Source organism: Macaca thibetana, chromosome 5 (genome assembly GCF_024542745.1).
Source record: "Macaca thibetana thibetana isolate TM-01 chromosome 5, ASM2454274v1, whole genome shotgun sequence".
In the NCBI taxonomy this organism is placed as follows: Eukaryota; Metazoa; Chordata; class Mammalia; order Primates; family Cercopithecidae; genus Macaca; species Macaca thibetana.
The window spans coordinates 47,817,028-47,961,206 of NC_065582.1; the positions used below are offsets into that span (position 1 = coordinate 47,817,028).

At 36.3% G+C, this 144,179-nt stretch overlaps 1 protein-coding gene across 3 annotated transcripts; it reads right to left on the reverse strand.

The window, feature by feature from the left end:
• Nucleotides 1-2,369: 2,369 nt before the first annotated feature.
• On the reverse strand, nucleotides 2,370-100,581 carry IL15 (interleukin 15). Of its 3 annotated transcripts, none has more exons than XM_050789798.1 (8): nucleotides 99,973-100,581; nucleotides 78,870-78,991; nucleotides 14,779-14,889; nucleotides 13,665-13,762; nucleotides 12,221-12,305; nucleotides 7,792-7,836; nucleotides 5,816-5,953; nucleotides 2,370-3,087 (listed from the first exon to the last, which is right to left on the reverse strand). In XM_050789798.1, exons 3-8 carry the CDS (start codon nucleotides 14,788-14,790, stop codon nucleotides 2,977-2,979), a joined length of 489 nt encoding a protein of 162 aa, XP_050645755.1. In that variant the 5' UTR covers nucleotides 14,791-14,889; nucleotides 78,870-78,991; nucleotides 99,973-100,581; the 3' UTR covers nucleotides 2,370-2,976. The 3 variants fall into 3 exon arrangements, with proteins under 3 accessions (XP_050645755.1, XP_050645756.1, XP_050645757.1); XM_050789799.1 differs by having other exon boundaries at nucleotides 99,486-100,581; XM_050789800.1 differs by lacking the exons at nucleotides 14,779-14,889; nucleotides 78,870-78,991; nucleotides 99,973-100,581 and adding an exon at nucleotides 13,054-13,172 and having other exon boundaries at nucleotides 13,665-13,747.
• Nucleotides 100,582-144,179: the final 43,598 nt, after the last annotated feature.

The following is a 144,179-nucleotide window of genomic DNA, read 5'->3' on the forward strand; positions in this document are numbered from 1 at the left end:
CACATCAAAACACGTGATCCCCTCTCACAACAACAGTAGCAAAAGAAGAAAAGTAATTCTGTGACTTACTCTTCCAAGATAAAAAAAATGAGAGTATATAATACTAGCTTTGTGATTAGGTTTTAAAATTCTCTGGGCTCAACAATTATTTTATTTTATTTTATTTTATTTTATTTTATTTTATTTCATTTCATTTCATTTTATTTCATTTCATTTCATTTCATTTCATTTTGAGATGGAGTCTCGAGCTGTCCCCCAGGCTGGAGTGCAGTGGCACAATCTCGGCTTACTGCAAGCTCCACCTTCCGGGTTCATGCCATTCTCCTGCCTCAGCATCCCCAGTAGCTGGGACTACAGGCCCCCGCCACCACGACTGGCTAGTTTTTTGTACTTTTAGTAGAGACGAGGTTTCACCATGTTAGCCAGGATGGTCTTGACCTCCTGACCTCGTGATCCACCCCTCTCGGACTCCCAAAGTGCTGGGATTACAGGTGTGAGCCACCGTGCCTGGCCTGGGATCAACAATTATATATTGGTTCTGTTTACGTTTCCATGTCCTCTGCCTTCTAGCCCTTTTGTTCATTGTTAGGGAGAATGTGGAGGTAATATTCTTTTATATGTCTTTTTCTTTCCCGAAATTAAGAAAAGATAAAAACAAAATTCATCAATATAACTTTGGACTGTATGTCATATTGTTATGCTTATCTTTACTATTTGAGTTTCTAAGTATATGTTTCTGTGCTTTCTTTATTATATGTTCCATATGGAAGATATTTTCAGCATTTAAGGCAGTAAATGAGACATAAACACAGTATCCTATAGGCACATGACATTGGGTTGGTTAATTAAGGAAGATAGTTCAAACAGGCAGATTTTGAATCCAAAGGAAAGACCGATTTTGTAAAGAATATAAACATGAAAAATAAAATTTAGATTGTTTTACACTATTATTTTGTTTCTTCAGTTAACTAATAGTATTTTAAAGTAGTTGCAGATCTATGCTTTGAGTTTTCTAAGATCAACTGAAGTGATCCATATCGAGTAACTAATGTAAGAATTTTAATTTTGAGCCCTGGTGAATTCCAAGTTTTAAGCCCACTTGTATGCCTATGTAACCAAAATGAACTACTGATCACTATAAAATATTATTTGTAACGTGACTGACATTATGATTTTCCTTCCCCCATCTCAGGAAGACTAACATTCCCCTAAAGACTGAACTGGAAACTTAGAGATGAAAATGGTACACTTTTCCTCCTCTCCCTCCTTCTTTCCTCCTCTTTTTCTATGTAATAGAAAAAGAAACATAAAGCAAAACAGAAATACAGGTATATTAAAAATACTATCTCAACTGAAATAAAAAAAATAAATAAACTTCCACAATCCAAGACTTTTAAGAATGGCTGCCAAATACTATTTTTTCTACACTGAGATTAGGTAAGAAGCTGAGAGCCAATACATGATTATTGAAAGTCAAATAGGATACAGATTTCTTCTAAAGTTTCTCACAAGATATTTATAAGCACCATTGACCAGAGCAATAAGACCCATGTACATGGATAGGGCACTGGGGTGATAGAAGAATGTTTCAACAGAGAACCAGTTTTTACTGTGGAATGGAGAGAAATCGAATTCTTAAGAGATAATTTACCTGATGTAAATGACGAGTTGATGGGTGCTGACGAGTTGATGGGTGCAGCACACCAACATGGCACAAGTATACATATGTAACAAACCTGCACGTTATGCACATGTACCCTAGAACTTAAAGTATAATAATAATAAATAAATTAAAAAAAAATTTCCCACCCCACAGTCACTCAGTATTACCAGAATTGAATTAAGATGAAATAAATGTATAATAAAACAAAAATATTCCATCTTTATTATAGTTCCATTAGAAGAGAGCTTGCTAATTTTAGACAGTGTAGTCCAAAAAATATAAACAATTATTTTCTGTCAGATAACAATGGCTCCAACAAATCAACAGGGCTTTTTAAAAATTATACAAACATGGCAAAAAGAATGTGAAAATAAAATACCTGTATTTGGGAAAGCATGAAATATAAACACTGTCACTATTAGTTTTCTATATCAGGCGCATCCAATCTTTTGATTTCCCTGGGCCACAATGGAATAAGAAGAATTGTCTTGGGCTACACTTTAAATACACTACCACTAATGACAGCTGATGAGCTAAAAATGAAATTTATGAATTTGTGTTGGGCCACATTCAAAGTTGTCCTGGGCCGCATATGGCCTGCAATCCATGGGTTGGACAAGCTTGCACACCATTCTGCCTATCAGTAGAAGTTTATTATTATCAATAATTAATAAACTTCTATCAAGATTTACTGATGGACATTATATGCCGGTTATTGCAATTTCTTTATTTCATAACAGTTGCTTTATAGATCAATAACTAAATTACAGTGTAAAGAAGAGGATTCACGTATAGTTCTTCTTTCTCTTATTGAGAACAAATTCTTCCTCTGTTTGCAATGCTTAGTAAGAAGTCAATAAGAGTTAGTAGTCAGTGGTTCCACACTGGCAGGAGCACACCAACATAGCTGTTGACCTGCAGCGTTGGTACCCATCCCCGCCACTACATAATTTGACCCTTAAACAAATGCTATTTTGCGATAATAGGTAAAATATCAGTGCGACTTCAAATAACAACATTTGCACATGTTTTTATTCAACATTTTACATTATTCCACAAATATATACAATTTCCATAATAAATTAAAAACAAATGAGTAAAGTAAGTCTGAGAGAAGTTCATAGTCACTATATTACTCAATGACATTTTTCTGCCTTCATTTCTAAGAGTTCATCTGATCCAAATACTGATCATCTTCTTGACAGAAAAACTTGTTTTGACAGCACATTTGAAATGCCAAGTGTTTTGTTATGTCTAAGCAGCAGAGTGATGTTCGTTAGTAACAGAAACACTTTATAAAGAATCAGTTGCAATCAAGAAGTGTTGATGAACATTTGGACAATATGTACAAAACTCTGCAAAAATTCTTTAATATTTTTTTCCTCTAGTTCCTCACATTCTTTGCATCCAGATTCTGTTATATTCTGCAAAATATAAAGAAAGATTAAATTGGCAATTTATAATTAAATTAAATATACATTCATGGGAATGGGAATATCATATCATTTGAACCATATGGTGAGGTCTTGAGATATGAAAACTTTAGCGAATAAATAGCATACTAGGAAGAATTATGAGAAAAGAGAACTGGGAGATTTGATATATGTTTATTTTTCCACTAATGGGTTAAGGACATTGAGAAAAATAAGCTGTGTCTGTCAGACCATGGAGTTCCTGCTTTGAGCCCTTCAATGGTTTCCTATCATCTGCTTCTAGCATAAAGACCATGCCTCCCTGCATAGCACACAGGCTCTTCATGAGCTGTTCCTTACCTATTTATCTCACATATACCCTGTGCCTCAATGTTATGCTCTAGGAACACTGAGTGAGCATCTGGCTTTCCTTGCCATGCACAGCTTACTATTAGATGCCTCTCTGCCTTTGCTTTTCTCTCTGTTACATTCTTTCCTATTTTAGCTGCTGCTAGTCACACTTAAGATTATTCAAGTACTCTTTTAGGGAGGCTTCTCTGAACCCCTGGGTTCCCAGGGCTGGACTCAATGTCCCATCTTTTCATCTCAGAACCTCTTATTTAGACCTCTCTCACAACATCTCATGTATTCTATTCATATTATGAAGTTTTACTCTTTTTATACTATAATACTATTCTCTAAGCTCTCTACCAGAAGGGCAAAGCCAGTACGTTTGTTTACCTAGCATTCAGCACAGGGCCTGATGCACCGTAATCACCCACTGGTTGAATTGAGCCATTTAGGTGAATACCACAAATTGTTGTAATTCAAACACAGTTTTATGGATAACTAGAATGTTCCAAATGTAGCAATTAAGAATAAACTTTTTAGAGACCATCTGAACCATGAAGGCTGTGCCAGCAAAAATAAAAATTAGATTTTATATCCATTAACTATTTGGAATTCAGCATCACTAACATTTATCAAGCACATCCTCTATGCCAAGCACTGTCATGTTTCATATAATGCTGTCCGATTTGATCCTGAAAATAATCATGTCAGCTAGGAAGACAGAGATATTGACTCATCTCAACTGACATAATCAACTGAAATTCTTAACATCCAGGTCTTCTGACTGCGCAGTCCTGTCCATGCATTCCAGCATGTATATCAATGAGGGTGACTATCAACATTCACATTAAAGAGCTCATCATTTATTTCGCCATGAGTTATCTGTTGCATGGCTCACTCTTTCCACCAATAAGATGGAGATAACATCATAAGAGTATTATAAACCTTAATAAATTCATTTCATACATATATAAAGTATTTAATATATATGAGACACTGTTCTGGGAATTTGGATATAGTACTAACAAAAAACAAAAACACTTGTCCCTTTTAAGCTGACATTCTCATAGGGAAAAACAGACAATACCCATTACATAAAATATATCGTATTCCAGATATGGGACCTGCAGACAAGGGGACAGGGAGTGCTCAAATAGGGAAGGGATTGCAATTGTAAACAGGTAAATCACTGAGAAGGTGACACTGAAGCAAAGACATAAAGCAACATTGCATTTTTAGAGAAAAGGCAAGGTGTCTACCCACACAAGTTCAGGGTCTTTGCACTTTCAGTTGTGTCTGCCTGAACGTATGTCCCTAGGTACCCTTAAGGCTCATTCCCTCACATCTTTGTCAAATGGCAGCTTATTAGTTCAGCCTACCCTAACTGGAGCCCCAGTCCCCCTTCCCTGCCTCCTTTTTCACCACTGGACTTCATAACTAACTAACTTATTACTCATTTGCTGAGTGGTTGGTTTATTTCTGTTTCCTCCCTCTTTAACAGCAGGGATTATGGGTATTTTTTCATACTGTCTCCTGAGGGCTAAAAAGTCTTTATGAAATGAACTAATTTGATTATGCCTCTTTGTTACAAAACTGCTTTCTCTCTACCTTGCTTTGGCCACTGGTGTTTTGCCATGAAAGTCATAATTATTTGCACTTCAGGGCCTTTGCACAGCTGATGCCCCAGCCTATCAAATGAGTACCTAGAATTTGCTCTCCTGGAACCCTCTACTGCTCAAGTTGCCTGGAATGTCCCAGATTATACTCAAATTATTAATATTTTCATTGTTATCCTTTTAAAGCATTTATCTTCTCATGAGATAACAGACTCTGCAGACAGACTGCTCAGGTAAGAATTGTGGCTCCTCATTTTACTGGAGCAAGTGATCCAAGCTCTCAGTGCTACAATTTCTTCATCATTCAAATAGAAATAAAGATAACTATCGCACAGATTTGTCATGAGGATTAAATGAATTAACAATTTAAAGCTCAAAGAACAGTGTCTGCCACACTGTAATAACTCAATAAATGTGAGTTACTATTATTGATGTTAGACACTTGAGTATGTAATTAGATTAATGTCTATCCACTGCACCTGACAATAAACACCTTGAGGTCAGTGACCTGTCTGTCTGGTTTGCAACTATAATTCTAGCACTGAAGCACACTACCTGGCATGATTCTGTAAATGTTTGTCTACTGAATAAATCATTGAACAGTTTAGCATTGTGTGCATGCTGGAGTTGATGCCACTTTTGGATGCCATTCCACTGGAAAAGGACTCCTCCTCCTAAGTGCCCCTTAGGAGGATCTGCTTGTCCATGAACGACTTCTTCAAATCAGGCCCAAAACACAAGATGCAACTCTCAGCAACTGTTGGAAAACTCACCCCATTAGAAGACAAGATGTTGTTTGCTAGGATGATAAGATTTTCTACTGTATCATGAATATCTGTATCTCCGGACTCATGTGAAATAACTTGCAACTCCAAGAGAAAGCACTTCATTGCTGTTACCTTGCAACTGGGCTAAAAATAAAAGTTATAAAGAACAATTAATTTTTTGTGATTATTAATTTTCATACTGATGTAATTTTGATTTTCAAAAAGTTAATCCAAATATTTTATAAAGATACACAATATCCTTAAGAAATTTTACATAGGAGGCAGTTTAATTTTTTTTTCTTTTGGCTTTAAAATAAAAACCAAAACAAACCAATAAAACACAATCAAGAAGGATGGCAATATTGTACAGAACATGAAACTAGAAAATGTAGAAATAGTGGCCAGTTTTTCTCACTGAGCACATTTCCCCTGTGGAAAGGGTAATAATACTGGCCTTAGACTCTGAAAATATCAATATAGACAGTGCATTTGTAAGAAGTTTTAGGATCAAATTGTGTTGTTAATATTTTAAATAGTGGTAGCTGCTAATTATACTATTCTTTCAATTTCCAAAGTTCCAGAGGGAGAGAAGCAATTCCAAGAAATTTATTAGAAAAATCAAAGCAGGACTAATGTCCACTCACAGGCTGGCCAAATCAGAAAAGGCTCTTAGGTGCCACAAAAATATGTTTTCCACAACATTTACTTTACCAAGAACTTAAAGAAAGGAAACAAGGAATATCTAGGGATTTGACCATTATTTGACTTTGTGTTCTCAATACCTTGCACAGTGCCTGGGAGCCTGCAGGCACTTCACAAATGCTTACTGAATGGATGAAAAAATGAAGAAATACACCCATGTGCCCAGCACTGGTAATATTCCTTAACCCCGACAGTCACTGCTTAGGATTGAAAGACAAATACTGTCACCGTATCAGCAATAATAAAACTGAGCTTCAGAAATGTTTAGTAATTTCCAAGGTAACACAAGTAAAAAGTGGTGGAGTCAGTTTTAAAATCTAAACTTCAGTCTAAGGTTGTTTCTATAACCCATGGGTTGCAAAGTTATCTTATTGCAAAAAAGCAATCTCAGGATGCTGAATTTGATGGTTAATTGACTACTTTCCATTTTACAAAAAATGCAGAGCAAAACAATACATGATGAAGCCAGAGGAGGGAGAAAATTTCTTTGTGCAGCAGCATGACCCAATTGGTTGGTGAATATCTCTTTTTTCTAGTTTCTGGCTATGGTTTCTTTCCAATGCTTAGAAAGTCATCTATATAAGAGAAGTTCCAATTGAAGAATAATGGAGAGGGACATAGAGTTTGTTTTCCCTGAGGTGAAGTTGGGGATTCATTTCTTGGTTTTAGTAACAATCCCGAAGGGAAGGACCACCACCAAAATGACAAATCCTACATGCCTTAGTAAATGTCAATGTATTAATGAAACAAGTTCAAAATCACTTTTCAATTCTAATACATTTCATGGGTTATGTTTCTTTTCTCACATAAAGAATAATTGGTCAGAATCTTTTTCTGACAAATGTAGAGAACCATGTAAAATGCAGAACATGGACGACTTTAAGCAATTTATGGAAAATATTGCAGATGGTGATACATTACAGCGTTGGAAATAACTGATATGTTGGCTACTCTTAAATTGAATAAGTTAATCTGATTTTTGCATCTAATTGCATCATGATGCAACTGCATCACAAAAACGTATAATGTATCTTGTTTGACATTGAGGGAAAAGACTTTTTTAATATTTTGATTTGGCACCATTACAAAAATAGCGTTTATGTAGCTATCTGCCCCCAAGTCCCATCTCAACAATCACTAGTAAAACTCATTGATCATATATTATAGAAACACACCAAAAGTTAGATTTTAAAACTACACATATTTTAGTTGTTACAAAAATATACTTTTAAAAACTTTGATAATGAGACAAATAGCAATTTTGAAAAAAGTATACTCACGTGAACATCACTTTCTGTATATAAAGTAGCATCAATATGCATAGACTGGAAGGAAACAAATTTAGACAATATTAAAAACTATGCCCTGCTTTAAATATTATGAGCACAACCTACTGAAAACATTAAATTGTTTTTAATTCATTTATTTATTTTGAGATAATTTAAAATTCATATGAAACTGTAAGAGTAAATACAGAGAGATCTTGTGTACTCTTCAACAAGCTTCCCCCAGTGGTAATATCTTCTATAACCACAGTACAGAATTACAATCAGAAAATTGACATTAATACAATGCAGTCACCTTGTTCAGATTTCACAAGTTTTATGTGTCACAGCATGTGTGCATGCATATGTGTGAAGTTTTATTCAATTTTATCACTTGCATAGATTCACATCACCACCACCACAGTTAAGACACAAAATAGTTCCATCACCACAAGGATTATCCTGCTATTCTTTCATAACCAAAGTCACCTTTCTCCCTATACATACCTCATCATCACTCAATCTCTCTAAATTCTGGCAAGCACTTCTCTGCTCTCCATTCCTATAATTTTGTCATTTCAAGAATGTTACGTAAAGGGACTCATATAGTATATAACCTTCTGAAATTAGCTTTTAAAAGAATTGACAGACATTTTTATGAGTCATTTAGGTTTACAGAAAAACTAGCAGAAAGTACAAAGACTTATACACCCCTTTGTCCTCCACCCCAATTTCCCTATTGTTAATATCTTGCATTAGTGTGGTGTGTTTGTTATAATCGGTGAGTCACTATTATGATCTTAGCTATATAGAATATTAGGGCTCATTATTTGTGTTGTATGTTCTACAGGTTGTGACAAATGTATAATGCCACCCATCATCATATATTAACATTTTCACTGCTTTAAAAGTAGCCTGTGCTCTGCCTAGCCATTTCTCCCTCCCTCCGAACCCCTGGCAACCACTGATCTTTTTATTGTCTCCATAGCTTTGCCTTTTTCAAAATGTCATAGTTGGGATCATATAGTGTGAAGCCTTTTCAGATTGGCATCCCCATCTTTCACTTAACAATATGGCTTTGAAGGTTTCTCCATTTATTTTCATGGCCTGATAGCTTATTTCTTTTTATCAATGGATAATATTCTGTTTTACAAATGTACCCCAGTTTCTTTATGAAGATTGGCTTTTTTCACTCATCATAATACCCTGGAGATCCACCCACCTTGTGGGTATCACTAGTTTGTTCCTTTTTATTACTCTGTAGTATTCCCTGACATAATGTGCCACAGTTTTTACAACTAAAGCACATTTGTTTCCAGTTTTTGGCAGTCATGAAAAAATCTCTATGAACATTCATGTACATATTTTTGTGTGCATATAAGTTTTCATTTATTAAGGATGAATGTCTAAGAGTACAATTGTTGGACTGTAAGGCAAATGCATGTTTTGTTTGTAGTTGTCTTTTTTAGTAATGTCTCTATTTGGTTTTAGCATCAGAGCAATACTGCCCTCCTAAAATCAACTGGAAAATGCTCCTTCCTCTTCTATTTTCTAGAAGAAACTGTACAATTGTTGTTAGTGCTTCTCTAAATATTTGATAGAATGTTTCAGTGTAACCAGCAGGCTTGGAGATCCCTTTTTGGGAGCTTGTGTATGATGAATTCAATGTATATAGTGATTACAGGAGTGCTTGGATTGTCCATTTCATCTTCACATGTTTTGGTAGTTTGTGGTTTCTGAAGAACTGGTCCGTTTCCTCTAAGTTGTCAGATCTGTGGGCATAAAACTGTTCATAGTTTTTCTTATTATCCTTCTAATGACTGCAGATTCTGTAGTGACAGCCTCACATTTCATTCCTGAGATCTGTGTCTTCTCTCTTTTTATTTCTGTCAGTCTTATTAAAGATTAATTGTATTGATTTTCCAAATAACCAGTTTTATGTTTCATTACTTTTTTCTATTGTTTTCTTGATTTCAATTTCATTAATTTTGGCTCTTACATTTAAATATTTTCTTTGTTCTGCTTGTATTGAATTTGTTTTGCTCTGCTTCTTCTAGTTTCTTGAAGTGGTAACATAGATTTTTGATTTGATAATTCTCCTTTTTTCTCATGTATTCATTTGATTTTAAAAAATATCCCTGTCAGTATTGCTTTAGCTGCATTGCATATACCTTGATATGCTGTATTTCATTTTTTTCATTGTATGTATTATGAATATCCTTTGAGATTTACTCTTTGACCCATGTATTATACAGAGGTATAGTATTTAATTTCCAAGCATTTGGAGATTTGCCCATTGTATTTAATTTCCTGATTTCTGGTTTGATTCCACTGTGGTTTGAGAACAAATTCTGCATGATTTAAGTTCTGAAAAAATTTTTAAAGTTTCTTTTATGGCTCAGTATATATTCAGTCTTGATAAAAGAAAGTATATTCTGCTGTTGTTGGGTGTAGTGGTCTATGTGTTAAATTAGATCCTGTTGGTTGGTTATGCTGTATTTTTATGCCCTTGCTGATTTTCTGTCTAGTACTTCCATTAGTTACAGAGGAGGAGGTGGTGAAATTCTCAAGAATAATTGTGGATTTGTCTGTTTCTCTTTTAGCCCTATTATTTTTTGCTTCACAAAGTTTGAGGCTTTGTTGTTTGATGTGTATACATTTAAGAACATTATGTTTTCCTCATGGATTTGTTTTTTATCATTATGTAGTGTCCCTTTGGATTCTAGTAACCTTATTTTCTGTGAAGTCTACTTTATTTGATGTTAATCTAGCCACTTCTGCTTTTTATAATTAATGTATGCATGTGTATCAGTCTAGAGCTGCTGTAATAAACTACCACAAGGTGGGTGGTTTAAAACAACAGAAATTTATTCATTTACAGTTCTGGAGACTGGAAGTCCAAAGTCAAGATGTTGGTAGGGCCATGTTCCTTCTGAGGGGTCTAGAGAAGAATCCTTTCTTGACTTTCCCAAGGTTCTGGTGGATCCTGGCAATCCCTGGCCTTCCTTGGCTTATAGGGGCATCACTCTGATCTCTTCCTCTATGTCTTCACATGGCTTTCTTCCCAGTGAGTTCCTCTGTGTCCTTTCCTTTTCCAATAAAGACACTAGTCACTGGATTTAGGGCCCACCCCACTCTAGTATGATCTCATCTTAATTTCATTAATTATATTTGCAAAGATATTATTTTGAAATAAGATCACATTTTAAGGTTCCAAGTAGATGTGAAATTTGGGGGGACACTATTCAACCCATTATAGTATGGTATATCTTTTTCTGTCTTTTAAAATTTCAACCAATGTATGTCATTGTACCAGAACTGAACTGCTTATAGATAGTATAGATGGGTGGTGTTTTGTTATCAACTCAGCCAATCTCTTTCTTTTACTTGGTGTATTCTCATACTCTCCTATGATACTAACCACAGGAATGCTGGATCTTTTGTCACTGTTCTCAAGATCAGTGATGCTTTTTCTTTTTTTTAAGTCAATTGTCTTTCTAGTATTCTGTTGTCAAATTAACTATCATTCCTCTGTTATTCATTCTGCTAATGAGCCTTTACAGTTTGCTTTATATTTCAGTTGTATTTTCAGTTCTATAATTTCTATATGGTTCCTTTCATATCTTCTATTTCTTTGTTAAGGCATTTAGTTTTTCATTTGCTTCAAGGGCATTTGTAATTGGTTTTTGAAGCACTTTATATAATGTCTGCTTTCAAATCCATGTCAGAGAATTCCAACATCTGATCCCCTTCAATTTTGTAGTCTGTTGACTATATTTTCTCATTCAAGTTGTAACTTTCCTATTTCTTGGTACAATGGGTGATTTTCAATTGTATCTTGGCTTCATGTCTATTATGTTAGGACACTCTGGTCCTATTTAAATCTTCTATTTTAGCATGCAGTCAGCCTGTTTGGATTTAGCATGCAAGTTCTAACCTACTTTTTAATGCTGTGAATCCAATGACAATTTAGTTTTCAGAACTTTGTGGTGCTATTTTGGTATGCTTGGTGCCATTGAGACTTCCACTGAAGCTGATATTACCTTCTATGGCAGGAAGCACTTCCTTAGGTCAGGCAATCTATTTTCTCAAGGTGGGAGAAGAGGGCCTTTAGTCCACAAACAACAACAGCTCTTCCCTGGGTCAAGCCATTCTCCCTGCAGGTGCCACCAAGATATCTGGCTTCTCTAGATACAGGAAGATAATACCTCACCTGTGCAGACTAGAACTCATCAGGCTGGGCCACTTATAAATTAAGATTTAAATATAATTAGATTATAAAACAGTAAGGAAAAGATTTCTTTTTGAGCTTTATAAGATCATAAATTTCTACAAAAATCTTATTGTTTCAAGTGTGGTTTCTTTAAGACAGATAGAAAAACACAGAGAGAAACAAACTCCATAGCAGTTCTACCAGGCATTATATGGAAAAATGAGTACTCACTTGAATAAGATCTTCAATTTTTTTCAAATCACTTATTACATTCACCCAGTTGGCTTCTGTTTTAGGGAGCCCTGCACTGAAACAGCTGAAAGAAAAACCATGAGCAAAGCATTTTGAAGGAGCCTATTCATCTTGATGAATACTATAAGCAAAAGAGCAATCAATAATTTTTTTATTCTGACCAGTGAAAAAAATCAGTGTTATCCTTGCCTCTGTGCATTCAACAGCTTTGTAGCTGAACATAAACATTGAGCATATAGTACAACTTTGACATTTTATGATAACTTGAGGCTTCACCAACCTGATTAGAGAAAAGCCTAATTGTAGGCATACTTTATAAATAAACTGGCTCAATTTATCACAATGAAATAGAAACAGTGCCAGATGTGTGGCGAGGCTCAGTAAATGATTTTGAATGAATTACTAGTTTCCTTTACGTAGAGATTTACTGAGACTTTGAAGTCTAATAAATAGGTAAAATTCTTAAAATAAGTAATAATTATTTTCATGTAATGATTTTGACAGTAAATGTTTTTTTACAAAACATTAAACACGCCCCTTTCATGTTGCTCATGCGCTTACTATGCTTGCAGCAGCTTTCTCCATAAACATTACAGACTTCATCCCAGTGTAGGCTGAATGACCATATACTTACTCACTTTCATAAATTTCATAAAAATTAAAATTTAATATCCAGACAAAATACACTTATACTGACCAAGTAACATTGGAATGATTCTTACAGCTTGAGGAAAAATAATCCCTCACTTCCTGATGGATCTTACACAGAAGCATGATAGTCAACACTAATCTGTCTTACGATGAAGAATTACCTGCACAAATCTATGGTTCCCAATACCATGAAGGCATTAGTAGAGTAAAACTGAACTGAGAGTCAGATTATATAACTATAGGTTAGGTGCTTTGGGCCAACTGGGTATATTAGCTGCATCTAAGAGAGAAGAAAAAAGTTAATAGTCATGGAAACATAAGAATTTTATTAGAAGGAAACAACAAAAGGCTTAAATAAAGAAAGAAATGTTTTCAACAGAACTAGGATAAGGATGAAGGGATAGGAGAAGTCAGTGTCAGGGACAGATAAGAAGTAACATAAGCAAACTCTAAATATCTACTTTTAATTGCCGTGAAAAATATGTAGTCTATCAATAAGTGGTACATTTCCAAGCTCAGTTAAATATCAAAAGGCCCAATTTATTTGAGGGCTATAATGCTCATTTGTACTATTACCACAATGTAGAAAAACGCTCAGTTAGGTGTTTACCCAACCTCCTCTGAATCTCTATAGTCTGCCTTCTATCCCCCAGATACTGAGTACCTAGAGATATAAGCAAACTGAACATAAACTAACTTAATGGAAAAGATATCCGAGGACAGTCATCATGACCATGAACATAATATTATTTATGCCTAAAGATAAAATTACCCCAAAATGAAGACATGAATGCCAGCTTCAGTTAGAAAATGACTGTTTAGAAGTAAACACAAGTAGCACTGGATGGAAACACTTCTCAAATGTGGTTTCTGAAAAATATAATCATAGACAAATGGTTACATTTTTTAGTTAAAAAGTGAGGTTTAAAATAACATGTCAACATATTTTTAGGTCTAAAGATGTAATTTTTTCATATTTTCATAATTAATGCTCCTTATCAAAAAACAATAAAACTATAATTTATTTTTTTTGCTTTCTCTCCTACCTCCAACTCTGTCTCTTATGCACAAAATTCCTTAACAGATATTTCTGCAGATGCATGTCAGAGATAATTTAACAAAGTTGACATATTTGTTAATTTACATACATACCAATGTCACCACTTAATGTTTTTATATTATCTTTGACCTCCTCCTCATCCTTCTCTCTGTTTTAGCAGGCCAAAATAATTTATAAAGCACAGGTTAATAACATGCATTAATAACAGAGATGCACTAGTTATATTAACTTCACGTAAAATATTGATAAAATGAATTATATCAATATTATTTGGTGAAAAATTGGATAAAATGGAACCAACTACAGATACTATATTCCATCTCGAGAGTGACTATCTAATAATTTTTCTTGGTGATTTAGGAAAATCATTTATCCTAGAACTTATCAGAGTTTTGATACTTTCACCTGCCTCTTTTATGTTGTCAAAGCTTTTATAGTTTCAGAAAGCAGTGTTACCTGCCACCTTAACCACTGATTGTTCATGCTTCCTTCTGTTTACACTGAAAAGATGAATGATAACCACACCCTGCCCTCTAAGACTACACAATTTAGTGTGTACAAAGACATTTAGAGAACACAAAAGAGTGGGATAAGTGAAATAACACATTTATAATGACAAGAAGAGCCTTAAGATGGTCAATAGAGTTTTTAAAAACCTATTTAATTTATTTTCAAAATAAGAACAATCCAAATGTGAACATACATCTATGACATCCCAAGATCTTTAGAGAATAACCATGTAACTTATTGCAAAGACTCTGAGATTCAAACGACCTTTTAGGGAAATTCCATATGCTATTTTCATTTTTTTTTTTTTTTTTCTTACCGAAATTCTCATTACTCAAAGCCACGGTAAATCCTTAAGTATTGAAGAAGAGTTGGCTATGGCAGGGGGTTTCCAGCAGCCATCCATCCACGATGCTTCCTACAATACAATCTAGGGTAAAGTATGATCCATTAAAAACACAAGTGGACTAGTGAGAAAAAGAAAGGGAGAGAATTAATACTTATTGAACACCTACCTTTTAATAAGCACTCTATTAGTTACTTAACAGATGCATCACCTTTAATCTTTATAATAATCCTATGGAGGAAGGTTAGTAGCATTTGGGTAAGCTGCTCTAGGTCCACAGCAAGTACATGACAGCCAGCATTTGAGACCAGGTCTGTCTAATTACAAAGCCTTTGCAAAACTTTTCTATTATATTATGTCCCTGAATTGAAAAATTCCAGAGTCATACTAGTAAAAAGAAAAAACAAATACTTAGATTTATAGAAGTACTGATTGTTAATCAGTTTACAACAGCAGTAGTCATTTCTACAGTCACTGAATATGTATCTTCAGTCTTTTAAATAAACCACTGTTAATCATTTGAGAATTTTGTAACCAAGAAAATTTTATTTTTCTCACTCAAATCAAGTGAAGAATGTGAAGATTAAACATTCCTAAATTCAACTCTATGTCATTAAAAGCAGTTTATAACCAAAATATACAAAAATACAAACAACTATTTTCTGCCCTTTAAAATAGTATATATGTGGTGACCTCTTCCACAAAAAATCAAAATCTTCCACAACCCATGACACAAATATTCACTGAATTAAGTTCTATAAACTCAAATAATTAAATTATTATACTTTTCAGATGTTTCTGAAATATAAAAATGGCTGCTTTAAAATATATTATGTATAACTCACAGAAAGAAAAAGCTAACACTTATTTAAGTATTAAGCAAGATATAAAGGTGTATCCAATAGAAATACCTTTTTGTCCACAAGAACGTATCAAATCTAATCTTCCTGTTACACATGATCTAAATCACTCATTGATTGGTTTATTTAAAGCAAACCTTCCTTATCACTCTCATTTTATAATTATTCCCTTTGTCTGTATTATCTCAGTGCTTCAAATTTTTTATAGAACTTTACAGTTATCTTCATCATTTCATCCAAAGTCTCTTACATTCCCTACCTCCCTTTTAGTTGTGGTATCCTCAAATCCACATTTTTCAAACAGCAATAATATTGACTTGGGATTGAGCAATGCCGTGGGTGATATAATTTTTAATTAGGGCTTACTAAGCTACTTTTGTAAACAATTTCATTCCTGGCCTCTTATAGCAGTGAGGCTTTTCAATATCACAATGGATTTTCACTACCCTGCTCAACTACATCCTGCTGGCATAAGTAAAAAAAACCTAAGTGTTTAGCCAGAATACTCCACAATAGAGTGTGATTGCCAAACATGGAGGAATGCAATAGAAAATGTCCTCAAAGGTATCTAATCAAATTATGATATTGGAAGCCAGTGTAGATGAAAAGAAGTATTGGCCGGGCGCGGTGGCTCATGACTGTAATCCCAGCACTTTGGGAAGCCGAAGCAGGCGGATCGCCTAACGTCTGGAGTTCGAGATCAGCCTGACCAGCATGGAGAAACCCCATTTCTACTAAAAAAATATGAAACTAGCCAGGTGTGATGGTGCATTCCTGTAGTCCCAGCTACTCGGGAGGCTGAGGCCAGAGAATTGCTTGAACCCAGGAAGCGGAGGTTGTGGTGAGGCGAGATCATGCCATTGCACTACAGCCTGGGCGACAAAAGTGAAACTCCATCTCAAAAAAAAAAAAAAAAAAAAAAAAAAAAAAAAAAGGAAGTATTTTATAGCTCTGCTTGCTGCCTGAATCCATTTTCTGCTGCTAGAAGAGAACACCACAGACTTAATTCATAAGGGATACAAGCTCATTTGGCTCACAGTTCTGCAGGATGGGAAGTACATGAGCATGGCACTGACATCTGCTAAAGGTCATCCTGTGGCGGAAGGGTACAAGGTGAAAGCAAGCACACAAGACAGAGAGGAAACTGAGCCAAAATCACCCTTTAATAAGGAGCCCACTCATGCAATAACAAACTCACTCCCTCCATAACTGCATTAATCCATTTGTGAGGGCCCTGTCTAGTGAAAGTGCCTAAAGAGGTACCTAATTACCTGTTAAAGATCCCACTTCTTAACACTGTCACAATCACAGTTAAATGTCAACATGAGTTTTGGTGGAGGCATTCAAACCATAGCATTCTGCCCCTACCCTCCCCTCTCTGCTAAATTCACGCCCTTCATACAACGCAAAGTATATTCATTCCATCTTAGTAGGCTCAAAATCACTCCAGTATTAATTCTAAAGTTAATACTGTTAGTTAATACTTATCTAAATCTAGTTAATCTAGTTATCTAGTTAATCTAGTCATCTAGCTAATACTTATCTAAATCAAATATGGGTGAGATTTCATCCTGAAGGCAAATGTTCTGTAACCACGAGCCTGTGAAATTAAAATAAGTTATCTGCTTCCAAAATACAACGTGCGAAGGTATAGAATAGACATTCCCATTCTAAAATAGGGAAATAAGCAAGAAAAGAGGGATAACTCATCTGAAACAAGTCCAAAACCCAACAAGGAGAACAATATTAAATCTTAAAGTTGGAGAATAATTTCCTTTCACTTCATACTCTGCATCCTGGGCACTGAGCAGGGGTTGGACGCCTAAAGCCTCAGGCAGGTCAGATCCCACGGCTTTCCTAGGCTCAGCCTGTGCTTCAGTTGTCATGGGTTGGAGTCTCGTGCCTGAAACTTTTCCAGACTACAACTCTACATTGTTAACCATAGTTCTGGTATTTTGGTGGCAACCCCATTTTCTTGGCTCCACGAGGCACTGCCCTGTCGGGGGTTCTCTGTGGTGGTTCTGCCCCTGTGCAAAGTCTCTGTCTGTGTCCCAAAGAAGTCAGTATCATCTTTTGAAGTCAAGGTGGAGGAAGCCATGCCCCCTGAGTTCTTGTATTCTGTGAGACTGCAGACTTAACACCACATGAATTTCACCAAGGCTTAACACCTGTATCTCATGAAGCAGTGGGTCAAGCTGTAGCTGGGGCCACTTAAGCCATAGTTGGAGTGGCCGAAGAGTGTTGCACCAGAAAGTAGGGAGCCAAGTCCCAAGGCAGACCTGGGCAGTAAGCCCACGGAGAGCAACCAGGTGGGGCCTGGCACTGGAAACCATTCTGCCATCCTAGAACTCTGGGCCTGTGAAATAAAAGAGACTAAATCCCAGCCCTGTCCTCAAGGAGCTCACAGGGTAGGAACTGTTTGGAATCTTGTGACTAGGTCTCACTGCAGGGTGACTGGTGACTCACGGCAACACTGAAATCGCAGCAGGATGGTATTGCCCAGGGAAAGTACATCGTGAGGTGAGCAAGTTCACACAGCCAGGCATCTCTGTAGTGTTCATTCTGAAGTGAAAACTGTCCCTTAGACTCGTAGTCACACAGTTGCCTCTGCTCTAGTTTTTCCTTCTGCTTCAAATATTCTTCACTCAGATACTGTTGGGGCTCACGCCGTTGCTATTTCCCAAGCAAATAAATGCTTGTGAAAATAACTGTAAACATCTTACATTCTATACCAATATTATAGTTCTTCCCGGTGAGGAAAGATGATCCGACATACTTGATGTTTTGTTTTATTCTGCTTATTAACTTGTCTAATCACACATTTAAAATTAATTAAACATACAAGAATGAAAGATTTACAAGTATTGGTTTATTGAGTTAAATACATCATCCATTCATTCAAACCACTAGAAAAGACACGACAAGACTGAATAGAATATAGAGATTATAAGACAGCATCACTTTCCTTGATTCATCTAGTAACTATTCACTGAACATTTACTACAGGCTAGGCATTTTTTATGACCTTGGAGTACATCAATGATGGCAGAACACAATTTTGATTTCAGAAAGAAAGATGGATTATATAGAAAATGCACAAATAAATTATTATAATTTTGTATTTTATTAGAGAGTGAAAAATTATCTAGGAAAAAGGAAAAAAAGGAAAGAAGGGTGAGGTTGAAATTTTGGGTGGTCAGGGTGAAGATAGCAAGGGTGTGAACCCCGGTAGTATCTCTGTGAAGACTATTTGAAGCGGAGGGAATAGATAGGGCAGAGGCAACTGTGTGGCTATGAGTCTAACGGACAGAAAAGAAGCCAGTGGAGTGAGCAAGGGCAAGAGTAGTCTGAGATGAGGTCAGAAAGGTGGAGGAGAGGAGGACCTGAATCTGCTTTGGGTGGCAGTGGAGGTAGAGACACGTGGTTAGAGTCTGGAAACATTTTTTACGACAGGACTAGTAGAATTTCCTGACAGATTGTAGGGTACAGGAGGAAACAAGAGAATGAGAATGACTCTGAGTCTTTTCCTCTGAACACTGGAGATGATGGAGCTGCCATCAACTGAAACAAGCAAGCCTTGGACAGAGCTGATGCCTTGAGGAGAGGGGACAGGTCAGGAGTTTCAGTTCTGGACATGCTGAGTTTGAAAGGCTCATTAGATATGCACAAGGAAATGTCAAATACGCCATGGGATACGTAAATCTGGAGTTCAGGAATGTTACTGAACTGGAAATAGATATGCGACTCATGAGAGTGCTCATGAGGGAGTGGTGTAGGTAGAGAAAAGGACCAAAACCTAAGCATGGGATACTTCAGTATTAATTAGGTTAGGAATTATAAAAGAAGGACCAGGAAAGAAAAATCAAAAGGAATGACTACTGAAGAAGGGGAAAACGCAGTCAAGGGAAGTATATCCAGCAAAAGAGAATGATGGACACATCCAATGCACTGACAGGCCAAGCAAGACACAGTTTCAGCACTGACCAGTGGGCTTGGCAACCCAGAGGTCATGTCAGATGACTCTGACAATAGCATGTTTAGGGGTATGATGGAGGGGGAAGCCTGCCTGGGATGGTTGACAAGAAAGTGGCAAGAAAAGATTTTGTAAATGCTAGTGCAGGAAATGTTGTTAAGAATCCTGCTTCAAAAGGGTGGAAGGAAAGGGGGTTGTAGCAGGTGGTAGAAAGTGGTGGAAATAACAACACGTTTGCATGCTAATGGGAATGACTTATTAGAGAGGGGGAGTTAAGGATGTTGGTGGGGGTAGGAAGTGCCAGAGCAATGTTCTCTAACAAGCAAGTGAGGATGAGGATGTTAGCTCACCTCCGAGAGGGGGTGAGGGCTGAGTCATCTACTGTCACAGGAAGGAATGCTGAGTTATAAGGGGGGTGGGGCTGGTAGCTAGGTGTAAGTTTTCTACTATTGCTTCCATTTTCTCAGCGAATTAAGATAAAATGTCATGAGCAGAAAGTGAAGATTGGAGGAGGATGGGGAAAGGAGGAGGATGACAGGGAAGAGGACACACAAAATAGCCATTTAGGTAACTGGGAGAATAGTATGAGAGCCTGGCCTATTGAAGGATCAATGTTGTGAATGGCTGTAGAGTGAGATTAGTCATTAAGGTTGTATGTGTTTTCTCCAGCCACACTAAGCTGAAAGGGAAAGAAAGCCTGGAATAGGTAAGATTACTGGATTTAAACCTGTTGTGTGTATACCAAGATAGTACAAGGAAGAGAGGGGCAAGGGATTTCAGATTATATGTAAGGGAGTGATTGGGAGATTTGTCCAGGAAATTTTACTTCATATCTTTATTACAGGACTTCATAAAGGTAGTGTTACTTGAATCATACCATGAAGGTCGGATATATTCTAGCCATGAGTGAAAGGAGAAAAACAGCATTGAGGCAGAAGGCAGAACCCAAGCAAGGCCATATGCAAACAAGTATAGCGTGTTTGCAGATGACTGTGAGCCATTTTCCTAACAGTGTGAAAGTAGTGGTCGGCAGGACTCCACAAAACTGTCACCATTGTTTAATGCAGCAACTGTTAACACTTTGTGTAGAGGGCCGGATAATGTTTCATGCTTTGCAAGTCTTGCAGACTTTGTCGCCAGTGATTAACTCATCCACTCTAGTGTAAGAGCAGCTATAGACAACACATAAACAAATGGGTATGGCTGTGTTCCAACACAACTTTATTTATAAAAACAGGTGGTTGATGGATTTGAATCACCAACCACCTGCTTTGACAAATAAGTAGTCGGTTTTGATAAATAAACAGTTGGTTTGCCAGCTCTTGACCGCTACAGCTCTCTTAATCAGTCCTAATTTAAGCACAGCTGAGAAAGTGGTATCTTTAAACATCTCCAGTCTTCCTATCATTAATTGCATTAAGACATTTTCAGTAATTGCTTTCAAGCTGTTTTAAATTGACACCAATGTGAGATTTTCAAATAAGAAATTTCCTCAAACTTAATCTGTGTTCAATATCAAGGCTAAATAAACCCCAATACAAACTATAGTAACTTGAATTACTATAATGATTTTTAAAAATTCATTCATACAAATGTAAGACCTGAGGTTGGTATTAATTCTCCTATAAGACTACCCAACATGTTTATAAGGCCTATAAATTTCAGTTTATCGAAACCAAAAAAAAAAGATTAGGTAACTACTTCATACAAAGGTATACAAATATATGTATCTTTTTAAATGAAATACCTTTAAGTCCTTTGGAATGCTTAAAATAAGACAAATTTGTTAATTATATTGAAATGTTTCCAAAGCAAACAATAATCTATATAAATATTCTTTGAACTGCCACGGACAGAGGTAGCAGTAAGATTTGGACATCTTAGTTTTAATCACTCTCAAAAAGCATTAATTAAACAAATAGTGGGTAAATATAGAAACACTATATTTAAACAATATATTTATATATAGAAATATATATTTAAACAATATTTAATATATATTTAAAAATATATTTATTTATAGAAATATATAAAATAAATACAGGAACACCTCAGGTAGTTTATCATTTAAGGTAAACAAGGGATATTCATTTATGTGGCTGGAGGGGATATATGATAGATTCTCTTACCACTCTCTGATCATAGTTTTCTGTAGCACTATGTTCATGGGCTATTGTCATTTGGTGCAAATGTTTTGGAAAATGTTTGGTATAAATGTTTTTGAAAAATCCCAGCTCGTATAATTCTCTAGGGCAGGAACAATGGACAGCTTCGTCGGGGCAGCAAAGATCTATTTAATGTACTCTCCAAAAACAATCAATGATATCTGTTCCTCTGGTCAGTTTCCCAAAGCACTTCATTCAAACACTTGCTAAAGTGAAGAAATTATCCCAAGCCATAGTACAAAAGAATAAAAAGTTGGAAATTATGAGATAGATAGGTCTAGAAATTCCAACATAGTATCCAAAAGGAGTTCCATAAACAGATAGCAAAGAGACAACAGACAGAATGAAATAATCAAAACAGTCATAAAATAAAAGTTTACAGAGCTGAAGTAGAACACAAGCTTTCACACTGACGGGGCATAAAAGGGATAATTGAAAAACACAGCAATTTGAATTGAATTTCCTGATTCCAGGATAACGAAATATATGCTAATAGAAAGCTATTTAAGGACAAAAATCAGAATGAATCTGATCATGGTACTTACAAGACAAGAGAATTCATCTTCAAGGTTCTAAGTGAGTATGAGTTTGAACCTAGAAAGCTATTAGTATTTGAAAAAGAGGGCAAACACATTCCTTCATAGCACATCTTAGAAAATATAAGACCCACAGAATGTCCATCAAATAATTACGTAAAAAATGCATTCCAGAAAAATTAAAAAGTTATCCAAAAAAGATGTGGGATATAAGAAAGAATGCAGAATTAGTAACATTTATATTTGAGTCTAAATCACTAATGGCAATTCATTAAAGTACATTTTTGACATCATTCATTTTGCAAAAATGTGAAATTCTTGTGGTCAGAAACCTTGTGTATCTTACTAATTACTGTACCTGCAGTACCTACAACACCTATAAGCATGCTAAGCATATAATAAGCACATATGACGTATTTACTGGATTTGATTTTTGATTTGTTTATATTATAAATAGATTGTCCTTATTCTCACAACTATCAGCATCTTAGCTGCACTAGCTTCCCTAACCAGAAGGGAAGGCCCAGCCAGTCACTGTAATAAATACTATCCTAAATAGCACACTAACTTTACCCCATATTTCATCTCTTTCTACTACATCCATCTCACCAATTTCAAGTTCCAAAGTGCTAAGTATTTCTGGAAAAACCATGCCAGTATAATTTCATGAGATGTAACTTGCAATGGGCTTTCTCCACATCCTGCTAATTCTTTCCTACTCTCTCTGACATTCTGTACCATACTTTTAAATAAACTTTATTGAGATACAGTTTTAAGATAATAAAATATACACTTTTTTTAAGCATACAGTTTGCAGTTTTGATGACAGTATACACTCATGAAGTTACTACCACAACCATGATATAGAAAATATTTGTAATTATAAAAAATTATCTCATCCTCCTTTTCGGTCACTGTATCATCAGTCCCAATGCTAGGCAACTACTGATTTAGCCATGTACTTTTCCAAGTAGCAATGTGCCAAGAAAATCATGGATAATTTCCCTGGGGGAAATGGTGTAGGAAAAGGAAGAAGAGGAAGTAAACTCATACTGTGATGATTATTTTATTTGTGGAATCTGAAATACACTTATGCTGATTAATTGCAAAAAATCAAGAGAAAATTTAACTACGAAAAAAAAAACCCCAAGCCAGACATGTATAATTTCCAAACCAAAACAAAATAAAATGAACAAACAAAATTCAAAGAATCTAACAGAAGGTTGTAATAGCAGTAGAGGTAGTGGAGACAGGCAGAAAGAAAGAAGAAAAAAAGCAAGTGCAGTAAAAATATACAGAAAAAGCAATGTGGCACTAGTAGGTCTAAACATAGCAGTAATTCACTCACACAAGCAAAGATGTAAATAAACTATATTTGACTACTAAGAGATGGATACTAAGATTAGTTAAAAAGTAAACACAGATAAATTTTAAAATATGAGTTTATAAGAAATGAAACAAAAATAAAATGATACGAAATGCTTAAAAATTACAAAAAAAAAGGATATGCCAAGTAAATGTGACTGTAGTAACAAGAATAGAGAAAAAGTAGAATTCAAGTGAGAAGTACTAAACAATATAATGGATAATGCACATGGATAAAAGTTAAAACTCTCTGAGAATGTTCATTAACACTGGCTCTTGAACACCTCCCACTCCTAAGACCTAAGATGATACAGCTGAATGTTTTCTTGATATCAGACCCACTAATAGAGGGTATCCTGCCCCAGAGGCCAATAACTGTCTCCATCGCTGAGGCCCTGCTGTCATTCCACATTAACAGTGGACTGAATTTTTTAAAATGTGGTACATATACACCTTGGAATACCATGCAGTTATAAAAAGAAGGAAATCACATCCTTTGCAGCAGCATGGATGCAGCTGGAAGCCATTATCATAGGCAAAATAATGACTTTTAATGATTTTCTGTTGAAAATCAAATACTGCATCTTCTCACTTATAAGTGGGGTAAATAGAAACTGGGCACTGAGTTAGTGTGGGGGGAGGGTGGGAGGAGAACAAGGGTTGAAATACTACTCATTGATTACTGTGCTCACTACCTGGGTGATGGCATCATTCATACACCAAACCGCAGCAACACACAATTCACCCATGTAACTAACCTGCACATATACGCCCTGAACCTAAAATAAAAGTTGAGAAAATAAATAAACAAAACCCTCTGAGAAGATATAATAGTTATGCATGTTTATGTGCCTAATAGTATAGCTTCAAATTATACAAAGAAAAATGAATAGGAAAAATAAGTTAAAAATATTTTAACCTAGTTTTTTAGAAATTTAAACATATACAGAAATCAGTGAAGCTAGCATTGATATGCCAATAAACGAGCTCTCAAAAAAAAATCGTTACTTTGTAGCATTTGCCAATTTTTGTTGTATAAAAACCTCACTATACTGACTTCAAAATATCAATGGTTTAAAAGCTGGCTCGTAAAATTCCTAACTATTTAACCATTGGCCCTAATGAGCCAATTAGAGCTGGCTCCAGCAAACCAATGCCTACGGTAAATTTTAAAACCACAATGAACAACCTTTTTATGTAGTATATATGTACATTTGGTTAAACAGATTAGATACATGACATCCTACACCACAGTGATAGTACATTAAAAATAAACATACAGAATATTCGTCAAAGGTCATCCATGACCTAGACCTAAAGTGTTTATGTCCTAGATCTAAAATAAAGTATCAAACATTACAGAAATCTAAATTCATACTTGTTACATTATATGATCCAAAAAATCCAAAAAATTAATAATATTGAACTATTAAATGGAATATTGAATCCCAAAAATTTCAATAATATTGAATTACAAATTAATAATAAAAGACTAGCCAATAAAAAATCCTGTCCACTTATAAATATAAAATTATCATTTAAAGTAATCCTAAATAAAAGAGGAAGTCAATCTGGAAATGGCACATAATTAAAATACCTGTCCAAATGAAGTCAGAAAGATGACTGACTATAGTTACCTGGTGCTTCTTCCCCCAACTAAACGGGATCAAAACAATGACTAAACATCTATAATTTGACTGGAGTGACTGAGGAAGTATGATGGAGAGCACCAGGGAAGTGGCAACATCCCTGGGAAGTGCAGAAGGCGAGAATAGCACCATAGAGAGGAGAGCAAGTAATCTACTTCTGCCACAATGTCATCTTCACCAGAATTAGCTCAGAGTCAGGGAGACTTCTTCTTATGGGATAAAGGTAAGCTGTAAATCCCCAGCAGTCCCAATTGTTACCACACATGCCAGAAATCCTTGCTGCAGGAGAGTTTCCTGGTCCTTACAGGTTTTGAATCCAGTTTGGAGATTAGCCAGAAGTTTGTACAGCTGCACTGCCTCAGAGTAGGAGCCCACCTTCAACACCTCCTACCCTTAAGACCTAAGATGATACAGCTCAATGGCTTCTTAAAACCAGACCCAGTACTAAGGGCCAATAGCAACTGACTGTCTCCATCCTGAGGCCCTGCTCTCATTCCACGATATTCACATGAATGCTTGCAACTCCACAAACTCAGCTACTTAGAGCATAGGCATATCATGATGACCAAGACCCCAGTGTCCAAACTCACACGGCACACCACCATCTCAGGGAACAGGCAGATATGCACAGCAGGAAAGCTTTGAAACAGCCACTAGCCATGTTACCAACACATACCTGTGCTTCACAGCCAGCAAGCACACTGAGCATGTATGTGCCTGTACCCAGCCTGGCAAGTGGTTGTGTGGCAATCCACTCCTGTGAAAGACAACTGCAGAGCTGCCTGGCCTTACTGCACCCACAGACATTCACATGCAGCCTGACATCCAGTCCTGCAGCAGCTCTGCCTCTCCAACAGACTGCCACAGGGATGCTTGGCATGGTTGTGCTCATCTAGTTTGGTGGCAACCCTGCCTCCCTGAAAAGAAAGTCACACAGCTACTTTGCTGGCAGCATCTCTGTAAGCTCAAGTCTGGCCCAACAGCCAGCACAGCAGTAGCCACTGACTCTCTGGAGAGGTAGCCAGACAGCTTGTCAGCTCACTGTGCCCACACATGCCCAACCTGAAAACCAACCCAGTGCTCCCACCCCAAGAAAACTATGCCACTGCCTCAAAAGCTCTCACAGCGTAGACCACTGAGGCAATCACAGACATCACTGATGAGTATTATAGCCAAAGAAACTGCACAGATACCATGCTACTGAGTCCACCCAGAATCAAAGCCATTCTCCATACTGAACTTACACCCTAGGACTTATCTACAGGAAATGTCTCTCCCTAAAAAAGCTACTCTATAAAATTGGAAACAAAAACTATTCTACTATATGAACAAATATCAATGCAGAGACAAAGGAAATATAATAAAAGCAAGAAAACATGATACCCACAAAGGAACACAATAAATCCTAGTAGAAGACCCCAAGTAAAATGATACTTATGAAATGCCTAAAAAATAATTAAAAATTGTAATCTTTAAAAAACTCAGTGAGATACAATAGAACACAAACAATCAATAATTGGAATGAGAAATTCATAATATACAAATATAATTTTAAAAGAACCAAACAGAAATCTGGGAGCTGAAAAATTCGATAAGTGAAAATTTTAAAAATACAAGTGAAAATTTTGACAATAGACTAGATCTTTCATGAAGGAATTTCTGAACTAGAAAACAGGTCTTTGAAATAACCCAGTCAGATGAAAAACACAGAAATAAGAATGAAAGAGAATGAAGAAAGTCTACAGAATACATGGGATACAATTAGGCAAACAAATATTCACATTATAGGAATGCCAGATGAAGAAGAAATTTTTTAAAAAGGCATAGGAAACATATTTAATGAAATAATAGCTTTAGGCTTCCCAAGTATGAGGAGAGATATAAACATCTAGATTCAGGAAGCTGAAAAGTCCCTAATTAAATTGAACCCCAAAAGATCCTTTCTGAGGCACATGATTATCAAACTGTCAAAAGTCAAAGACAAAGAAAGAATTCTAAAAGCTGCAAGACAGATGTGTTAACTCACATACAAAAGGATCTCTATTAGACTATCAGATTTTTCAGTAGACTAGGAGAGAATGGCATGATATATTCAAAGTGCTGAAAATTAAAAAAAAAAAAAAATCAGCCAAGAATACTATATTCAGTAAAGCTATCCCTTCAAAAATGAAGGAGAAATGAAGACATTCCCAGACAAACAAACACTGATGGGATTCATCACCACTCAACTGATTTTACAAGAAATGCTTAAAGGAGTGCTACAATTGGAAATGAAAGGCTGATTATTACTATAATAAAAACTTGAAAATATAAACCTCACCAGTATAGGTAAATTCATTCAAACTCAGAATATCTGAGCGTTTTAATGTTGTGCAAATCTTTTAATATGAAGGTTTAAAGTCAAAATCGTCAAAAATTACAACAGCTACATACTGGGTAAAGAAGTAAATTAAGGAAACAGATATATAAATAGTGAAGAAAAGAGAAAACATCTGGAGTATTTTTATGTGACCAAAATTAACTTGCTATCAGATTTAAATAAACCATAAGACTGTTTATTCTCATAATAACCACAAAGAAAGATACAACATATATAACATATACAAGCAAGGAGAAAAGAAACCAAGCTTAGTACCACATAAAACCACCAAACCACAGAGATAAACAATAAAAGAGGAAGAAAGGAACAAAACATTTGCGAAATAACCAGAAAGTAATTTTTTTTAATGTCAGGAGTAAGTTATTATCTATCAATAATAACCTTGAATGTAAGTGGACTAAATTCTCCAGTTAAGAGATAAGAGAGTGGCTTAATAAATTTTTAAAAGGAACCAACTATATGCTGCCAACAAGTGTAACACAGACTGAAAGTGGAGGGATAGAAGAAGATATTTCACGCAAACAGAAACAAAAGGCAAGCAGAAATAGCCATACTTATATCAGATAAAATAGGCATCAAGTCAAAAACTGTAAAAAGAGGTAAAGAAGGTCATTATATAAAAATAAAGAAATCAATTCTATAAGAGGATGTAACAACTATAAATGTTTATGCACCCAACACTAGAGCACCCAGATATCTAAAGCAAATATTATTAGACCTAACAGGAGAAATAGAGGGCAATACAGTAATAGTAGAGGACTTCAATATACCACTTTCAACAATGAGCAGATCATCTAGACAAAAAATCAACATAGAAACATTGGACTTAAATTATACCATAGACCAAATGGACCTAACAGACATTTACAGAACACTGCATCCAACAGAGTATGCATTCTTCCCAACTGCATATGGAACAGTTTTTTAGGCTAGATCACATGTTAGGCCACAAAACAAGTCTTAAAAATTTTAAGAAGATAGAGATCATATCAAGTATCTTTCCTAACCATAATGCAATAAAACTAGAAATCAATACTAAAATTAAAACTTCAGAAAATTTAAAAATACATAGAAATTAAACAACTTATTCTTAAATAACCAATGGGTCAATGAGGAAATTAAAAGTGAAAAACTTGCAGCCATAAAAAAGGATGAGTTTGTGTCCTTTGTAGGGACATGGATGCAGCTGGAAACCATCATTCTCAGCAAACTATCGCAAGAACAGAAAACCAAACACCGCATGTTCTCACTCATAGGTGGGAACTGAACAATGAGATCACTTGGACTCGGGAAGGGGAACATCACACACCGGGGCCTATCAAGGGGAAGGGGGACGGGGGAGGGATTGCATTGGGAGTTATACCTGATGTAAATGACGAGTTGATGGGTGCTGACGAGTTGATGGGTGCAGCACGCCAACATGGCACAAGTATACATATGTAACAAACCTGCATGTTATCCACATGTACCCTAGAACTTAAAGTATAATAAAATAATAATAATAATAAAATAAATAAATAAAGTGAAAAACTATTTTCTTCAGACAAACAAGAATGAAAACACATCATATCAAAACCTAAGGGACATAGTGAAAGTAGCTCTGAGAGGGAAGTTTATAACAGTAAATGCCTGCACCAAAAAAGAAGAAAGATTTCTAGTAAACAATCCAATGATTCACCTCAAGGAACTAAAAATAACAGGAACAAGTAAACCCAAAATTGGTAGAAGGAAGGACAGAAATGATAAAATTCAAAACATAAATAAAATATAGACTAAAAAAATAAATTCATATAAAAACCAAAACAAAGATTTGGCTTTTTAAAAAGATAAAAATCAATAAACCTTTACCTAAGCTAAAAAACAAGAGAGAGATTCAAGTAAATAAAATAAGAGATGAAAAATGAGACATAACTGATACTGCAAAAATGCAAAGGATCCTGAGAGACTATTATGAACAAGTAAACACCAAAATAATTGATGACATGGAAGAAATGAATAAATTTCTGAGCACATGCAACTTATCAAAATTAAAATATAAAATCTACCAAGAAATATAAAATATGAACAGACTGATAATGAGTAAAGAAATTAATAACAATTAATATAAATTATTATTTATTATTATCACTAATAAGTCTTCCATCAGCAAAGAAAAGACCAGGACCTGAAAGCTTCACTGCTGAATTCCACCAAATACATAAAGAACTAATACGAATTCTCCTCAAACTACTGAAGAAAATTGAAGATGGGAGAAAACTTTTAAACTTATTTTATAATGCCTACATTAATCTGATTCCAAAACCTGACAAGGACACAACAAAAACATAAAACTATAGGTCAATATTGATGATGAACATAGATACAAGATTCTTAACAAGATAGTAGCAAACTGAATCCAACAGCATATTAAAAAGATCACTTAGTGTGAGTAAGAGGAATTCATCCCAGAGACGCAAGCATGGTAAGCATGGCATAACAAGCTAATCAATAAATACCGTACAACATATTAACAGGAAGAAAGACAAAATACAGATGATAATATGCAGAAAAGCATTTGAAAAAATTCAACATTCCTTCATGTGAAGAACTCACAAAAATATTAGACATACAAGGAATGTATCTCGGTAGGTCATGTATGACAAAACAACAGCTAACATCATACAGAAGAAGGAAGAGCTGAAAGCTTTTCTTCTAAGATTAAAGACAAGACAAGGATGCCTATCCATCACTTCTATTCAACATAGTACTGGAAATCTTACCCAGAACAATTAGGCCAGATAAATAAAAGGCATCCAAATTGGAAAGGAGGAAGTCACATTGTTCTAGTTTGCAGATGACAAAACTTTATATATTAAAAACCCTAAAGACTTCATCAAAAAACTTTTAAAATTAACAAATTCAGTAAAGTTGCAGGATAGAAAATCAACATATAAAAATCGCCAGCATTTCTATACACCAATAATGAATTAGCTAAAATGGAAATCAAAAAGCGATCCTATTTACAATAGCTACAAAAAATTTTAAAAAATCATATACCTAGAAATAAACTTAACGAAGGAAGTGAATGATCCATACACCTTTTTTTTTTTTTTTTTTCAAGATAGCAGATAGGAGGCAGTGTTAGCACGTCTCTCCCACTGGGAAAACTGGAAAAATCCACAGACCTTTGGAAAGAAGCAGTAGGCTGCAGCCTACTCCATGAGATAGGAAAAAAAAATAAAAGTTCCCAGAGTATAAGAGGGGGAGATTCTGCCTTTGAGCACGTATCCCCACAAGGAATCTGAAAATCCAGGCCACAGGAGAAGGCCTTAACGCTACCCAGAGCTGGAACAAATTTAGGGAGCCTCGTGAAAATAAAACAGAAGCAGTCGCAGGAAGTGCCTTGCAGGTATTCCGAGTCTCTAGTGTGAACCAAGGGAAGCCATTCCTGACTATATCTCACAGGAGCCCTCAAGAAACTTAGCCAATGAGCTCAGGGAGGGGTCACAGGGTGAAATAAGCTCCCAGCTGAATTTGTGGTATAATTTTGAGTAGGGACAAACACCCATCAACAGAACTTGGTGGCGAGTGGGAAGAGCACTGCTGACCAGCCTTGAGGGCAGACGAGGAGGGACATGACCCGAAAGTCATGCTTGCTATTTCTACAGGGAACGTATGGCCTCAGGCAAGTCTGAGTTCTGTGCACAGGCTATGTGGACCTAAACCTGGTGCTAATAGCATGGCACTTCAGAAACAAGACTGACCTTGCCAACTGCATTGAAGCTGGATGAGGCTTACTGCTGCCCGCTACTCCCCACTCCCTTTGTGAAATCTTCTGCATAGCAGAGGCAGTTATACTCACCTCTGGAATATTACCCTATTGGCCTGCAAACCACCCCATGCCTCTTACAGTGACTGTGACAGGCCCCACCCAAGGGGAATCTGAGCTCAGATCCACCTAACCCTGCCCCCACCTGGTGATATTTCTCCACTCACCCTAGTAGATTAACGCAAATAACAAACTTTTGGGAGCTCTACGGCCCTGTCCGTCACCTGAGAAACCAGAATAATTCCCCTGAGCAACTTAGAGCAAGCTCAAATCCCACTGCTTCTACTGCAGCTGGTGCTGTCTTGCAAGCGCCACCACCGGCTGGAGGCCAGCCAACTCAGGCCATTACAATACTTCTCAGCAGAATATCACTGCTCTCAGGAAGGAGAAAACGGCTGTGTGATCTCAGCTTATACCACTGCCTGCAATACCCTGGCTATCCAGGGGTCCTGAGTCTGTCCACATGACAAGTTCACTATTAGTGCAACCAGCATTTAAGAAAGCCAGCACACTAAGTCTATTGACAACCAAGGAATCTCAGAGTCTATGTCACTCCCCTGCCACCTCCATTCAAAGCAGGCGCTGGTATCCATTGCTGGGAGACTTGAAGACAGGTCACATCACTGGATCCTTTGCAGATATTCTCCATCACCAGCCCAGAGTCTGGTAGCCCTACTGGGTGGCTAGACCAAGAAGATCAATGGTAATCACTGCAGTTCGGCTCTCAAGAAGTCCCATTTTTAGGGGAAGGGGTAGAACACCATATCAAGAGAACACTCATAGGACAAAAGAGTCTGAACAGCAGGCTTGAGTCCCAGATCTTTCCACTAGTGGAATGTTTCTTACAGCAGTGACCCAAGTGCAGAGCTGGACATAATAGAGGGGTCCATCAGCACCTCTACCCAAACAGGTAGGCAGCCTCTGTGATCATGAAGGGTCTTGGAGAAGAGATCCTTGTTCAACCCAGGTACATCACTGCAGACACAACTGGAGTTTCTACCACAAGAATGCAGTGTGCATGCATGTATAGACAGCCTTTCTGGAACACTTCATAGTGATTGCAGCCCAACGGGAGGGGGTACACCCCATATTCAGGCCTGTATGAGAGGCAGGGTCACAATTCCCCCCTACTTGGAACACCAACATTCCTACGTGTGAAAAGAGGTGCCTGTATGATCTGAATAGCCAGAACACTGGTACAGAAGTGAGGCTGTGAGGTGGATAGTTTTTCTGCTGGCCTGGCAGGGGAACTGAGGTAGCTCACACCCTTCATCGTGGTACAACCTCTGCACATCTAATTGAGAACTCCCCTAGCCACCTTCATCAAGGCTGGAATCCCTGCCCACCACTGAGTATTATGTGTACCCACCTGCCTTAGCTACAGCCAGTGACTACTAAGGGCTACCTCTCCTATTGGATTGAAGCCTGAATCATCAACTCAGTAAATAAAATACTGGAGCAAAATTAAATAAATAAAGTGTACATCACAAGAGAATGAGATAAAATTCAAGAGATTCCAGCCATTCCAACTCCACAGGAGACAGTGAACTTGCCCACACACCAAGTACATAACTACTACAAACAACATTTAGAAAAACCAGTACACGAAGTCTCTCTATAACTAAAGAACTCATATAAAGTCTTCACCCTAAAAGCACCAAGAATTAAATTAGGCTAAAATAAAGTATAAACTTTATTTTATATAAATAATTTGTATGTAATATAAATTTTATATATATAATTTATATATAATATAATTTATATATATAATTTATATATAATATAATTTATATATATAATTTTATATAAATATAATATATAATTTAACATAAGATTTAATGTAAAATATACTATATAATTTATAGTATATTATACATAATATATGTAATTGTATATATGTAATTATATGATATATAATTTATATAAATTTTTATATATAAAAATAAAGTATAAAAAAGGATCTTAAGTCAGATCCTCAAGAGGGAAAAAATATATTAAAAAAACTCAATCCCATCAAAACTAAATTCAAGAACAATTTGAAGAAATAGTCTACCCAAATGAGAAGGAACTAGAAAAGTAATTCTGGTAATATGAGAAAAAAGGTTCTATAACACCCCCAAAAGATCACATTAGCTCCCCAGCAATGGATCGAAACCAAGAAGAAATCTCTGAAATGCCAGATAAAGAATTCAGAAGGTTGACTATTCAGCTACTCAAGGAGAAACCAGAGAAGGCAAAAAGCAACTTAAAGAAATTTAAAAAATAATCCAGAATATGGATGAACATTTTTCTAGAGAAATAGATATTATATAAAAAAATCAGAACTTCTGGAAATGAAAGACATGCTATGGAAATACAAAATGCAGTGGAAAGGTTCAACAATAGACTAGAACAAGTAGAAGTAGCACAAGTAGAAGAATGAATTTCAGAGCTCAAAGACAAGGCTTTCAAATAAATCAATCAGACAAAGACAAAAACAATTTTTCTTTAATGAACACAGTCTCCAAGAAATATGGGGATTATGTAAAATGGCCAAACGTAAGAATAATTAGTGTTCCAGATGGAGAACAGAAGTCTAAAAGTTTGAAAAACTTATGTGAGGGAATAATTGAGGAAAACTTCCCTGACCTTGTTAGAGATCTAGACATCCAAATATAAAAAGCTTTAAAAACTCCTGGAAAATTAATTGCACAAAGATCGTCACTGAGGCACATCATCATCAAGCTATTTAAAGTCAAGACAAAGGAAAGAATCTTAAGAACTGTGAGAAAAAAGCATCAGACAACCTATAAAGTCAAACCTATCAGATTAACATCAGATAAATCATCAGAAACCTTGCAAGCCAGAAGGGATTGGGGCCCTATATTTAAACCTCCTTAAACAAAATAATTGTCAGCTAAGACTCTTTTTATCCAGCAAAACTCAGTTTCATAAATGAAGGAGAGGGCAAGTATTTTTCAGACAAACAAACACCAAGGGAATTTGCCCCTACCAACCCAGCACTACTAGAAATCCTAAAAGAAGTTCTAAATCTTGAAACAAAAGTTCAATATAACCTCCTTAAAGAATAAATCTCAGCCAGGCACAGTGGCTCACTCCTGTAATCCCAGAACTTTGGGAGGTTGAGGCAGGTGGATCACCTGAGGTCAGGAGCTTGAGACCAGCCTGGCCAACATGGTGACACCCTATCTCTATTAAAAATGCAAAAATTAGCCAGGCATGTTGGTGGGTGCTTGTAATCCCAGCAACTCAGGAGACTGAGGCAGGAGAATCGCCTGAACCTGGGAGGTGGGGATTGCAGTGAACCAAGAACGCACCATTGCACCTCAACCTGGATGACAAGGGGGAAACTCCATCTCAAAATAAATAAATAATTCTCATAGAGTATATAAAACAATAACACAATAAAAGCAAAGTATCTAGGAAACAACTAACATGATGAATAGAACACTACTTCACATCTCAATATTAATGTTGAATGTAAATGGCCTAAATGCTCCACCTAAAAGATACAGAATAGCAGAATGGATAAAAGAGCCAATAACCAAATATCTGCTGTCTTCAAGAGATGCAGCTAACACATAAGGACTCAAATAAACTTAAGGGAAAGAGGTAGAAAAAGATATTCCATGCAAGTGGAAACACAAAACAAGAGTAGTTATTTTTACATCAGACAAAACAGACTTTAAAGCAACAACAGTAAAACAAGACAAAGAAGGACATTATATAATGATAAAAGATTAGTCCAACAGAAAGATATTACAATTCTAAATTTATATGCACCTAACACTAGAGCTCCCAAATTTATAAAACAATAGCTACTAGACCTCAGAAATGAGTTATACAGCAACATAATAATAGTGGGGGCTGGGCACGGTGGCTCAAGCCTGTAATCCCAGCACTTTGGGAGGCCGAGACGGGCGGATCACTAGGTCAGGAGATCGAGACCATCCTGGCTAACACGGTGAAACCCCGTCTCTACTAAAAAATACAAAAAAAAAAAACTAGCCGGGCGAGGTGGCGGGCGCCTGTAGTCCCAGCTACTCAGGAGGCTGAGACAGGAGAATGGCCCGAACCCGGGAGGCGGAGCTTGCAGTGAGCTGAGATCCGGCCACTGCACTCCAGCCTGGGCGACAGAGTGAGACTCCGTCTCAAAAATAAAATAAAATAAAATAAAATAATAGTGGGGCACTTTAATACTCCTCTGACAGCACCAGATAGATCATGAAGGTAGAAAGTCAACAAAGTATAATAGACTTAAACTATACCATAGAACAAATAGACTTAACAGATATTTACAGAAAATTCTTCCTAACAACTATAGAACATACATTCTTCTCATCAGCACATGGAGCATTCTACAAGATAGACCATATGATAAACCACAAAACAATTCTCATTAAATTTAAGAAAATCAAAATCATATCAAATATCTTCTCAAACCACAGTAGAATAAAACTGGAAATCAACTCCAAAAGGAACCCTCGAGACTTTATAAATACATGGAAATTAAATAATCTGCTCTTGAATGATTTTTGGCTTAACAATGAAATCAAGATGGAAATTTTAAAATCCTTTGAAAAGAATTATAATAGTGGCACAACTTATCAAAACCTCTGGGATACAGCAAAAGCAGTGTTAAGAAGAAAGTTAATAGCATTAAATGCCTACACGATAAAGTGAAAAAGCACAAATAAACAACCTAATATCACACCTCAAGGAATTTAAGAGACAGGAACAAACTAAACCCAAACATAGCGGAAGAAAAAAAAAATAACAAAGATCAGAGCAGAACTAAATGAAAATGAAACAACAACAACAACAACAACAAAAAAAATACAAAAGATAAATGAAACAAAAAGCTGGTTCTTTGAAAAAATAAACAGAATGGATAGACCATTGGTATGATTAAGCAAGAAGAGAGAAGATCAAATTAAGCTCAATTAGAAATGAAACAAGATATTTTACAACCCAAACCACAGAAATACAAAAGATCATTCAGGGCCACTATCAACGACTTTATGCATACAAACAAGAAAACCTACAGGAAATAGATAAATTCCTGAAAATATACAACCCTCCTAGATTAAATCAGGGCGAAATAGAAACCCTGAGCAGACCAATAACAAGCAGCCAGGTTGAATCACTAATAAAAAAGTTGCCAACAAAAAAAAAGTCTGGGACCAGGTGGATTCACAGCTGAATTCTATCAGACATTCAAAGAAGAATTGGTACCAATCCTACTAAAACTATTCCAAAAGATAAAGAGAGAATCCTCCTTCAATCATTCTATAAAGCCAGTATCACCAAAACCAGAAAGAACAAAACAAAAAAAGAAAACTGCAGGTCAATATCCCTGATGAACACAGATGCAAAAATCCTTAATAAAATACTAGCTAACCAAATTGAACAGCCTATCAAAAAGATAATACATCATGATCGAGTGAGTTTCATACCAGGGTTGCAGGGACAGTTTAACACATGCAAGTCAATAAATATGATACATCATATAAACATAATTGAAAACAAAAACCATATGATCATCTCAATAGGCACAGAAAAAGCATTTTATATAATCCAGCATCCTTTTATAATTAAATCCCTCAACAAAATAGGCATAAAAGGGACTTACTTCAAAGTAATAAAAGCCATATATGACAAACCCACAGGCAATATAGTACTGAATGGGCAAGAGTTGAGAGCATTCCCCCTGAGAATTGGAACAAGACAAGGATGCTCACTTGCTCACTTTCACCATTTCTATTCAACATAGTACTGGAAGTCCTGACCAGAGCAATCAGACAAGAGAAAGAAATAAAGGGCGTCCATATCGGTAAAGTAGAAATTGATTGAACTGTCATTCAATCCCTTTTTATAATAGCTGAAAAAAAAAGAAATAAAGGAATATACCTAACTAAGGAGGCGAAAGACCTCTCTAAAAGAAAAACTACAAAACACTGCTGAAAGAAATCATAGATGATACAAACAAATGGAAACAGGTCCCATTCTCATGGATGGGTAGAATCAATATTGTGAAAGTGACCGTATTGCCAAAAGCAATCTGGTCATTCAATGCAATTCCCATCAAAATACCATCATCATTCTTCACAGAACTAGAAAAAAAAATCCTAAAATTCATATGGAACCAAAAAGGAACCCACATAGCGAAAGCAAGACTAAGCAAAAAGAACAAATCTGGAGGCATCACATTATCTGACTTCAAATTACACTTCAAGGATATAGTTACCAAAACAGCATAGTACTGGTATGAAAATAGGCATGTAGATCAATGGAACAGAATAGAGAACCCAGAAATAAAGCCAGATAGTTAAAGCAATCTGATCTTTGTCAAAGTATACAAAAACACAAACTGGGGAAAGAGCATCCTACTCAATAAATAGTGCTGGGAAAACTGGCAAACTACATATAGAAGGATGAAACTGGATCCTCGTCTCTCACCTTATACAAAAATCAACTCAAGATGGATCAAAGAGTTAAATCTAAGAGCTGAAACCATAAAAATTCTAGAAGATAACATTGGGAAAACTCCTCTAGACATTGGCTTAGGCAAAGAATTTATGACTAAGACCCCAAAAGCAAATGCAACAGAAACAAAAATAAATAAATGGAACCTCATTAAAAAGTTTCTACAGCAAGAGAAATAATCAGCAGAGTAAATGCACACCTCACAAATTGAGAGAAAATATTTGCAAACTATGTACTGACAAAAGACTAATATCCATAATGTACAAGGACCTCAAATAAATCAGCAAGAAAAAAACAAATAATCACATCAAAAAGTGGGCAAAGGACATAAATAAATAATTCTCAAAAGAAGATATACAAATGGCCAACAAACATGAAACACTAATCGTCAGGGAAATGTAAATTAAAACCACAATGAGATACCACCTTACTCCTGCAAGAATGGCCATAATTAAAAGGTCAAAAAACAATAGATGCTGGTGTGGATGTGGTGAAAAGGAACACTTTTACATTGCTGGTGGGAATGTAAGCTAGTACAACCACTATGGAAAGCAGGTACAGTGACTCCTTAAAGAACTAAAAGTAGAACTACCACTGGATCCAGCAATCCCACTACTTGGTATCTGCCCAAAGGAAAATAAGTCATTATATTTAAAAAACACATGTACACGCATGTTTATAGCAACACAATTCACAGTTGCAAAGATATGGCACCAACCTAAATGCCCATCAATCGAGTGGATTAAAAAAAATCTCATATATATACAGCATGGAATACTACTCAACCATAAAAAGAAATGAAATAATGTATTTTGCAACAACTTGGATGGAGCTGGAGGCCATTATTGTAAGTGACCTAACTCAAGAATGGAAAACCAAATGTTATATATTCTCACTTGTAAATGAGAGCGAAGCTATGAGGACATAAAAGCATAAAAATTATATAATCAACTTTGGGGACTCAGGGAGAAAGGTTGGGAGGAGAGTGAGGAATAAAAGACTACATATTGGGTACAGTGTATGCTACTCGAGTAATGGGTACAATAAAATCTCAGAAATCACCACTAATGGACTTATCATTGTAACCAAAAACCACAGTTACCTAAACTCTATTTAAATAAAAATGAAAAGTAATAAAATTCCATACACTAAGAACTATAAACCTTTTCTGAATGAATGTGAAGACGTTGAAAAAAATGGAAAGCTATCCAGTGTTCATGAAGTAGAATAATTCATATTGTTAAAATGACCACACTACCCACAGCAATCTACAGATTTAATGGAATACCTATCAAAATACTAATGACGTTTTTCACATAAATATAAAAGAAATCCTAAAATTCATGTGGAACTACTAAACACCCCAAATAGCCAAAAAATTCAGAGCAAAAAGAATAATGTAGGAGGCATCATATTACCTGAAATATGCTACAAAGTTCTAGTCACCAAAACAGCATGATACTGGCATAAAAAACAGACACATAGACCAGTTGAACAGCAAAGAAAACCCAGAAATAAGTTCACACACCTACAGTGGACATTCAACAAGTGTGCCAAGAATATATATTGGGTAAAAGACAGTCTTTAGATAAATTTTGCTGGAATATTGCATCATCACATGCAGAAAATTAGACTATATGCAAAAGTCAAATCAAAATGAATTAAATACTTAAATGTAAAGCCTAAAATGGCAAAGCTACTAGAAGAAAATATAGGGGAAATGTTTCATGACATTTGGGTTGGCAAAGATAATTTTTAAATAACTTCAAAATCATAAGCAGCAAAAATAGAAAAATGAGATTATATCAAATTAAAAAGTTTTTGAACAGCAAAGGAAACTATTAACAGAGTGAAGAGATAACATACAGAATAGGAGAAAATATTAATATTTGCAAACTATCCATCTGAATATATAGTGTATATATCCTGAGTATACAGTGAATTTAAACAACTCAACTTTGAAGAAACAATAGAACTTGAAAAATGGACAAAAATCTCGAATTATCAAAAATACAAAACAAGTGTTAGTGAGGATGTGAAGAGAGGCCACAGCTTATGCATTGTTGGTTAGATTGTTAACTAGCACAACCATTACAGAAAACAGTATAGAGGTTCCTCAAACAATTGAAAACAGAACTACCGTTGGATCCAGCAATCCAACTAATGGGTATACATGCAAAGAAAAAGAAATAAATATATCAAAGAGATATCTGAAGTCCCATGTTTATTGCAGCACTATTTCCAAAACCCAAAATGTGGAAACAACCTTAAGTATCCAACAACAAATGAATGGATAAATATAATGTGGTATATATTCACAATGGAATACTATTCAGTCATAAAAAGAATGAAGTGTTGTCTTTTATGAGAACATGTGAACATGTAGGACATCGTGTTAAGTGAAATAAGCCACACACAGAAAGACAAGTACTACATAATCTCACTCATATGTGGAATCTTAAAAAAAAAAAAAAAAAAAAAAAAAAAAAAGGTATCATAGAAGCAGAGCAGAAGAGAGACTAGGGATGAGAAGAGGCTTAGAAGGATTGGGAGAAGTTGGGCAAAGAGTATAAAGTTAAAATTAGCTAGGGGTGGCAGGAGGTATGCCATCAGGTAAGAAGCTGGGATTTAATTGGGAAACCAATTTGAAGCATGTTGAGTGTGGGGAGAATGTAGATTGTGTTAAATTTTAAAAGGCACACCAGGGCTACCATATTGAGGAAGTTTTTGTGTGGACAAGCATGGGCACAGGGAGACAAATGGGAAGGTGCTACAGTAATCCAAAATAAATAGCAATGGACACGGAGAGAGGTGTATATTCTGATGGTATAGGATTTGCTGATGAATTGGACATCACATTTGAAATGGAAGCCTCAAGGATGGCTCCAAAGGTTTTGGCTTGAGATACCAATAGAGCAGGGCTGCCATCTATTAAGATGGGTGAAACCGTGGAAGTACCAGGTCTGTGGGAAAAGTCTAGAGTTTTTTGAAAGTTTCATGCCTCTTAGATGACCAATTTTTTCAAGATGTTGAGAAAAGGGCTGTGTTTCAGGATAGAGGTCCAGGCTGGAGATATAAATTTGGAATAGACCTGCTTATTGATGATTTGCAGGGCCTCAAGGCTGGATGAGATCATCTAGCAAAGGAAGGAGGATGAAGAGGGTCTGAGAATTGAGCCCTGGGCTTCCCCATTCTTTCTGTTGCAGGCCTTCCATGATCTTAAATATAAGCATGTACTACCTCCATTGCAACCAGGTTCAACAACACTGCCTCTTTTTTCCTTCATTGAAATTACTTGATAAAGTATCTGACCTGGTTAAGTTCACCTCTCTGCCTACTGTGACCTCACCCCTACATCAGACTGTGCCTAGAGAAATACCATATATTGAATGGTGAAGCTCACTTTCAATTTGTGATCTCTAACCTCAAGAGAACCCACCCTTAATAATGCCCGGCTATTTTATTACATTTAATAGTCTAGTAATTTTCTCAGGTGACTGTTGCTCTGCTTCTCTTTTTTCCTTAAACCAGTACTCTCCATGTTCACAGGTAGATGATCACTTGCTTATTTCACCTAGAAAACAGGACTCACCAGAGGACTTCCACATCTTCCATCTCCTTGTATCTGTGTCCATCTGCTCTGTTTTCCCTTTACAACTATAGATAAACTGTGCCACTACCTAAGATAAAACCATCCATCGGTGCAGTAAATACTTGACTTTTTAAACTTTCTCAACACCATTGTTCCATTAATTGAACCCACTGTCTCCCACATCACCAGTTTTTCTGACACTGCTGGATCATTTATATCAGGCATACCTATATATAATTATTTCTCTCATATAGAAAGACTCTTGACCTCACCAATTCCTCCAACTACTGCCTAAGCTTTCTGTCTTCAGTACAATAAAAAAACTCTTAAAAATAATCTATATGTGCTACCTCCTTCCTCTCTTCCCAGAATTTTCTTCCTTCCAGAATAGTGCCTGGAACATAGTATGTGCTCACTAATTTTTTTGTTTCAAATGACAAATGAAATTGTCTTATTTATCCAATACATGTGTATCTAAATCATTTAATACTAATTTATTCTTGTTTTCCCACTATCTAGAAGTATCTTTCATATGATTGCCACTCAATAAATATTTACTGTATAAATAAATCATAAATGCATTAATTTTTAAAGAAACAATCATGGAAAAATTGATAATATACCAAATAAGAAATAAGTCAGTAAGTGCAAAGAGATCTAGGGACCTATTACTGTTAACTATTCAGATCTGTTCAGCAGACATTTACTGAGTATCCCCTATGTGTCAGGCACTATGGTTACAAAAGTGAATGAGCATGGTTCCTGTCCTTTAGGAATTTATAGAAAATCAACACATACTTTTGTTATAGTATTTGATATGATTTGGCTCTGCGTTCCCACCCAAATCTCATCTCGAACTGTAATCCCTGTGTGTCGAGGGAGGGATCCAGTAGGTGGTGATTGGACCATGAAGGCAATTTTCCCCATGCTATTCTCAGGATACTGAGTGAGCTGTCACAAGATTTGATGGTTTAAAAGTGGCAGTTTCTCCTGCATTGTCTCTATTGCCGCCTTGTGAAGAAGTTGCCTGCTTCCCCTTCGCCTTCTGCCATGATTGTAAGTTTCCTGAGGCCTCTCCAGCCATGTAGAACCGTGAGTCAGTTAAACCTCTTGTTTATAAACTACCCAGTCTCAGGTAGTATCTTTCTTTTTTTTTTTTTGGCGGCAGGGGGAGGGTGTTGGAGTCTTGCTCTGTTGCCCTGGCTGAGGCTGGAGTGCAGTGGTGCTCAAGTAGTATCTTTATAGAAGTGTGAAAATGGACTAATACAGAGAATTGGCAGAGTGGGGTACTGATACAAAGATAATCTGAAAATGTGGAAGTGACTTTTGAACTGGTAACGGGCAGACGTTGGAACAGTTTGGAGGCTCAGAAGACAGGCAGATGTGGAAAAGTTTGGAACTTCTTAGAGACTTGTATAATTTTGACCAAAATACTGATAGTGATATGGACAACGAAGTCCAGGCTGAGGTGGTCTTAGATGGAGGTGAGGAACTTGTTGGAAACTGGAGTAAAGGTCACTTTTGCTATGCTTTAGCAAAGAAGCTGGTGGCATTTTTCCCCTGACCTAAAGATCTGTGGAACTCTGAACTTGAGAGTTGATTAAGGGTATCTGGCAGAAGAAATTTCTAAACAGCAAAGCATTCAAAAGGTGACCTGGCTTTTCCTGTACGTGTTTTTATGTGCTCTCAAAGAGATAGTTTGAATTGAACTTATGTTTAAAGGGGAAACAAAGCATAAAAGTTTGGAAAATCTGCAGCCTGACCATTTGGTAGAGAAGAAAAACCTACTTTCTGTGGAGAAATTCAAGCCTGCAGAAATTTGCCTAAGTAACAAAGATCCAAAAGTTAATTGCCAAGACAACGGGGAAAATGTCTCCAGGGCATTTCAGAGATCTTCAAGGCAGCTGCTCCCATTAAGTCCTGGAGGCCTAGGAAAATAAAACAGTTTTGTGGGCCAGGCCCAGGGCCCAGCTCCTTTGCACAGCCTCAGGACATGGCACCCTGTGTTCCAGCCACTCCAGCTCCAGCTGGGGCTAAAAGGGACCAAGTCACAGCTTGGGCCATGCTTTAAAGGGTGCAAGCCCCAAGCCTTGATGGTTTCCATGTGGTGTTGAGCCTGCAGGTGCACAGAAGATGAGAGTTGAGCTTTGGGAGCATCTGCGTAGATTTTAGAGGATGTATGGAAATGCCTAGATATCCAGGAAGAAGTCTGCTGCAGGGGCAAAGCCCCTGGAGAACCTCTGCTGGAGTAGTGTGGAAGGGAATTGTGGAGTTGGAGCCCCCACACAGAGTCCCCACTGAGGCACTGCCTAGTGAAGCTATGTGAAGACAGCCACTGACATCCAGACCCCAGAAAGATAGATCCACTGACAGCTTGCAACATGATCCTGGAAAACCCACAGGCGCTGAATGCCAGCCCATGAAAGCAACTAAAGGGACTGTATGCTGCAGAGCCACAGGAGTAGGGATGCCCAAGGCCTTGGGAGCCCACCCTTTGCATTAGCCTGCCAGGGATATGAGACATGGAGTCAAAGGAGATCATTTTGCAGCTTTAAGAGTTAACGATTGCCCTGTTGGATTTTAGACTTGCATGGAGCCTTGTGGCCCCTTTGTTTTGTCCAGTTTCTCCCATTTGGAATGGGAATATTTACCCAAGGCCTGAACCCCCATTTTATCTTGGAAATAACTTATTTGTTTTTGATTTTACAGGCTCATAGGCAGAACGGACTTATCTTGTCTCAGATGAGACTTTGGACTTGGACTTTTGGGCTAATGCCAGAATGAGTTCAGACATTGGGGGACTGTTGGGAAGGTGTGATTGGTTTCAAAATGGAAAAGGACATGAGATTTGGGCAGTGCCAGGGGAAGAATGATAATGTTTGGCTCTGTGTCCCCACCCAAATCTCGTCTTGAATTGTAAGTCCCACATGTTGAGGGAGGAACCTGGTATGAGGTGATTGGATCATAGGGGCCATTTCCCCCATGCTGTTCTCATGATAGTGATGGAATTCTCATGAGATCTGATGGTTTAAAATTGGCAGTTTCTCCTGCATGCTCTCTCTCTCCTGCCACTTTGTGAAGAAGGTGTCTGCTTCCCCTTCACCTTCCACAATAATTGTAAGTTTCCTGAGGCCTCTCCAGTCACACAGAACTGCAAGTCAATTAAACCTCTTAAGTTTATAAATTACCCAGTCTCAGGTAGTATCTTTATAGCAGTAAGAAAATGGATTAATACAGTATAACAGGATTTTTAGATGCAAGAAACATCCTAGAGATGATAAAAATAAATCATCTTAAAGAATGATTAAAGGTAGTTAATCTAATAAAGAAGAAAAGTGCCTTCCTGGAAGAGTGGAAATAACGGGCAATGGCACAGAGGCATGAAATACGAAGCACACCAGTAGACTCCAAGCAGTTCAATTTTACTAGCACATAAAGTTGGACAAAGGGAGTGGTGGTACTATGGAAAATGAAAAAAAATAGGAGTATGTCATAGAGAAACTTTCTTGACAGGAGAAGTTGCTGTTCATTGTGTTCATGAATGTAATGGCATGATCAAATTTGTATTTGATGTAGAGCATCTGGACCACTATGCAGAGGGCTTAAAGGAAGCCAGGCTTAGGGTAGGAAAACAAGTCAATTATTATTGTAGTAGTCCTCATAGGAACCTAAACCGAGAAAGTAGCAATAGGAATTGCAAAGAGGAAGCTGATTGGAATAATACTTCATAGGAAAATTAGCAGGTCTTGTTGACTGTCTGGATACGCAGGATAAGGGAGAAGAAAGAATCTAGGATGATTAATAGGTTTTATTATTTGAAATATCAGGGTAGTGGGGCCACTAATTGAAACTGTAAACAAGACAGGACTGATCTGAGGGAAAGTTAACTCAATGTTGGACATGTTAAGTTGGGGAGGCTGGTGGGATATCAACAAAAGGGCTCTGGCAGACAGATGAATATGTAAATCGGAAGCTCAAGAGATGGCAGAACTAGAGATGTACTGCAATGGTCAAAAACCATGAGTTCAAAAGAGATCAAGCCAAGAGAGCATATAAAGAGAAAACTGCAGTGGGAAAAGGAAAGAACAACAATCTTTAACCTTTCTATAGAAAATGACTTCAGTGAAAGGCTTCTCATTGATTCAGGTTATTGGTCACAGCTAACATACAGCAAACAATTATAGCACGCCTGTATACTCTGATAGCACACTTTCTTGAATGTAAGAAGATTTTTTTCAACTTGAACGTTTCTGGAATTGGATCACATTTTTAAAGTGATCTCCACCCTTGTCCCCAGAGAAGCTATTATTTAACACATTATGCCTCTTAAAAATTGTGAAAATGCTTCAGGTAGCAGTCTCTAAGAATGAGACTCTGAGAATAATTTACGTACACAAGGTATACTGGAAAATATTTTCAGGGTCACTACGTGTCAGGGAAGGGAGGATAGGTAAATCGGTCAGAGGGAGGAGAAGTAAAGTCACTATTCTGTCACTAGCCAGACCTTGTGGAGCTCTGAAGCTAGGATGATCCTTCAGAATTATGCCAAGTTGGGTTAACTAGACCAGGGCCTTTGTAAACAACCCTACCCCACTCCTGTCAAAGAAACACTGGGTGTTAGCTGCTCTTAGGGAGTGATTGTGATCTTGCACAAAAAGAGTTTGTCCCGGAGAGAACTGTCATCTTAACAAGTAGCAAGCAGCACTCCCAACAACTGGGATAACAAATTCTTCATCTCTGAAAGGATCTATGGACACAGAACGGTGTCCACTACAAATGATACTTAAGAATGAAATGAATACGGCATTTTTTTTCTCAATATGATTAGATCTTAACATGATCATGAGGTATTAAACAAATTTGCTCTATCACAACTCATTTCAAATTCACTTTAGTAAAAGGCTGGGTTATTTAGAATTCTGTCCTGTTTGGAATAAAGTGGAGAAACACAATTAATGCTAAGTTTTTTAAAAAATAAAATAGAATTAAAAAAGGCATTCATTGCAAAATTCCTAGGGTTTCAATGAAAAATAATTTACCAATGAAACAGTAAAATAATTTGGGTAAGTGCTAATTTACTGAGCACTTAAGAGTCAGAAGAAGATTTACTAGGGAATTAATAGAGTTGAGGCTTCAGAGCTCCTCACCTGCATTTTCTATAGTGAGGAAGTAATAGCCTCAGGCCTGTAGTGGAGGTGTGGGGAGAGTGGTCCTAGCGTGGTCCTCGCCTTCTACTTCCTAAAAATCATCCTGGGTTTGCAGCAGATGCTATCAGGAGGCAGGCTGCCAGCATTTCCTTCAATCTATCTACACTTCAATGACAACCTAACCCCAATGGACTTCAGGGAGATTTTGGACCTTACCTTAGTGACTCTAATAATGTAAATGCAAAGCTTTGTGACCACTGTCTCCCAGGCTCTTGGCTACTTTCTACTTCCTCCCCTCATCTCTCACAGAAAGACCTGCCCTGCTCACAAGGATGAAGATGGGGAGTCAAGAGAAGGCTGCCAGGATGGAGCCGCTGCCAAGGCACTGGCCTGTCTGAGACCATGCCAAGTGAGACCCATAACCTGAACTTCTCTGAGGCTTCCTTCCAAACAAGAACTTACTGGCCAAAAAGCCATGGAGGAAGTCAGAATGTGGCATTTCCAGTAATACATTATGAATTAAGTAAATGAATACTTCCTAAACCAGTAACAATAAAAAATAAATAAATAACAATCCATTTTGCTAAAGAATGAATTTTCTTTCTATTCTCTTTATAGAAATTATTTAAAATAATTATTTGAAAAAGGAAATCTGAGTGTATGCATCTGAAAATGTATAGGAAATAAAGTATTATAATGAGTCAGGAAATTACTAGTAACAATAATACTTGATGATAACTGGGGTATTTTTCAGACCTTTGCTGCCTATAATTTCCCACTCCAAAGAAATACCTTTAAAATATTCTAATTAACTAATTTTGAATTCATAGATTGAAATTCATTTTCTTAAAGAGAGCTCAGACACTGTAAAAGCTTAAGGCCCTACAAACCTGGATTCTCTCTTGCCTATGATGTGTTAGGCACTTTGCCAAGCGCTAAAGTTGATGCTCACAATGACCCTATGAGGTAGGCACTGTCATTACTGCACTTCACAGACAAGAAAGCTGAGTGACAAATTTAAGGAACGTGTCAAAGGTGACTCACAGAGGACCAGGCAGTGTCAGGATTTGAACATGTGGTCTCACTCCTGGGCTCATGCTCTTTAAATTCTGGGTGATAATGAAATAGGAAATTTATTATTTTGATGCACCTTGATATGCAGCCTTTCATTTATGATTAAATATTTACTGTGCCCCTCCCCCACCTTTTATTTATTTTTTAATTTTTATTTTTTTGAGATGAACTCTTGCTCTGTTGCCCAGGCTGGAGTGCAATGGCACGATCTCAGCTCACTGCCACTGCTGCCTACTGGGTTCAAGCGATTCTCCTGCCTCAGTCTCCTGAGTAGCTGGGATTACAGGTGCCCACCACCATGCCTGGCTAATTTTTGTATTTTTAGTAGAGACAGGGTTTTGCCATGTTGACCAGATGGGTCTCAAACTCCTGATCTCGTGATCTGCCCACCTCGACCTCCCAGAGTGCTGGGGTTACAGGCACAGCCTACTGTGTCCCTTTTTGATTAGGGGGATGTGCTAGGTTCTAAATAATATCGAACAGGTCTAAGAGAGTTCCTGCCCCTCCAAATCATAAAGACTAATGAGGAGACCCCAATGGCTGTAACAGTAAGAATAACAAAATACAAAGTTTTTTTAATGTTATGAAGAAATGAAGGAGAAATAATGAATTAAACATTCTGATCTGCCAAGTGGAAGATTGTGATTAATGGTATATAAACATCTGATAAATCTATTCATTCATGGAACATTAGGAAGCTAATGCAATAATATTCTAAAATTTCAACTCAACATAATAGATATATTTGGGGCTATAAATGTTTAAAGTTTAATTTCAGATTTACCAAGTAACAGATGTTTTTCGAGTGCCTATGATGTCACTGGCATTCTGAAGAGCATTTGGTGATTGAATCAAGAAATAAATTTATATCTGGGAAAAATAGCAGAGATTTTATAATCTATCCTTTTTTTCCGTGAGGGAGCTTAGGTCAAAAAATGCACTGCATTTATTCCAAAAGTCATCTCTTTCAAGAAGTTTTTCCTTAAATGACCATAGTCAGATATCAGTTTACCTTTCTCTAAACGCGGCTTAGGCTTTGTTGCTCTTTTATGACTCTTGTTCTTTAGTTGTGCACTTATTTCATACATACTGAGATCATGAGCTCTTCAACCTTTTAAAAAAAATTATCAATTACATCTTTTTTTTTTTTTTTTGAGACGGAGTCTCGCTCTGTCGCCCAGGCTGGAGTGCAGTGGCCAGATCTCAGCTCACTGCAAGCTCCGCCTCCCGGGTTTACGCCATTCTCCTGCCTCAGCCTCACGAGTAGCTGGGACTACAGGCGCCCGCCACCTCGCCCGGCTAGTTTTTTGTATTTTTTAGTAGAGACGGGGTTTCAGCATGTTAGCCAGGATGGTCTCGATCTCCTGACCTTGTGATCCGCCCGTCTCGGCCTCCCAAAGTGCTGGGATTACAGGCTTGAGCCACTGCGCCCGGCCTATCAATTACATCTTTAACATCTAAAAACTATGTGCCCGCTCCTCAGAAAAATGAATATAAGCACATATCCAAACTTTAGATAAAATCCTCTGAAGTTAAAACATAGAATTCTCTATGGGGGTCTTAGGACCTCAAATACAGGCTCTCTCTTTTGGAATACTGACTCTATTAAGTGATTGTCTGTATATCTCCTATAATGTATAACATTGCAATATGCATTATAGAAGTTTAATAAATGTCCATTGATTTGAATTATCCAATGACTAAGTAGTAACCAAGAGGAAATACAAATCAGCCTTATAATTCACTACTTGGTTTTGTCTTACACTATTTCATGACCTCTTTGTTAAAGAAAAGAAAAAGACATAATGACTGCCACTGTAGGCTCAGTTTTATAGAGGAGATACAATAAATATTAAACCACAAACTCAGTATACTACTTGTTTATGACTCTACATGAAATAAAAATTCATGTTTAGGTGAGGACAGCATCTGTAACATAGAAGTCACTCAATAAATATTTGTTGAGTTATTGTGAATATATGAAAAAATGAATAATAATACTGAATAAACACTGCTACAAATGGAGAAGGTCTTGGAATGGGTGGTAGTTGAGGTCAGTTTTGAAGAGTGGATAAAGTTTGAATAGAAAGAAGGAGGATATTCCAAGCTAATATAGGCCTAGCATAGATAATAATAGCAAGTATGAGAAAACCTAAGAGGTGCCACTGAAGGAAAAGTATTGAAGGAAGTCAAAGGAAATACATGTGGACAGGCAGCTTGAAGCCAGATTGCATGCGTCCTTCAAAGCCAGTCTGAGGTATCTGAGATTATTTGCTCGGCAATGGGATATCACTTTAGATTCTTAGACAGTGATGCTGCCTAATAATTATACTTGACAGGGATTAGTCGGTAATTAAATGCATAACTGAAGAGAAAAAAAAATTTACACATTACTTTTTAACATCAGCTAGTATGAAAACTCAGACCAGTCATTTATCTGTTAGATAAACTAAGAGCCTAATCTGATAAATGGCCCTTCTACTTGAATAAATCCGTTTACAATTCCTGGTCATCAGTGGTGATTCCTTTAACAGAAAAAAAAGACTATTGAGTACTGAAGAGTGAGAATTTGTAGTTGATTACATGCTAAACTTCTGTGTTAATTTTTAGCTGTCTGGGTACAGGCTGGGTCATAATTAGTTGAGGTCATAGCATGACATCTCCCAGCTTCTCCAACACATATCCCCAACAGGGGCTTTCACCTGCACTGTAGCACTCTTTCTTACTGTTGCTTCCATAAGTGTATTTTTGGGAAAGAAAACCCTGCTATGTATCAAGTATTCATATTGTGTCTACATTTCAGTCTGTCTACTAACGCTAGTCATTAATCTCTCTACAAATCCATTTGCAGTATGTTTGGGTTATAAATCCCTTTAGAATCCTTGCTATAGATAACAGTAGATGTGAGCAATGCTGTTTTCCCCCAGAACATCTGTACTGCTCTCTCTCCAACCTAAAGCTCTTTTCTGTATCTTTAACATCATCTTCTCCATCTTCAAATAACTGTTATTCTAATAATAATGTGAAATTACACTTGAGAATGTTTTCCTAGTATATGGACAAGATAAAAGTGAGCTAAAAGTTCTTAAATGACTTGTTCCAGGTTCCCACAGTGCAGTTACTAGAACAACCAAGAGGAGACACTGTCCACTATTGGTTTTTTTTTTCTTTCTTTCTTTCTTCTTTCTTTTTTTTTTTTTTTTTTTCCAGAGACAGAATCTCGCTCTGTCACTTAGGCTGGAGTGCAGTGGCCTGATCTTGGCTCACTGCAACCTCTGCCTCCAGGGGTCAAGCTATTCTCCTGCCTCAGCCTTCCAAGTAGCTGGGACTACAGGCACACGCTGCCATGCCAGGCTGATTTTTTGTATTTTAGTAGAGATAGGGTTTCACCGTGTTGCCCAGGCTGGTCTCGAACTCCTGAACTCAGGCAATCCACCCACCTTGCCCTCTCAAAGTGCTAGGATTACAGCATGAGCCACCACACTTGGTCTGTTGTTTTTTGTTTGTTTGCTTTTGTTTTTGAGATGGAGTCTCGCTCTGTCACCAGGCTGGAGTGCAGTGGCATGATCTCGGCTCACTGCAACTGCCGCCTCCTGGGTTCAAGCGATTCTCCTGCCTCAGCCTCCTGAGTAGCTGGGCATACAAGCACACGCCACCACGCCAGGCTAATTTTTGTATTTTTAGTAGAAACAGGGTTTCACCACGTTGGCCATGATGGTCTCGATCTCTTGACCTCGTGATCTGCCTGCCTCAGCCTCCCAAAGTGTTGGGATTACAGGTGTGAGCCACCACACCCAGTCCGTATTGTTTTTATTATACCACATTGTCTCTCATCGTTCCCCAACTCCCCAGAGAAGGTTCCAATGTTGGCTTTCCATTGTGTGTGTATGTGTACACATGTATGTACACGTGTGCATGTGCCACTGAAAGAACAAAAGAGAAAAAAAGTCTCCGTTCTTATAGAGTTGACACATTTTTAAATATGACTGTATATGTTACTTATGTGTGTTATGGACATGCAGAGGTAAGTTGTAGTGACTTTCTGACAGATATATTCTAGCTAGTACTTTATTTTTTAAATAATTTTGGTCAAAAGGTTTATGTAACTCTAGGTAAAGTTATTTATGAGATTCAACTATCACTATTTCCCACTCAGCAAATAAAATTCACAGTTAGACATAATTAAGTAAAATTTTCCTAGTATTCAAATTTTCTTTCAACAATTACAAATTTTAATTTAAGGAGAGGGAGATATTTATGCAGAGAACAAAGCTGAATATTTATGTATTAATCATTTATATGTGAATTTAATGGTGATACTTATCTTGTTGTTAACTCTAAACAAATGTTTAGAAAAAAGATCACAGTTTAGAATAAACAATTTTTGAAGGGAGACAGGTACACTACAAAAACAAAAGCTTACATTAATGATCTCTATAGTAGAGTATACTAGTTCAAAAGTTGCATCTAATGTTTACTTCTAATCAAAAACATTAAACAATTGTTTAGAAACATCACTTCTCAGCAGAAATTACTTCAACCTGAGCTATAAGTTTGTGAATTAAAAGTCCACAGTATACTGCCAAAAGAAAATAATGATTCTTTGCCTTAGGAACAACAAAGCGGGTCATTTAATGTCTATGAGTTATATACAACCAACGGAGAGAATAAACTTTCTGCACCAACAACCACTTAGTCAAGCCAATTAACGACTTGACTTGAGTATCTGAAGAGATACTGTGGGTTATTAACGGAAAAGAAAGACAGTCTTATAATAGGGTAAAAAGGCCTTGCAAAATAATTGCCTTCGGGAAAAAAAGGTTTTCTCAGTTTTTCAGTAGAAATATATGAAACATAAATTATATGGGAATGAAAATTTGTTAACAATCCTGTTATTTCACTTTAAATTCCCTCAGGTACCCATTATCATGCTAGAACTGAATATTTACATCACGCAAACAACATTATCAGAAAGGAAGATGAAAGAAATTGTTTTCCCACTCATAGCATTCTAGCACCTGTGCTACCATGAGGCATCAAGACACAGTGAAGCAGCCTGTCTGGACTGCCACTTACCCTCTTATTTATTTATTTTTAAATTAATAACGCATGTGAAGAAATACATGTATAGTTTAGAATCCCTTTGGACACCGAGAAAGCTGTTTTCAGGCAAAGCAAAAGATTACTATGACTTCTATTACCCTTTAAGAAAAAAGTCATCTCTTTTCTTTCTTTCTTTTTTTTTTTTTTACACAGGTTAATTAAACATACCAACTCATAAGAAAAGAAAAAAGAAGGAAAGAAATTGTGTTTCATAGTGCATCTCATATAAGAGATCAGAGCAAGAATCAAAAGATGTTCTGTGAGAAGAAAAATGTACAATAATGGAAGACAGGCACTCTCTCAGACTGTACTCAATTAAGGTAAAAGAGGACCATTAATAAGTCTCAGAACTACAGAGAGAATATAAATGCATACTGGCTGGGCTGAATATATAGACGTCAGCAGGTAAGGATACAAAGCCAGGATGACATGGCCACAAAATATAAGTGGAGAACAAGAAGTTTTAATAAGGAAGAACTGGCACTGAAGCATGTTCGTTGCAATACAAACCTCTCAAAAGTGTATAATTCATATTTATTGAGGACTCCTTGGTGTGAAGTACTTCTTAGGAGCTATACCTAGGGTAATGAAAGAGGTGAATTGTTGAGCATAAAGAACATTTTGACCTTGATGTTGCAAATATCCTAGGAAAACACCCAAAGAACTTGGTTCTAGTGTACAGTAAAGATGGGTTGAACAAGACTAGTGAGCCCCAAAAGGGAGGCTTGTGGGAGAGATGTTCTGTAGGAAGAAAGTGATAAAATGAAGGAAAGTGTTTGTTTTAACTCAGAGCTGCACTTGCCAAATACAAAAGGCAAGCGCAGCTCTGAGTGAAAACTAACACCCAGGTTCTGAGCTTTTAATAGCACACAGGATGGCAACTCATAAAGACGATTTCTGATCAAATTTTATGGAACTTTATAGCCAAGTCATAAAGCCATCTCCATGAAGGAAGCTTTACAACAGGGCTTTCCATCAAGAGTTCGACAGAAACAGAACCATTGGAAAAGTCTCTGATACTCAAACAAAAAAATGAAAACAGTGATACAATATTCATTCAGTAGAATGAAGCGCATAAAACACAGGGGATAGCTCACTTCTGGACATGGTATTGGTGGCATTTGCCTTCCTGCCTCTCACAAACAGAGTCACACTTTCCCTCCAGCTATAATAAAATACTGCTATCAAGCTAGATAATCAGCGCATTGGCTTCCAAAGCACATGGAATCCGTAGTTTCCCTATCAGAATCCTACAGCTTTATGAAGCCACGTACTGACAGGATGGCAATGTAAAAAGAAAATAAAACCAAAAGAAAAACAGATAAACAGCTGTTTTCCCCTGCATTAAAGCATCATTGCAAATATATAGTAGTATAGGTTCTTGTGTAGTGGAAACTCTTTTTGTTCTCTGGGTACTGAATGACGACGGGAATAGTTTTGTTGTTTTGATTGCTGTTTTCCAAACTTTATTACCAGAAAAATCATACCCTATGTGCATGTTGCTCATAATGTCCTCCCTTCTAGGAAGAGAAGTTATAGCTCATCCTCCATTTCTAATTTGACTGTTCATTTAATTTTCTTTAACACTTTAAAATATGTGAATGCTTTGACTTGTAAAAACCAGACCATCAATTTGGGGGAGAATCCATCAAAATGATAACATCAGTGTTTCATGCAATATATTTCACAAAGAAAGGCAAAACTAACTTTTCTAAGACATTGTGTAGCCATATTGGCCATAGTCTGCAATCATCATGTCTGTTTTTTAATATTTTGGTCATGTAACCTAGACAGCAGAAATAATCATATCTCATTAAAAGTAAGCACAATCATGCATGAATTATGACAAAATAACATTCAAAATAAAAAGATATTTCTGGTTAAATAAAAGAGAATAAAAGGAACACCTTTGAGAACACAAGCATATACAAAAAATTGAAACCAAAGAAAGAATTTTATTGTGTAAAGAAGGAAAGACAATCTTATAACTTGATTAAGTATGATAAGCCCCATGTATATTCAAATTAATTTTACTATAATATTTACACATATTGACTTGTAAAATGTTTCCATGTCTTTATGAGATCCAGAGAACAAGTTTTTTAGCGGTCAAACTAAAATAAATTAAATATTTCCAGCCTCTTGGATACTAAGCAAAGTATATCACAGCAGATGTCATTTAAAATAACAGAATTGTGGAACTGTTTGCTTATTTTTATAATGGAGAATAATGAGGTCCAGCTGTATCTAATGACTTGTCCCAAATTACTTAGTCATTGAGTAAATAAAAGTTGGACTTTGTTTCATACACAATCCATACTGCTCCTCATACCACTGAGCTAGTTATAATCTGGGAGGCTGTCTCTGGCCTGGTGAGTCATGAGGAAAAAGAAGACTGTGTCATTTTCTGAAGGGAGGCAAGCAAACAAGATTCAAAAGCTGTTAACAAAGAAATTAATAGTTATCTCAAAATATGTTACACTTAACAGCCTAAGAAATATACGGCATATATTTGTTTATGTTATTTAAAATCACTGAAGCCAGGCGCGGTGGCTCACACCTGTAATCCCAACACTTTGGGAGGCCAAGGCGGGTGGATCACAAGGTCAAAAGATCGAGGCCATTCTGGCCAATATGGAGAAACCCCATCTCTACTAAAAAGACAAATATTAACTGGGCGTGGTGGCGGGCACCTGTAGTCCCAGCTACTCAGGAGGCTGAGGCAGGAGAATCGCCTGAACCCAGGAGGCAGAGGTTGCAGTGAGCCAAGATCATGACATTGCACTCCAGCCTGGTGACAGAGTGAGACTCTGTCTAAAAAAAAAGAAAAAACACCAACAAAATCACACATTTGCTTTTTTTTTTTTCTATTGTGTGCACCAGATCAAATATTCCACTTCATAAAACTCCATGGGGTCCCTAGTTAAATGATAGCTTTGTATGATCAAGTAAGGGATTTCTCTTGATTGGTTTTGTATCTTTTGCAGTTCCCTTAGCACATTATGGTCATTCAACTCAATCACCTCTGGAAAGGATTTAACTAAACAGAAAAAAAAAAAAAATACATGACTACAAATTTCCAAAAGAAACTGCAATGAACCTGACTCTTAGTTAACCAAGTTTTTAAAGTATGTTCATAAGGTAAGCGGAAGGGAGAAAGGGTAGAAAGTAGAAATCAAAGCTTGTAATAAAATAGCGCAGACTAAACAAACACACACAAGTGCAAATCACAGAAATATAAGGTGCATAACAAAACCTAATGTATGCATTTCTGACCATCTGGATCTCCTATTTTACAGGACCAGTGTGTACGTAAAACTGTGCTGGAGACCTCTGAGGCAATACATTTACAGCACTATATGGAACCAACATAGCCTGGCTATATAGGACTAAGACTGGTTTCCATATCACCACAGATAAAATTAGGCCCTCTGATGAATGTGGTATAGAAAAAAAGCTCTGAAGTTCAACCAAACCCAGGCTTGACCTCTAACTCTGCCAATTTCTGTTTTGAGCAATATGATATGGTAAGCAGAATTATGCCCCTTCTCCCCCAGAATATCTCACACTAACTGTGCATGTGACAACGTATCACTCCTGTGACTGTTTCATGTTACAAGGCATAGTTAACCTTAACATAGAGAGATTTTACGTAGAAGGGGTGACTAATGTAATCACACAAGCCCTTAAAAGCAGAGAACTTTATCTGGCTGGTAGGAGAAGGGAAACCCAGAAAGACTCAAATCATAAGAAGGTTTCAACATGCCATTGCTGGTTTGAAACGAGTGAGCCACACGAGCAGACGCACAGGTAGCTTCCCAGAGTGGTGAGCAGCCCCTGTTGACAGCCAGCAAGAAAACTGGCACCTCACTCCTACAACTGCAAGTACAGCTGATCCTTGAACAACTCAGGTTGGGGCACTGATCCCTGGCAAAGTCAAAAATCTACCTATAAATTTTGACTCCCCCAAAACTAATAGCCTCCTGTCGACCAGAAGCCTTATTGATAACACAGCCAATTAACACATATTTTGAACGTATTTCATATGTAGTAGATACTGTATTCTTACAATAAAGCAAGGTGTAGAAAAAAATTACTATTAAGAAAGTCGTAAGAGAAAACATAATTACTATTCATGAAGTAGAAGTGGATCATCATAAAGGTCTTCATCCTCATTGTCTTCAAACGGAGTAAGCTGAGGAGGAAAAGGAGAGGTTGGCCTTGCTGTCTCAGGTGGCAGAGGCAGAGGAAGTGGAGGAGGTGGAAGGGGAGAAAGGAGAGGCAGGCACACTTGGTGTAACTTCGAGGAAACTCATTGTAACTTCTGAGTCTTTTGCTTTTTCATTTCTTTAAAAATATTTCTATGTGGTAGCATCTTTCTTCCACTGTTCGCTTTAGTTTCAGTGCCTGTATCATAGAAGGGTCCATGTCATGAAAGAAGTTGAAAGCAGTCTTGAATAACAATAACCCTTCTGCCAGATTGTCTAATGTCAATTTGTTTTCTGGCACTGCTTCATTTATAATATGTCTTCTTCCTCATAGTGTGGCACTGGTACAAAAGCATTCATCTCCATTAAGTTGTCTTTTGTTAATTCCTCTCGTGTGGTTTCTATTAGCTCTTGAATTTTCCCAAGATCCATATCCTGAAATCCTTTACCCCATCTTTTTTTTTTTTTTTTTCATACCTACAATCTCATCCATAACTTCCTTGATTGGCCCCATCATAAATCCTGTGAAGTCATGCACAACATATGGACAGTTTTCTCCAGTAGGAATTTATTGCTTTGGGCTAGTGGCCTTCACGGCTTTTTCAATAACAATGACATTTTCAATGGTGTAATCCTTCCAGACTTTCATGGTGTCCTTTCTATCAGGGCTGTCTTTCATGTCACTGACAATCACTTCCATGAAGTACCATGTGTAATGCGTTTAAAGTCCTTGTGACCTCTTGATCTAGAGAATGAATTAGAGAAGTTGTGTTTGGGATCACGTAGACAACTTAGACACCTTCGATCTTGAATTCATGGAGTTCTGGGTGGCCAAGGGAATTGCCCAAAATCAAAAGAATTTTACTTGCAAGGTACCTCCTGACTTTAGAGACAAAGCGCTGATAAAACAAATGCAGAATAAGGCTTCTCATTGTCCAGGTCTTCTTGTAAAAGCAAAAGACTGGCAACTGGTGTTTATCTTTTCCCTTCAAGGCTCTTGGATTAGCAGCTTTATAGATGAGGGCGGTGTTGATCATAAACCTGACTACATTTGTACAAAACAGTAGAGTTAGCCTATCCCTTGCTGCCTTAATTCCTGGTGCTGGCTTCTATTTTTTACTAACAAATGTCTTCTGTGGCTTTTTTTCCCAGAGTAGACACTTTTGTCTGTATTAAAAACCTGTTAAGGCAGATATCGTTTCTATTTAATTATTGTTTAATGGTGTCTAGGAAACTAGTATGCTGTCTCTTGGTCTATAGCTATGACTTTCTCATAGCAATCCTGTACCCACATAAAAGCTACATTTTCGATATGAAATGCAAAGGTATTTCACAAAATGTGCAAGGTTTTTGCACCTGCTGTTGTAGCTGCAGCTACAGCTTCAGGAATTTCCTTTTCCTAGGATGGATTCATGTATCTTGAAATGATGGGCAATCAAAGTGGCAGTCCTTGTTTTATGGTACATATCAAGCAATCCAACTTTTTCTTGTAATGTCATGACTTTTCTGTTTCTTGGAAGCACTTCCAGCATCACTAGTGACACTTCCTATGGGTGTTATTCAAGGTTTATGGTAGTACACTAAACACTATGACAAATACTCGAAAACTGCAAGAGGTAACTTTTTACTTCAGTATGCAATTTACTGGAAATAAACTGCTCACACAGGTTGATTAGCATCACAGAGCATTTTATGCAGAGACTCACAGCACTGGAGTTCACCTCAATACCAACAGGAGGGGGTTACAAAATGATTACAGTAGCTTAGTATGTTCCACAATTAATTTTATGCCTCCTTATATTTGTTTACATTTCTGTCAACTCTAAGTGCTTATATGTGTAAGTTCTGATACATTTTAACTTTTAATAATAGATTTGTGTATTTTTTTGGTAGTTAATGATAAAATAGACTAGTATCTCCAGACTAGTTAGTGTCACACTTAACTTTTTCCAAATTTTTTCAGCATTTCTAGCCTACACTGTTCATCTTTTATTTTTTTCAAATTGTCTCAAATATCCAAAAGAATTCCAATATAATTATTTTAAAAATATGGGTATAAGTGAGCCTGTGTAGCTGAAACCCATGTTGTTCGAGGTTCAGTTATAATTTAATTCTGCCACCAACCTGAATGAGCTTGATAATGAATTCTTTCCAGCTGTCGACTAAGAGCCCAGCACGGCTGACACCTTGATTTCTACCTTCAGAGACCCTAAGTAGAACATCCAGTCCAGCTTGCTTGGCCTTCTGATCTAGAGAACCACGATATAAGTCATGGTGTTATTTTAATTCTCTAAGTTTGTGGTGATTTGTTACATAGCAGTAGAAAACTAATACATGGGGCAATTTATTTAACTTCCAGAGCTGCTGAAAAACAGAGATAATAATACAAATCATAAACACATTTTGGGAGGCACATTGCATACATACTGCATACATAATCTTGTATGTAATGTGCCTAGCACACTATTTAGCATACAGTAATAAATTAATATGCTGTTACTGTACCTTTAAATTCTTTATTTTATGAAACTTCAGAGATTTTTTATTTCATATTTATTTTTTTGAGACTAAGCCTTCTCTGTCACCCAGGCTGGAGTGCAGTGGCGTGATCTCGGCTCACTGCAACTTCCACCTCCCGGGTTCAAGCAATGCTCCTGCTTCAGCCTCCTGAGTAGCTGGGATTACAGGCAGGTGCCACCACACCTGGCTAATTTTTGTATTGACACATTTTATATTTCTGATATTCTCTGCAAAATTGTTAGGGTATTACTTCTACCTGGCTTTCCCTGTACCTTGAACAGACGTACAGGTTTGTTTAAATTAAAATTAAGTCTCATGTGAGATACCACACAAATAACCAAATGACCCCACAAAGCACGCAGAAAGTTCAGTCTGGTTGGTCTGTATTTGCATCCTATACATGCTACACTTCAGTTGAGAATGAACCAAAAGTCAAATCCCCACTTCCCAAAATTTCCTTAAATATCCTTAAAATATCCTTAGATATCCTTAAAAATTATGGAATCCTAGTAAGCATACAAAAGCACAAGGGCTCTAGGCTGTGGTTCATTATTTCAATAAAGATCAACTGAAGAGTTACGTGAAATTCCTGCAAATTTAACACTTTAATATCAACTTTGGCTGAACTTTCTAAATATCAAGACCCAGACAAAATAGATCAAATGCTATGAATGATCAAATGCTGTGAATGTTCAATTTGCTTACATTGTTTAGCTGGCCCAAATAATTCATAGTTATCAAAGTACAAATATGCGTTGAGTGAAAAGAGCAGATCATTAATTATGCTGGAATATTAGAAATGGTATAAAAAACTAGAATGTTTGTTTTTAGAGGAAGCAAACCATATAATGAAATTAAAAAGAGAATGAAATCTATGCTACTGCTGTCAGAATGAATAAAGTAGTTTATATGTATGATATAAATGGACAAAAATTAAGGAAAGGTGGCAACTACAGAAGGTGAGTTGAAATAAAATTGTCAGATAGTATAAATACATTATTTCATGTGTGTTCCAAGAGGCAGATACAGTCAAATAACTTGTATCTAATAGCCGAGCCCTCTGAGAACAGTGGGGCAATGAGGTCATTATTGTTTCAGAGGGTGAAAGGAAGCTGTAGAAAATTTTAAGAAGCAGAAAGATACAGGCAAAGTAGGTAGGATAGTGATGAGTAAGATACCAAAGGCATAATTGAGGTATTTGATTTGGGTGACCTTAATTCCCATAGTAATTTGCTAGGGAACCACAAAATAAAAGTAACAAGAAAAATCATATTTTTGATTATATAAAGAACCATTTAATGAGAGACTATGTAGACACTTACAAAGCGTAATGTTTGATTTGTTGTACACAATGAAATGATAGATCATTGTATGCTTTTTCTATTTCAGTGCCAAACAACTATGAGTCCTGATTCAAAAAAGAGATTTTCTGTTGTATTTTTATCTGAATGAAAATGCACAAAGTGGGAGATTTTATTACGGTCTACCCCAAATTCATTCATTTAACAAATATCAATTGCCCACTACAATGTTCTAACTGCTGTGCTAAGAAGTGAAGGTATAAACATGTTCAAGGTCAGCATCATGACTGTCCTCATTGAGCTCATAGTCTAGTGGGAAGAAAGAAAAGTCCACAGCAGCTAGATGATAATGGGAGGCATTAGAGGAGGGTGCTATGCAAACATGCAAGAGAGGTGCCTGGCCAGAAGACTGGAGGAAGTGACATGGAAACTGGGACTTACAGGGTAGGGAGACACTCATCAAAAGAATAGTAGGGTGTGTTTCGACCTGAGAGGGCAACATATCTATAAGTTAAAAGATAAGAAATTGTCTTGTATTTTCAAGAAAATGAAAGGCATTCCTATAGCTAGAGTCTATGATCAACATACATCATTGGCTATAAACTGGTATATTTTTCTTTGTTATAACTGCTTTTATGTATTTAAAGTCTACAGTTCATCTGGAGACTGAATATTTTTCAAAGTAGGATTTTTGCAACTGTCAAAAGTTTGGACTACCCTTATTTCACCAAAATGGACAAGTTTGTGTTTTCTGCTTTAGCACACATACCCTCAAAATAGAGTGGGATGTAAATCATAAATTCACTGAGACTTCAAAACAACAAAAATAAATCAATGCAGCAATGTAATAGTTTGTGGTGAGACATTGGAAAAGTAAGGCTATCTAGTTAGAAATGATATTGAAACTACTAGATTAAAATAAAAAGAAAACACAGTCACACTTCACCCCAACTCCATGCTCTGTAACCATTGGTTATATACTTAGACAAGAGGAAAACTGACTTAAAATATTTATCTTCTTGTTATGGAGGAATAAAAGTGACAGATATTAAGCAGTAAAGTAAAAATGTACCTCTTATTGCTAAAAAATGGACGATAGTGTAATAATAAAGTAGCAAGAATTAAGAACCTTCAAACTACTAGATTTTTTCACAGACAGACAAATCCTTCACTCATAACCTATTGGTTAGAAGTTGCTGCAATTTCTTTAATTATGAACAACAATGACGGAATGAACTATATAGGAGAACTCAAACTGTGCCTTTTCATACTATTATTTCCTTGCTAGCAATGATGATTGAAATACAAAAAAAAAAAAAAAAATAAGTACAACTGTTAGCCACTGTACACAGAAAAATAGATTACTTACACTTTACCAAATGGGAAATAAAAACCTGTCATGTGTATTTGTGGTACATAGTTGCAAAGATGGCCACAACAGCCTCTTCCATCCCATGTGCCCTTCTGCAATGTGAATTTGCCACTTCTTCCATTGAAAGGTGGAGTCTATCTTCCCTCCCCTTAAATCTGGGCTGGCTATGATTTATGTCCTAGCTATGATTTATGTCCTATGTCTTTATAACTAGCTATGACCAACAGGATATGGCAAAAATAATGTGTGACTTCCAACTCTAGGTCCCAAGAGGCCTTGCCATTCTGTTTGTTACATCTTTGACTGTTTCTGCTGTCATGTAAGAAAATCCAGCTGGACTACCTAATGAATAAACTGCATGATGAAAGCAGCTCACACAACAGCCATCACCAAGGCACCAGGCAGGTGAGTGAGGAGATCTCAAATGAGCCCAGAAAAGACAGGGAGAAAATCATTCAGTTAACCAGTAAAATAATGAGAAATAATAAAGTGTTGTGATTTTAAGACACTAAATTTTACATGGTTTATCACACCACACGTAACTGATTTACTATAAAATATTAAATCAAGAAATTCAGAAAACATGAGTTAGTAATCTCTTATCCAGAAATCCTTCAGTCAATAATATGTCATCTAACATTCTATAGCATTTTGTACTACTTTTCACAATTTCATTTTCCCCCATAGATAATCCTCTGAGTTATGCATTATTATTATTATTATCTGGACTTATAGAGGAGGAAAAGAAAGCTAATGGTTTACCTAACTAATAAGTGTTCCCATAAAATATGAGCTTCCTCATTAGTCTATGAGCTTCTTTAGGTAAGGGTTATATTACTCATCTTTCTGTCTCTAGTATATACAATAAGATTAGCATATAGAAGGCTATTTCTATATGAAATGATGGGTGAATGGTTAGACGGATGAGTGGATAGATAAATGAGTCTACTCCTTCTTCTGCCATTTTAAATGTTTAAGACAACTGTGATATACACCCCATTGTGCAATGCATACATGAGGTCAGACCCTCCAAGGTCTTTCTTCTCCATACTAGTTGTTTTAGCTATTTTTCACTTGAATTAGTACTTAGATATGTTACATTCCTGGTTATGTCTTTCCACATAAGCTCCAATTTGCCCATGTTTCTCTCAAACACTTCAGGTATAAAGGTACTACTGGAACTTGGACATAATGTTGAATCTAAAACTAACTTCTGTATTCTACACTCTGCATTTAATATATGAAAGTCATACTCTATAGATTTCAAAAATTTATCTGAAACATTGTATCATCGTAAATGAAAGAAGTAAAATAATTTCTAGGTTGTACTAGTAAAAATGTTGAATCTTTCTATAAATCTGTTGCAAAAAGCAAAACATGTTGGTTAAACTTACAATCAATAAAATTCCATTAGGAAAATAGACTTAAACTCTAGTGATCTACTTGAATTAAGGGAATAAATGAACTCATTAATTATGACTAGTTTAAAAGACTTCTTCAATTTGTGCCATTCATTTGGTTAATTTGGACAGAAGTAAAGAACTCGTGTTGTTTTTATTTAATCCTACCTATAATGCATTTATTTCAGTCAATTTTGAAAGGATATAACCCCCTTTAATCCCACAGTTAAAGCATAAATATTATAATTCCTTGATGGCAACACAGCTGGCTACAATTCTTACAGCCTGTCTTATTCTATCATGTATCATGATATTCTCATAAACCAAAGATTACTTTTAGCCTCTGTGACATCCAGTAAGCTTAAAGTTATTTTGCATTAATTTCCACAGAATTATGAAATTAGAAATTTTCTGAAACTATTTTTCTTAAATCCTAATCAAATTTGAAAAATTTTATTAATTTTATTGAATCTATTTTTATATCTGGTTGATGGAAGTCCTTAGTAACTTTACGTGGCTCAAAAAAATAAGACATGATTTTATAAAATCTATTTCTGGGCAAAACACTTTCAATGTAAATACTTATATAATTTACAATAATAATCTATCTTAATTAGAGTATTGTACATCTATGCTTACTCATGAGTTTTCAAATTATCCACATGCTGAATATTAATCTAGATTTCTAGACCCAATATCTCAGTCAAGGCTCTGTCATGAGACAAGTTACATTGCAGCTTTTTGTTGTTGTCCTACATTTTTGTATTTTAAATATACATTAAAAGAATGGTAAAAAAAAAAAAAAATACAAAGAATAAGATGTGACAGAGATCACATCCGGTCCACAAAGACTGAAATATTTACCATCTGGCCTTTTACAGAAAAAGTTTGCCAATCCCTGTCCCCTGGGATACTTCCACTTGAATACCTATTATTGCCTCAAACTTAATAAATCTAAAATCAAAATTTTTCTACGCAGACAGCATTCTCTTCTTTTAACTCTCTATTTCTGCTAAATTCAACATGATGCAGCCATTAACCTTGGCTCAGAAACACCCTGGGCAGCTCATCTGAGCGTCTTCTCTGGAAGAAATCCAGAAGTTTCTGTCAAAACCCACAGGGAACATGGAAGATAGCTGAGGGGAGAGTCAGAGGCTTGCATGAAGAGGCAGTGGCCAAGTGGCATAAAGGAAGCTGAACCCACCACATCAGAGACAGCTTAAAGGCCTGGCCCAGGGAGGTAGGTTGAGGCACAGGAGAGCTGCAGTGTCTCTCTCAAAAGGCCTTCCATCCTAAAGAAAATACCTCTCAACAAGGATGTGCATGTATTTCCCACCATATGTGGCACTAGGTATGATCTCTATCTCAAAATCAATCATTTGATACGTTTCAATAAAATTATACAGTGATTTAACCACAACTGTAAAATATGTGTTAATAAAAGGTAATTGTATATACACATTTTTAATGCACAAATTAAATTTCTGTAAAGTGAGCTTTACTAACTGTGACAGTAGTCAAAGTGTAATGTCCCATGAAAAGGTTAACAATGTCAGGTTAGTTTTCACAGAATATTAACATAACCTATTGTACCAGAAAATTAAAATAAGAGAAAGAATTAAATAAATAAGCTCACTAATGGTAGATGCTGACAGTGAGGTTCATGCTTATTTATCTATGTATATATGTCTAATCCCTAGAGGGTTCTGACAACTTTCTAAGTATTATATACATTAGGATACCAAGAAAAACATAAATACACCCCACATTACCTCACATTATAAGAGAACTAAAAAAACAAAAGATGCTTTAAGAATTAGTATTTGATTCAACTCTACCCTTCCTTCCTATAACTGAAAAAAACAGAGCCCCAAAAAGCAGAAGACAAACTTATTTCTTAGTCTTGCTGGCTAGACAAGACACTCACATTTTTATTTTTTTAAAGTAAGTGGCATACAGAGTGAAAAAAGAAGGTATGAATTAAACCATAGGTGCTGAGTGGGAAAAACAGTTTTTCTCTACTCTCATACCACAACAGTCAACACGGAAAATTTCTGTGACCAAGTGTGTGGGGATTTCTCCCAACCAACAAGCAAGCAGTCAGTTCTGCAGTGGACACCCAACTCTCTACCTGGAAATAGCCTCCTGACACTATCTACCTGGAGACAGCATCAGATCACACAGGTTGGAGGCTCAGTCCCTACAAGTCCCAGGTTATTTTGCCTGGGTTTCTAACCAACCAGTTATAAATGAGAGTTCCCATAGCCTGGTCCTTGGGTTTCATTAATTTGTTAGATTGGCTCACATAATTCAGAGAAACACATTTACAACTTTATTATAAAGGATATTTTTTAAAATGAAAATAAACAGTCAGATGAAGAGATACATAGGGTGAGGTCTAAAGGGTCCTGAGCACAAGTGCTTCCATTCCTGTGGAAGTGGGATGTGCCACCCACCCGCACGTGGATGAGTTCTTCTTCACCTTTCTGCAAGCTTCCACAAGTTCAGCTATTCAGAGGCTCCCCCCATTCTATCTTTCTGGGCCTCTTATGGAAAATTCACTGGATAGGAATGATTGAAGCATGGACAACCATGTAAAAATATGACTGGACAACGAAAGTATGGCCTAATATGAATAGACTGAGTGGGGCAACCCAGCAAGGACTGTTGAGATTTTTCTTGGCCTTTCTGTGCAGCATTCCTTCTTCCTGGGTATGGTGCAGGAGGACCCCTTCAGAAATGGGAATCTTATGACTTACAATCAGACTACTTCTCTATGGCCAGCTCCAAGACACAAAAGGAGGGAAGATGAGAGTATATTTTTAGTTTCTATAGCTTTCCTTGGGGAGAAAAAGGAGAAAGTTTTAAAAAAGTAGCGGGGGAGGCAGGAAGGCCAGGTGGGGTGGGTCACGCCTGTAATCCCAGCACTTTGGGAGGCTGAGATGGATAGTTAGCTTAAGACCAGCATAGGTAACATGGTGAAACCAAATCTCTACAAAAAAACACAAAAAATCAGCCAGGCAGCGTGGTGTGCACTTGTAGCTCCAGCTACTCAAGAGGTTGAGATGGGAGGATCACCTGAACCCCGGAGGTCAAGGCTGCAATGGGCCAAGATTGTGCCACTGCACTCCAGGCTGGCTGATAGAGTGAGACCCTGTCTTATAAAATTGAAAATTTTAAGTTAAAAGGAGGGGAGCAATCTCCTGACCTTGTGATCCACCCGCCTCAGCTTCCCAAAGTGCTGGGATTACAGGCGTGAGCCACCACGCCCGGGGATGTAGTGGTAGGTGCCTGTAGTCCCAGCTACTCGAGAGGCTGAGGCAGGAGAAAGGTGTGAACCCAGGAGGCGGAGTTTGCAGTGAGCCGAGATCATGCCACTGCACTCCAGCCTGGGCGACAGAGCGAGACTCCGTCACAAAAAAAAAAAAAAAAAAAAAAAAATGGAGAGGAGTGTCAGGAAAAGGTTAGAGAGAGATTCAGTTTTCTGAGTCCTGCTTCTGAGCCCTAAACAGCCCCAACATTATGACAAAAGGCTGTCTTTCACCTTTATTACTTTAAAGCTGTTTAGAAGCTGCTTCAGAAATCAAGAACAAAAGACTAAATACTTTAACAAAAGACATACCTATTGTTTTAGTCAACTAGGAAAAACAAGATCTATGGGAATTGTGAGACAGAAACCATTGACAGAAACCAAAATATATACCTCATAATATCAACAACTCTTATATTTATCATTCCATGTCTCAGCGGTATGTAGGGGAAATTACCTAATCCACATTAGCAACAAAATTATACAATAGTTAGGAATGAATATGGTAATGTATGGAAATATATAAAGAAATCAGTAAAACTAGATTGAAAGGCAGAAAGAACAATTAAGTAATTTGAGAAGCATACTTTATTCCTAGATGGAAACTATGTATTACAGAAATATCATTTTTCCAAATTATTTCATAAGAAATAAATTCAGAAGTGAAATTGACATATAAGAATTGACATAAGAAGCGAACTTGACACTATGATCCATAAGTTCATCCAAAAACATCTACTGGTGAAAATAATTTTTAAATAGAAAAGGAATAAAGAGGAGCTAGACCTAGTAGACGTTAAAATTTATCACAAAATAAAAACAAGTTTGTTCTATCAATACTAACATATTGACAGTTGACTCAATGAAGCACTGTCTGAATCTTGAAGCAGCAGGTAAGGGACAAGTTATTACTTAACAAGGATTTTGTGAAGCATTCGTCTAGGTCTTTAAGAGATTTATATTCTCATCTCACTTCCTATGACAAATAAATTCTAGTTTAAAAAAAGACATTCTAGAAAAAAAGTAAATATTTACGTAATTTCTAGATGAGCTCTAATATTTCTGGAACTTCTCAGTGACAGCAGAAGCCCATCTTAACTACAGTGGCAAAGAGATCAACTGGTATCATTCAAGACTCACATACCCGCCCAACCTGCTGTGCCAAGTCTCTGTGAGTCCATCCTTGGGCAAGGATGAATCATTTGAGGCAATGTCTTGAGTTCCATTCATTCATTTTTCCATTGTTTATTAAGAAGAGGAAGTGTCATAGATATATTAAGGAGATTCTTAGGAGGATTTGGGGTATGTATTAATTGCCTCTTTCTGAAGACTTATATCGTTAGATCCCAGCCTCCATGAGGACAGGAAGCCCAAACTATCCCAAAGGAATGAGCCTACATGGAGTGGTCTACATGAAGAACAACTGAGACCTCCACTTGACACTTCTCATCAACCTGACATGCAAACAAATTATCCTTCAGGTACCTCAGGGGGCCAAACCCAACCAGTTGCCTGTTTTTGAAAATAAAGGTTATTGGAACTCATGTTCATTAATTTATATATTATCAATGGTGTCTTCTATCCTGAAACAGCAGAAATACGTAGTAATGACAGGGACTGTACTTAAATCCTGCAAAGCCAAGAATACTTACTCTCTGGCTCTTTAGAGAAAAATGACCTGCTTCCTGCCTCCCAGCCTTCAAGTCTTCCATTGAAGCCCCATGCATCTGGAGCAGAAACAACCATACCTGTTGTGCCCTGTCTACATTCCTGATCTGCAGAATTTATGAGCATAATAAATGGTGTCTTTATTACATGAAGTCTGAGAATAATTTGTTATGCAATCTGAGCACCTGGAACACAGGTAAATATAGTGCTTGGAAAATTTCAAACTTTTGTTTGTTAAAATCTTGGATGATCTAAACCCATTTTATTTCTTCCCTGTTCCTCCATCTCCCAACACACATACATTCAGATCTTTGTAGTCTTTAAATTCTACCTAAGATTAAGAAACATGCCCACCTATCTCCCCTTTAGTGTTTGCAACCTAATATACTTTCCTTCAAGAAAGCAAATAGTAGTTACAGATGTCCTAATTAGCCTTAAAAATAAAAATGTTTTATTCATGTGGGAGAACTTCAGTTTCACCTGATGTTTCCAGATCTCCCAAACCATGAAGTCTCATTTCACAGTTAGTCTTTGTTTCCTAATTACTGTAAGAATCTCTAATGAACAAGCAACACCCTCCAGTCTCATAGCACTGGTAACTGTGGTTCATAGTTCATGCAAAGAGATGTCATTAAAGTACCCAGAATCATTTTCTGTATTTTCTCCTTTTGTCATTCATCAAAATGAAGGTTTCATGAACAAGATTAAAGGTCATGAAGTAAAATATACCGTCATGATTCCTTTGAAATGTTTTATGCATTTATTAAAACTAGGGCAGTTTGAAGTGAAAGGTCAGCCAGTGATAATCAGTTTCCTTAAAATTGATATGATTCTCATTAAACATTTAGCATTTGGTTGTCATCTCAAAAATAAAATAAAGTAATGTTTCTTAAAAAGTCAACACAGGAATATTGACAGATCTGACAAAATAAGAATTACTAATTTCTCTAAGTTAATGTATAATAAACAAAATAATAGGATAACCAGACTTTTAAAAGGTGAGATAAAAATGTTAAAATGTACTTGTTCCTAAATATATTAAGGAATTATAAAGTTTGTTTAAAAAAACTACAAAGCAAAAATATTTCTAAAGAACTTGAACAGATAATTTTAAGAAATAAAAATACAAATAGCACATGAATGCTTTAAATAACTCAACTTACACAGTAATCGAAAGAGGTGAAATTTTTCACCTTACATAAAGGAATTGCAAATTTGTATTTTTATATTTTTTTCTATAAAAGTAATATGTTCACATGGCTAAAAAACAAAACAATATGAGAAAGTGTTTACGTAAGAATTAGGCTTCGATTCCAGTCCCATTCACCCTATTTGTTGTCCCTCCACTCTGGTCTCTGTAGACAACCATTTCTATTAATTCTTATGCTTCCTTGAAAGTTTCTTTATAAAACGCAAGCAAATTTAGAAATATATACTTATATTCTCTCATTTCTTAAATAAAATCAAATAAAAACTAGCGTCTTATGTGGAGTTGAACACCTTTGTTCTGAGTTGAAATGCTATTTGCAATTCTTTTTATATAAACCGTTCATTTACATTCTTTGCCAACAGCTCTACAGTTTATATTTCCCCACATGCCCCAGTTTCTAAAAGCTCTTAATATATTAGGGGGGAAGTGCTTGGTGATTGGAGAAGTAAATATTTTTCTCAGTTTATCATTCTTTTGAATTTCCCCAGAGGGTGTTTTTGTTGTTGGTTTTTTGTGTGTGGGTTTTTTTTTTTTTTTTTCCAACCAAAGGATTTTTTTAATGAGTCAGCTGTATCTCTGTTTTTCCTATTTTAGATGCTGGAATTGAGTAATGGTTAGAAACTTTCACAGGTTATTTGGGGGTTTTCTAAATATTAAGTCACAAAAACATAAAGGTTTTACTTCCACCTACTTAGGTCTTAGAGCTTAAGACTTAACTTGTCTCTTGCATCTGCTTTGTTGGCTAAAATCTCTGGTACAGTATCAGTAGCAGGGTTGAGAATTGTGCATCCTTATCTGATTTATACTTTTAACTGAATAAGCAGAAATGCCTCTAGTGTTTTTTTTTTTTTTTTCCATTACAATACTGGCTTTGAGACAAGATGGTGTATTTGTGTGCATGTGTGTTTTGTTTGTTTGTGTGCATTCTTAGGGCTCAAAAAATAATATTTCAAAATGAAGTCCTCAGAAGCAGCCTCAGAAGCAAGTTTCTCTCTGATCTTCTATTCTCGTGTCTCTCAGCCTCATTCTTCCCCACGGAGAGCTATAGAAACTAGAAGCCCTCTTCCTCAACGCAGGTCATAGGAGCCAGAACCCCTTTTCACCAAAGCCAGGAATAAAACCTAAAAATATTACTCTAAACTTCCCTGACCTTTCCATGTAACAGTTGGCCAAAAAGAAATTAAGACTCTCATTCCAGAGGGGCCATATCCCATACCTGGGAGGAAGGAAAGTTGCATAGATAGGTCAAGAAGAATCCGAACAGGCTTTGTTGAGATTTCCCCACCAGGTCTATTAACATTAGATCATGCCATTTTTGTCCAAGTACAGTTCTACATTAGCTGTTTATGCTTCAATCATGCCTAGCTAATGAAGTCTCCATAAACGTTCCAAAAAGACGAGTATGAAAATGGATAGTTCACCCTGAGTCTTTGGGTCTTCATTTTTGAAGGCTTCTGTGTCACATGAAACTATGATCAACTATGTGTGTTATGCATTTCTCTTGTTAATTTGTCTTTTGTTAGAAGGGTGTAGGCTGTGACCTTTACAATGGGGAAGAAAGGGATCACCCCATTTCTGCCCCTACAGCGTAAATAGTTTGTCAGTTCGCCATGTTCATAAAATGTTTTAACTCTTATTTTATTGGGTTGTCTTTTTAAAAGATATCCACAGTGGCTGTTGAATTTTGTCGAATAAATATTCAGCATCTATAGAAATTAACGTATGATTTTTAGACCAATTAATATGATAAATTATTTTAATAGAGTTCATAATATTTCATTCCTAGAATGAACCCTGCCTGCTTGGTCATGATATTACTTTTTTAATGAGTTACTTTTTTAATGATTACTATTTTAATGAGTTGCTGGATTTTTTTTCTGCCAATAATACAAAGAGTTTTGCACTGATATTCATAAATAAAATTGGGAAAATAGTTTTCTTGTGAAATTTTTATCAAGCTTAGATATCAGTGGCATTCTCACTTCATGGAAACAATTTGGAGTTTGTATTCTTCTCTAAGGGTTTAAATCAAACTGCAATTTTCTCTTCTTAAAACAAATCATTAAATAGAATGTAATATGCAAAGGATGCATGTTGTAATAGCTAAGTAATAAAAACAAAGGAAGAAAAAGCTACATAAAAGCTGAGTCAAACAGAAAAAAAAATAGGTTGATGAATACAAACACAAATTATATTAAATAAAAATGAACTAAATACTCTGTAAAAGACTAAGATTGTCAGGCTGAATTCAAAACAATAACATAAAACACAGCTAACTGCTGTTTACAAGAGATGCACGTGTATAACATAGAGAAAAAAACAGGCTGAAAGCAAGTGGATGAGAAAATCTATATCATGCAATATTAAATGAAATAAGCTGAGGTAGCTACATTAATAACAAAGCAGACTTTAAGGCAGGTAGCCTTATTACAAAGATGATGATGTGCATTTCTTAACTATGAAAAGGTCAAACTACCAGGAAGGTCTCACATTCCAAAATCTATAGTCTTCTAAAATCACAGCTTTAAATCTTATAGGCAAATTCACCGTCATTGTGGGTAATGTAAAAACATCTCTTTCAAAAGCTGATAAAACACACAGTAAAAGAAAAAGTCAACAAGGACAGAGTAGATGTGGACAAAACAATAAATTTGACCTACCTGTTCTCTAAGGTGCATTGCACTCAATGGCAAAACTTACTTTTGTTAGGTCCTCTTGGAACATTTGCCAAAATTAACCATATGTTGGGCCTAAAGCAAGTCATGACAAAACTAAAAGGACTAAAAGTACTCAATGTTTTATTCTCTAAAAGAAACCTGGCTGTGAAATCTAAAAATGAAAAAGACAACTAGGGAATCTTCAATTGCTTGAAAATTAAGCAATACATTTTTAAATAATCCATGGAATAGAAAATAAATCCCAATAGAAATCAGAAAAACAATAAAGGTATGACGGGTATGACATCATCATTAGACACAGAAAAAAGTATTTTATTGAGGGGTATGATTCCAGGAAAGCAGAAAGAAGTGAAAATAAGGAGAAAAAATAATAACCACAACAACAATAACAAAACAGAAACGAAGGATGGAGGGAGCCAATATAACGGTGTGCAACAGAGTTCGTCATTTCTAAGTGCACAGCAGTACACAAACTGTACTTTTAAGAGGTCACACCCAGGCAGAGAAAAGGGGAAGAATGTGTTGCTAACTTCTGTATCCCATTGGTCAAAGATGAGCCACACAGGCTATTAACTTGTCCACATCTCCATACAAGGAGAAAAGTCCCAGGCACTAAGTGCACAATGCAGGCAGGAATCCAACTCTGCCTGTCAGGATGCACCTTGTGAAGTCCATTGGATCTTACGAGGAATGACACATGCACCAGCTCTGAGCTCCTCCAGCTTCCTCACTAGAAGCTGCTGCCAAGGCATACAACCCCTTCCTTCCAATGCATTTCTCTCCTTTTTAAAAGATGTGCTTTCTGAGATCTGCCTTTTATGGGGACAAAAACATCTTTCTCCAATTCTCCTAGGAATGACTCCCTATTTGAGTTTAGCTCCCACTCGAAACAGGGCTCTTTCCTTCTTACCTGCTGACAGTCAGCAATATCTGCTATCACCGTGGCCCCTCCACACTCTCATTCCTCCTGGCAGTGCTTCCTGCACAAATTCTGCTAATTTCAGTTGCTTTTGCCTATCTACAGTAACATGTTCTGGATTTTATGGTTACTCACTGTCTCTGGGTCTTGCTAGACCTAGTTTGTGGGACTCCCTTCAATCCCATTCTCATAATTTTCTCTGTGGTTTCCAAGATAAGAATTACATTTGGCATAAACTGCTGCCCCTATTCTTCATAGAACCAGAAAGAATTGTGAAACATCAGCAATGGTGAGGATGCAATATCACCAAGACTCACATAGAGATGATGAAGGTGTAGGGATGACAAAAGTGTCAATCTGTACATCATTTTTTGGGATAAGATCTGAGCACCATTAAAATATTTATTACTTTAGACATCTTAGTTCCCTTCCTAGGAAATGTACCTAATGAAATTATCAGAAATATGGACAAAATTTATTCAAAAATACATTCACTGAAGTATTATTTATAATAATCAAAAATTAGAGAAAGGAATGATGGGTTGGATCCTGTTTTGAATTAGAGTATTATATACACATTAAAATAGCGTTTACTTATGTAATGTCACAGAGAAATGTCACAATTTCCTGTTAAACAAGCAAAACCACAATGCAACTTTTCAATCTTTTTTATAGCAATCACGTAAACAAAATAACCTGTTAACAGTCATGCATTTAGCTGCCTTCTAGTAAGTACGGCAACTGGTGATATTTTTTCCACTTTAAACTTTTCTGTAGTTTTCACTCTTCTATAATGAGCACATATTACCCTGATAATCAAAGAGATAAGAAGAAATAAAATTAAAAACTTTAACTAAATTGAGTTAAAAGTGGTGACTCAAGGCCACCCAAGCTTGTAAGCTGCATCCCTAGCTAAAATAAAAGAGGAGGGGCCTTGAGTGAAAACATGCACTGGTGAGGTTTTTAGTAACTTAGTTGATACCCCAATTCTGCTTTATAAATGTGTTTATTTTCAGAATGTAAAAATTATAGCAAAGAAATCATGATAAAGACTACAAGTGAGATTCGGTTGGCAGAAAAATTTCAAATGTTTCTTTAGCATTGAGCCCATTACACTCCCCAGGTGACTATCCAAAATAAAAGCTACCTTCAAGGGATTAACTGATACAAATAGTGCCTTTCTGGGTTCTTGTTACAGTAAGAGCAGAGTTCACCAAGGAACAAATTACACTTACTTGCCTGTTTTACTATGCAAATTGGAAGAGATACTTGAGGTCTTTAATTCCATCTAACCTAAATCCTGATATGAATAACTATTATTGGCCACCAAAAAGTAACCAATCAAAGTGCCCCTGTTTTTAAGTATCCTGACAAAGGAGGCTGAACCTAAAAATGTAGGAGTCAAAGAGAATTCATAAAAGGAAAAGAGAAGGCACACGACACTCTTCTTATGACTTTGAAACACTTATTTACTACTCACATACTAGGGGAGATCTCTGTTTAAATCTCTTGCATATTTCAAGTGTAATTTCGTTTAAGCAAAATTCCCCTGCCATAGCTAATTTGCCACAGAACTGATCAGAATAATTTTATTAAAAAAAGAATGTTTATTCATTCCATCAATATCTCAGTGACAAGACACTTTACAACTACATTGCTATTACTAAAAATGTCTTAAATATTATCACTCAATACCCAAAATTTCCCCCTGCTTCTTTTTTAACCCCTCAATGGTAGCAATACCTAATTTGTGTGGATCAGTAAGACACCAGCCAGGCACAGTGACTCACGCCTGTAGTCCCAGCACTTTGAGAGGCCAAGGTGGGCAAATCACGAGGTCAGGAGTTTGAGACCAACCTGACCAACGTGGTGAAACTCCATCTCTACTAAAAACTCAAAAATTATCTGAGCATGGTGGCATGTGTCTGTAATCACAACTACTCAGGAGGCTGAGGCAGGAGAATCACTTGAACCTCAGGGGTGGAGGTTGCAGTGAGCCAAGATCATGCCATTGCATGCCAGCCTGGGCAAACAACCGAGACTCCGTCTCACAAAAAAAAAAAAAAAAAAAAAAAAAAAAAAAAAAAAAAAAAACCCACCAGTAAATTTGTTCTTGAGTTTGGGGAATTCTTAATGAAAATTCCAAGAAACAGTAATTTCTAGGAAGTTCATGAAGTTAAGGGGGGTAAGTTTCAGTTTATAAATAATTACTGTCAAAGAACATGATTTCCGTGTTTTTTCTTTGAATTTATAGTTATTTTATTTTTTCATACTAAAAATGATGGAAAAATAAAGAAACTACCTTTTTCCTCTTAGAGTTCTTATAAAATGTTTCGATTTCCTTAAACTCTTTTACTTATTTTACTGTTTATCTTGATCTAGTATAAATGCTACAGAATTCAATCTGAGGATGTTAATTAGAAATTATAACTGGAAGTGAAAATAAAATGTATAGATTCACTTTACCAGTAAGAAGCCAGATGCTTAGATTTATTTCTGTGCTTTAATGCCACACACGCCCCATAATGAAGTTTCAGTCAATGATAGACTGCATATACAATGAGGTGGTCCCATAAGATTATAATGGAGCTGAAAAATTCCTAGCACCTGGTGACAAAGATATCTGTATTAGTCCATTCTCACATTGCTATAAAAAACTACCTGAGACTGGGCAATTTATAAAGAAAAAACAATGTTTAATTGACTCACAGTTCTACAGGCTATAAAGGAAGCATGACTGGGGAGGCCTCAGGAAACAAAATCACGGCAGAAGGTGAAGGGGAAGCAGGCATGTCTTACATGGTCAGAGCAGGAAGAAGAGAGAGCAGGGGGAGGTGCTACACACTTTTAGACAACCAAATCTCATGAGAAGTCACTATCATGAGAACAGCAAGGAGGAAGTTTCTCCCCGTGATCCAATTACCTCCCACCAGCCCCCTCCTCCAACAATGGAGACACAAATCCAAACCACAATGACATCATAACGTCATAACACAGTGCATTGCTCAATTTATGGTGATGCTAGTGGAAACACACTTACTGTGCTGCCAGTCAAATAAAAGTATAACGTAAAATTATATACAGTACATAACACGATTATAACTATGTTGCTGGTTTATGTATTTATTATACTATACTTTTTTAATCATTATGTGTGGTGTACTCCTTTTACTTATATTTTCTTAAAAGTTAAGTTTTACACTGTTGGTGGGACTGTAAACTAGTTCAACTATTGTGGAAGACAGTGTGGCGATTCCTCAAGGATCTAGAACTAGAAATACCATTTGACCCAGCCATCCCATTACTGGGTATATACCCAAAGGATTATAAGTCATACTGCTATAAAGACACATGCACACGTATGTTTATTGTGGCACTACTCACAATAGCAAAGACTTGGAACCAACCCGAATGTCCATCAGTGATAGACTGGATTAAGAAAATGTGGCACATATACACCATGGAATACTATGCAGCCATAAAAAAGAATGAGTTCATGTCCTTTGTAGGGACATGGATGAAGCTGGAAACCATCATTCTCATCAAACTATCACAAGGACAATAAAAACAAACACCGCATGTTTTCACTTATAGGTGGGAATTGAACAATGAGAGCACTTGGACACAGGAAGGGGAACATCACACACAGGGGCCTGTCATGGGGTGGGGGGAGGGAGGAGGCATAGCATTAGGCAGTATACCTAATGTAAATGATGAGTTAATGGCTGCAGCACAGCGACATGGCACATGTATACATATGTAACAAACCTGCATGCTGTGCACATGTACCCTAGAACTTAAAGTATAATAAAAAAAATTATATAAAAAAAAGTTAACTGTAAAACAGCCTCAGGAAGTTCCTTCCAGAGATATTCCAGGAAGAGGGCATTGACATTATAGGAGATAACATCTCCATGTGTGTTACTGACCCTGGAGACCTTCCAGTGAGATAAGATGTGGAGGAGAAAGACAGTGATGTTGATGATACTGACTCTGTGTAGACCTAGGCTAATGTGTGGGTTTATGTCTTAGTTTTTAACAAAAAAAAATTAAAAAGTAAAAATTTAAAAATTTTAAAAACAGGAAAAAGCTTACAGAATAAGGATATAAAGAAAAACATTTTTGTACAGCTGCATAATATGTTTGTGTTTTAAGTTGTGTTATTACAAAAGTCAAAAAGTTAAAGAAAATGTTTGTTTCTTAACTTTAAAAAGTTATAATCTAAAGTGAATTTATTATTAAAAGAAGAAAAATATTTTAATAAATTTTGCATGACCTACATGTACAGTGTTTATAAAGTCTACAGTAGTGTCAAGTAATGTCCTAGGCCTTCACATTCACCCACCACTCACTCACTGAATCAACCAGAGCAACTTCCAGTATTGTAAACTTTATTTATCCTAAGTGTCCTATGCAGGTATATATTTTTTTATCTTTTATACCGTATTTTTACTGTATCTTTTCTATGTTTAGATACACAAATACCATTGTGTTACAATTGCCTACAGTATTCAGTATAGTAACATGCTGTACAGGTTTGTAGCTTAGAACCAATTAGCTATACCATATAGACTGGACATGTATAGGCTATACCATCTTGGTTTGTGTCAGTACAGCCAAGGATGTTCCCACAACAGAATTGTACAACGATACATTTCTTAGAACATATCTCCATCATCAAGTTATACCTTACTATATTTTGTTAGTTATCGAGACTGAACTTGACCTTACATTTCTGTAAAATACTCCTCAAAAGTCTCAATTAGTCTTTTAAAAAATCTAATCTACATTACCTTCTAATATCCTTACATTAGTAAACTCATTCAAAAATTAGATGTTTGATTACATTTATTATTTAATTTTAAGCACCCAAGTTCTTTCAAAATTAATCCAGTAATATACAGAAAGTGATATGCACAGTTTTGTCATTTTATATGCCTAGAATTGACAAACTATGACCCAGAGGCCAACCCTCATCTGCTGCCTGTTTTTGTAAATAGTTCCGGTGGGACACAGCCATGCCCATACACGATGATGGCTGCTTTCAAGCAATAGGGCAGAGTTGACTCGTTGTGATAGTGATCATTTGATTCACAAAGCATAGAATATTTACTAAGTGGTTCTTTTCAGAAAAAAAATTATGTGCAATATTCTGTGCCCTCAAATATATACTGTAAGCATGCAATAACAAACGGTATATTTTTTAAACCAAGATGCTCATTTTAAAAGTTCTGGGTATATATAACTTCACCTGTTTTGCCACATCTTCCTTATTATTAGTTATGCTATTACATAAAAGTATCTATATTGCCATGACACAATTTTTAAAACTTTACTTACTCGATTTTATATGGGCTGGTTATCTGCTAACATTGATTTCTGTGCTCCGTATGATGTCACCATCGTGGAACATGATGGAACACTGCTCCAAAGAGCCACATGGCCATATATTGGAATGGATTCTGTAAGAGTCAAAGGTAGGGATAAAAGGATTAATAATTATGTATTGAGTAATCCTCCCTTCCTCAGATTTATGGTTACCTACATACCTGATCATGCTATAAAAAAACAGGAAGACTCATATGGAGAAAACTATATAAGTCAAGACTGAACTTCTTAGAGAAATCTTTTCTATAATCCTCAGAGTTCTCCGTAATTTAACTCATGTCCTTGCTGACTAGAACTACATCGTTTTGGAGAAAAAAATATCGTATATCATTTTGGAGAAAAAAATATCATATATCATTTTGTAAAACCTATAATGCTTCATATAGCTCTTTAGTAAAATGTTTTTCTCTTTATCACAAAATATCACAAAGCACATGTGATGTCAAATGTATTTGTTTGATATCAAGTTACTGACCAAGTCTAAAGAAGGTGTTGAAAATAAGTTGTAAACGTTTATTCTAAAAGTCAAGTGGCAAAGTCTCCACTCAAATATGAAGTAGTAAACCACAACATCACAATATAGTATAATATTTTAAGGTATATGTGATTTGAGGGGGGTATAAGCATGTCAACAGACTATATGATTGGAAAACCTAAAAATAGTATAACTTCTGTTTTTATAAGGGTAATCCAACTTATTATGCCATTTTAAAAAGTAAAGTAGTATAACTTTTATTTTATAAAATAAATTAAGAAACATCTTAACCAAATTTCAGTATGATCCAAGAATCTTTATGAAGCTTTGTGTTGAAGAAAAAGATTAAGGTTTTTTAGAAAAACTTACATTCAATTCAAAAGTTGATCCTACACCCATACAGCCACCAATCTTAAAATTGCTTCTTCTTTTTTTTTTCCTTTTTGTTTGCTTCTCTGCATCATATTTGTATAATACCCACTGCTTTAAATTTGATTTCACTTCCCATTTCCTTATCCAAAAAGAACATTTTCTTTTTCTTGGATATATTTTCCATTCTCTTTATGAACCTTCATCAACTCTACCAGGCACACTTAAGAGAGGCCCATTCCCTGAGCCCTTTTCCCTCTCCTGCCAGGAAACAAGCTTCCATCAATAACAACCACTATTGATGAATCCTGCAGGAGCATGAGAATGAAATTCGCAAGTACCATAAAAGACATAGGATGCGCATTTAGACCCATCTGATTCCCAAACGGATGGTCCTTGAGAAATTGCTATCGCTGTTTATCTACACCTGTTTGCTTCCTGAGCTTCTAAAAGGAGAATAAATAAGAGCTTCTAAGAATGTGCTTTAAAGTTAGTTATGCTCCTCTCTCCTTTACACCTCATGCCAGTATATTCCTTCAATTTTATCAATATGGGCCAATGTTCCTAGGAAGATAGCAGGCTAGCTTCTTCAGCAAACACCTAACAAGAGGTAACCAAAATATTTTTAAAATAAAAAGCTCTAATTCTACTCTCTTATTCAATTTTGCCCCAAGAGTCTGCCCCAAGATTCTGCCCCAAGTTAAGGAACATATACTTGAAAGTATAACAATGCACGTTTTTTCCATAACTGCACAGCAGAAATATTAAAAAATTAGGGCCTATCTATCCACATTATTGGCCTCTATATAGCCAAGTATGTCTTTGGGAAAACTTATGTCTGACCTTAGAATTTAATTCGCACATACTGAAATGGAAATAGATGCAAAGAATGTTATAAACTCTAAAGAACTTTCAGTTCAGTATACATATTTCATACAGCAAGAAACTGAGTCCCGGGAGACCGAATGACTTGCTGTGACCAGCAAGATATTCTAAGAACTGATAAGCATCTCCTTTAAAAATTTGAAGATTCTATACAGAGTTGTAGTGAACAATGAAATTCATTGTTCCAGTTGATAGCTCACAGCTGAGCCCCTCCTGAGAAATGCTTCCAATGGAAGAAAGCTGTCTAGCATCAGGGAGTGGCTCTCCCTTCCAGGAATCTGGCCTGCTTCCCTTCCAGAGTTGGAACATCTCCAAAGGGACATCCTGCCTCTAGAAGGCTCCCCATGGGATCCTGTGAGGCCACTGTTGCAACTGCATCACAGTCCAACTTCTCCCTCTGCCCACCCTGTTTTGATCTGCCCTCACTTCCATCAGGTGTTGTTCTTTAGAACATGCCCCAGTAAGCCTCTCACATGAACATTTCTATCTCAGTCTGCTTCCCAGGAACCTGACCCAAAACAATAGTGTATGCTGTTCCTTGAGAAAATGTGAGGTTGGGAAACACTTGGATTACATCGAAGCAGATTATTGCAAGATTTCTTTTAATTTGACAGTGTACACTACGAAACATCAACAAATACCCAGAGTCAACTGAAGTTATTTAACTATAGAACCCTTTTGGATATTGAACATCTCATGAGACTTGTGTTCTGTGGAATACGGTCTGGGAAACAGGAATACAGTCACTCTAGCTCACTTTAGAATATAAGTATTGAAATTACTCATGTGAATATTTTCTATAATAGCAAAGAATGGAAAAAACCTAAATGTCCATCAGTAGGGGACTGTTTAAGTAAATTATAATACATGCATGCAATGTAATATAATGCATCCATAGAAAAGAATGGGAAGTTTTTTTAATACTAGCATGAAAATATATCCAAGGTGTATTTTTTAAGTAAAAAGAACAAGGTAACTCAACAGTGTTTATTTGGTTTCAGAAAGGGGGATGGTTAAATACATATGTGCATTTTTGTGTGTCTGCACAAAACATTACACTAGAAAATGACAGCACTGGTTGCACCTATAGAAGGGAATTGGAAGGCGCTTTGAACCGTTTGAAGTTTAAACCATGGGAATGTATTATCTATTCATAAAATTAAAATCAAAATACCACAAAATATTATATAGCACAGATTTAAATACTTTGTCTAATCATTTATGAAGAAAATTTGGGAAAAGAACTATGACATTCTCCATAAAGCTACTTAGACGATGAACTCCTGGAAGACAAAATTCATTTAGAATGCCCAAAGCATGACACAGTTTCTGAACCAAAGGAGACTGTAAATAATTTTTTTAATTGAATTCTGTTACCTCCAATGCAGCAGCAATTTAAGATAGTACCCCTGCTGTTGTTGTTGTTTTTTGGTTTTGGTTTTGGTTTTTTTACAATGTCTGAGAAACTCTAGCAATGGAGAAAAACTAGACCTTACATGAATATACTTTCCTGGACTGGGTTTCCTGTGATTAGCCTGTAGTTAGCAACATTTTAAAGTCTCCGGACCTGTGTTGTTGATCACAGTAGCCATTAACCACATGTGGCTATTTAAATTTATCTGTAAATTAACTAAAATAAAACTAGAAATTCACTTTCTCACTTGAGCCAGACACACTGCAAGTATTCAAAAACCACATGTGGTAAATGGCTACAATTTTGAAAACAGAAGACAGAACATTTTCACTGCAGAAAGCTCTGTGGGACAGAATAGATCCAGGTATAGACTTTGGTTTCAGAAAAATCTGGGTTTGAAATCTGAATTAGCCCCTTACTAAGTGTAAGGTTTGGGACCAATTAATTTCTCAGGATCTCACTTTTTTTTTTTTTTTTTTTTTTTTTTTGAGATGGAACCTTGCTCCATTACCCACGCTGGAGTGCAATGGCACAATCTTTGCTCACTACAACATCCACCTCCCAGGTTCAAGCGATTCTTGTGCCTCAGCCTCCCAAACAGCTGGGATTACAGGTGTGTGCCACCACACCTGGCAAATTTTTGTATTTTTAGCAGAGATGGGGTTTCACCATGTTGGCCAGGCTGGTCTCAAACTCCTGACCTCAAGTGATCTGTCCACCTTGGCCTCCCAAAGTGCTGGGATTACAGGTGTGAGCCACCGTGCCTGGCCTCAAGAACCACACTTTTTTCATCTGTAGAATGGGGAAAATGGCAATTGTGAGGTGTAAGTGAGCTCATTCATAAAAGCTGCATAGAACAGGCCTTGACACACAGTGAACACTCAAAACTGTCACCTCTTATTAGCAATTATCCAACACTGTGAATGTCACAGCTCACCACCAACCAGTCACCTCATCTATCACAATTATCCTACTCACCCTTCTCACAGGAAGATTACAAAGTATCCACTAACATCCCTATAGTCTAGTTCATTAAAGTGCCAGTTTGCAATTAATAAAGCTTGCCCTAATTTCTTTTTCAGGAAAGTCTTGCTATGAGAAAAAAAAGTCACGTGAACTAAACCTGTGTTAGTGATGTGGCTAGTTTATATTCTGGTACAAGCTCTTTATCAGGCCAAATACTAGCAACAAACATTTTTATATTTGGATGGTAGTGGTCTTACTGGAAAGACATACTCCTTGATATGATTTGAACATTTTCACAAAAAGGAAGGCTGTCATATTTTGCCATGAAAAGGGCAAAGCCTAGTACAGAAGCTTTGAAGGGGCAGAGACAAACTGAGGTAGTCAAGGTGAGGTTTCTACAGCTGGTAAATTTGAGCGAAGTTTTGAAAACATAAAAACCATGATGGGGAAAGAAAGGTAAGTAAAGAAGAATGATAAAGAAATAATACCAAGACAAAGGAAAGGGTAAGAAGGAAAAGAAGCCTTATAGCTTTAACCCTTCAAGAATAACGAAATATTTTCCTTTCATTCCATAGGCCAAGGCATTCTCTTTTAGTTGTAGCTTCCCACAACAGAATTTGTTAGGCCTGAATTTAGTAGTGGTCAATTTTGGCCTCTCAAGTACCATTATTATATAGTAGAAATTATATTTTATTTATATTATATATATTAATTACATATGACTATATATGTATGTCATACTTTTAAACTCTAAAAATAGATATAGAAAGCTATTTTGATGGTTTTCTGAACAGTTCCAGCATTTGCAGTTAAAGATAAATAAGTCCAGACAACAGAAAGTTCCCAGAAATGCTTTTAAAATTAATGTCCTTCTTTTGAATTCTTCAGGTATTTATATAAAAAGATTTGCATTAGAATTATCCTTCATCATAAAAATCAGCCAATTATTACTAAACAATTTTCCAGTGGTGCCTCTTTAGATAATTGTTTAACTATTAAAACGTACCCTGTAATTTATAACAGCCATTTTGACACCAGTCTCTATGTGTTCACTCAGCGCTGCCACAGAAGACATACCTTGTCTGTTTTAGAACAAAATACCACCTGAGAATCTGTAATGATGCAAATTTCTTATTACCTGCTGATAATAACCTATTCGGTGAAAAGGACACCTAATGAGAGAGCACATCTCCCACTCACAAAAAGCTGGACTCAAACATTGCTATTGCATCTCACCAGCCCCTTACAGAAGCAAAGAGATGCGATGACCATAATCCTCAGGAATAACACTTAAATTTAAAAATCTAGGAACAGCTTATCTTTTATTAAGCACAAATGCACATTAGACTGCAAATCCTCCAGTACTCTTTCTCCAGACAGTTTCGCTAGACTTGGCTGTCATTCTTCTGTTTATTATTCTTGCTGATTAGACCTCTAGCATCTCTTGTTCCAAATACTTAGCTTCGTATGAAATGTATCAAGTGATTTAGTCTGAACATTAGATCCCTGTGGCAGTCCCAAACGTCTTGTTCCTAAAACATTGCTTTCCAGTCTACTTTCTGACAAGTAAACTAACCTTCTCAAGTCTATATGAAAAAGCAATAGTGTTTATAAAACTGCTAAGGGGGAAGTTGTCTCTCTTAATGAAGTTTATTTGGCAACTAGCAGTGTTTGGACTCCTGAGCTCTAATGTGGTCAGTGTGGTTGCTTTTTTCTCCCTAGATTGGACAGAAGAACTTACCTTTTATAGCACTGCTGGTTCTTTCTTCTCCGCTTGGGCTGTACAAATTATCTGAGACAGAGCTAACAGAGATCCTGTCCTCACGATAGGAAAATGGTCAGTTTTAGTACTGTATCTCCTCTTTCACTGGCCTCATGAACTATTCTTATCTAAATGGTAGTTATCAAAACCATTATTATAAGTAGATTGCCATTCTTGTCTTTATAATTTTTGCTTTTCATTTTTCTCTGCTTTATATCACTTCTATGCCTTTCAGCTTTTGTCTAAGGAAAATGGGTTTTGTAGACATCATCCAACACTTGGCATGCATCATCCCTTCTGTGGGATTACAGATATGTCACAATCTTTAAGATTTTGACCCTTTCTACTGGGTGTACTTGTTGCAGGTTTCCCAAGATGGCTGCATTTTTTGTAGTCTAAGAGGTCAGATTTATTTGGAGGGCTTTTTTTGGCAGTGGCGGAGTGAAAAGTGAAGCGGTATAGAAGGCAGAAGTGAGTAACTTTTTTCTTGCACCAGAGCAATCCCTGAGTAACTAAGCCTGCACTATTAATTTACATGACCAAATTACTAATAATTTTTTTTGACAAATACAGAGTGAGAACAAAGAAAATTGAAAAATCTTACAGAATATATACATCATCTAGGTTAGAATACAGTATAGAAAATTATCTCCATTCAGTTATAAAACATACTTCTAGGCAAGTAACATTAAATGTGGCCATGTGGTGGGACCACAAACATTCATTAAAAAATATACATTTAAGGAGTACAAAGGTAGTGCTGTTACATGGCTATATTGCATAGAGGTAAAGTCTGGGCTTTTAGTGTAACCATCACCGGAATAATGTACATTGTACACATTAAGTAATCTCTCATCCCTCAACCTCTTTCCATCCTCCAAACCTTTGGGATTCTCCAATGACTATTATTCCACATTCCATGTCCATGTGTACACATCACTTAGCCACCACTTCTAAGTGACAATATACCACATTTCACTTTCTGTTTCAATTTGTTTCACTTGAGATAATGGCCTCCAATTGCATCCGTGTTGCTGCAAAAGACATGATTTTATTATTTTTATTGCTGAATAGTATTTCATTGTGTATGTGTATATATATATGTGTGTGTTTTTATATATATATATAGATGGTGTGTGTGTATATGTATATATGGTGTGTATATATACACACGCACACCATAGAATCTCTCTCTTTGGATGTGTTGTGTAAATAATGGTGGAAATGTTCACCATCTATTGTTTTCTTATACTCCATACAGACTACCATCATTCCCATCTATTCATCATTAACATATTACAATTTCCAAAACTATAGTTCATGTAAAATTCAGATTGAGAACTTCTTAATGAAATTTGGAGCTTTCCTAATCTTATCAGAACCATGGAATGGACTGGGGTCTAGAGACTTGGACCCAAGGCTTGATTCTGTCATTAAACAGCTATGTGACGCTAGCACGGTACTTTATGTCTTTAAGTGTCAGTTACCTTGTCTTTAAAGTAAGGAGATTAGATTGGAGGTGTCTAAAGTCCTTTCCAGTGCCTAAGTAACATCTATAAAGATCACAGGTTGAAAACCTCAGCATATGATAGAATCCATCCATGTTATGTTGGCTCCCCGAACCACCAGATTCAACAGCAAAGGGAATTTCTCTGGTCTAATCATCTTAATTTTCAAGAAGAGAATAATAAGTGCAGAGAAATTAAATGTATTATTCAATTTTACATAAAGAGGTTAAATTGAGATTTAACAATGTGTTTTGGATCCCCACTTTAATTCTTCACCAGAAGTTCATTCAGCTAACATAGCAAAAGGCATATGCTATGCATTGTGCTGCTTCTCCATATTAATTTCAAAAGGGCTCTGCTTCAACCACAAAAATCCATGATTACAGTATGTTTGGTACTTGCACCTCCATATGTATTGACTATATCTAAAGTGCAGTTATTAGTAGATATTGAGGGATTTTTTCATTTCACAGCTTAGATCTAACTATCCTACACCATCACCAGTACCACCCAAATTTTACTACATTGTAATTTGCTCCAGTCCGTTATGTCCAAACAGCTACATTCTGAGTCAGAACGATAAATTGAACATCCTACCTACAATTGCTCTGCAACAACTCCTTTTCATCCTGGCTCACTTTAGTTCAATTATCACCTCTACCTTCGAGGAGTAGGAAGATGGGAGTTTCACCATCTCCTTGCACCAATGGGAATCCACCACACTTTTGCTTTTATACTGCTTGGCACATAGGTAAATACTCAATAAAAATGAATGGTCATTATTATTTTTGTCTTCGTTACTTTACTGAATAGCTGTGCCAACACTGGCATTCTCATCATCTCCCAAAATTTAAAACAAAAAAAAAGTTTTTCTGAGCCCTGTATTAAATTTGATGTTTACTATAGATTTTTCATAGATATACTTTAGTCAGTTTTGGAAAATTCCATCTATTCTTATTCTTCTCAGAACTTGACATTAACTTTTCCTGTATCGTCAAGATTTTTTTGATAGATGTTCTGATGTTGAGCCATCCAGACAATCCTCAAATAAACCATATTTAATTGCAGCAAGCAGTCTTCTGCTGGGGAAGGTTGTGTTGCTGGTTTGTTTTACTGTTATGTTAGCTAATGCTTCATTTAGTATTGAAAAATGTTATTGAGTTTTAAAAAATCTTGGTCTGGCAACTTTGCTGAACTCATTTGTTTTAGTAGCTTGTTAATTTGTATGGCTTTCATCTATAATGAAAATTTTACCTCCTCTCTTTTAAACTTTATAATTCTTATTAATTGCACCAGCAAGGTAGCACCCTCTATAGGAAGTGTGCATGCTCGGGAGAGAAACCTGAGTTCAAGCTTCAGTTCCACCACTTCCTACTGGTAGTCCCTGCACCAGTCACCACCCTTTCTGGTGCTTCAGTTTACTTATCTGAGAAGTGCAAAGGAAAGTATCTCATGAGTTTGAGAAGGCTACATATGTTAACGTACTTGGAACTATGGATGAAAATAAAGATTAACTATTGAAATATTCATGGTATGAAGTTAAGAATCAAAGACACCTAACCCAACTCCGGACATTTAGGACAATATTCCCAGAGAAGCCATTATCAGACTGAGACTTCTGGACGAGGTAAGTGAGGAGAAGGGGGCAAGGAAGAGACAGACACTGGATGAAGTAGTGCATTTCCAATAAGAGGAACGTGTCCAAATGTTTGGCTATGAAAGAAAGTGTGTTGTGTTCAGGGGCTGACAGTAGTTCAGTACCCTGGACACTCAGCTCTTTACTTGCAAACAATAATTGTTGCACTAGATAATAAGTTTCTAAAGATAATCATGTGTGTTGCTTCTTTTTATCCTTCACAGCACTTGGCAGGGAGTCATGTACAGAGAAAGTGATCAGTAAGTATCCACTATTGTTTAGAACTTTTGGTGTGCTGTTAGCTTCTTCGGATTAAACACCTTAGCCTGGAAGCCATGTTTTATAAATTGCAGTGGCTCAGAGTAATATGGCTTGACTTAAGAAAGGTCAAGGTTTAGAAGATGAATACCTCAATATCAAGTCAAATAAGCCATCAGCATAATCACATCTTTCCAGTTTTAGAGGTTCATTACAAGGATCTTGCTTTTCAGGGGTAGAATCGAAAGATACCAAATACAGATTTTAATCTGATATTTGAGGTAACTACAAATTTTTTAACAGCATAACAAGAGAAGAAACTATATTTCTTCTCTTAAACCCTCAAGAGAAGAGATACTAAATAAATTAAATTTCAGCAATACCATTATTTTCACACAATTTCTCATCTCTTTTTTGTCCTACTGAAATAACTTCTCAAAATATTCAGCAAATAAAATTAAGAAAATGAAAGGATTTCTGTTTGAAGGAATTTAGAGAATAGGGTGTGACTTGTTTCAATTTCCTTTCATTTACTGAAGCATTTACTTTGCAAATTTATAAAATTATCCCCCCATATTAAAACTGGCACAAAATACTAAACAAACCTATTTGTTTTCAGTTCTCTAAAGTTCATACTCCTAATAAGGAAGATAAAGATCCTATTTGTTACCTGGCCAAAGTACACCCTCAGAAAATTCTATTTCCCTTTCTGACCCTGACAATAAGAAATATGCTGTGAATAGTTTCCCAAAAGCCATGTGATCGCCAGTAATATGCTATGAGTCAAATATAGTCAAACTCATTTTCTCAGAACCTTATCTAACTTGACCCCTCGGGAATATATGTTGGATCCTTGACAACAAGAATAACGTTATTATAGGTCTACTCTGTGCCAGGCAAGGTGTTAGACACATAAGGATTCAGTGTTTCTCAAACTTCAGCCCTTCCAACTCCACCATCACAATTCTTGTCATCTATGACCTTTAGCATACACCTGTGGAAGAGGCAATATGAACACAGGTAAATACAGTGAAACACTGCAGATACTATGAGAGAAATATCTATCAGGTGGAGAACTCACAAAGAAAAGGTGTGAGGCAAGACAGGAGGTAAAGATGGCATCTGGCCAGGAAAATGTCACAGAGAAAGTGAGTCTTTAAAGATGAATATGTAAGAACAAGCATATAAGGGATTAAAATCCCTCTAGATAGCAGCAGGCAGAGCAAGTATGACAGGCAGGCAAGGGATAGGAGGTGTGGCCTTCTCTTTTGAAGACCTGGGAGCTGGCCAATCCCTCCTCGAAGGCCTTCCCGAACATCTCCTCTTTCAGGGTGCTTAGCTCAGTGACAGTCCTTCTGATTGTCTTATGTGATCCTAAACCATCTATATATACATTTGCCTCCTGGGGAAAAAGCCTGACCACTTGTTTTAACCAATAATTTTTACTTAACTCACAAACTCAAATCTCTTGTACAAATAGTTCATCCAATCTTCAATCTAGCACTTCTAATCACTTACAGGACATTTTAAGTAGTTTGTTCCACTTCTAGCTCTATTGTGATATTTCTAAAATCAAGTTCATCCATTCCCCTACCTTGCCCCATGTGTTAGCTGTAATATATATCGGTTCCTAACATGTTTATCTTTCCTAACTCTCGTGGTTAAAATCTTGGGCATCCTCTGACTCTTCCCTGTGCTCTGCTCCCCCCACTCAATCCAGACCAGTCAAGTATTTAGGTAGGTGCCCAACCCATATTAGGCACTCAAAATTATTAACTGCTGAATTGCCAAAATCAATTCAATGAATAAATAGAACACTGGTAAATCAAATCTTCCTTGAAATTAGCTTGTCTTTCTATTCTCCATTCTATTTGCAGTACACTACTACTTAGCATCCATTAATCCATTCATTCCCTCATTCATTTTTGCTTTAAATATTGCTTGAAACACTCAAGCAAATATTTGTTGAGAGACTACCATATGCCTGGCACTAATAGGTGATGGGGATATAACAATGAATAAAATAACAAAACTGCATAAATTGGACTTTCATATTCATATTCTAATGAAGGAGATGTTAATAATCAAATAGTTCAATAACACATATAAGTCCATAGTTCCTTATATGAAAATATTAAATCAAAAAAACTCTAAAAACTGAAAGTTTCTCTTTAATTCACTGGTTAACAAAACACACACTGAACTAACATTAGACTATGTGTAAGCTGTATTTATTCCCTTTTGAGGAAGTACCTGAATAAGCTTGGTCATTACATGATATATAGTAAACACACTATATTACTTTCCAAAATCTGAAAAATAATTTGAATTCCCAAACAGGATTGGGACAGGGAGTGCTGGGGAGGCTGCAATTTGAAGTACATCAGTCAAGGATTACTTCATTGCAACAGGGATATTTGAGCCAAACCCCAAAGCAGGTATGGGGAAGAGGGTGATATCTGAGAGAAAAGCATTCTAGGAAGAAGGAACAGCAAGGTAAAAGACTCTTAGACAAGAGCATAGTAGTGTGGTTGATGAATAGAAAAGGTGCCAGTGTAACTGACTCAGTGAGCTAAGGAAAGAGTAGTAGATGGCAGACATCAGGGGTACAAATCACTTAGAGACTTAACATCCACTGTAACAGAATTTGGCTTTTATTAGAGTGAGATGAAAAAACCATGGGGGGTTTGGAATAGAGGAACGGCATAACCTGATTAATATTTTAACAGGATTATCCTTTGTGGTGGATAATCTCCAAAGACAGTTACCATCAATCAATGTCTTCCTCCCATGAACATGCATGACACTCTACTCATCAAGAGGTGGAATCTTTGTCCTCTCCCCTTCAATCTGGGTGGTCTTCTGACTTGCTTTTCCCAAAAGAATAAAACAAATGTTACAGTCTGGAAATTACATATCCAAGCCTTAAGTGATTACAGCTCCAACTTCCTCTCTTATAGAAGTTGGTCAAGTTGTGAAGAGTCTGACAACCCTGAAACTATCATGCTATGAGAAAGTCCAGTTTAGCCATGTGGAAAGACTAAGAGGAGGAGAGCCAAGGGGCCCATACAACAGCCAGAACTGAGGCTCTCTATCTGTGACTTAATGTCTGAGCCATCTCAGACATCCCTTGACCATTGAGTCATACCAGCTGAGGCCACATACATTGCAGTGTAGATACAAGTCATTCTCTTTGTAACTTGTCCTAATTCTTAGGTTTGAGAAAATAAAATGGTTCTTATTTTACACCACTAAGTTTTGGAGTAGTTTATTATATGGAAATTAGTAATTGACATTGAAACTACTGTGAGACTGAGTGGTGGGAAGACACCTGGAGAGAGGCAAGGACACTGTCAGTGAAGGCCAGAAACACAGTGATGAAATAGTTCAACCTAAGACTTGCTAGATTGGAAAATAACTGTTCTCATTCTTGCCTTTCCAGGCAGCAAAAGATTCTCCAAGAAATAAGTAGTTTCAGGGCAAAGATCAAATCCAGGGTGTACTATTACATGTGCTCTCAGGTTGAAGATCCAATCAGTTGTATGGCAGGGAGGCCCTTCATTAAGAACTCTGAAAGATTTAAAGTGGTGCCTCATAGACCTTTCTAACTAGGCAAAGGGCTTCTAAAAATGCTAAGGGTTTCTATGGCATCTCGACTTCCCAACAAATTAAAGTGGAACTTGTCTCAAGGATTTGAGACAAGTCGTCTTTTATCTAACGAAGTGAATGAACCTCAATAAAATTCACCCAAATTTTAAATATCATTGAACTTAAAAACAAAAAGCAGTTAAACAAAAGTGAGTATACAAAAGGTCTCTAAATTATTAACGCTCTAACATCAGGAAGCAGGCTACACCAATGCAAAGAATAGCAAAAATTATTTCTCATAGAAAAGAAAGAAAGAATGAGAAAAGGAGCCCACAGTACAAAAGGTAAAGTTAAAAGCCACAGAGAACGATTCCTAGGGAACAAATTTAAACCTTAATCAGGAAGATGTATTGCTTCCAGAGCAAGAACTTAGGACATATGCCGGCTCTATTTAGACTTGCTATGGACTAGCGACTGTTATATGCCTTCTATTGTCTTGTTTTGAAATTGTATTGTTTAAAGCAATTGTCCTATTTTTGTTTTACTGTTGTATGTTGGGACAAGGGGAAGGTCACAGATAACCTATCTTTTTAGTTACAGGTTTCTACACTCAAGAAACTACATCAGAGAAATATCATCCTCATCTGGAGATCCAGTTTAGAGACTTAAAGTCTGAGTTTGATACCATAACAAGATAAGCTATAGGGGATCCTGAAAGTCAATAATTAGTTCAATGGTACAACTATTTGAGACCAACATGATGTAAAGTCCAAGTTAGCCATGTATAGAGGTCACATAAAGAGAGATGGATGCCTGGCCAGCATGAGCTTTCCAGCTATCCAAGCCGATGTTCTAGACATGTGAAGGAAGACGCCTTCTTGAATATCTCATCTCCAGCAGCCTAGGAGGAGTCAAGCAGCCGAAAGTAGCCCAGATTACAAGATCATGATAAATAACAAATTATTGTTATTCAAGTCACTAAGTTCTGGGGGTGTTGTTTTGTTTTGTTCTTGTTTTATTGTTATTGATCCTTTTGATGCAGGGACAGGTAACTGAAACACTGTGGCTGCCATGTTGAGAACAGGCTGTAGTGGAGATGAGGGGACAAGCAGCAGGCACTTTTGCAATAATACTGTGAGACATGACAGCAACTTGAACCCAGGTGACAGCAGTGAAAAAAAGGGTGAGAAGAGACAGGATGTGGCGTATATTTTGAAGGCCTAGCCAAATAATTTGGTGGCAGATTCAACGTGGAATATGACATAAAGAGACGTTAAGGACAAATCCAAGACAGACTGATTGATTATCTATGGAACTAAGAGAATGAAACTGCCATCAAGCCAGATGAGGAAGAAGGTGGAGTAAGCAGATATGGCAGTAAAGGCAGGAATCCAGTAAGTATTAGGCATCCAATCAGAGATGGGTGAATAACAGATAAATAGACGGCTAAATGAGTCTGGAGTTCAGGGGAGAGGTTATGGCTAGATTCACATGTACATTTGTGAATCATCAATGTAAGAAGGGATTAAAAACCATGACACTAGATGAGATCACCAAGACAGAGAGTACAGATAGAGAACAGGCCTAAGGACTGAGCCCCCAGACTGCTGTATTTACATGTTAGGGAAATTAGGAACCAGCCAGAGACTGAAATTGTTGCTGGTAAAGTAAAAGGAGACTGAAATTGGTGCTGGTAAGGTAAAAGGAAAATAAGGAGAAGGAGAGTGGCTTGGAAGCCACATGAAGATCTCTCAGGTCCTGCTGAAAGGATACATAGGAAGGGACCCAAGAACTAACCACTGGATTTAATAAAAGGGATGTTCTTGGTACCCTCGACAAGTGTATTTCTAGTGGAGCAGTGGACATGACAGCCTGCCTGGTTCAAGAGAGAATGGACAGAGGAAAACTGGAAACAGAGAATATAGTTAATGTTGTAAGTTTTCCTGTAAAATGTGGGCAGAAAAAACAGATATAGAAGTGAGGAGAAGCATGAGGAGAAAAACATGAGTATTTTTTAAAAATGGTAGAAATTATAGTATGGCTACATGGTATTGGGAAAGACCCATCAGAGACAGAGAAAAAAAAATGGTGATGGGGAGAAAGAATGAATTACCAGAGTTATGTCCTTGAGCAGATAATGAGAATGAAACTACACTCCTAAATTAGCTGTGACAGATTTTTAGCTGGTTTCCTTATTTCTAATTGTCTTTTCTTCAATAAATTCTACCTCAAACTAATTTCCCTAAAATGCTATCTTTATTACAGTATTCCAACATTATTTTGCTGTATTACTTATGTTTCCTACCTCTTTTACAGGTGTCTGCTTAGCTGTCAAACACCTGAATGATGACTGACTCTTACTGAAGTCAATCCTAATAGACTCTGACCAACCCTCTGCTAAGCACATGGAGCACATTGTCCTTACTCAAAATATAAGTGTACAGGCAGACACATAAAAAGGAGTTTACAGACATTCAATTTGTTATGAGGGAATGCAGACTGCACCAGAAGAATTCATGTAAGGGAGAAAATAATTCTGCCTGGGCAGTAGATGGGGACAGAAAATGTTATAGGGGGTTAACATTTTGAACAGGACCCAGGAAGGCTGACAAAGAATGGCAAGTGTGTCTGGAACACTGAGGCAGGATGACCGTAGCTGAAGAGGAGACTTCACTGCAGAGGCTACCCAAGCCCTTTTAGAGCTTATTTCCCACTAGTCCCCAGTGGGAAACCTCTACAGAAGTTAGCCCAGGCTCTTTACTGCTCCCCATCCCACTCCCTGTGCTTTGCTTTAAGCACAGTAACCCATGGTAATCCAGAAGCCAAAGGGAGGCTGTGGGAAAGAAGGCTGAACTATATATCCCAACTGAACAACACACACCTCTGGCGTACCCTACAACTTTCCCAGGGGTTTGTGGGCATAGAGGGATCTAAACGAACCAATTTCAAGATCCATTACTTGCACAGGAGCCTCTTTTACCAGAGATATGCCCGATATGTGCCCAAAGCAGGCAGATTTCTGGCAAGTTCTCCTTCCTCACTTCCTCTTTCATAATTACCCTTTAGGAAAAAAATGCCTGTCTCTCCCTATCCAGAATCTTAACATGTGTCTTGCCTCACCAGGATGCCAAATAAAGGGGCGATTTGAAAAGTTGATATGAGACATCTTTAATCAAAGCATTGACATATCTACTTGTATGATATGTATTTCCAATGTTGTTTTAGTTTTATGCTTAATAATCACTTACCAAAAATTAATGGTTCCTTTGATTAATTTTGTAATGATAGTATTTTAAATAACGTAAGCAAGAATAATTTTCACAATAAAAATCCTTCAAATAAAAGATCAAGTTTTACGTACTTATTTTTGTTGCAGACGAGTCAGGAGAGCAAATAACCTAAAAATATAAAATCTTTATCAAATGTTCAATTAAGAAATAATTATTTGATAATTTTAGAGGTCAGTGCTAACAGTGTGCAAGGACTACTTTGTCAAATTTCTATTAGAAGGAACATGAGCAAAATACCCGGGAAGGAGAAGTAGCATTCAGTGGTATAAAGGACCAAAGACCCTCTCTGGGCTCCTTTTGTGTGTCACAATGGCAAGCAGAGCTCACCCCCACCGCCACCCCTCCCCATCAACCTTACAACCATCATATTTTCCTGTTCTAGAACCATTTGCAGTTTCAATTCCCTCATTTCACAAAATAATTTGTCACTTTCCTCATCTTGTCTGCATCCCGTCAGCACTTGGAGGAACCATTAGCATTTAGAGAAGAAACAACTGTGTATTACACGCAGACTTTTAAGAAATCCAATTTTATATGGTCTATATAGAGTCTTCTGCCCCTACAGTGGGCTGAAACACTATGAAATAAGTGCATACAAATACTCTGGCTCTGGATGTGAAATGTGGACAAATAATATCATTGAACTAAACTGAGATCAAAGAGCCTCTTTTTCTTCTCTTTCTGACTCCAGCACTAAACAACTTTTTTTATTTAAAAAAGGGCAATATTCTGCCCAGGCGCGGTGGCTCAAGCCTGTAATCCTGGCACTTTGGGAGGCCGAGGTGGGTGGATCACAATTTCAGGAGATTGAGACCATCCTGGCTAACATGGTGAAACCCTGTATCTACTAAAAATACAAAAAAAATTAGCCAGGCCTGGTGGCAGGCATCTGTAGTCCCAGCTACTCAGGAGGCTGAGGTGGGAGAATGGCGTGAATCCGGGAGGCGGAGGTTGCAGTGAGTGGAGATTGCGCCACTGCACTCCAGCCTGGGAGACAGAGCAAGACTGTGTCAAAATAAATAAATAAATAAATAAATAAATAAATAAATAAATAAATAAAGCTATATTCTTTTACATAGGCAAATTAATAAATAGCATTAAATCACCCCAAATGGTGACCAGGGTCTATTTCAAGGTAAGGATAGCAGCATTTTAGTTTTCAGTACACTGAACACCTGAGTTTTCTTAGAAGAGAATACATATGATATCCAAAAAGGAGCATTAACATTAGAATCAAGATAAATCTCAGTGGAGTGTCTGTCTTACCCAGTTGTGTCCTAACGCAAGTGAAACTCTGCATGCCTTTTTTTTGTTTGTAAATTCAGGATAAAAATGCAATGGTTATTCAAATTCAGTGAGGACATACAGATGAAGGGCCAGTATGGTGCCTGAAACATAGCACAGGCTTCCGCTTTGTAACTTTCAAATTCACATGAGGTTCCTGCTGGAATGGCACTGTTAATAACAATAATTTCTGTTTCAGGCTTTCTGTCAAGATTTCTTAGCTACTTATGCTTACCTAGTCAATACAGTCTGGAAGCTGAGTAAAAAGTAGCCCTTGTCTGCCCACAGCTGTTAACAAATAGTACAGTACAAAATATACATACACACACATATATACACATATACAGTATATATACACATATATAGGCATATATGCACACATATAGACATATACTTGATAGTATTTAATTAGTGAAATACACCATCAAGTAGGTGTTAGTTAATGCATTCCAGTACTCACTAAAAAACAATTTTTCCTTCAACTCCTCTGTGGAATGTTTCCATCCGACCCGTTCCTATAGGACAGCAGCAAGTATTTAAGCGATGTTTAGTGTCAGTAGTCTCATGCAGTTACCGTAATCACTGGGTAAGTGAATCAAAGAGCTAATATTGAGTAAAAGAATTGGCTTCTTGCCAACCCTTCTACCATAACGCCTTCTGAAAAGAGGACGTCCCAAATGGTTAACCATATATCATCATCGGTTGTGATATTATGGAAACCTCTTCTCTGACCTCTCCATGAACCCCAGCCTTCTAGTTGTATGGATGAATGGATACATAGATAGGCAGAGACAGATATCTAGATCAATCCACATTTGCCTACTATTTGTCAAGCTCTCTCAGCAAAAAGTGATGCAAATTAGACAAATGTTTTCATTCGGGGACCATAAAGGAAATTTCTCCAACGAACCAAACACATATTGATACTCAAATGAATATTATTTGATTAGAAAAATAATCTTTAAATATATAATAATGTCAATTGCACGAGTGCCATACAAACATTACTTTACAACCAACATTCTACCATTACAACGCTGCCTGAAAATAAATAGGGATTGATTATCACTGTCAAATTGTAGGAAATATTTTTATGCAGATAATACCATCCTCCATAAATATCAACAATCTTAAACTTGTCTGAGTTGGAATTTCAGCTCTACCACTTTCTAGCTCTGTGACCTTGAGAATTTCCTCAGCTGTAAAATATATTGCCTACCACATACGTTTATTGTGATGTTTTTAAAAAATACATCCTTAGAACAATGTCTGATATATAGTAAAAACTCAACAATGTTAGCTATTATTCATACTGTTTCTCATAACTTAAGTTATGGGTCTGAAGACAGAACTCTGTATTATCATTAGCTAACTCTCAGAAAAATAGTTAACACAATGAGCAGAACTCAACATTAAACTCCAGGACAGATGGGGAGAAAAGGACAGTAGTCTATATTTCTAAAAGATTTAAAACTGTTTTGGGTCAGAGACCTATTTAAAAAGTTGATCAAAGTTGCGGATATTTTCTGAGAAAAATCCACATGTACCCAGCATTTCAGGGCTCCTTTTCTAGCTATCCTGAAATCCATTAGAGGCACCAAATCTGAGATGAGTATCCCGTAGGCTTTAGAACCTTCCATTTCCAAAAGCTATTTCAATAAACTTTAAGGCACTGTTTTTCTCCATCCCCCAAGGAAATTTATAAACAAATATTTCATTGACAAACATTGGGCCTTGCAATATAGCTGTTGATATTTGCTACATTAATTTCAAGGATTAAAACAAAAGAGCATCATTTTAATCACCAGTAGTCTGCAGGAAAATTCCAACCAGAAGTATAGCTTCCCATCAAGTTCTGGAGTTGCCACTACAAATCAAGCAGGGAACGGTGAAACCAAAAGTATGGGAATACCCTGCCTATCAGAAGTTCCAGACCAATGGCCAACTGACCCTTTTCTGTCACTGTTGCAAAGCAGATGATACTGCAGGAGAGGCTCTTCTGATTGACTAAAATTCTGTGAGAAAACAGAAACGCAAGGATACGAAACTAAGACAATCATAACGAACCTTAAGATCTCTACGATACTTGTTAACTTTAAGTAAAACTAGCTTTTTCTTCACTTTTTAAATCTAAATGGCTTTCGCTGTGTTTTCAGTTCTTCTCTTTATATATCTTTATGTTCCTTCCCTTGGATCTTGTATCTCCTTTCTCTGTTGACCACATTATTTAACATGAAAACAAGAGGAGTTTAAATTTTTAACCTGTATTATATCTTTTTTATTTATTTATTTATTTGACAGGCTGGGGTGCAGTGGCAGATCATAGCTCACTGTAACCTGGAACTCCTGGTCCCAAGCTATCTTCTCGCCTCAGCCTTCCAAAAGTGTATTGTATCTTGATACTTTCAGTAGAGTGGTTCACCTTGCCTCCTCTACATGGCAGGATGCATAATCACCAGTTTATTCTGTAATACCACAGTAAGAATTCAGTCTAGCTAATATGGCCTCTTTCACCACACTGACAAGATAAGGATGACGACCACTTAGTTGGCCACCACCAGTATCATAATATTAGAAAGTAGTTTAAAAATATGTAATGGAAACTAGCTGGTGACCACCACTTCACTTCCAGTTTTGAAACTGCTGACTCATCCTATTTAAGAATCTGTTGTAAGGGTCATTTAATAATTAGTTTGGTTTACACATACTTTGAAGTTAACATAGTTTTTAATGCATGGAATTACATAAAGTCAAATGAACTGTATACCCTAGTAACATGCGGTCTTAATAACACTTGAAAAAATTGGCTGGATTTTCATTTAAAAGCCACCGTGAATAATGATTTTATTTCAGTGAAATTCGCTCCTATTTTTTCCAAGTTCCTTTGGCATTCTAGATACACTATTGCTTCTCCAATAGATAACTGGCTGGCTCAGAGTTGGAACCAATACAGACCCAGGCCTGACTGCCAAGCACTAACCATTCCTGCAAATTTCTCTCCCAGAAGACGTGTGCAAGCAAAGAAGAGGGCGATAATTTGATTTTGCAAAGATAGACGCGCACGCACAAACATCTGTACCGGCCCACAGGGAGTTTGGGGCGGGAGCAGTTAGGAAGCGGGGAGCTGCGGTACCTTTCCTTGGCCTTCCTGAGCTTGACTGGGTGCAGAACTCAGCCCTCAGGGCTGCGGGACAGCGTCTTCTCAGAAACCGGCAGCTTGGCTGGGGCCACCAGACGCGCGTCCCTCACCCTCCCAGCGGAGCGCAGGGTGCCCGGCCCGCCTTGCGCTAGCCAGCAGGCTGGAACGCCGTAAGAGCGCAGCGCAGTAGGGAGTCGCACGCCAGGGGCAAAGGGATCTGCGATCTGCACTCCTCCGGAAGCGGGAGGATGGCGAGGAGAGCCTCGGAAGTGTCATTAAAGTGTCATTAGGGGAAAAACCAAAAACTGAAGTTGCCACTAAGTTTTCCCCAGGAGAGGGCGGGGCAACCAGGCCAGTTGGGTAGACCAGAGGGTAGCGCTGGAGCTGGGAGGGGCCCCGGGCGTAGGCTTTCGGGGAAAATACCATCGCCCTTTCAACCACCACCACTCCCCTCCCAAAGCAGAGAAGCCGAGCTCTGTACCTCCATTGAGTCCTGGCTGCAGGGTAGGGGGCGACAGCCACCGCAACCGGGAGGGTGCGGCCACCCAGTTCCCTCCCGGGGGACGCAGGACTTCGAAGGCAGTGAGCGAGTCAGCTGGGATTCCCCCGGGCGCCTTCCACCCGGAGTCCCAACCCCTGGCGAAAAGAAAAGTGAAAGAGAAAGAGCCGGGAGCAGAGGCGAAGACAAACACCTCCTGCAGAGACTGGGGGTGGGGCGGGTGGCGGCGGCTCCTGGATGACTGACTGCCCCAGGTGTCACTACTTCCCGGCCTGTTTCTGTCCTTGCCGGGTCCTGGGGCGCAGAACCTGCAGGGCGAGCGCAAGGACATCGAGGAGCCCCAGCCCCGCCTTGCAGGAACACTAGCCACCGGCCTCCTCCTCTACCTGCCGGGACACCTGCAGAGAAGACACAAGGACACTGGAGGGAGCCCACCAGCCGCGTCCCAAGCGACGGGCACCATGTGGGAAACTTCCGCAGCAGAACCTGGAGACCTGGGCTGGGCTGGCACATATCCAAGTCTCCCAGAGGAAAGGGAAAAGGGTGTCGGAGCCTGATGCTGGGCGGCTACTCTAGACAGGCCTCTTGGTCCCCGCATAGGCTGGAAGAAGGAAACTTTGAGGTCCAACTAGAGGAAAAGTTGGAAGAAGACACCAGGGTGGCAGCTTTGTTCAAGACAGTTCCTACATGGAGTGAACTTACAGCAATGAGCCTCTCTGCGGATCACTTTTCCAGTCTGTTGTGTAGTCCAGTGTAAAATATCACACATGGTCCCATTTGATGGAACCGTGAGATGTTGTTCTTGTAGGATTTTTTACATTGGAGGAAGGAACTGAGTTGAGGCTGAGTGATTTGCATGCCATAAAGCCAGTAGCAAAGACCTCATGCTCAGTTTTGAAAGTACTTTGCAGAATCTTGCAAATCACTGAAATCCCTGAATCACTGAAAATCCCTATTGTATGGTGCTTTCCAAATTTTCAGAGTCATGGCTTAGAGAAAATGATAAGTCTTCCTGGAGCTCAGTTTAATTTAGCTTAAAATTTAATTATGTTTTTTAATTACATAAATATAAATATCAAATAGAAAAATAATAGAAATTATTCAATTTCCATGTACATAAAGTTCCATATAATATCATTTCATATTTTTATGAAAAATTTGAGTTTATTTTCATTAACTCAATTTTTCGATATCAGTTTTATATTTAAAATAATTACTGATGGACTTTTTGATAAGAATTCCAACTCTAGTCTCCATCAACAAAATAAGTGAGGTATAAACATGCAAAAACAGTTTTTACAATCATTCAAAATTTCACCATAGTTGGAAATTATATGTAAGAATATGAAGCAATCATCCATTTCTGTTCATGACAATGTCATGTTGAATTTTCTTGTGATGGTGTCAATGGATTTCAAGACCAGACAGAATTTTTCGTAGCAATACATTGAAGCTCCGATTTGCAGAATGAGCATGCACTGGGAGAGCAAGACTGCAGCTGGATTGGATCCCATCACAAGGATATTGCAGCCACAGAAGGACTGATACCCATATGTGTGAAAATAGAGAATAGGGATGAACAAGTGTATTATGTGCCCCAACCTCATTTTGGACTGCTGTAGAGCTTCTTGGACTCCTGCCATGTAAACTCCTCTAGCACCTCCTTCAGCTCTTTTAATGGATACTGTGTTCTCTGCAGCCGGTGAATGAAGCAGGTGTCCCAGACAATAAGACACCTCAGAGGCCACACTCAGCACCACCTAGCAGAGCTCGATATCAGATATTGCTGCTGCCAGAGGACATATCATCACATCTCAGATCCTGTCTCTCTTGGGCTGCTCACGAAATCTATAGAAAGTTGCTCTCAGCTGGTGCTCACTAGCCTGTGGACTTCAGCTTTGTTAGCTATCAGCAGGACTGAGGGATATCAGTATCCGACTGCATGCTTTTAATACATTGAGACCACCAAGAATGTTCTGAGCTACTAGAGAGTTTTCACAACACTATGAAATTGATGGAAAGTTTACTTGTAGGGTGAATTTCCAGGCATAATCTGAATATATAGCAGTAAGAAAATTGGTCTACAACTATTTATTGGGCTTCCAATACAGTAGATTCTAGAACAAGATGGACTGAATGATATATAAAGCATTTTGTCAGAGTAGGGAGATAAAAAACATAAATAAAAATAAAGTACAACTAAAAATTATTATAATCATAAGATATGCTTTGCTCTACTATTTGCCTCCCAAATATGTTGATCAAATTTGTTTTCATAAATGCAGATATTTTAAAAGTATTTTTAATTAGTTATGAGTGCACGCAGTTCAATAAAGTTGGGTTTGCACGTAATTTGTTTTTGTTGCATTGCACTCAAACAGAAAAGTCTAATGTATGCAACTTGTGCTTTGATTTGCCACAGGCTGTTTGGCAAAATATTGAAAATTACTCATACCAATGAACAAGTAAATTCCACTACATAAATTAAAAACAAAGTTGAAGATTGATGAAATAATTTGAAACTGCTTTACAATGACTAATAAAATTACAACATAGAAAGAAGTGAAAATTAACTAAACCTCACAGAAGTGACCATAATAATCTTCTTGAATTCAAATAATTAACAATAAAATTATAGTTTAATAAATTTTTAATATCTTTTTTTCAAAGACAATGTCAATTGGGTAATCTTCTTTAAAATAAATTACTAATAAATGTTTTCTAACTTTTGTGATTACATGGAAGAAGTTACAAGTTATTTCATCTGATTTAGTGTTCAAAGTCCATGACTGTGGCCTTATTTATGGTTTTCCTAAGATTTAAACCACCCATCAAGAACAAGTTGATCCCCTGCTCTTTGGAAAACATGGCCTGCCTGGGTCCTCTACGTTTCCATTCGGGGTAAAGCATGCTGAAATGCAGCATTACCTTGAAGTTGCTTCTCACATGTTTTTCTGGTGATCCTGACAGTAGATGGATACTCTTGGCCTTAAATGCTATTTAGGTTTTCAAGAGCTCCTCAAGTTGCTGCTTTTTCAGAACCACAGCAATATTAGTTAGGACTTCTGTAGTTCCTCCAATCTGCTATTTCTCCAGTGCTGTGCTAAACACAAATGTTAACTTATTAAATCCTCACAGCAAACCTATGAGATATAAATTATTGTTATTTCCATTTTACAAATGGGAAAACCAAGGCCCAAAAGATTATACAACTTGCCTAAGATCACATGGAAATTAGCTAACCCAGCAAGGATTTGAACTCAAACAGTGTGGCTTGAATACACATTCCTATTCTCTGGTGCCTCTAAATTGGCAACCATTCTCCACTGTTTCTAAAACAGAGTTCATAAGGAAAGAAGCCATGGGCCCTCAGACAGTATGTCTTGGTCCAATTTTGTTTGCTTCAGGGTAAATTTAGTCACCACCAGGGAGGAAACTCATCAGTTTTCCTTGAATTTCTGCTTTCTCATCTTATGTTTCTGTAATGAAACTGCAATAGGTATTGCATACCTGCTACTAACATAAGTTATTTGAATAAAGTGACTGACAAAAGGCTGGCAGAACATTGCTGCAGGTCTGAAACAGAGGAACTAGGAGTTGACAGATTCTAATAGACAAGGGTGACTTTGAACTGAAATGTCAGAGTGTACCCATGACAAAGAAGGAGAAAAGACGCCTAGTTTCAAGCTGGAGATTAAGAACAATAATAACTGTATTAGTCAGGGTTCTCTATGGGGATAGAACTAATAAAATATACGTGTATATGAAAGGAAGTTTATTAAGGAGAATTGACTCATGATCGCAAGGTAATGTTCCATGACAGGCTGTCTGCAAACTGAAGAGCAAGGAAGCCAGTGGTGGATCAGTCCAAATCCCAAAACCTCAGAAGTAGGGAAGACAACAGTGCAGGCTTCAGCCTGTGACCAAAAGCCTGAGAGCCTCTGGCAAACCACTGGTGTAAGTCCAAGAGTCCAAAAACTGAAAAACTTGGAGTTTGATGTTTGAGGGCAAGAGGCATCCAGCATGGGAGAAAGATGAAGGCTGGAAAACTGAGCAAATATAATCCTTGCTTGTTTTTCTGCCTGCTGTATTCTAGCTGTGCTGGCAGTTGTTTAGATGGTGCCTACACATTAAGGGTGGATCTGCCTTTCTCAGTTCACTGACTCAAATGTTAATCTCCTTTGTCAACACCCTCACAGACACACAGAAGGATAATACTTTGCTTCTTTCAATTCAATCAAGTTGACACTCAATATTAACCATCACAATAACATACTTAATTTTTGATATATTTAAAAGTACATGTTATCTTAAATGCATTGGTACTTAATGTGGGGGAAAGGAGCTTACGTAGAAAGAAGTGACAAGTTCATATGCTAACAATACTATTCTGAACAGTCATTTAATGTTGATCTTAAGTTACAAAACATTAATAAACCTATTTAGATTTATAATCTGAGAGTTTATTATAAATGTATACAATGGATCTTGTCAGCATTTATTTCAATGACAAATTATAAAAAGGAATTTTACTTCTCTTCACATACATTGGCTAAAACATGGCAAATACACCTTCCTTGAATTTGTTCTATGATTAAAATTCATACATTTTTTTACCACACATAATAACCTTTACAAAAAGTGTAAATCAAGTCAATACCAATAATATGTTTATGTCAACAAAGTTAAACTGGCATTGGTTTTGACTCTATGGCTGACAAATAGTTGGCCTTCAATAAATATTTGTTATATTAATCTTGGTTAAAAAAAATCACCTCTTGTCTCATAGTTTAAATACTTGCTAGAATCAAAATCTAGGAACTTATAGGTATGTGTGTATGTATGTATGTATGTATATATATATGTATGTAAAAAAGCTCTTTCCTTTATCATGAAATAATTTGATAATTTATATATTTATATAACTTCATTCTGTGGTTAACATGTGTGTTTAGTCCTACAATCACTTTTTATTAAATTTTCAACTAAAATTTCTTCATAATATATATTAAAATTAGTTCTAATCACTGGTAAAATATCAATATAACTTTCTGATCACTGGTTAAAATATTGATTTTGTTATTATGGTTGTGTGTGAAATTACCTTGATGAAATGGTAGCCTCCAGTTGCTACTCTACAAGTCTCAGAATAGAAAAACTTACAGACCAAATTAAGATGCCCAAATAACATGATATCTTAAATGAATCTAAAGCACACAATGAGATGTAAAAGAAATGGGGCACCAGGTTAACACAAAGTGTAGGGTACAAGTGTGTGAAAGGATCACACTACCCAAATCCTGAATTATATAATTTTCACATAAACACAGCTATCTCCCTCCCTATGTTTCTCAGTCTCTGCCATGCCAACCTTCTCTGCTGATGCTGTGGTGATGGGGACCAAGGCTGAAGTTTGAATAAGAATGGAATGCATGGACAGAAGTTACCTGGGGCCAAAACACATACTCTACCAGAGAGTGTGTTAGTCTGTTTTCATCTCCATAAAGGAATACCTAAGACTGGGTAACTTATAAAGAAAATAAGTTTAATTGACTCATAGTTCTGCAGGCTGTACAGGAAGCATGGCAAAGGCCTCTACTCAGCTCTTGGAGAGACCTCAGGAAGCTTTTACTCACTGCAGAAGGTGAAATGGGAGCAGGAATGTCACATGGTGAGAGCAGGAGCAAGAGAGAGGAAAGAGGAAGTGCCTGGCTCTTTAAACAACCAGATCTCATATGAACTCTAGAGAACTCACTTATTACCATGGGGAGGGCACCAAGCCATTCATAAGGTGTTGCAGGAAATCAGGGACCCCAGATGGAAGGACCAGCTGAAGCCGCAGCAGAAGAACATAAATTGTGAAGATTTCATGGACATTTATTAGTTCCCCAAATTAATACTTCTATAATTTCTTACACCTGTCTTTACTGTAATCTCTGAACATAAATTATGAAGATTTCATGGACACTTATCACTTCCCCAAAGAATATTCTTGTGATTTCCTATGCCTGTCTTTAATCTCTTAATCCTGTCATCTTCTTTGTAAGCTGAGGAGGATGAATGTCACCTCAGGACCCTGTGATTGTGTCAACTGCACAAATTGTTTGTAGACCATGTGTGTTTGAACAATATGAAATCTGGACATCTTAAAAAAAGAACAGGATAACAGCGATGTTCAGGGAACAAGAGAGGTAACTTTGAACTGGCCGCTGGTGAGCTGGACGGAACAGAGCTATATTTCTTCTCTTTCATAAGCAAATAGGAGAAATATCGCTGAATTCTTTTTCTCAGCAGGAACATCCCTGAGAAAGAGAATGCGCCCTGAAGGTTGGCCTATAGACAGCCCCTTTTATGGTGGAAGCCAAAGGGATGAAATAAGCCCCGGTCTCTTATAGTGCTCTCAGGCTTATCAGGTGGAGGAAAATTCCCACCTAATAAATTGTGGTCAGACAGGTTATCTGCTCTCAAACCCTGTTTCCTGATAAGAGTAATCAATGACAATGCCACCAAAACTTCATTAGCAATTTTAATTTCTCCTCTTCTGGTGGTCCTGTGATCTCACCCTGCCTCCACTTGCTTTGTGATATTTTATTACCTTGTGAAGTATGTGATCTCTGTGACCCACACGCTATTCGTGCACTTCCTACCCTTTTGAAAATTGCTAGTAAAAACTTGCTGGTTTTACAGCTTGGGGAACATCAGGAATCCTGCCGACGTGTGATGTCTCCCCTGGACACCCAGCTCTAAATTTCTCTCTCTTGTGCTCTTTCCCTTTATTTCTCAACCCAGCTGAGACACTTAGGAAATAGAAAAGAACCCATGTTAAACATCGGGAGCGGGTTCTCCCGATAATAAGGGATCCGGCCTCATGACCCAAAGGTTTCCCTTTGACTTTCATGACTTCCCACCAGGACCCATCTCCAACACTGGGGATTACATTTCAACATGAGATTCAAAGGGGACAAAAATCCAAACCATATCAGAGAGACATAGGAGCAAAATTTGAAGCAAAATTCTATTTCAATTAGCCTCCTAAACAACTATGGGTCTTATCTATACCTCATAGACACAAAACATGTGAATGGGTTAGAATGGGACCATGTTGGATGTCACTGATAATGGCCAACTTAAAGATTATATATAAAAATGCCTGCCTGAAAAGGGCATGATCATAACTACAACTTACTATCCTTTTCTATTATACGTAATATTCTTGTTCATTCTAGTATATATTTCATTTATTCTACCTTTAACATGTCTTTCAGGCTACAAACTTACCATCTATTTTTAACACATCTAATGAATTTTGCCATACCACATAAGCTACTCACTTTTGCATTGTTTATATTTAACATACATCCTATAATTTTTTGCTAAATATTCTCTAATTATATAGCAGAGTCATATTATGGAAGTTCTTTGTGATTACTTATTTTATTTATTTGAGACTTGTGTGCTTTTTGACTTTGTTGCATTTGTAAGTTTTTGTTACGCATCAAGCTTGATGTCCTCAACCCAAGGCTCTCCTGACCTGTAGCATCATGTCTGCTCTGATACTGAAACTTTCTCTTCACATTTATGCCACTCCCTCCAATGTGATACCATCTTGGATCTCAATAAATCTCTGAAATGAAATCAAATCTGCTATAACCTGTGGGGGAATATAGATCGTGTGTATACGTAGATTCAATCCTGAGTCTATTCTCTACTCATACTTTATATTCTAAACATGCCCTATACTCTAAATGTAAGCAAGAACAGTGCTTAACATTTCCTAAGGTATATTCTGATAAGTTTCCAAGATAAACAACAAGTCTTTATCTAAATAAACAACGGACCAAAGAAGATATCACAGAAGAAACTGTAAAATACTTTGAACTGAATGTTAATGAAAACAAAACATACCAATATTTGAGGGATGCAGCTAACAGCTCTTAGAAATTTATAGTTATAAATATCTTACAAAAAGATCAAAATCAATAGAATAAGCTTCTACCTTTAGAAAAAGAAAAATACACACAAAGCAAATTACAGGAAACAAGAGCTGAAATGGAAGAAGAAAAGGAAAGTAAACAAGTTACTTATTTGAAAAGATCAATACAATTAGAAAATCTTTAGCTAAATTGTTTTTAGCTAATTGATTAATGAAAAAGAGAGAAAATATAAATTACCAGCATGAGCATTGAAGGAGTAGTCATTGCCAATATACTGTACACATGAAAGAATAATAAGGAATATTAAAAAGAGCCTTATGGCAATAAATTTGACAACCTGATAAAAAAGGGCAAACTTGAAAGCCACAATTTATGAAAGCTCACATAAAAAAAGTTTAAATTGATCTATATCTATTTTAGAAATTAAATTTATAATTAAAGACCTTCCCACAAAGGAAACTCCAGGCCCAGATGGTTTCAATGGCAAATTCTATTAAACAGTTAAGGAAAAAATATTAATAATATACCAATTATATACAAACTCTTTAAGGGAACAGAAGAAAAACACTTTCTAACTTACTGTAGAAGTCCAGAGTTATTCTGCCAAAACCGAAGATATTACATGAAAATAAATCTACAGATACAGTTACATCTTTTCTGAACATTGCACAAAACTTCTTAGCAAAGTATCAGCAAATCTAATCCAAAAATGTATCATAAGGAATAAGAGCAGCTAGAGATCTTCCATGCAATATGTAGCTGATTTAACATTTGAAAGTCAGTCAATGTAATTTTCCATATTATTTGAATAAAGAAGAAAACCATCTGAAAAAATTTAGTGTTCAGCCATGATAGAACATTTCAGCAAACTAGAAATAGAAGCTCCCTCAACCTGATAAAAGGCCTCCACATAAAGTCACAGCTAACACCTTATTTTATGGAAAACGATTAATGCCTTCTCCAAAGTTAGCTATAAGCAAAGGTGTCTCTTCTCATCACTCCTATTCAACTGGAACTGGCTATCTTAGACAACGCAGTGTAACGAAAATAAATGAATATTTAAATAAATAACTAATATTGGGAAAAAATAGGTAAACTGTCTTTATTTGCAGACAACAAATTTATGAGGAACCTACCAAAAATTTCTGGAATGATAAGTGAAGTTAGTAGTGTCCCAAGATATAAGATAAGTATGTAAAGATCAATGATAATTTCTTATTCAAGCCATTAATAATAAGAGATTAATATTTAAAAACTACAATTTACAAAAGCATCCAATATAGAATTCTTAAGGGTAAAGTTAACATCATGTACACTGAAACTACAAAATACAGAAGTCCTCTGCCTTACTGGTGGTTTTGCTTTCCAGGTTTCTGTTACTCGAGGTGAACCACAGTTTAAAATAGGTGAGTAGAGTATAATAAGATATTTTGAGAGAGAACACGTTCACATAACTTTTATTGCAGCATATTGTTGTAATTTTGCTATTTTATTATTAGGTATTATTGTTAAGCTCTTACTATGCCTAATTTGTAAATTAAGCTTTAATCATGGATAGGTATATATAGGAAGAAACATAATATATACAGGGTTTGGTACTATCTGCAGTTTGTGGCATCCACCAGAGGTCTTGGAATGTATGCTCCACAGGTAAGGAGGGACTACTATAGTATTGGTGAGAGAAACTGAAGATGACATAAATTAGAGATTGGTAAACTATGGCCTGCTGTTAATGATCTGCTTTTGTTTTTAGAATACATCTATACTCATTTGTTTACATATGGCTATGGCTACTTTTGCAGTTGAGAAGTTGCAAGAGAGACCAAATAATTTAGCAAAACTTAAAATATTTATTGCTTTGCTCTTTATAGAAAATGTTTGCCAACCCCTCATAAATGCTTGGAGAGATATACCATGTTTATGAATTAGAAAATTTAACGCTGTAAGATGTCAGTTCTTCCCAAAGATATCCGCAGATTCAGTGCAATCTCAGCAGGCTTTCTTGTACAACTTGATGGAGGGATACTAAAAGTAAAATGCAAATGAGAAACCTAGCAGAGGCAAACACATTTGAAAAAGAACAAAGTTGTAAGACCTGTACTGTAGCAGGACGAGCCACAGACAAAACTCCTCAGACACCAAGTTAAAGAAGGAAGGGGTTTATCTGGCCGGGGGCATTAGCAAGACTTCTGTCTCAAGAGCCAACCTCCCCAGTGGGCAATTCCTGTCCCTTTTAAATGCTCACAACTCTAAGGGGGTGCATGTGAGAGAGTCGTGATTGATTGAGCAAGCAGGGGGTACGTGACTGGGGGCTGCATGCACCAGTAATTAGAACAGAACAAAACAAGATACGGATTTTCACAGTGCATTTCTACACAATGTCTGTAGTCGATAGATAACAGAACCAATTAGGTCAGGGGTGGATCTTTAACTACCAGGCCCAGGGTGCGGCGCCGGGCTGTCTGCCTGTGGATTTCATTTCTGCCTTTTAGTTTTTGCTTCTTCTTTCTTTGGAGGCAGAAATTGGGCATAAGATGATATCAGGGGTGGTCTCCTCCTTTAGTACTACCAGATATCAAGACTTAATATGAAGCTTTAATAATCAAAGTAGTATATTCATGGCATAAAGATAAACAAATCAATAGAACGGACTAGAGAGTCCAGAAATAAACCCACACATATATGGCCAGTTGATTTTGACAATTGTGCCTGCGTAAGAGAATGAAAGAATAATCTTATCAACAAATGATGTAAAAACAACTAGGTATTTTGGTGGAAAAAATACTCTAAATTTCCCAACTTACATCATACTTAAAGTTAACTAAAAAGGATTCAGAGACCTAAATGCAAAAGTTAAAAATGATAAAACTTCTTAAAAAAAAAGCATAGGATAAAATCTTCACAATCTTAGAGTAAGCAAAGATTTCTCGGACAGAACACGAAATGTACTAATGATGAAAGGAAAAAAAGATGACAAAATTGGGTTTCATCACAATATAAGCCGTTTTACCCTCTTTAAGGTCCCAAATGACTATCAATACATTAAAAGTTTTGGAGTCTCATGTAATTAAAAGTCCTATTTGATCTTATTTGACTTATTTCTCAAACTTATTGGCCTTAGAACCCTTTAACAGAACACCAATTAATCTTTTATAGAACTTGTATTACAGAAAACATACTTACAAAGTGGTATTGAAAACAAATTTTCTTTTCTTTTGGAATAAACTATTAGCAAGGCTAATTTAGGGACGAAGAGCCAGAACAGCCAAATAGTTATTTTTGCCACAGAATGTGCTGTATTTGATGCATTTACATTTTACTATAATGCTTCTAATGTTTGGAGTTATAAACATTTCTCAACAGCAGTAAATATTTTTTTAAACAGCATTCTATAATAGCCGTACAATTTAATTAACTTGCTCTATGAATAGGTGTTTACAATTTTATTTACTTTTTATTCCAACCAAGATATCCTCATATAAAATTCAGCTGGAGAATCTGAAAATTTAAGCTTAGGTCACACTCATTAAAGTGGTCTAAAAGACATTGCCAGGAAGAGGTCTTAGTCCTAAAAGTTCTAGAAAGAAACTTATTCTATTTCACTTTATTTTGAGAGAAACAGGAGTATAGGGAAAGGAGGTGATTCATACCTAATGAAAAATCCAAGTAATGGCAGAATGCAGAACAGATGTCTTGACAAGTGATGGGGATAACACTAAAGTTTCTCAGCTGTACATGTTAAATTAAAAGAGATAATAACGATTAAGTTTCAATACATCCCCAATATGAACTAACCAAAAACCAGCATAAGATAAGAGTTGTCAATAAATAGTGTACTAATAAAATACACCACAGAAGTAACCATTCTCATGCAGTTGAAAGAGCAAATAAATTTTAGGTGAATGTAATATAGTATTTGGGTTCTTATCCAAAACAACAAGAAAATGTGTTATATTCCAAGAAAGCATTTAAAGGTTTATTACTGATTGCATAAAGTCAGAAGCTTATACAATACTGAAAGGCCATTTCTCTGAAAAATGGCTTTCAAAGGTAAGGTTTGGCAGTTTTTTTCTATTTGAAACATGAATAAGAAATGAGATTATTGAGCAGGCAAGGAAAATCTTATGTTTGCAAAGTTTACTTTGATGCTCAAACATAGTGAAAATTGAAAAGGTATTGGAAATAGCCATGCATGGTATTTGAACATCCTTTCATTCATACAAAAATAATGAACTATAAGGTATATAAGTTGTGTTGAAAGCCTTGGTATTTTATTTGCACATCTCATCACATATATAAAGGTCTTCTTTTTAAAATATACACTTGTTTACATTTATATTGTAAACCACAATGTATCTGAGATCTGTCTTAATCGATTTAGAAGTTTATTTTGCCAGGGTTAAGGATGATGACCTGTGACAAAATCTCAGGAAGTCTTGGGAACATGTGGGCAAAGCTGTATGGTTACAGCTTGATTTTATACATTTTGGGGAGACAGAAGTTACAGACAAAGACATAAATCAGTAAATCTGAGGTTTACATAGGTTTGGCCTGGAAGGATGAGACATTTTGAAGCAGGGAGCTTCCAGGTCATAGGTGGATTTAAAGATTTCTTGGTTGACAATTCATTGGAAAGCTTAAGCTCTCCATAAAGAAATGAGGTCAGCTTGACTACAGATAAGTAGGGGATTATGGAGGCCAAGATTCTTGTCGTGTAGATGAAGCCTCCAAGTAGCATGTGTCAGAAAGATAGATGTGCATGCCTTTTATTGGATATTAAAAGGTATCAGATTCTTTGAAAGAACTCCTTAAGGAAGATTCTCTAAAAAATGTAAATTCCCCCACGAAAGATAGCTTTTCAGGGCTATTAAAAAATATGTTGAATAAATATATTTTGGGATTAAAATACTTTGATTTCCTTCAGGGCCCACTATCTGTCATGTGACATTATACCAGAGTCAGGTTGGAGTAGCCCAACCTCCAATTCAGCAGCTTATCTAGGAATGGGACACAGGCTGAAGACTGCTCTCTACAATGTTAGATGAAGGAAAAAAAACCTCAAGCTTGCCTTCCTTGATGGAAGTAAGTGATAACTCCACAAAGGAGTTAAATTGCTCTCCATTGTCATGGAAACAATCTTAGGATCTCTATTGTAATGTTAACAATTTGATCAGTTTTACCTAGACTCCAAAAGGGAGAGGGTATAATGAGGTATGTCCAACCCCCCTTCCCATCCCATCATGGTCTAAACTAGTTTTTCAGATTTCTTTGAAATCCCCTAGGCTGAGAGAGGCATCTATTCAAGTTGGGAGACTCCCTAAAATGCATGAAATCAAGCTGTAATTGAACTACCTTGGGCACAGGTTCTCAGCACCTTCTGAGACTATGTCACAGGTCACAATCCTTAACTTTGGCCAAATAAATCTCTAACTTGAGACCTGTCTCTGATACCTTTTGTTTTACAAATTGGTGATCAATGGAAGGGACCCAGAGTGGAGGTGCCCTGACTTTTCACAAATCTTCTATCAGCGCTTATGACCAGCTCGGGCTCCTCATTGCTCAAACCATGAGGACAATCTGCTGAGGTGAAAGAGCTTCCCCACTCCAGAGAATCTCTCAAATTTGGAGTGAAATCTAAGGTTCATTTTGCTGTATAGAAAAGCAAAAAAACAAAAAAAACCCTCCTTTTCTGGAGTTCTGCTCTCTTCCAATAAGAAAGGCAAATGTCCTTGCTTCCGTGACAATGACGAGCAGTTTAACTTTTTTTCTGGAGTTTCCACTTGCTTCCACCAAGGAAGGCAAGTTTGAGTTTTTTTCCTGCTTCTAAGATTGTAGAGAGCAGTCTTCAGCCTGTGTCCCATTCCTAGATAAGTTGCCGAGTTGGGACTTGGGCTTGAAATTTCTGCTTAATGACTAAAGGTTTAGGTTCACAATCAGTGGGTCTTAATTTTCCCTCACTTTTAGAGTGCTCAGTAATTGTATACATTGTGGGATCATTTGCTTATTTAGTTTAAATTTTTTATTTGTATGTTTCCGTTTTTGTTGTTGCCTTTTGTTGTTTCAGCCCTTCTCTCATTGGGTTTGACCAACTGTACCAGGTTTGGTCATATCTGAAGCAAAGTCTCAAATTAGGGGGAACAAGGCCTCTAAATTGGTTGAAATTCCCACAGCTGCATAACAAAGGCGGGCGGAAGGGAAAAAGAGTCCAGCAAAAAGAAAAATTAAAACATTTGAGTACATGGGGGACTTCATGTACCCAGCAAGGCCACTTTTTGCTAGCGAAGCCTAAACTGAAAGAGCAATGGCAGCCACCTCATGTTGCAGTTCAATAGCTAAGATTTGCCCTTTTCACCCTGACAGCCTAGGTTTGGTTCTTACATCAAGTCCTTGCTGGTTTGATATTTGTGCTACTTTTGCAGTATCAGCTGTTTGTCCCAGCTAAGACAAGATAGTAACAGATTTAAAAGGATTTTTTTAAGAGCTCTAGGGTTAAAGGTCAGCTTAATTAATAGCAAATATCCAATGTGTGTGTGTGTATATGCTTTTTTTCTTTATGCTTTTTTTCTCTCCTCAGTCAACTAAGTTCCATTTCTTCCTTTTACTTCCGCCTGTCTCTCCTCCTTCTTGCCACCTCTACCCCATGAGGGACCTAGAAAGAAGAAAGGAATTTCTGGCAGCCTTGGATCCCTTGGGGGCTGGGTGGGAAAGGAGGCAGTGGGAGCAGTGGGCGACTAGACTCCTCTACTTATGAGAAGTCTGTTTTTCCTCATGGGATACCAAGAGTTATAAGCAAACAGATTTCCACTGAGGTCACAGAAAAAGCAGAAAAACAAAAAAACAAAACAGAAAAACTTCTTCTCTCTTTTTGTACTGCATTACATGATATTTTTTACTTTTGAGGGTACTGGGAATTACTTTGCATTATGAAAAAATGTTTAACCTTGGTGTGTGTAATAACGAGGTAAGAAATATACTTTTAGAGGCAGCTAATGGCAATTGCTTAAATAGTTATTATTATAGGGGGTACCCTTTGCATGTTTAAAATTTAAAAAAGGGTACAGTTTAAACACTTAGAGAAATGTCTTCATAACAAATTGCACTGTAAGAACATAACATGGCCAGGTCTTATGGCATTTTCTCTCTTTTGGGTGACCGAGAATTCTCTGTGGGCTCTGCCCTGAGCTCAGTGGTCCAGTTAAAAAATAGAGACTAAAGTACAAACCTACCTACTTTTCAGCAGGTTTAGCTTTCAGGTTATCCAAATGGGCTTCCCATAAGGAAAAACAATCACTGCAGCAGGGTTTTTGTTTGTTTTTTTGTTTGTTTGTAACTAGCCTAAGAAATAAATATTTCACATTTTATCAAATTAATGTCTGTATTGTTTTCATTAGGTTTTTAAAAATTAATTAAAAAGCTAAACTTTAAAAGGATTAAAGTTTTATATCCATGTGAACTTCCTTTATCTCTTTTGAAGTATTTCAATTATCCATTTAGTTAAATGAATAGCTATTATTCTACAATGACCTGTTTTAATAAATATGTTTTGGGCCTTTAAACATCTTTAAGAAACATCCTCAAAAGAAAATCCTAAATTTAGTCTCTGATTTAGATTTATTGTTGGAGACTTATCGAAACTATAAAAATTAATCACCTCAAAGTTATAAAATCTTCCTACAGCTTCCAATTAAGTCATTAACTCCAGTATTACCACCTCCAGCCTGATGATTAGCTATCAGTTGAGACTCCCTCCAGCTCCAATAAAAAGGATCTTTTATCAAATATTTTTAACTAACCTTTGTGCTGCTAAGTTGCAGGGCTTTAATTCCTGGGTACCCCTATCTTCTCTAAAAGGGGGCACTGACTCTTACTGAATCCTAAACGTCAACTCTGGTATCTGGCACCAAATTCAAGTTTACAAAAGCCTCATCTTCAAACTGGGAAAAAGATGGCAGTCAAAATAGTTTGCTTCCATATGACATTGGACCAGAACTGTATGCAAAGACATAAGTACTCATTTAATAATTTTTCCTCTGTCTAAATTAATATAATTTGTTTATGCCTTAATATTAGATCATTTAAATGTTTAGCTACCCATGTATTTCCTTTTCCTGTCATTGTCAGATTTAGGCAGGGCTTATGTCATGTCCTTTTTGTTTAAAATGTTGCTAATTCTATATATAGCCTACAAAATTGGGTAATACAACAAAGATTACCTTTTTTTTTTTTTAAATCCCACTGGACCTTATCTGTTTTCATTCTTAGCACCCTGCTGCTAAAACTATATGAGCTCCTTCCCTCTAAATCCAGGAACTGTCACTGAAAATGTGGGCATGTGAGATCATAAGGGCTGATTTTGAGGGAGAGAATTAGTCCAGGCCCCCCAAATCAAGGACAGGCAAACAGATGCCAAAACAGCTGGCAAAATGAGGGACTTTACCTCCTGGGACATTTCATGGCCCTTTCCATTCATCCCAACTGTAAAGAATTCCCTGCTTCCCATTGAATTTAAAGAAAAATTATTGAGAGGATATCCAGATACCTGGTAATAAAGTCTCCTGGGTGTAGTGCTCTCAGTTATGACATTTATGCAAATATATATAAAAAATGTTTTCAACCACCTCAGGAAAAATTACTAAAAAGACTGCAAAAGCACAGTGGCATAACCAAAATCTCTAATTTCCTTAGCTAAAATGGTTTTAACAAAATGCTTATGTTCTGTATAGCTGATTGCTACAAGTCTGTAGCTAAAATCAAGTTTAAGGTAGCTCAATGCATAAAAGTTACAGATAAGCCACGTTTGTAACTTTGACTTTTGCATTTGGGTTTTATATGGTTTAAATAATTCTAAGCGTTGATGAATGCCTGCCCACTTCCACTCCCATCTGACCTAGAACACTTAAATTAGCTATCAGTCTTTTGTCTCTAAGTCCATTGACCCTGTGGGTCCCACTGAGGGTCAGGATGGACCTGGGGCAAGCAGCCACACCATCTCGGCAATGCTATGGGACAAAATAAAAGTTCGGCCGTTGATGTTACCTCTGGCAAATTTTGGCCAGAAGGGAGAGAATGTAAACCAAAAATGAAATTCTAAGCCCCCTAACTGACTGAATGGAGACCCCTCTCAATGTAGGGGATTCCAAAGAAATCTGAAAAACTAGTTCAGATCATGATGGGAAGAGGAATTGGACATGCTTCACTATTCCATTTCCCTTTTGGATTTTTAGATACAACTGACCAGTATTAACATTACAGTTGAGACCTTAAGACTGACAGAACAGAGTCTGTAGCAATAAGAAACTTATTCCAGCCTGACTCTGGTATAATGTCACATGACAAATTAGCAGGCCCTGAAAGAAATCAGAGTATTTTTTCTCAAAATATATTTATTTGACATATTTTTAAGAGTCCTGAAAAACTATCTCCTGTGGGTGAAATTTACATTATTTAGAGAATCTCTTTCCCTATCTAGCTATTTCCAGGGAATCTGAAATCTTTTAAGGTGCAGTAAGTGACATTGACTTCTATTCTCTCTGAAGTCTGCTACCTTAAGGTTTCATATACATGGCAAGACCTTGGCTTCCACAACCACCCCCACTAACTCTTGCTTACTTTAACTAAAGCCGACTTCAATTTTTCAGATAGAGCTTGACCCTTCCACTCAGTTGCTAGTCAGGAATCTTTGAATCCACCTATAATCTGGAAGCCCCCTTCTATAAGATGTCCTGTCCTTCCATTCCAAACCAATGTATATCTTAAATGGATTGATTTATGTCTTTGCCTGCAACTTCTGTCTCCCCAAATTGTATAAAATCAAGTTGTAACCCAACCAACCTAAGCACATGCTCTCAGGATCTCCTGAGGTTGTGTCACAGGTCATGATCCTTAACCTTGGCAAAATAAACCTCTTAATTGATTCAGACCTGTCTCAGATATCTTTTGGTCTATAATACCTACACTTAGTTTAGGAAGGCAAAGATTTGTGGATTAGAAGTAGGCTTTGACAGACCCAAAACTAACATTATCAAATCATCCTTTTACTATCACTTACTAACTCTGCATTAAGAATCTACTACATGCCACGGACTATATAGAAGTAGCATAAGATATAATTCCTCCTTTCCAAAGGGACAACATCTGACATAACTGCTACTACTAAGAAGTTTGTAATGTGTTGTTATTTCTGTAGGTGGAACAAAACTGGCAACAGTGGTTTGCACATAGTCCTATACAAAAGGCTTTCCTACACAAAAGGAATTCTCTATCACAATTGCTTTGAAATGATATCAGAATATCATTTTAATTGACTTTCTATGATTGTTTGTGAAAATTTTCACACCAGATGTGTGCTAATGCTTCTGTAGTCCAAAACTAGAGGAAAAAAAGGAATCTTCATCAATTAAAGGCCCTAACACTTTACTCCACTTAAGCAAGTACCATGAGTCATATGAACTTGTCTCACTAACATAGACTACTAAGATAAGATACTGTTTTTTGGTATCAGCATAATATAATGTAAAAAATATAAAATTGTGAAACACTTTAATGTGAGCCCATTCTGAAATCTATTTTGCCTAAGTGGGTACTTCATTAATTTAGATACTGAGAATTGAAATGAACTTGCCCAGGATAATACAAAACTTAAAGGTGAATTCAATAGTTGAACCCATCACTAATTATCTGTCTCATCTCGCCTAATATTTTAAGGATTGGTTCATATACTATTAAGAATTGACATATGCTAATTCCCACTCCATGGCCCTGGGGCTTGATATGCATCATTATTAAGCCTACATCTAAACTTTACATGGTAGAAATTATTATCTTCAATATACATGTGACAGAACTGGGATTCAAACAGGTTACATAACGTGCCAAAGAACATATGGCTAGAGAATTCCATAGTACTTTTTCTTTTCTTTTAGAAATTTTTGATGCCAATCATAGTGCCTCATACATACAAACATTGAATAAACTGTTATCAAATTATAGGATGAATTAATAAATAGGGATGTGAAGAAAAGTATAATGTACCATTTCTTTAACTCCTCTTATGCTTCAACAAAAACACACACATTGATTTTCATATCTTTTTTTTTTTTTTTTTTGGAGACAGAGTTTTGCTTTGCTGCCCAGGCTGGAGTACAGTGGTACAACCTTGGCTCACTGCAACCTCCGTCTCCCGGGTTCAAGCAATTCTTGTGCCTAAAACTCTTGGGTAGCTGGCATTACAGGTGCCTGCCACCACATCTGGCTGATTTTTTCTGTTTTAGTAGAGAGGGGGTTTCACCATCTTGCCTAGGCTGGTCTCGAACTCCTGAGCTCAGGCAATCCATCTGTCTTGGCCTCCCAAAGTGCTGGGATTACAGGCATGAGCCACAGTGACCGGCTGATTTTCATAGATTTTCTTAAGGACCAAACCAATAATTATAGAAAAACTATAGAAAAAAACAGTCAGTTAAAACGATTTTGTGACATTACTTCAAAGTAGTGTAAAATGTACATTTTTTTCCCCCAGAAACTTACAGAGCATTCAGCCTTATAATTGAACTATCTGATTGTCTGTGTAGCCTGAATTCAACAGTCTTTAATATTTGAAGAAAAAGCTATATTTACATCTGAAGTTCCAACAAAATGTCCCCAAATAAGCAGCAAAACATAGATTTTATTTGATAGCTTTTTAAATTAACATAGAAAGCAATAGGTAATAAAATTCTATTTTGATTTTCAAAGGAAAAAAATGGTCAAATGTTTTTCAGTTGATAGACTGGAAAAACTTCTGAAATTGAAGACAATTTGAGAAACCTTGCAGATAAACTGTGTAGCCTAGATATATTGAAAAACTTAAGAAAAGTTTAGGTATGTCATGAATGCAAAAAATGTATGCAAAGACCAGTCTATTTTATCATTTGCCACTAAAATATACAGAAATCTATTACAAAATGTTAAAATGTATCACAACTTATGCAAAAAACGCAGACCATTCATAGTGCATTCCCAGCTGAGAAAAAATGTTAACAAATACAAAAATGCACTATTAAATCATAACTGCACAAAATAACTACATTACATATTGTAATACTATAATAATTTTAGAGTCACCTCCTGCTGCTGTTGCAGCGTGATCAAGTATCCCTTTAAAAAGCCCTGTGATGCTTATTATCTCCACGAGAGCAGTTCTGTCTATCCAGTAAATTGCAAATCAAAGTAAAAAATGATCTCTTACAGTTCTTGAGTATTTTTCAGTGTTTAGCGCCCCACTTTAAACTCGAATAGCACCATGGGACCCATAGGAGGTGCCAGTAATGACGCTCTAAGTGTTCCCCCACAAAAAGAAAGAAGTCATGATATTATAAGAAAATGTTGAATTGCTTGATTTGTACCACAGACTGAGGTATGCAGCTTCAGTTGCCTGTCATTTTAAGATAAATGAATCCAACATAAGGACAAGGACCACTGTGCTACACCAGGAGACACAAAAACCTTGTAGTTTTTGTGAAATCCTTTTTTATCGCATATTGAAAATGCAGCTTTTATGTAGGTGCTGTATTACTATAAGAAAGGCATACCTATAGACATTAATATGATTCAAGAAAAGGTGAAGCCATTATACAACAACTTCAAGCAAAAGGAAGGTGAAGATTCTAAGCTGGAGAATTTAAGGCCAGCAAAGTATGGATTGATCATTTTAGAAAGAGGCTGAGCTTAAAAAGTATCAAGACGAGAAGAGAAGCAGCTTTTGCCAAGCAAGAGGCACCATACTAGTTTCTGGAAGCCAGTAATAAAATCATTAAGGAGAAAGAGTATCTGCTTGAACAGGTTTTTAACGAAGATAAAAGTGTCCTATCCTGAAAAAAAAAAAATGCCACAAAGGACATTTATTAGTCAAGAAGAGAAATAAGCACCAGGAATTAAGGCGGGAAGGAATAGACTAACTGTATTGTTTTGGGTAAATGTAGTTGAGGTTATAATCAGGATTGTCCTTATCTATAAAACTGCTAATTCCTGAATGTTGAAGGGAAAAGATAACCACCAGTTGGCAATCTTTTGCTCATATAAGGAGACTTGGACAAGGAGAAACCCTTTTCTGGACTGGATTCATTGATATTTTGTCCCTAAAGTCAAAAAGTACCTTGGCAGTAAGAAATTGCCTTTTAAAGTTCTTTTGATATCAGACAATGGCTCTGGCTACCCAGAACCCCATTAGTTCAACACTGAAGGTATCAATGTGTTCTACTTGACCCCAAATACAATGTATGTAATTCGGCCTCTAGATCAGGGGTCATAAGGACCTTTAAGGCTCATTATGCACATTACTCTAAGAAAAGGATTGTCAATGCTTTGGGAGAGGATCCTGGTAGAGAGAACATCATGAAAGTTGGGGAAGATTACACCATTGAAGGTTGCATCATTGCCATAGAAAAAGCTATGAAAGCCATCAAGCCTGAAACAGTAACTTCCTGCTGGAGAAAACTGTGTTCAGATGTTGCATGACTTCATGGGATTTATAATAAAGCCAATCCAGGAAATCACAAAAGAGATATGTAGATATGGCAAAATTAAAAAAAAAAAAGAAAAAAGAAAAAAAGAGAAAAAAAAAAACACCAAAAAACAAAGGTGGAGTGAAGGATTTCAAGATATGGATCTTGGAGAAATTCAACAGCTAATAGACACCACACAAGAGAAATTAACAGAATAGACTTCATGGAGGCGAGTCCTTCTAAACCACTGCCAGATGATGAGGAAGATGACATAGAAGAAGCAGCATCAGAATCAAATTGACATTAGACAATGTGGCAAAAGAGTTCCAATGATTCAAGACTGCTTTTGATGACTTACAAAATGGATCATTCTATACTTAGCAGTTAAGTATTTGGGGAGTCAAAAGTTATATGCAGATTTTTTACTACACAGGGAATCTGTGGGCCTACCGCCCACATTGTTCAAGGGTCAGCTGCATTTACTCTCAAGCAGTTTCAGGAGTTTCCTGTTTCCTCATTTAGATAGTGTGCAAGCTAAGAGATGGTTAGGCTCTCAGAAGTCAAACCCATAAATGTCTCAGAGTTGGAATAGGTTGAAAAGAACTCTGTGTGTGTGTGTGTGTGTGTTCATTTTCAAATAATCTCTACCTTGTGGTGCTAGTTTTAGGATTAGAGATGAATGCATGGCTCATGATAGACAGTAAGAATATGGGTCTGTCCTTAAGGAGTGCACAATACAGTAGGAAATATGGGACTTTGGGAAAAGAAAGATCTATGCTCAAACACTGGGTTTACCATTTAATTTCTCTGTGAGAAGAAGTCCATTTTATATCTTCAGTTTCCAATTTATAAAATGAGGACAAACATACCATACATTCTAAGTTTTGTGAGAATTAATTTACAATCATCTACTTGATAACATTTTCATTGATGTGAACATGTTGAAGTCAGGCTTTCACCAGGAGAAGCCAGCTGTCTGGCTGTCATGCACATTAAATTCACCAAATTTAATATGGTTTAGTTGCTTCATCCAAGATTGTGTTATATAATTTGAATGTTTAATAGCATTATGATTTTATAATATCAAATGTCCTGATACTCAATGACCCAATTAAATAACTGTGTTATCAAGATATCCTTTTCCCTAGAGAGTGCATGAATGGGCAGCTCACCACCAGGGTGTGCTGCTTCTGTTACCTAGCAACCTTCCCTGATTTATACATTGTTTCTTGCTAATGGCAATGATTGTAATCAAATATAGTCTTGGTCTGAGAAACCTCTTTTTCTCTCTCTCTTCTCCTAATCCCCTTACTATTTGAATTGAATACAGAAATACATAAAGACAGACATAGAAATGACTGTAATCATATCACTAAAAGTTAATAAATGTTAAGTATAGCATCAGCCTTTTCCTTTGTGGTGATCATACTGGATATAGAGAGTTTTTTTAAAATTTATTTTAAATTATATTTTTCATAGTATAAAAATACTATATACCCTTTCCACTTAAGAAATTAGCATTCCACATTATTTGACATCTTTCCAAATCCAAATTTAGTGAACGTGTAGTATTTTTAATTAACCATTCTTTGTTGCTTGGACATTTAGATATATTCCAATTTTGTAATATTAATTAGCAACATAGTAATGATCTTTGTATATACATATTTTTGCATAGATCTGGCAATTTTTAGGATAGAGTCCAAGTAGTTAAAAACACAAAGCTCTTAATTTATGTCAATAAATTTTAAAAATAAATTTACTGCCCCATATTACACTACATGAGAGTGCCCATTTCCCTGCACCATGCCAATATTTAGAAATAGAAAACATTCTAATTAGTTGAATTAGAAGTCATTTTTTAATAAGAGTAGTTATGCCATCTGCATATCATCATAATTCAGTATACTTTATAAAGCTATATATAACACTTTCTGTTTTAAGATTATTTTTAATTTTTTTAAGAGATGGTCTCGCTGTGTTGCATAGGCTGGAGTGCAGTGGTGCAATCATAGCTTACTGCAGCCTCAAATTACCGGGCTCAAGTGACCCTCCTGCCTTAGCCACCCAAGTCACCGGGATTACAGGCAAATGCCACCACACTCAACTAATTGTTTTGATTTTTTGTAGAGATGGGGTCTCACTATGTTGCCCAAGGTTGTCTCCAGCTCCTGGGCTCAAGTGATCCTTCTGCCTCAGCCTCTCACAGAGCTGAGATTATAGGTGTGAGCCACTGTGCCCCCAGCCACTTTCTTAACACTTACTGAATTGACTACAATTTTAGAATATTTAAAAAAAATAATATTGGTGACTTGTTTCTTGATTTGAGAATGATTCTGGTATTTTAACCTTAAATGCAGTTTTGGCTGTTGGTTAGAAAAATATTCTTTTCATGAAAGGAGTCAGCATATTCTCATTTAATAAGACGTTTTATTATTAAGGGGGTTTAGCTATTAAGTGCCTTTATAGTACAACAGAGATTACCTTGTGATTGAACTCCTTTGGTTTATATAAATGATACATTACATTTTTCCTTTAACATTTTATAATAGTATATTACATATTCTAATATCAAACTATACATATAGTTTTGTTTAAATCTTCTTGACTTTGAGGCTTATTCTTTTGCAATTTTGATGAATCCAGTAATTATTGATTTGATTTTAGACATTTTTATTCACACATAAATTATATTCCTTATCCATTTTCCTTTGATGTATATGTTATGAGATATATATGTATAAGATTTATATGCTGTATTATTTGGAGCAAAAAGTTTTAATATTTTTATATGCACTAATATTTTGTCTGTTATGAACACAAAATGACTTCTTCTCTAATCCGAAGTAAGTTAACTAGAAGTTTACCTTCCTTGATATTATTTAAAACAATAAACAGTTCAAACATTTGAACTAGAAAAACCTAGGTTCAAATTCCAACTATGTGATCTTTAACAAGTAACTTCTTTGTGGCTTAATATCCATAACTGGAGAAATAATGCTAACTTTACATGTTAGTATAATAGTAAGTGGTATGACATATGCTTGTATTACCCCAGAGCCTGCAAATAGGAGGCACTCAATAAATATGTTGTGGATGTTCTATCTGCTTTCTTTCACACCACTATCTGTAATCTTCTTACTTGTAGCTCTGCTCTGTTTTTCATGTTTATCGTCCTTTCATTACTTTCTTTACCTTATTATTTTGTACTTCATTCTAAAAGAACTTTGAAATTTGTCTTCAGCTCACGGATGCAATTTTCTGTATCAATTTTCTAGCAAGGGCCATTCTATTATTGCTATTTCATTGGTCAATTTTTCCTCTACACAATTCCCATGACTTCCTAGTTGATTATGTTGTCTCCTTGACCTGTTCTTTACATGTGTCAGATACGCATATTTCTTGAAAACATCTCTTTAAATACTTTGGGGGAAACAGTTGTCTAACACAGTTTGTTCAAACAGTTGTCAATAATATTTGTTTGCTTTGCTTCCTTTTCTAAGTTATTACCAGAGATTTGTTTTTCACTGTGGATTTTTTGGGTAATATGCCCCTGTTTCTCTTATATAAATGTATTTTTTTCCACTGGGATGGGATGATAATTTTCATCCGTTTTTAAAATTATGAAGCATTTGGTGCATATAAAAACATATATAACACAATAAATAATAATACAATGAAATACAATATTTCCTAGGCTATTGAAGCTCCCTGTAAGCCCTCTCCAATTACCTCCCTTTGTTCCTCATTTATTTATATATCTCAGACTGTCTTTCTAAGATGTTTCTAAATTATATTCTTCCTAAAGTATATTCTTTCCTAAAGTATATCCTCTAGATACCATTTCAGGGAGAATCTGTTGGTGATAGACCTTTTATTTATAAAAGTGTCTTTAAGTTGACTTTCTCGAAAGTTGTTTTTGTAGGGTATATTATTTTAGGTTGAAATAAACTTTCAGCATTTAGAAAATAAAATTCTAGTGACTTCTGGGAGTCTGTTGAGAAGCCAAATGTTAATTTAGTTTTCATTACTTTGTTTGTAAATCATCCTTTATCTTTGCTTTTTCTAAGCACTTACTTTTTTATTTGGTGCCCTGCAGCTTTTCTAGTTTGATATCTAGGTATGAAAATTTATTCTGTTTGAGACTTGTTAGTATCCCTCAGCACGACTTAATTAGTTTTGGGAAATTCTTGACCATTATCCAATAAAATATTTTCTGTCTTCAGTGTATTATTTTCTCCAGAACTTTGACAGATACATGCTGAACTATCTCAGCATCTTCATGTTTCTGAGCCTCATATTTATACTTTTCTATGATTTTATCTCTCTGGGCATCAACTATATGTTTTTTGCATTTATATCTTCTGTGGCATTAGTTCTCTTTTAAGCTGCTATACCACAAACTTAGTTTTAATTCACTAACTATATTTTTATTTCTAAAAATTCAATTTGCTTTTTCTCAACTATGCCTATTCATCTTTGATAGATGCTTGGTCTTTACTCATGTTTTTATTCCATATTTTATTCATATAAGCTTAGTCATACTCAGATTATATTTGTAATAATTCTAATACTGATGATGTTGCTCTTTCACAATGCCTAATTTATTTTTGGGAGCGTTTATAATGTCTAATTCTGAACATATGTTTATTAAAACTCTCTGGGAATTTGTTGAAGCTTGATGTGAGGGTGTGTTTATCAAGAAGGAATTTACCTACTTTTTCTATGTCCTAGAAAGCTACAGACTTAGATCTTCTTTCAATTAAAATTATTTAATTGCAAATAGTGTGAATTAAGGATGCAAGCCCACTGAAGAACAGACATATGGCCCAAAATATTTTAGGAAGACTACTACTTCTCCCTTCACCCAAAGCAAATCCTAATCAGAGAATATCTTATTTAATCCTTTCTTTGACTTAGGTCTTTGTAAGTCTGGGCTTTTCACAAAGGTCTTTAGTTGAATTCCGCACTATGCAATGGCCCTATCTTTGTCTTTAACTCTCTCTTAAGCAATCATTAAAACTAAAGCTCTAAGCTACCAGTGATCATATAGCCGGGGTCAGTGAGGACCCTCAGTGTTCAATTACTTCTTAGGCTTGTGCTCTTGCTTCATTCCTGGCTCCAGAGAAATTTCATCAATCTCTAGATCACATTAATTTATATAATTGCTATTTTAAAATTCTTACACAGAACTTAAATGATTTCTTGCAGAATTTTTCACAATTTCCTAGAACTCATAACGGTGCTTCAAACTAGTGACTTAACATGAAGATTTTTTAATCTTCAATGTTAACCATTGCATAGACGCAAAGAGAAATGTCCAGCAGATCCTGTTTAATTGCGCCTTGCTTATGAATTTTCCTCACCTAAGATATTTCCCCACTCCGATTATTATACAAAAGTCTAGGATTGTTGGAAAGAAAGTTGGACACAGATGATGGATTACAGGGAAAGTCTCCACTGATAAATTGCTCAATTTTGAGTCTCTTTCTAACAATATCTTCTCTCTCTCATTTCTTGGCCAAGTCCTTTCTTTCAGTTCTGCCTGCCTTCTTACCTTACTCCATTCATATTTAGTTTTTGTAAGTAAGAAAATGAGACTCTGTAAGAGTATATTATAATCTTTCTGTGCACTAATGCCTCCTCTGAGTAATTGGTTTTGCTTCTATGCTGGTCCACAGTGGAGGCAGGGAAATAGGTAGGGAAAACCCCCTTTACAGGACAATTGAAAGAGCAAAGGTGGAGAAAAATGCACAATAAACACGTAGATAAATTCTTCAAGATTTTAGAGAGAAATTCATCAATTCCTTGCAGGATACTATTGCTTTCCTTTGGAGTAAGTAGGTAGGTTTCTTTTTGTTGGATCTCAAACCAATAACTTCATGTCAAGAATATTAGTTTACTCTGGTCATTACTATTATTTTTCAATTTCCTGTGCTTAAGTGTGTAGATTCATTTCACTCAGTCCTACACAGTGTCTTCTGCCTGCTGAATTTGAAGCGATCATGTCTCTACAATTTCTTGGGTAGTCTACAATCCCTGCCACAGCTGACCCACAAGAGTGCTATTGCCAACACTGCTATTGTGCCAGTGACTGGCTATGTTCCAGCGCTTTGTTGTTACCCTTACTATTCAGTGAAGACAGAGCTTAGAGGAACAATACTACTCAAGAAATATCATGTACTTAAGCCTGTGGTAAACGTATGTCTCTCAATGGCAAAAGTAGTGAAATGTGACATTAATTCTACTTCTTCAGCCAGATCTGAAGCTTATCTAGTAGTTATGATTTGACTCAAGAACTTTCTAAAATTGATATATGAATCAACTCTTCCAACAGGGCACAAGTATCACAAATGATTTGCAAACTGATAAGTATGAAAATAACCAGCATAACAAGTTTTCTCTTTTACCTTTGAATAGATATTTGTAATATTAGTGTAAGTCGATTTTTTTTTCTCTCTCTCCCTCCCTCTCTCCCTTCTTTCCTCCATCCTTTTCCCAGTTCTCTTATGCATTCAGAAGGGAAGGTAGAGATGCCATAATTTTCAAGATCTATTTTGCTCAAATTGAGAAATAACTGTTTGACAGATATAGGGTGGAAAGCTTCAGAAACTGACCAGAAGTTCAAACAGCAAAAATACAAAAAACTTAACAGAGGATTTTATCCTTTGCCCTTTATTTTGATGAATAGAAAGTCATATTAAATGTAGTTTTATTAAATACAAGCTCATATATAAATAATTTGATTAATGGGATAAACATTTCTTTTTTAAGTGTTGAAAATAAGTTACCAAGGTGGGCAATAATTTCTTAGGACCATGCCATCTTCTAATCCCCAGAAAAAAAACTGGAAAACAGAATAAATATAATTTTCTGAATATTCTTATGCACAATAAATGGAATTAACATATACTGAGATTTTAAAATTTGATATGTTTTGTTAAGCAAGACAGAAAGTAGTCAGAAAAGTGATTAAGAGTTACTTAAGCTGGTTCATACATTTTTACTTTTAGTCTGCATCTCCTAATTTAATAGAGTGATATATTTGACATTATGAGTTCCTTTATTTGTTTAGAAAAAACTCATCATATTAAAAAAATCCTCCAAACTCAATGAGTGATTAAAATGTTATTTTAATAGATGACATTTCTTGAGCACTAACAATGTGCTACGAACTTGCTTGAGAGGTTTACATGTATTGTTTTCATTCCACCGCACTGCAGTGAGGTATGTATGACATTATCTTAATTTTACACTTGACAAAACTGAGGCTCAGAGAATTTAACTGACTTTCTGGTCCCCAGATAGTAAGTAGTGGATGCAAAATCCGTATATGTCTGGATTCAAATCATTACTCCTATCTATGCTGCATATCAATATCTTTCATTAGGAAGAATTCAGAATTCAAAATGTAATGGTGCCCTTAAATATGCTTGCTGTAAAGACAGAACGTCTTCTTATTATAAAAATCTCCTCTCAACATAGAATTAAAGCATTTCAGAGTTGAAAAAGCCCTGCAAACCATCCAATCCTGTATTTTCCATATTATGGAGCCAATGTGCTTGGTCTACTGTTACAAACACACAAAGGTGAGGGGAGGGAAATGTTCAAATTGTTCAAAGGAAATACACTGACTTCTGATATCTCTCAGACACTGTTTGAACTATTAGCTCAAGGCATTTTAGTTTCAACTCTAAATAATGTTAAATTCCCTTTGGTGACATTATATCTTTGTGAAACTCATTGAATTTTCTAGGTTGAAATGATAAAAAGAAAGTACCACAGGATAATCAATGTGAAACAGGAGAAAGTAGCAGTGTTCAATCCGATTTCAAAGTTTAACAAGTTGTGCATTGCTCAATTAGTGCACACATACCATTAACAACTAGTCGTGCTTCTTTTAAGAGTGAAACTTTAATAAATTTGTTTCAAATTATTTGCAAAATGGATACTGAGTTTAGAACTTCTTATAAAGTATGATCTGTTTTGAAAATGCACCTATATCAGCTGCATCCCTATCAAGATCTCCATCATCTCTGGCACTGTGCAGTCAATGTCTGCTACATAGAACAAAACACTGTTCTGGTTTCTATAACCATGCATTAATCATGGTAATTCAAGGATTTCATATAAATGGGGGCACAAAGCAGGTGCCCTTTTATGTCTACCTCAATTTTGTCAGCATAATTTGGGGATTTTCATCCATGTTATTATATGTATATACACAAATAATTCATTCATTTATATTGCTAAGCAGTATTCCATTGTATGAAATACCAACATTTATTTATTCACCTGCTTTTTAATAGTTCATTTCCCAATGTATGCTATTATGCACAAAACTACAATAAATAATTTTATATAAGTCATTTTTGGTGGATAGACATATCAAGAACTGTGATAAGTCTGGGATTTGACCCTACTTACAAGCAAAGAAGTTAGCTTGGCATAGTTTCCTGGATTCTGATAGAAAATTATAGCAGCACAATTCACAATTACAAAAGTATGGAATCAGCCCAAATGCCAATCAATCAACTGTGGATAAAGAAACTGTGATAGATAGATAGATAGATAGATAGATAGATAGATAGATAGATAAAGGAATACTACTCAGCCATAAAAAGGAATGAATTAATGGTATTTGCAGCAACCTTGATGGAATTGTAGACTATTTTTCTAAGTGAAGCAACTCAGGAATGGAAAATCGAACATCATATGTTCTCACTCAAAAGTGGGAGCTAAGCTATGAGAATGCAAAGGCATAAGAATTATGCAATAGACTTTGGGGCCTTGGGGGAAAGATCAGGGACGTTGAGAGATAAAAGGCTACAAATTGGGTTCAGTGTATACTGTTCGGGTGATGGGTGCATCAACATCTCACAAATCACCACTAAAGAACTTTACTTACTCATGTAACCAAATATCACCTGCTCCCTAAAAACCTATGGAAATGATTTTTTTCAAAAAAGAGAATGAAACCAAGTATTTACTTATTTCATTGGAATTTTCTCCTCCCCTAAAAATGAAAAATTACAGCTTAAACAAAAAAAGCCTTTTTTTTCTGAGTCAGAAACCAAAGACTATTATTTAAAGCACAGTAAGCATCATGACATGAGTATCTACAGATGTGTGTTCTCCTGACCTCCAAGTTTCATGAGGTAATACAGTGGGGCCCAGGTGGATGCTATGCATGCAGCAGATCTGTGTTATAGTTGTAAAACCCCAACCTTAGACAATCTGCATCTTTTAGAATAGGCTAGAAGAAATCGGTCCTGAACTTTTCCCAATAAAGAGGCATTATCTTCATTATATTGGAAAGTAAATAAAGTTATCCTTCACTCTTGATGGATATGTTATTTCTATATTTCAAGGTTTTGTGTTTTTATAATATAAAAACGACCTTAAATAAATAATTTTTATTTCCAGTTCAACATGCAAAAATTTTGTAAGTTGTCCTTCTCATCCTCACAACAAGGGAAACCACTGAGGAAACTAAAAATTAGTAACTCTTCTTAGATCCACCAAAGAATTGAGGCCACAGTACAAACCACTGCCCCAAAATGGGACAGAGGGATAGATACAGAGAATCACAGATTCCAGGAGCAGAAGCTTGCAGTAGAGCCAGCAACTAGTGAGAAGACTTAAAGGATAATTGATAAATTGCTGAAGACAGACTGAGTATGGACTAGATTGAGAGAGAAAATCAACTGAGGTTCCAGTCTTACAGGGTTGGGGGTCCCTCATACTTTCATGAGTTTTAGCTCCAGGAGTCCCATCAGGATCTCAGGGTGAAGAATAGAGAAAAATCCCCTCATGCTTTTGGTTAGGGGAGGAACAAGTAGCCATTCTGAAATATTCCCAGAGCATTCTGTTCTTCTGAACAAAAGCCTGGCCTTAAGAGAAAATATTTTACCAGAGCTTAACAAACATGGGCTTTACCAGAGCTTCACTGACCTGTGGAAAGTGAAATTCCCAACTGTAGGCCTCTCAAAACTTCCTATCTCAAAGGGGATAGGGGAGGAAACTAAGAAGCATTGTGAAGGCTGTAGACCAGAGGAACATGCCCACAAAAGATTGAGACCTAGTCCTAAGATTGTGGAATGCTTCCACTTTCCCCACACCTTACCACCACATCAATAGAACTCATGTGTAATAACAAAGGATTACAGTTTAAAGAACTGCAAGGCTCAGACTCTAAGACAGAGTGGCTAGGGAAACCCAAAGACAACAATGGATACAAATACAAGGACACTAGAGGAAATTTAAAATGGCACTGATCGCTATAGCAAACAGCAAGCACAACCTAACTCCTAGACAGATAAACATGAAACCTCATACTAAAAGCCTATCTCATTTGGTTTATTTATTTATTTTTCAGACAGAGCCTCGCTCTGTTGCCCAGGATGGAGTGCAGTGGTGTGATCTTGGCTCACTGCAACCTCTGCCTCCTTGGTTCAACCAATTCTCCTGCCTCAGCCTCCCAAGTAGCTGGGACTATAGACGCGTGTCACCGTGCCCAGCTAATTTTTCTATTTTTAGTAGAGACGGGATTTCACCATGTTGGACAGAATGATCTCGATCTCCTGATCTCAAGATCCACCCGCCTCGGCCTCCCAAAGTGTTGGGATTACAGGCGTGAGCCACCACTCCAGGCCATTCATTCAGTTTCTTTTACCCCATATATTATGTATGCCTTTCAACTAAAAATTACAAGGCATACTAAAAGACAAAAAGACAAAGCAAGTATGGTAGAGATTTTGGAGTTATCAGGCTGAAAATTTAAAATAACTATGATTAATATGCTAAGGGATCTAATGGGAAAAGTGAACAACATGTAATAAAAGATGGGTAATATAAACAGAAAGATGCAACTCTAAGAAAGGTTCAAAACAAAATGCTAGAAATGAAAAACCCTATAAAAAAAAAAAAGAAGAATGCCTTTGATGGGCTTAACACATGAGAGGAAGGAATCAGTGAACATGAAGATAGGTCAATAGACATGTCTCAAACCGAAAAGCAAGAAGAAAAATAATTAGAAAGGTGGAACAGAATATCCAAGAACTATGAGACAATTGCAAAAATATGATTCATGAAAGAAAATAATGATTAGTTAGACTTAATTGAAATTGAAAAGTTCCTCTCTGTGAAACACACTGTTAAGAAAATGAAAAGACAAGTTGCTAATGGAAAGAAAAGATTTGTAAAACACACACCTGATACAATAGTTGTATCCACAATAAAAAAAAACTCTTAAAACTCATACAACAAGAAAATAAACAACCCAATTTAAAAAATGGCCAAAAGATCTGCACACACACGGCACCAAAAAAATACATATGGGTGGCCCATAAGCATATAAAAAGATGCCCAATATAGTATATCATTAGGGAATGGAAAATTAAAACAAAACAGCATTACATATCTATTAGAATGACTAAAACCTAAAACACTGACAACACCAAATGCAGGCAATGTATTGAACTGACAGGAACTCTCATTCATTGCTAGGGGAATGCAAAATGGTAAACCAATATTAGAAAGTAGTTTTGCGGTATTTTATAAAACTAAACATACTCTTACTATATGATACAATAATCTCTCTCCTAGGTAATTATCTAAATGAATTGAAGACTTATAAACATAAATGCACACAAATTCTGCATACAAATGGATAAGCAGCTGTATTCATAATTGCTAAAATAAAAAAAAACCAAGGTAAATGAATAAGTAAACACACATTCATTCAATTGTATATCACTCAGCAGCAGACAGAAATGAGCTATGTTTACCATCTTTTCATATGCCTATTGATCACTTGTCTGTCTTTTTTTGAAAAAGAAAATACTATTCAGCTCATTTGCCCATTTTTTAATTGGGTTAGTTGGGTATTTATTTATTTATTTATTGATAAAATCTTGCTCTGTCACCAGGTGGGAGTGCAGTGGCACGATCTCGGCTCACTGCAACCTCCACCTCCCGGGTTCAAGTGATTCTCCTGACTCAGTCTCCCGAGTAGCTGGGATTACAGGCATGTGCCACCATGCCCATCTAATTTTTGTAATTTTAGTAGAGATGGAGTTTCATCATGTTGGCCAGGATGGTCTCGTCTATTGACCTTGTGATCCTCCCACCTCGGCCTTCCAACGTGCTGGGATTACAGGCATGAGGTTTTTTTCTGTTGTTGGTGGTGTTTTTGTTTTTTTTCTCTTGAGTTGTGTGAGTTTTTGCCATTTGTTGTCACAAACGGTGTAAACTGAAGGCAATTTTGAAACTTTTAACCCAAAGGAAATTTTGCTAAATGAAATAAGCCAGACACAGAAAGAAAACCACTGTATGATCAACCTTATATGTGGGATCTATAAAAGCCAAATGCACAAAAAAAGAAAATAGAATAGTGTTTACCAAAGACAAAAGTTTGGGGCAAATGGAGAGATGTTGGTCAAAGGGTACTAAGTTGCCCTTATGTAAGATGAATAAATCTACAGAACTAATGTACAGCATGATGACAACAGTTAATAATACTGTATTGCTTACGGAAAATTTGCTAAGAGAGTAGATTTTAGATGCTCTCGCCACACACACACACACAAAGGCAGCTATGTGAGAAGATGGTTGTTTGCTTTATTGTAGTAATCATTAACTATGTGTTTGTGTGTATGTATACAAACATGTTGTATATCTTAAATACATATTTTTATGAAAAAAAACACTCAAAAACTAGGAATAGAAGAGAACTTCCTCCATCTGATAAAGGACATCTGTAAAAAAATCCACACTAAGATCATACCCGATGGTGAAAAACTAGACTCCTTCTCTGAAAAATCAGGAAAAAACCAAGAATATCCACTATTGACACTTCTATTCATCATTGTATCAGATGTTCTAGTCAGGGAAATTAGGAAAGGTAAAGAAATAAACTGTTTTTCCAGACTGGATAAGAAGAAGTAAAACTATTTCTATTCGCAGATATCATGATCTCATATATAACAGAAAATCCTAAGGAATGCACTAAAAAATATTAGAACTAATAAATGAGTTCAACAAGATTGCAGGATAGAAGTCGATATAAAAAAGCAAATTGTAAGGCTCAATCCAAAAATAAAAAAAAAAACATAATTTCATTTAAAATAGTATCAAAAAGCATAAAACACTTAGGAAAACTGCTTTTAATAAATGAAGTATAAAATTTATATCTGAAAACTACAAAACATTGTTAAAAATAAAATAAAAGCTAAATAAATTGAAAAATTTTTCATTGTTCTTGACTTGAATGACTTTTTAATACTGTTAAAGTGGCAATGATCCCCAAATTGATCTACAGATTCAATTCAATACTTACAATAATTTCAGCTGACTTGTTTTATAGAACCTGACAAGTTGATCCTAAAATTGATATGGAATGCAAGTGCCATAAAGTTGCCAAATCAATCTTGAAAAATGATAATAAAGTTGAAGGACTCATATTTCCCTTTTTCAAAATTTACTACAAAGCAACAGTGGATACAGTGTGATACTGGAATAAGGGTAAACATATAGATCAATGGTATAGAACTGAGACCAAAAATTGTTGACCATGCTTCTGTGGTCAACTGATTGAGTTCCCAGATTATTTAATGGTGAAAGCAGAGTTTTGTCAACACATTGTTGTGGGACACCTGGATAGACACATGTAAAAGAATGACACTGGATCCTTAATTCACATCATACATACAAATGGACTCAAAGTGAATTAAAGTCCTAAGTGTAAGGCTTAAAAGTATAAAATTTGGCTGGACGCGGTGGCTCACACCTGTAATCCCAGCACTTTGGGAGGCCGAGGTGGGTGGATCATGAGGTCAGGAGATCGAGACCATCCTGGCCAACACGGTGAAACCCCGTCTCTACTAAAAACACACAAAAAAGTAACCAGGCGTGGTGGCGGGCACCTGTAGTCCCAGCTACTCAGGAGGCTGAGGCATGAACCCAGGAGGTGGAGCTTGCAGTGAGCCAAGATCGTGCCACTGCACTCCAGCCTGGGCAACAGAGCAAGACTCCGTCTCAAAAAAAAAAAAAGTATAAAATTCTTAGAAGAAAACATAGGAGTAAATCTTCATGATCTCAGACTTGGCAATGAATTATAAAACAATACCAAAATCTTGAGCAATAAAGCAAAAAAAAAAAAATTGAAATTTATTTCAATTAAAAAATAAATTTGAAATATTTTGGTTTTTGAAGGACACTATCAAGAAAGTAAAATGACAACTTATGGAAAATGGAAAAAATATTTTCAAATTATATGACTGATAAAGGACATGTGTCTATAATATGTAAATAACTCTTACAACTCAGCAGTAAGAAGATAAAAGACCAACTTTTAAAATGGGCAAAGGATAGGAATAAACATTTGTCTGAAGAAAATATGCAAGTGGCCAATAAGCACATGAAAAGCCGCTCAATATTGTTAGTCATCAGGGAAATGCAACTAAAATCCCATAATATGATGCCACTTCCCCATCACTAGGATGGTTATAATAAAAAAGACAGATAATATTAAAGTGGATAACATATGTTAAACGGATGTGGAGAAACAGAACATTCGTACGCTGCTGATGGGAATGTAAAATGATGCAACCAATCTGAAGAACAGTTCCTCACATGGTTACACATAGAGTTTCTGTGTATAAGTTTCCTGGGGTTGTCATACAAAGTACCATAAACTAGGTGATTTAAACAACAGAAATTTATTTTCTTGCATTTCCGGGGGCTATAAATCCAAAAATAAAATGCTGGCAGGGTTGTTTTTTTCTGAAGGCTGCGAGGGAGAATCTGTTCCTCACCTGTTTCCTAGCTTCTGTAGCCACGTGTGTTCCCAGGCTTATTTATAAGTGTTCTGCTTATTTCTTGTCATCTTTTCCCTCTGCATTTCTGTGTCCAAATTTCTCTTCTTTTGAAGTTCACCAGTCATAATGGATTAAGGCTCACTCTAATGATCTCATTCTAACTTGATTACTTTTGCAAAGAACCTCTTTCCAGATAAGTCACATTCTGAGGTACTAGGGGCTAGGACTCCCATCTATCTTTTCTTGGGCATACAAGTCAACCCATAGCACCATATGATTGAGCATTTACACTCCTATATATAGTCCCAGGAGAAATGAAAACATATTTCCACACAAAATCTTATGCGTGAATGTTTGTAGCAGCAGTACTGTAATAGCCTAAAGGTGGAAACAACCGAAATGTCCATTGACTGATGAATGGACAATATGAAATATGATAATTATATTAATTTATTTTTTTCAATAGGTTTTTGGGAAACTGGTGGTGTTTGGTTAGATAAATAAGTTCTTTAATGGTGATTTCTGAGATTTTGGTGCACCTATCACGTAAGCAGTATACACTTTACCCAGTGTGTAGTCCTTTATCCTTAACTCTCCTCCCACTCTTTTCCTGAGTCCCCAAAGTCCATTGTATCATTCTTATGTCTGTGCATCCTCACAGATTAATTCTCACTTATGTGTGAGAACACACGATGTTTGATTTTCCATTCCTGAGTTACTTCACTTAGAATAATAGTCTCCAATTCCATTCATGTTGCTACGAATGCCATTATTATATTTCTTTTTACAGTTGAGTAGTATTCCATGCTGTATAGATATATAATATATAAATATATACCATATATAATATATAAATATATACCATATATACCATATATACCATATATATATAGTGTGTGTATATGTGTGTGTATATATACATCACATTTTCTTTATCCACTCATTTATTGATGGGCGTTTGGGGTGGTTCACTTTTGCAATTGCAAATTGTGCTGCTATAAACCTGCATGTGTAGATATTGTTTTCATATAATGACTTTTTTCTTTTGGTAGACACCCAGAAGTGGGATTGCTGGATCAAATGGTGGCTCCACTTTTAGTTCTTTAAGGAATCTCTACACTGTTTTCCATGGTGGTTGTATAAGTTTACATTCCCACCAACAGCGTAACCCTTTTCACCACATCCCCACCAACATCTTTTGTCTTTCGATTTTTGATTATGGCCATTCCTGCAGAAGTGAGGTGGTATCACATTGTGGTTTTGGTTGGCATTTCTCTGATAATTAGCGATGTTGGGTAGTTTTTCATATATTCGTTGGCTATTTGTATTATATCTTCTTTTGAGAATTGTCTATTCATGTCCTTAGCCCACTTTTTGTTTGTTTTTTCTTGCTGATTTGAGTTCCTTGTAGATTATGGATATTAGTCCTTTGTAGGATTTATAGTTTGCAATGATTTCCTCCCACTCTGTGGGTTGCTGATTATTTCTTTTGCTGTGCATAAGCTTTTTAGTTTAATTAAGTCTCATCTATTTATCTTTGTTTTCATTGCCTGTGCCTTTGGGTCCTCGGTCATGAAGTCTTTGCCTAAGCTAACATCCAGAAGGGTTTTTCCAAAGTTATCTTCTAGAATCTTTATGGTTTCAGGTCTCAGGTTTAAGTTTTTGATCCATCTTTAATTGATTTTTGTATAAGGTGAGAGATGAGGATCCGTTTTCATTCTTCTACGTGTAGCTTGCAAATTATCACAACACCATTTGTTGAATAGGGTGCCCTTTCCCCACTTTTTGTTTTTGTTTGCTTGTCAAAGATCCATTGACTGTAAGTATTTGGGTTTATTTCTGGGTTGGTTCTCTATTCTGTTCCACTGGCCTATATTCCCTTTTTTTGTAACAGTACCATGCTGTTTTGGTGACTACAACTCATCCCTTTTACAATAACTAATCCCCTTTACAATAATAACTAATAACTAATCCCTTTTGTAATAGCTGCAAAAAACTAAAATACTTAAGATTATGCTAAACAAATGAGGCGAAAATTCTCTACAATGAAAACTGCAAAACACTGCTGAAAGAAATCAGATGACACAAATGGAAACATATCCCATGCTCACGGATGGATATAATTAATTTTGTGAAAAAGACCATACTGCCAAAAGAAATCTGCAAATTCAATGCAATTCCCATCAAAATACCACTATCGCTCTTCACAGAACTGGAAAAAACAATCCTAAAATTCATTTGGAACCAAAAAGAGCCCTCATCGCCAAAGTAAGACTAAGGGAAAAGAACAAATCTGGAGACATTACATTACCAGACTACAAACTATACTATTAATTCATTTTGAATGGTTATCTAACCTTTTATTCTTGAGATATACCCCACTTTGTCTAGTTGTCCTTTGTGTGATGTGTGCGTATATTTATAAATTATTTGCTAATAATTAATCTTATAATTATTATAAATGATAATAAGTTATTTGTAGACTTAAGAGAGGTATCGGTCTGTAACTTTGTTTTCTTTTGATAACCTTCATTGGTTGGGGTGTCAATGTTATGCTGTCCTCACAGAGTGAGTTGAGAAGTGTTCTCTTCTCCTTTATTTTCTGAAATAAAAATTTACTAGTGAAAAATTTGATCCTAGGGTTTCCTTTGTGGTAAGTTTTTAAATTAAGAATTCACTTTCTTTAACAGATACAAAACAACTGCAATTATCAATTTCCTTTTTTTGTTTTTGAGATGGAGTCTCACTCTGCCACCCAGGCTGGAGTACAATGGCGCAGTCTTGACTCACTGCAAACTCCACCTCCCGGGTTCAAGCAATTCTTCTGTTTAGCCTCCTGAGTAGCTGGGATTACAGGCATGCACCACTACGCCTGGCTAATTTTTGTATTTTTAGTAGAGACAGAGTTTCATCATGTTGGGCCAGGCTGGTCTCGAACTCCTGACCTCAGATGATCACCTGCCTTGGCGTCCCAAAGTGCTGGGATTACAGGCATGAGTCACCATGCCCAGTCCCTTGTGCTAATTTTAGAAAGGTGTTTCTTTCCAAAGAAATTCCTTTTATTTAAATTGTCAACTTTTGACATAAAGTTATACTAAATAGCCCTTTATTACCTTATAATATTTTCATAATTATTAGTATGTTTCTTTATACAATTCTTGATTAGTGGTTTCATGTCCTTTTTCTTCATTGGGCTTGCTACAGATTTAACAATATTATCACTATCTTCAGTAAACCAACCTTTGGTTTTGTTGATGCTCTATTAGTTTTTTAGTCTTATCTTTTACATTTCATTTGTGTCTGATTTAGTTCTTATTATTTCTTTTGTTCTCCTCACTTTCTGTGTAATTTGCTCTCTTTCTCCACCTTCTTAAGCTGGTAACAATAGATCATGGATTTTATACCTTTTCTTTTTTGTATCATAGCCTCATAGTGATATAATGTTCGTCAAAGGACTCTTTCTTTGTTGCATCCCACACAGTTTGATATGCATTACTTTCACTATCTTTTCATTGAATCTGTGTTCTAATTTTCCTTGTGATTTTTTTCTTTGACCTAGGGGCTGCATAATTTTCAAATATCTTGAGATTTCTTAGACTTGTCATTGTTCTTAATCACTGTTATTATTGTTACATCAGTGAACACACTATGTATCTTTTTAATACTTTTAAATTTATTGATACATGTTTTATAGTTCAGTATGTGATCTGCTGTGTTTGTCTGCCAAGATGCTCATCAAAAAATTCTTTATCTTTTTATTACGTGTTTTTTTTTTTTCTTTTTAGCATTTACACTTGACTTTTATAATCCATATCTCCAGTGAAATTTCCTATCTGTGGCATGGTAGGATAATGGCTCTCTAAAGATGTCTATGTCTCTTGGAGGTGCTTCTTCCTCTCTCTGCCCTGTCAAGGATGAAATTAGCCTTAGGTCTCTTGTTTCATAGGGAGGATTGGTTTATTTTTGCATGTGGTTCATTACACTGCTCTGTGATCTGAGCTAGGCTTAAATAACAAAGCTGTGATTTTTTTCAGTTATCCAACTTCTTCTCATTCTTCTGATGAAGATGATGATCTCATGGAAATTTTTACATCCTAATAAGATGAAGAAAGATTACATTTAAGATTTAATTCATGCATTTGATTGTATTTTCTATCAACATCCGGAACTAATCAGAACCTTAGACCACCATAATACTCACAAGAGTTTTAGAATGATTTTACTTCTTTCTCCTCTCCGTCATTGCTAACTCCCATAATCTGTTGAAAATTTTGGGAAATTTCCATGCCTCTATTGTTTTCAAGAATCATGACTTGACAATTTCTTGAATCATTGTAGTCATACTGTCAACTATTCTTTGGGCTTTAATACAAATTTTACTAGTTTCTTTGTTCTACACTCTTGTATATTTTATTTCCTTTCAGTTAGATACACTTTTATTAAGTTATACTTTCAAAAATGTTTTTAGGTAGTAAAATTTTTTAATTGTATTTATTCCCCCCCTTTCAATGTCATTTAAACTTTGTATATGTTACATTTACAATTATTTTTCCTAGTGGATTTAAAAATATAATCAAAGACATGTAGGTGTACAATGTGAATCACATCCAAAGAACATGCTTATGCTAGAATACTTTCCTAAGAAAGTGCTAACAAATATTGAACTCTCATAAAATTTTTGTCATCTCTAAACAACTTGACAAAATAATAGTTTTTCAATAAACAGTTACTGAAGTTTTTCTATGAATCTGAGATATTGCACAGCACTAACATTCCAAGATGCAGAGATGATATCTGCCCTCAATTTGTTTGGAAGGAAATAAATGGTTTCAATATAGATTTTAAAATATCTTAATAAATTCAGAATGCAGTGCTTACAAGTAGAGGACACAGCAAAACCAGTCTGCCCCAACATCCTTGGAGGGGGATTCGTATCTGAGTCTTGAAATAAATTATGCTTAGTTTAACAAAAAAGAAACGTGGAGGAACTTATTCCACGAAGTGGGAGCAGCAGTTCAAATAGCCAGAAGCTAAACAGAACATAACAGGTTTTGGGAACTGCCACTACTGCATTTCATGCAGTATGTGGCATATACTGTAGGGCATAGATTCAGAAGGAATTTTAGACTCAGATGCCTTTGGAGGCTCAGCCATTGTAAGATGACCAAATCACTCATATATATATATATATATTATATATATATACACACATATATAATATATATTATATATAGTTATATAGATGTATTTAAATATATATATATATTTAAGAAGGCATGCTCTGTCAGAAACTATTTTGAAATACTTATATAGCTAAAAATAATCACAACATTAAGAGATATCTGTGAGCCAAATTTAACCACAGGCCATGAATTTTGCAGTACCTTGTCTAGATAATAGATGTTGTGAAACACTGTGTCAGAATCTTGCCACTGAACCATATAACAATGGACTTCTCTGACTCTTAGTGTTCTCACCTGGAGCCACATTTTAAGTTATAACTCTTAAAAAGGATGAAATTACAAAAATATCAAAATCAGGAACTGAAGTTGCATTATGTCATTGAGGATACAGGGAGCAACCAAAAAAAATGACAATCAAAGCTTGTGACACATTTACTTTGTTTTCAATAACATTTTGATGGCATTTATTTTATTTTATCTGATATACTATTTTCATGCCGCCATCTCTCCTACAAGAATATAAGCTTTGTAGGGCAAAATCTTTGATATTTTTCATCCAGAGACGTCCCACAGCATTTCACTAACATTGCACAAATAGTAGGTAATTACAAATAATGGTCAAAGTTAATATTAGATTTTAAAGAGAGAAACATTTAATTTTTGTAGACAAAACTGCATGTCTCAATAAATAATCTTAGGAAAATTGAATTTTGGAAAATCATCTTTAAAGGAATAAGACTAAACTATAATAAATCAGAGTAATAAACAAGAAAACAAATGATAAACAAGAAAGAGCAAAAACTGGTTTATTTTCCTCATGGTCAAATACACTGAAGTTGCAAGAAACAATTTTCCTTCAATATAAAAGATGTAGACATTTTCTACTCCCTGGTTAGGATACACAACATGTTCTCTAAATTATGTTATATTTTGCCATTGATATAGTCCAATTTCAACGCATAAATACTACGGAAGTATGGTACTAAGGCTTACCTGTTTTCTGGGTACTTTTAGTTGAGTTTTCTCTGTGCTCCCGCAATGCTTTGCTTTTACAATTATTATAGGATTAGTTGTGTACAATTGCGGTTAGCTCTATATGTTTTTTCTCTGCTGCGAGATTAGGAACTCCACCAGGGCAGAAACATTATCTTATTCATTTTTATAACTAAGACTATGCATAGCACTTGGTATATAGGTGGTGTAACGGTAGTAATACAAACGTGTGAAATTTCCATATCAGATTCAATTTTTGATTGTGTTGCTCTGGGGCTTCCAACCTATTACAGAAGCAATAACGGTCACTGTTTCTGGGAGAAAGGCAGATAGTAGCTAGAACAATAAAATCATGTCTCAGCTTTGACTGGTGTATAAGATTCTTGTGTCCCAAACAAGACAATAATCTTTAAAGACATTTTGGTCAGATCACAGGAGACATTTTAAATTCTGCCAATTCTTAATACATGCCACACTCAAATTCATCATTTATCAGGCAAAGGTAGAAGTTTACAGTCTCAGCCAACATCTAACTGCAACCAAATGAGACTGAGTGAGAACTCTGCTCAGTCCTTCCCATAATCCCTACCCATAAAGCCTGAGAGGAGTAAAACGGTTGGGTTTTTTCACATCAATAATTTGGGTAACTTGCTGTGCCTCAAAAGGAACTATAATTAATTATAATTATATATATTATATATATAATGCTATATATAGGATTATATTATATATATGTAAATATATATATAATTACATATATATCATTAGGATTATAGTCTTAGGAAAATTGGAAATACATAATGGGAATTAACTAGCTAATCTTTTATTGAGGAGCTCTTCAAGCATGTTTGTTAGTGAAATAATAGTATAATTTTCTGTTCTTGATTTGTTCTAATTTTAAAGTATTGCCTAATATTTTCTTTCTATTTGACAACTCCAGTTGGTTTTTAATACAGTACTTTTGCATCAAGACTTCTGCATTCATTTTTATTGCTATGCAAAAGTTTGCCATACGTTTAGCAGCTTAAAACCACACGAATTTATTATCTCACCGTTTCAGTAGGTTAGGAGCTCTGCTTAGATGTCTGAGTCCTCCACTTAGTGGCTCAGGTGGCTAAAAACAAGATATTGGTTTAGTTCTTGTCTGGAAGTTCCAGGGAAAATCCAGTTCCAAACTCATTTTGGTTGTTGGAAGAATGTAGTTCCTGGTGATTATGGGACTGAGATCTCCTTTCTCTTGCTGGCTGTTGACCAGGGGGCCATTCCTAGCTCCTAGAGGCTGTTTGCCACTCCCTGCACCATGTCATCCTCTCCACAACTTGCTGGTGGCTTCTTCCATGCCAGCAGGAGTATGTCTCTATTTCAAAGTTCTGACTCCCCTTGTCTCTGTCCTCTGTACTCAGATTTAAGAAGCTCTTGTGATTAGACTAAGCCCGGTTGGATAACATTCCTTTCTTAAAGTCAATTATACCATCTGACATAACTCATCATAGCAGTAAAATATTTATACTCTGGGAAATTATGGCAGGTGTGTATGTAAGGGGCCCAAGATCATTGGGGCCATCTTAAAATTACTTACTTTAAGACTATTATGTTCTCAAATTTAAATGACAGTTTGGCTAGGTATAAAATTCTAGATATAAAATTATTTTTATTTAATATCTTTAACATATTATTCCATTATCTTTCTACTACTAGTATTGCCGGAACAATTTGATGCAAATCTGATTATGCAGTATGGTTAGTCTGTTCTTGAAGCCTTTAAAATTTATCTTTAATTTT

Coding starts and splice junctions, on each gene's coding strand:
- IL15 (XM_050789798.1), bottom strand. Junction 12,306..13,664: donor ATTCATGTCTTCATTTTGGG/GTAATTTTATCT, acceptor TTTTTCTTTCAG/CTGTTTCAGTGCAGGGCTCC. Junction 5,954..7,791: donor ATACAGAAAGTGATGTTCAC/GTGAGTATACTT, acceptor TTTTATTTTTAG/CCCAGTTGCAAGGTAACAGC.